Source organism: Amphiura filiformis, chromosome 14 (assembly GCF_039555335.1).
Source record: "Amphiura filiformis chromosome 14, Afil_fr2py, whole genome shotgun sequence".
NCBI lineage: Eukaryota > Metazoa > Echinodermata > Ophiuroidea > Amphilepidida > Amphiuridae > Amphiura > Amphiura filiformis.
The window spans coordinates 2,399,504-2,543,682 of NC_092641.1; the positions used below are offsets into that span (position 1 = coordinate 2,399,504).

The following is a 144,179-nucleotide window of genomic DNA, read 5'->3' on the forward strand; positions in this document are numbered from 1 at the left end:
TGCTCTTGGAAGATAAAGCAACCACTTTTTGTGGTAAAAGCAATGATAAATGATCTGTTTTGCAAAGAGAGCGTCGAAGACAGGATCAGAATTGAAGACTCCTGACAACTTAATATTTATTGCGCTAAATGTATGCATAATTTGTATTGTGTACAATATTTAATTGCTATCAACTTGGGCTGAGACAGATGTGTTTTTCTTAATATAACTATGTGTATTTATCATGCTGTACACTTTTTGTATTTGAATTGTGCTTTTATGTCACTTTTGTATAATAATTTTGTGTAATTTGTATTTTCTCTTTTTATGAACGAACCACTGGGTAGGCCACTTGTTGCAGGTTATCATATCATGATAGTGTTTGTAGAAATAAAATATTGGTGGGAAGCTCATTATTGACTAATATTTTAAAACATGATCAAATTTTGATTTTTTAAATTTGATTTTATCTCATGTTACAGAGTGTTTCAATGGACCAGATGTCATTTTTCGTCCCGTCGCCTTAACATTTGGCATTTTGGAAATTTATGTGTTCGAGAATGACTTGATATCGTGTAATGGACTGTTGATAACTTGGGAATTTTTTCCAAGCCTAGCACAGCCTTACAAACTACTAGTTTTACGACCACAGGGAGGTAGCGAGTACGAAATCATCGGTATTACCAATGTTCCTGCTGCATCTGTGATAGCTGAGGTGAAAAATGTATACGATATAATACCAACATCGTCTCGTATTGCGGTTGAAGCAGGGGATATCCTTGGTGTTATGATTTGCGATGTAGCTAATCTTATGTGTTCAAATGGAATAAGACTAACATTTGGTTCTGGCGATGGTCAGTTTTCTTTTTTTAATGTTATAAACCCAGCAGACATTACAGAAGGATATTCATTTGTTACCCACACTCATACGGCTGGTTATTTCTCCATTTCAGCTACAATAGTCCCGGGTATGTCTAACTTGAAACTTACTTTAAGACAATACTCAGATTAAAATGATGCATATTTCGAACATGATAATCTGCATATGAAGGTAATCAAAAATAAATAAAACAAGACGATGTTCATAGAACACAACCTAGCCATTGACGGCAATGACCTCTAAATGACTATTCGGAGTTTAACTTTTGTTAACCAATCCATATGTGCAAGTTTCAGCTCTTTACTACTTAACTTGTGCGATAAGTAGCATTTTGAAGGTATTTTGTAAATGACCGGAATAGCCCCGTAAATAACTGTTAGATTTGTTTGCATCAGTTAAGGTCAATGCATACCCAAATCGCAACTCTGTACTACTTAAAAAAGATAGCATGCAATTTGAGGCATTTGGTTGCAATAGGATGCAAAATTCTGAAGACATAATAATGGTCAAAATCGGCCTCAGCATGCAGGCGCAGTGGACCAGAAAGAAGAAATAAAGAAAAAAAGAACTAGACCGTGATCATTGAACACAACCTAGCCGTTGGGCGAAATTACCCCTACATGACCTATGACCCCTAATTTAATTCAGCTTGAAATGATATCCATCACGATTGGAATCATTATCATATCAACATCACATATATTGATTTTCATTAAAATTGGACAAACTTTAGAATAATTGTACCCCTTTTGACCCAAAAACAGACCCCTCAATATTTAAGCCAAGTCTGAATACAATCCTGTATGGACATACTGCTTTGCATAAAATCCTTGCACAGTTGATCAAAATGGTGCTATTTTTACCTTTCACACAATTTCTTCAGGAAAATAGGCCTGCCTCCTTATCCGCTCTGTTTCCACTAATAATGACAGATGTGTTACTTCATAAACCAGACTTCAGCAAGTCGAGAGAAGAGTATATATTCCTTTCTTGGAAGAGGTACGCATTGACCTTAGCTGGTGCACAACAGTTAAAGTCCGATTTGGGATCAAATGTCATTTAAAAGATCATTTCCGACCATTTACCAAATACTTTAAATGCAACTTTTCACATAAATGAAGTAGTACAGAGTTGGGGCTTGCACATATACAGTGACCTTAGCTGACACACATTTTTCCATCAAATTTGGGGTCAAATGTTATTTAGGGGTCATTTCCGGTCATTCACCAAATATTTTTTAAACGCTAACTCTCTCACAAATTAAGTAGTACGTTAAGGAGTTGTGACTTGCGTTTGCATTGACCTTACACAGTAAAAACTATTTTAAACAACTGTTTAAAATTTTTAAACAACACTGTTTACGCCGGTCACTCTAACAACTTCTGTTCAAAGTTTAAACAACCTTGGGTTGTTTAAACTTTAAACATCCAATTGTTTAAAATTTTAAACAATTTTTTAAACAAAATTTTTTAAACATCTGGGTTGTTTAACTTTAGTTGTTTAAATGTACACAGTTGTTTTAAGTATTTTAAACAACAAATGTTTAAAACAAACAGTTGTTTAAAGCTGTTTATGGCTGTTGTTTAAAACAATTGTTTACAACATCCATTGTTGTTTAAACTTGTTGTTTAAAAGTTTTAAATATTTTTGTTTGTTGAAATCAATTTACTTTGGAGAATGGGCAAGAAAAACTGACTGTAAAACATGTACATCATGCAGCCCCATGCATCTGTGCATGAGCAGTGTGAATGTGATACATTCAGAGGTAAGTGTTTGGTTTATTGTTTGATGTGGTTAAGCTTACAATCACACTGTACTTGTCAGGGCTGCATACTACTGCACAGCTTGCATCATTTAGCATGTACAACACATAACTGTGTGTTCATATACTCTATCACATCAGACAATATTTAAACCAAGCACTTACCTCTGAATGTATCAATTAGGTGTGGCATTTCCCACTTTTGGAGCAAGTCAATCACATAGTCATCCGCCATGATTATGAATCTGACATTGATTTCAAAGAAGGAAACCCCTCTTTTGCAAAATTCGATCTTTTTTAAACAACGTTGTTTAAAAGTTCATTTTTTGATATTATTCATGAATTAAACACACACTGTTTAAAATTCAAGGACTGTCTTTTAAACAATGTTATTCAAAGTTTGAACAACATCGTTTTAAACAGGGACATTTTAAACAGTGTTTTTGCTGTGTAGTTACTGTACAAAAGTGATGTTCCAATTTGTTTCAATGGTCATTTAGGGGTCATTACCACTTAACGGCTATGTTATATTCTACGAACACTGTCTAGTTTGTTTGATGTTATGTTTTGCAGTTTGTGAGCCAGGTAGCCAAGTGTCAGTTTCCGGATGCACGCCTTGTGATCCTGGATCGTACCAAAGCGAATCAGGAATAGATTTATCGTGTAGTGATTGTGAACCGGGATCCTACCAAGCCGATGCTGGTGCCGACTCTTGTGATAGCTGCCAACCAGGCTCTTACCAAGCCAGTTCTGGTGCGAGTGAATGTTCACCGTGTTTACCTGGAACATACGCACCTAATTCTGGTTCCGCTGTCTGCCTTCCTTGTGAACCCGGGACCTTTCAAGCAAACACAGCGTCTACCGAGTGCGAGTCATGTGATGTTGGCTACTATCAAGATTCGGAATTCAGCACTGAATGTAATCCATGTGGAGCAAGTATGACAACGCTTACAACAGGATCCAATTCTGCTGATTTGTGTCTGGGTAAGTATAAAATGCACATAGCTATTGAATATCTAATAAAGGCATGGGCAATATCAAGTAATGGACGAACCTGAAGAAGGTACAACTGTCTAAATGGGTGGAGATTGTTATTAATGAAAGCTGCATGTCTCCATTGGCATCACATTACCCTAATAATGGAACAGAATCGGTATGAGAACACGTGTCCCTACCGAATAAGGACAACCTCGTGCAAAGTAATTTTTCATATTTAAACATCATGATCATGATGATCACGTACTTTTTCATGCAAGTACCAAGAAGTGACACATCATAAGAAAGTCAAGCATGTGTATATGTAAACATAACGCGTTTGAATGGTAAATGGGTTCAAAAAGCAAAACAACTTTGGATACTTTGAATATTGTGATGTGCCCTGAGTAATTTCATTTGATTATTTATCTTTGTTTACAACATAGACTATATTTCATAAGTGATGACGATTTTGGGAAAACCCCTCTCATGCAACAAGTTGATCAAACAGTAGAATAACAAAAGAAAATTCTGCAAATGAATGAATCGTAACAAGTGAAAAAAGTGGGTAATGGTTAATCCAACAGACTTGCTCTTTTTTCTTTCTAATCAACAACTGATTTAAACTATCAACACTTGAAGACAAATGAATGTAAATAGGAAGTGTATTTCCAGTCTTGCAGCAGCCACTCTACTGCAAATATCTCAGAACACCTCGAGTGCGTTCTGAATCCGTCTTAAAAGTGTTCAGGAGAAAAACAGCTCAGTAATCATTGCAAGTTGACTTTGTCCAAGTTTTTGTGTGTTGATGATTTTGTATGTACATGTACAAGAAAATACTACAGATGTATGAATAAATGTTTCAAAAGACGATAAGATCAAAATTGCAGATAAGATGTATTGTGATCCTTTCTCATAAACCAGTAACATGACAAATTTTATATATATAACGATTCGAAAATATTAGAAAATAAGCTTAAGAATGACACCGAATTCTTGTCTTGGTACCATTATACTTAATTAAGGAATGGTACAATTTATCAAGGCTTCTTGTGATATGAGTGTCAATACAAGTCCAAGAAATGATTCAATATAATACATAATACCGAATAGGAGTTACCAAAAGTCATTGGGTAATTTGGCTTTTTAAATACCTCCTTTATTGAATTCTCGGAGGCCTTTATATATCTCTGGCACTTTGTGCCGGGTTTGAGGAACGGGTCTTACATTGTGTACAATTTAATTTTCTCCGCAGTGTATTGTCAGCCAGGGCAGAGTTCGTCAACAGGGCTTGCTCCTTGTACTCCATGTGAACCAGGATCGGCTCAATCTAATCCAGGTTCACTTAACTGTGATCCATGCCGGGCAGGTACATACCAACCGAGTGATAATCAGGCAACCTGTCTTCGGTGTGATCCAGGATCGTACCAACCAAACGTAGGAAGTACTGAGTGCATTCCCTGTCGAAAGGGTTTCTATCAAAGTGCAGGTGCTCAAGTTGGCTGTGATCGCTGTCCATCAGGGACGGCTACAGCAGCAATAGGCTCCGTTTTCTCTGATTGCACAGGTAAACACGTAGTGTGCATATTTATTAAGTATTACGTTTATACAGTTTGAATTGTGAAAAATTAATGTGTTTATGTATTAACCCTTCAGTCCTCGTTTACAGTACTGGTTATAACTGATATACCTATGACCCCCTAATTTGTACACCAACTGGAGTGATATCGTGGGCAATTAAAGTCACAATGTGTGATTTGCTCCACAGCGATGCCCTCAATTTTTTTATATGTCTACTTTTTGCATGATTGTAATGCCCAGTGGTGTACTAAAATACCACGTGAAAAACTAGGCCTGAAGTGCTTTAATTACAGTAAAAGCTAAGTTTTTATATTAAATCCGGAGATTATTCATCTTGTGCATATTGCTATTCAATTCGTCTTATGTTATGTTTGTACATAACAGCTGCATGAAACTCCGCCAATAATCATGATACTAATATGACCGGCGAGCTAATACATGCAGGCATTGTAGGCGCTGGAATGAAATGGCAATTTTCTTCAATTTACCTCATTTGTTTGGCTAGAAATTAAAAGGGGACAATGTGATCAGTGAAAACTAACATTTAAATAGGAATCTATTCTTTATGCTTTGATTTATTAGCTTATTAGATTGATTAATCTGACACAAATCAACCCCCCCCCCCATTTTAGGCAGACTGTTAATATATTAGTGTTACTTTTCTTTACAGTGTGTCAATATATTGATGACAGTAATCAATTAGACAATGACCAAGACGGCGAAGGCGATGCTTGTGATGACGACGACGATAATGATGGTAAATTATGTATGATTTATGTCTTTAGACCTACATAAACCAGGTCTAACTTTAAACCAGACTTAACTATGGAAGTTACACTTTATGGAGAGATCACTTTAATTTTGTTTTCTTACCCTTTATTATTCCTAGCATACCCATTTAATATTAAGCTGCCCTTAATCATATTAACAGGATCTACAATAATATGAAATAAGGTATTTAAGTACCAAAAGGTTGAGTCTCTGCAGGACTAATCTTAATAGTTAGTCCAGATTACTGATTCTACACCAGGTTATTGATACTCACTTCTTTAGTGGACACTCAGGTCGGTATGAACAAAACAAGTTAGACAAGGTATAACTTTACACTTGGTCTACACTCTAAATTACAAGGATTAAAAAAATCCTTAAGGTTGTAATTAGGGACCAATCAATTTTAGATTTAAAATTAATCTTACATATTTGAATTTTAAATCCCGTATGCTTTATTTTAAATCCTTGAAATTTTGAATGTAGCTATGGAGTTAAAATTGTCCTATGGAGAAGGAACTTTTTGATATATACAAACCTTATTTTATATTACTGTAGATCCTGTTGAGGGCAAATACATGTAGCTTGATATTAGATGGCTGTTGTTTAAAAGAATCATGTTTATAAGTCAGACAATTTGGTTTCTGACCAATAACAAATTTATAATAGTTCATGTTTGTGTGCAATGTAAGCTTAGTGATCTAAATCTACATATCTTTGCCTTGATTTTTGTTGTTGTTGTTCTTTAGGTATTAGTGACAAACCTGACGTGTGCCCGTTTACCCCCGATGTCAACCAAGAAGACCGTGATAGGGATGGTGTCGGTGACGCGTGCGATAATTGCCCAATTGACATAAATAGTGTCCAAGCAGACGCCGACAATGACAACGTCGGTGATGCATGTGATAATTGTGTAAATGATGAAAATCCAGATCAATCTGATTTAGATGGTGATGGATATGGGGATGCGTGTGATCGTTGTCCTGGCATACGAGGTGAGTAAAACAATTGTCAGGATTAGATGTATGATTTTGTATGTGAACACGGTACGTAAACACATGACGTCAGTTTGATATGATTCAAGAGTGCTGATTGGTTACAGCAGTCAAATTAACGTTACACGTTCACCTATTGCGTCCACGTGCAAATATAATCATGTCTACTCCTGATTCCAGAAAAATACAGCACTACTTGTTTGAAACTTATGAAAATATTATCTTGTTTTGCCAAATGAAACATGGCTAAATCCTAATCCTTCAATTTGTTCTATCTGGCAATAAAAGTCAAATTTTAATATTTTTGCAATATGAGGGGAAATGGCCAAAACATGCCATTTTTGATGTTTTCTTATTAATTTTTGCCCAGCAATTTTGCCTAACATTATAGGATCGAAAGCTCAAGCCACTAACTATCTACTGAAGAAGAAATAATGATTTTGTCTACTCTTTAACTTGAAAAACATTTATTTCATTTTGTCATGTTCTGTTTCTCAGATTATACTTTCACGAATTGCCTTTATAATATTTCATTTACATGTAAAAGGTAAAATGAACAACGTACAATGTACAACACTTATGATACAAGTTATGATATTATATGAGCTACTTTAGTTGAATTGCATGTACTTCAAATTAAAGGCTGCATTTTATAATTGACCGTTCCCTTACATTTGTTACTCCTTATGTAAAATTTCGTGTAAATCGGACGAAGTATGAAAAAACTATAGCCATAAAACATGTGTCATTATGTAATTCCGGATAACCTTAGAAACAACCCTGGATAAAAGAGTTGGAATTGAAATTAGTACGGTATTGCAAATTAGCCCCCGTTCCCCCGATCAATGTTGACTCCTGACATGACATTTTGTTCATGTGCGCTCAGTAGTACCCAACATTGATTGGTTGGGCAGGGGGAGGTATTGGGGTGAGGGTAATGTTTAGACTTGACGCTAAAGAAAGGGCATTTTTTATCACTCTAAAAATAACGAAAATATGGTCATTACAAGCTGCACTAACCAAATTTGAATTTAACTACAGGGTGTCCCAGAATGATTTATACCTGGAAAGTTGTATTATGTTATGAAGGACATTACAAGTGGTAGTATTGTTTTAAATTATGAAATGTTCATATATTTAGCTATATTGGGAATTTAAGATTTTAGAAATTGGACGTTTCTTATAGAAGTTACATGATATTGTGTAAAAGTCGTGAATTCCAAGTTTTGACGAAACTACCTATTTTGAAACGTTGCAAGGAGGCCAAAGAGACCTGGCTGAATAGTGAGTGTGCCAAAATTGAGAGTCAATTTGGAGAGAATCGGAATGTGTACCAGAGGATAAATGAGATCTCAGGCAGGAAAGCAGGCTGTTCAAGCTCTGGGTGCATCAAGGCAAAGAATGGTAATATGCTGGTAGGGAAAGATGATGTAATGAAAAGGTGGATGGAATATGTTGGGGAGTTATTTCACGATGTATGGGACGGTTTGCGAAGCTTTCCAGATTCTATTGAGGGTCCAAAGATATTGCAGTCAGAGGTTCGATCAGCTATAAAAATGATGAGCAGAAATAAGGCTGCTGGGCCAGATGGAATTGTTGTTGAAATGATTGAAGCATTAAAGGATTATGGAATTGAGAAACTGGCAGGAGTCATCAACAGAATGTATGACGATGGGATATTTCCGGAAGACCTGAGCAAATCAATCTTTATTGCTCTTCCCAAGAAACATGGCGCTGTGGATTGTGAACAACACCGTACAATTAGCCTTATGAGCCATGTTACAAAGATAATTCTAAGAATCCTGTTACTCCGTGCAAGAAGTAGAATAAAACCTGAGATTGGTAAAGAGCAGTTCGGCTTTGTAGAAGATGCTGGTACCAGGAATGCGATTTATGTCTTGAGAATGATAACAGAGAGAGCGGTAGAGATGCAGAAGGATGTTTTCATGTGTTTCATTGACTACTCAAAAGCCTTTGACAAGGTGAGACATGATCAGCTTTTTGAAGATCTTGGTAAGCTAGACCTGCATGGAAAGGATCTACGACTGTTGCAGAACCTTTATTGGAACCAAACAGCGTGCATAAGGGTGGATGGAGATCGTAGTGAATACACAAGCATTAAAAGAGGAGTCAGACAGGGATATGTGATGTTACCAGATCTCTTTAATTATTACAGTGAGCTGATCCTAAGGGAGCTAGAAAAGGAAAATGGTCACGGTATAGGTGGACATAACATCACGAACATAAGATATGCAGATGACACTGTCCTATTAGCTGAGTCTGAGGAGGATCTGCAAAGGCTTCTTGATGTGGTGGTTCAGGAAAGTGAGAGGAAAGGTTTATCGTTAAATTGCAAGAAGACAGAATGTATGGTGGTATCAAAGACTGAAAGCCCAACATGCATATTGAAGGTGAAAGATCAAAGAATTAAGCAAGTTTCCTCCTTCAACTACCTTGGCAGTCTAATCACAGAAGATGCCAGATGTATTAAGGAGGTTAAGAGAAGGATTGCACTGGCTAAGTCTGCGTTCTCAAAATTAGACAAGATCCTAAAAAACAGTGCCCTCAGTATAGAGACCAGAATTCGGGTACTCAACTGCTATGTCATCCCTGTATTAATGTATGGAAGTGAAGCATGGTCAATAACAACAGACATTAAAAGAAGATTGGAGAGCTGCGAGATGTGGTTCCTTAGAAGAATGATGAAGATCCCGTGGACTGATAAAGTGTCTAATGACGATGTCCTAAGTAGAGCAAATGTGAACAGGAAGCTGTTACGTGAAATCAGAGTTAAGCAGCTCAAATTCCTTGGTCATATCCTCAGAAAGGATGGTTTCGAGAACCTAGTATTGACAGGAAGAATAGAAGGAACAAGGAGCAGAGGCAGGAAGAGAGTGATGTGGTTATCAAATCTGAAAGACTGGCTAAAAGAAAGGGGAGCTGAACATAAAGCGACAGAGCTTCTGGAGATGGCTTATAACAGAAAATTGTGGCATGACATGATCGCCAACGTCTTAGGATATGGCACCTAGAGAGAGAGAGAGACCTATTTTGAAAACATGTAAAATTACTAACCGTTTAGCACAAAGTTATTTGGAAAATGTTATGCAGTATATTTGTTGTACCCTGTTCTTACTTCTACTAAATAGTCGATATCTATCGATTATTTATGATGTTACGAAGCAATCCTTGTATGGAATAAAGGATTTGTTACGCTTGAGTGACCTTAAACTATTCTTTTTTGGCGGCAGTTTTGAAGACAATTATTGCAGTGTGTGAGTTTCATCATTTGAAATGCCTGCATAAATGGATTTTTCATAAAAGTATAGAGAATTTTCGTCCTTAGTGTCACAGCATGTATTTATGTCCACAGTATATTAGCAAACCCACAGTTACTGCGGAGGCTCCTAGAGGAAGTTATATCCTCTGTAATAATGATATTTTTTTGGTAAAATTTGTGGTAAAAATCACATTAAAAGTACGTTTTTCAACCTAAATATCTGAAGTCATATTGACGTTTTTCACTTAATCCTATATCAAAAATTATTCAGCGTTGTAAGCTCTACATCTGTGCCAAATTTGCGGGTGTATTTCCTCTAAAAGAATGTAGGATTTCTCCAATATATTGAACAGTGCGGCTGGATGATGGTGATATAAGATCCATGTGTTATGAAGCCTTTGCGCTGTAAATTACTAGTACACACGTGAAGTTTTCGTTCATTTTCAGTAAAAGCAATGTCACGCCAAAACGAATCAAACTATTTCCATGAAAGTCACAGAATAAGTAGGAGACATACGTTTCATTGTACTGCACTTATTAAAATAAGATACACTGTTGACTATATATTTTTGATATTTTGTTCAAACACGGTATTAATCATTCTGGGACACCCTGTACATAGGCTATTTTTTGTGGATAAGCAGTTTCCAACAGCTCCTTTTAACTTGACATACTATTATATATATTTTGGCCTATACATTATAATACTTGTGTGCTATCTGTTGTGATTTTTTCATTTGCGTACCCTTTTTGTTGCTTAGAAGGTAGGTATTGTCGACGCTCGTCATGCTTGTGTGAAGTTCATGTATTTACAGTTCAAAGCTCTTACGCATGAGCATTCTTGTATTACAAATCAGGCTTCCATAAGTTCCCAAAAGGTTAGCCAGGTTAAAGCAAACAACAGCCTTGGGTGAAAAAATGATACTTGCCTTGGGTTTTTGTTTAATTTGCAACTTTAAAAAGAAAAAAATAATTAAATTGACTCATATTTTTTACTCATCTTTATTAGACGTATTAGACGATCCTGATACTGATAATGATGGTATATGGGACGGATGTGACAACTGTCCGGATAATCCTAACCCGAATCAAGAAGACACGGATGGCGATGGGCGGGGAGATCAATGTGACAATTGCCCATTAAATAAGAACCCTTCTCAGCAGAATGGCGTCGGTGATATATGTGGTAAGATGATTTACATGTACATGATAACTGTACACTCTTAAAATTATACTCCACACAAATGAATAAAATCTATTTAAATTTGACAAGTATTCCGAGGGGTACATAACAGAATCTTGTCAAAATGAAATGGGTAATCTTGGCAAATAATGAGTTTGAGATCTTGTCAATTTGAATAGTTACGTGTTAAAATTAAATAGCAACTATAAGATTGTTGGTTCAAAGTGATAATATACCTAATCAAAATGTACATCTCATCAAAACTAAAAAGTCATGGGATCAAAAATAAATTCATATTCAAAAAAAGAATTGTATGAAATTATAGTGTATTGTCCTTTACAACGATGTTTACACAACCATCCACCCCGTACCCCCACCCCCTATGCATAGATATATCCATTTAACTATCGACCTCGGGTGACCTCAGGTCAATTGACTTCACGTAAACAATTATGTTGAAATAAAAGCCGACTCAAAATGAAGTACGCTCTCGTCTGTACGAAATCTATAACATCCAAAATTTAAAAACATTATTGTTCACATAGTGCAGCGTTTGAAAAAACAACCAAAAGAATATGTCATACCTGTAGTCGAGTTGCATTCGAAAGTCGGTAAAAGGAGATCGCATATATTTTGCCAATGTTCTTTTAGATCTACATGTATTTTATACCTTCACAGACAAAACTATTAATTTAGATTCTGAACGTTGTTTGTTTTTGTGGCGCCCTCTACGGAGGCGCGCCACAATATAGGCATGACTTTGTAGAAAGCTTCTAATTTCACTCTTGCTAGATTGACTTCGCAAATGTTTTGCTAAAATTATGCCCAGCTCAGAAATAAAACCACAATTTGCTTGGATTTTATTTTATTATTGTTTTCTGATATGCACGGGATAAAATGGTGAGCGTATATTCTTTGTTTAACTCTCTTCACGCGGGTGTCAACTGCAGACGACATGTTTCAAAAAAGTTTTGGAAATTCAAAAATTTCAGAGATGTAAATTGTCATGACCACATGTGGAATCAGCATGAAAAATGCATTAAAACGAGTACAAACAAGCTTAGTATTGGTTCAGTAGTTCTTAAGATAGCTCTTGATATTTTGAGAAAATATTTTAAACTTCAACTTTTTCCGTTGAAGCGCATGGCTAGCATGCAGAGCATTAAAATACAAAATTAGGATTTATAAAAACACCAAATAAATCCTGACCTTTGTATGCGTTCAACCAGTTTACCGTGTGCCTTAGAACCCGATAGACGGTGACATTTGACCATACACTAGGATCCACAACATGCTCATCTATCATGGGAACAGTTCTTAAACCCTAATACATTTGTACATTCATCCTTTGTACACAAACTTATACTCTACAACTTGAGGTCAAATTTTGCACTATGATTATGTAATTGAGGTTATTGGACTATGCCATTGGGATGAGACTCTTGTGGTCCATAGTGATAAGATCAATTAACGAGGCCTCTTAAACTGATGGCTTTTGTTTGCTAATTACCATAGAATCTAGCTACTACCTCCATGATTGGAGTAAGTAAATAACTATATCCTGTTATCTACCCAGCGATGTTTGCTCATCTTAATAATTGTAACAAACTGTAGTGTACTAAATAGCAGAAAAGGCAAACAGACAGAAATTTAGAGTTTTAAATTAGAGAGTTGACAGGAAGTTGTAAGAGTTAAATTGTTATGGATACGATTGGTGTAAGCGCGAAAATGTTGAATGTCAGATCAAAGTCATCCGAGGTGAATTAAGTAATGTCAATCACAAATTGTTACAGGTCATTTGAGGTGGACTAAGTTTATATTTGGATTGTCAGAACACCTTCCCCAATCAAACACATTTCTCTTGCATTTGATCATCTTCTACTCTTCCCTAGAAAAATCATTATAATACCGAATCTACACACCATGGAATTCACCATTTCACGTCCAAGTTCACATTGGGCGCCACATTCCTTTTTTAAAGGAATTTTTATTAACAATGATTAGCAAATACATTTGTTCTCACTTTATTGATTCATGCAGACATTTGCCCGCCACATTTCTGTCGTAATGGTGGTGTGTGTGTCAGTGACATAGGAAGGAATACTGCAATTTGTCAGTAAGTCTATTGGATATTTTAATGTATAATTTACTCATTCCTTATGTGTCATTTTTAATTGATGGCAGCTTTTTACTCAAAATATGGGTTACTAAAGTGTAACTATTGATTGCATTTATGGCTCTCGTCAATCACATTGCGAGTGGATGGCACTGTAATTCATTACTCGCGTTCGGCGAATCGCGGAAAGCGCTTCATGGGGCAGTATTTTTGGATCACGCAAAAATCACGTCGATTTGTATCACCAAGGTTCACTGTTCTACAAAGAATATGTAACAATGTGATCTCATTATGTAAACTGTGCTTTATCATATAGGGTCCACAAGTTATAGGTTCCCCTTTATTTAATAAATCAAACAATATTTTACGAAATGTAACAGTGGGAAATTATGTAGCCTTATTTGTTTTACAAATTGTAGCGTCACATGTCATTGCGTCCAGTCACAATGGTTCATTATGTAAAAAAGAAACCGTTTTTAACGTTGTTAAAAGTGGCATCTCAGTCCTTAGGAGTCAACTCTCATATATTCAGTGGGTCAGGCCTATTCATGTATTTGTTAAGAATAAACCTGACTGCTATGGACTCAGGTGCAACTTTAAAAACGGTCTCTTTTTGCCACAAGTAACCATTATGACTGAACACAATGACATGTGACGCTATAAATTGGTCCACATGTGTAAAACAAATAATGCTACCCCTAACTTTTTACATCTTTACAAATGGTAAAACATTCTTTGATTTATGATAAAAAATTATTGGGAGGAACTTATAAATCGTGGACCCTACAGCCTGTCTCAAAAAAAATTGTGCAAGTGAAAAGCGCCCTCTGTGGCAATTAAAAAATAACTTTGTGACATAATGCTTACATTGACGTCAAGGGCATAGTCTTAGCTCTCACATGCCGCTTAGTCCGTTCAATTTGCTTGTTTTAATCTCGAGATATGCTTACTTAACAACGAAAGGGTAAAATCACAATTGTGCCACTTTTACTAGGGAAGGGGGCTGTACAAAGTCATGTAAATCAATGATAGCATCAAGTTTATCAAGAGAAATCAAAAGAATGCATCAATTGCACAACAATACAGAATTATTTTTAATGTTTTATCATGATAAAGGTATAATGATTCTCTTTTTCCTCCTACGACAAATTAAACGATAAATAAATATTTCACATTCTGCTGTAAAATTAAATACATGTGCATGTCAATGATTTTACCATGGTAAATACTGTTCTTTTTGTCATTCAAGACATGTTGAAAGACAAACAAATATTGCACACTTATGGGTTAATGAACTTTGACAAGGTCATGAAATTTGACAAATTAATGAAATTAGACAAAATAATGCACGCGCGCTGGTGTTGATGCGTCTAATGCACGAGCCCCGAAGGGGGTAGTGCATTAGACGCATCAATATCAGCTAGGGCCTATCATTGATTTACATGTACAGCCCTACTCCCTAGTAAACATGGTAAAAGTGGCACAATTGTGATATCACCCTTTCGTTCTTAACTACGCATATCTCGAGATTACAAAGAGCAAATTGAACAGACCAAACTGTATTTGAGAGCTACGACTGTGCCCTTGACGTTGCTGTAAGCATGAGGTCACAATGGTATTTTCTAATCGCCAAAGAGGGCGCTTTTTACTTGCACATTTTTTTATGAGACAGGCTGTATATTCTAATTATCGTTAAAATTTGGTGGTTTTTTTTTAGATTTTCAGTCGGTTTTGGTGGTAATACATGCACTGACATTGTCCCAGATGATGATGGCGGTGATGGTCGCGGTGGCGCCAGACAAGGTAAATAATGACGGATACATTGTGATTTATTTGTTTGATTTCTTTGTGTTTCATTGATTTTCATTGTTGTCAGTTAAAAGTAAGATGATCTGCTCAAAATCCTCATCAACAATTTTTCTTCATCAAAATGGAGATTTTCCCAGTAAACACAAAGCTATTTTAACACGTTATGAACGTGTTACAAACGTGTTTTGGTTTTGCTGAAAATGTTTTAATGACATGTTAATCATTAATGTCCGGGTATACAGATGTAATGAAGGTGTTTTAGAACATTTTTATATAACAAAAATACTGTTCATCCCAGCGAACACAAACCTTTTAAATATCGGGCTATATATAAAGGGGAAACATTCTAATATAATGTTGTATAAGTATTGACTAAATATCGTAATTATTGTATTTTTTTTATATAAAAACAAAAAGCCCATATTATTCTTATCGCAACATGCTTATTGACCATGTGGAATACTAGGTCTGAAAAGTGATATGTGTTTTGTTTAGATTTTGTGAGCCATAATATGCCGAAGCTGACCCACTTTTTCTTCATACAGTATTCAATGGATCTTTCAGATATTAAACACATTATTTGGGCTCTCGATTCAAATGGGTCAGGGTCGTTATACCAAGGCGGATCGGGTCACCCTCCTTTAATATGGCATTGGCCTATGATAAGAAACTAACTTTTACAAATTTGGTCATTTCGGATCCAGTCATTTTGATGAAGCTGATGAGCAGCAAAGTAATTAATATTTTGCTATGCCCATTTATGTCAAGAGGAATTCTTGAGAATTTGAAACAGGGTTTCGTAAGTGTGTATCCTAATACCCGGGACAGTGGCGTACTGTGGCCGCTCCTACCCGGGGGCTGCGGAAAAGGTAAATTGAGCCTTTCATCAACAGCTCGAAAAGGTTACCCAATTTTGTTAAATGCTTTTTACCGCCCTTTCTTCTTCCTCCACTCATTCTTTTTGGCCCCCCTGCTCGCGCCCCGACGTCCTCCCCCCCCAAAAAAAAACGCGCATGCCGGGAAGTCTCATTTCAACTTTTACCAAATGTGTAGCTTCCTGGACTACGTGTATACTTGCTAACTCTGCACCAATATTTTTCAGGACTCAGTGACACTTCCATTGCTGTTATCAGCATGTCGTGTGTTATAGTTGTTGTGGTCGGTCTGGCGGCCATATTGGTTTTTCTGCGCATGTTACTTACCGCATCACGTGGGATTAAAACATCCGGTATAAATGCTCCACAAACTTCACCATTCAGTAATACGCCGAGAAGCAGGGCGTATTATTATAACGGACGCGTAAACCTATCCCCAATTCTTTAGCCATTGATGCTATAAAGTAAGTATGCTAATCTTTTCCAATTAAAGAGTTTTGGGAAAAGATTTGAGGACAATGAATCTCGATCATTGTACGAAATAAGGAGTGGTACCATACAAAATTGGAAATATCAAATTACCTGGGCTATATTTTGTTATTATTATCGATTTCTTCATTACGGTTTGTTTAGACATCTAACTACCTACATTATTTCTGCACATTCTGGCACTTGCTAGTCCATTTCATTCTAAAATTGAAGCTAGTTTTGCAAAATAAGAGGTTTTTCGCCATCGGTGCTTCCGAAATTTCAGAGCGATATGCTTGTTTATTCTTCCTTTCTTTCTTTTCTTTTCTTTCTTTCTTTCTTTCTTTCTTTCTTTCTTTCTTTCTTTCTTTCTTTCTTTCTTTCTTTCTTTCTTTCTTTCTTTCTTTCTTTCTTTCTTTCTTTCTTTCTTTCTTTCTTTCTTTCTTTTTATCTTTCTTTCTTTCTGTTTTCTTTCTTTCTTTCTTTCTTTCTTTCATTCTTTCTTTTCTTTTCTTTCTTTCTTTCTTTCTTTCTTTCTTTCTTTCTTTCTTTCTTTCTTTCTTTCTTTCTTTCTTTCTTGCTTTCTTTCTTGCTTTCTTTTCTTTCTTTCTTTCTTTCTTTCTTTCTTACTTTCTTTTCTTTCTTTCTTTCTTGCCTTCTTTCTGTCTTTCTTTATTAACTTACGCCCCTCTGGAATCAAGGAATCATTGAAAACATATATTGTAACCTTAAACACAATCAGAACATTAGTCACTATAACCTCAGAACCCTCAAAGTCACTATGCTCCTTGTTATAAGGGGCTGTCATTTTCATCGGAATGGGGGTGTCATGTATATACTGCTACTGGGGCTTATAGAGGTTTTTAGACCAAAAGTAGGAGGTTATATAATTATTAAGGGCTGGCGACTCAAAATTTTCGCGCGTCATTCTTTTAACTTACGATTTGACAATGTTTGAACCAAGTATGTAACAAATTTCACTGAAACAATTTCTTGTTTATTTTTCTGTCTGTCTGCCTGTTTCTGTTTTAGGTCGCAAGATGCTGTTTTGATGAACTCTATTATTATTAAATATTAGACAATTTATTGATAGATGTTGCTTGTGATTTGCGGACACGTGTCCTAAATAATATGATATATTTTTATACAATTTTATGTATAGTTATTCGTGGTAAAATCGCTGTATAGAAAACAATTACTGTGAGGTTTATCCCTCTCAAATTAAAAAAAAAAAATACAATGTAGACCTACATACTTGTCAAACCTGTAATTAAAGACCTGAGCGCAAGAAGACCGTAAGTCCACTTGGCCCCTCAACATGTATAGGCTACACAAAACAGTGGCGTACCGTGGTCCTCCTACCCCGGGGGGCTAAGAAAATGTAAATTTTGCCGCCCCTTGCAGCAACAGCCCGAAAAGAGTTTTTCCAGCCAGGACGGCTCTCGGAAATCTAAAAAGTGTCGGGGGGGGGGGGGAGGGGGGGGGATTTTTGGGATAGGAGCAAAAACTTTTTGCACCAATTTTTTTCAAGTTACATTTTACAGGTGTTACACCCCCCTAATACCCACACAGCTTAGATCTGTCGCCCTTTTGACAGTCAAAAATGTTTACTTTTATTAATTTTGTTCCTTCATAGCTATTCTTGCCGCCCCTTAAGGCCCGCCCTTTTTTCTTTTGTTACTCTTTTTGCCGCCCCTTTCTCTTCCGTCGCCCCTTCTTTTTTGCCGCCCCTACTTTGACCCCGGGGGGCTGGCGCCCCCCCCCCAAACAATACGCGCATGCAAAAGGTGCCTATAGTTTCGTATAGTTTGGTAATGTTTTATACATGTTCAGGGGCCAAAACAAATCTTTCACAACCTTTCATGATATTTTCACACTGGAACATGTATTAAACATTATAAAACCCTAAAAAAATATACGTAACTTTAGTGTATACATGTTGAGGGGCCAAGTGGACTTACGGTCTTCTTGCGCTCAGGTCTTCAATTGTTGAACACTGATCAGTGGCTGTATCAGAAAATCGCTTCCAGGGAGAATGGTGTCAAATTGGAATTCAGAGGGACCACAAATCTGAATATTGTTCTTAAATTTTGAATTCGTTACCCGAACTAGACATTTTCATGGTTTTCATGTCTTCCTTGTTACCGCCCCTGCAACTGGTGATGAGTTACTGGTTATATATGGTGTCCAAGAAAGAACTGTATCGTCGGAAACATTAATTTGTTTGTATTTTAATGCCTGGACAAACCAAACACTTACTAGTTGACAAGGTTAAGGAATAAAATTTTAATGCCTGGACACACCAAAAACTAAATAGTTGACAAGGTTAAGGAATAAAATAGATATCACATAAGAAGAATGAGAAGTATAAGAATTTTATGAAAACACTTCATTTTCAACCGTTTCGTTCCACGAAGTTAAATACCAAAGACGATTCTGATTGGCCGGCACTCCTAATGCAGATCATTGATTGATATTTGAATCTGTGGAAAGGTTTGAAAATGAGGTGGTTTCGTAAAACTCTTATATTTCAAGAAAAGTCTGGTCAGTGGTCAAAATTCAAAGAGTACATGATAGCTGATTTATTCCGCAAGCACATCATTTATTTAGTTATGTTTGGTTTTGACATTAAAACCTAATATATTAAGTTTCCGTTATGTTAACTTTCAGGGATACCATGCATTGCTGCTCGTTATTTTGTTTATCATGATCAAATACACAATATCGTAGTGTGTGTCTAATATATTGTATAAAATTGTAATTATTCTTGTATTTAATTAAACTGTAAAGCATTCTTATATGTTATAATGAATAATGCAATATTAATGCCTTCAAATTATAAAGATGCATTTTGGTGCATAAAAATTACATTTCATTGCATTCACATAATTTTTGACCGTGTGTGTATGAGTGCCATGCACTTTAAATTATTATTATTACAACTTTTTTTCAAACGCAAATGGTAGTAAAATGGTGCAACAAACTCCATGTTAAACACGACCTGGAGTTTCATGCCTGAATTGAATGGAATAGTATGTATTATTATATGTTACACCCATGAGTGAGCTTTTTGCGAACTTAACAAGTCTTACTGACTGGCACCATTCAAGTACACTAGACTAACTACACAGTTTTACAAGCCCCCATTATTCCTAAGTACAAATAATCCGAAATATAGTAAACGAAGATGTGCTCACCTCATGTTCTGTTTTTTACGTACGATGCCATTGGCAATCTCATCAAGGGTCACAAATTACCCCCCACCCCATTTTTAGTGTCCTTAATATGAGTAAAAATCGAAAAATTGGCTTTCCCCCTCACACTAAAGTGCTGTACGCTACTGTCAAAATACAACATGGTGAAACATATTTTACATTTTGGCCCCCATTATGACCTTCTGCCCCATAGGGGGCATAGAAAAAATTGAACAAATTATAGTTTTATCATTTGAGGTGTAATGATGCCAAAAATCATTAAATCATTGGTTCCACTAATGTAGGAAGACAAAATGCTTACTCAAATATCACCCCATAGCGCCCGTACTACCTGGTATTAAAAGAAACCCACCTGGTTTCAATAGGAGTTTATGTATGCCATCACTAGTGTATTTATTTCTATTTTCGTAGATAAATACTGATTGTTATTAATTGCGAAATACTTTTTCATAGTTATAAAAGCGTATCATCATCCCTTAATGTTAATAATTATATAGAATAATTGGAATATGTTTTATATCGATATGAATAAACAAGACCATTGAACAATGCATTATTGTAAACATTGGATTAATTTGAATTGTGTTAATGATAAATCCCTTATCATGATCATTATAAACATCAGATATGTTTAATAGTCATACATTTTCCTTTTATGTCTATACCAATGAAAACAATAGAATCATTCAGTGCAGATATTTTTTATTGATTTAATATTTAATATTTCATAAATCAGAACCTTTTGGAATTGACTAACATCCGGTAGTCCGAATGTTCGCTGGTTCGAAAAGTTTGCTTGTAACATTTATGTACAAAGAGGCATAAAATATAGCATATATTTTTTAATAATTCAGTATTTTAAGCACAGACTTTGTAGAATGCACATTGTTTATGGTTTGAATTCAGTCATTCATCCACAAAATATTACAAGGCAGATGAATAGAATCTAAAAATGTATTAAAAGTTACACTAAACTTTCATTTTGTGTGTAAAAATGACACGAATCTGTTCACAAAAAGACTAACGTTTTGCTGTATATAAACCTTGGACCAGTTTTACCTTGAACCTGCCATTGGATATCACCAGTACATTATGGTTGGTTCAAATAGGTTCAAGTCTACGGTGCGACAAAACATATACATTTTCTTTAACCATGAGTGATTATTATTTCGCACAATAATAAAGTTGACAGAAACTGTAAATACATTGTATTCAGCGAGCTGTGAATGCACGAATGAAATAACCGCGTTCATATCCAAAGCATACTCATGAAGAATAAAAGAATGAAAATGGTTGTTTTATTGTTTAACTGAAGATTAACTAATAATAATATAATAATAATAATAATAATAATAATAATAATAATAATAATAATAATAATAAAATTAATAATAATAATAATAATAATAAAATTAATAATAATAATAATAATAATAATAATAAAAACAACAATAATAATAATAATAATAATAATAATAATAATAATAATAATAATAATAAAACAACAATAATAATAATAATAATAATAATAATAATAATAATAATAATAATAATAATAATAATAATAATAATAATAATAATAATAATAATAATAATAATAATAATAATAATAATAATAATAATAATAATAATAATAATAATAATAATAATAATAATAATAATAATAATAATAATAATAATAATAATAATAATAGTAGTAGTAGTAGTAGTAGTAGTAGTAGTAGTAGTAGTAGTAGTAGTAGTAGTAGTAGTAGTAGTAGTAGTAGTAGTAGTAGTAGTAGTAGTAGTAGTAGTAGTAGTAGTAGTAGTAGTAGTAGTAGTAGTAGTAGTAGTAGTAGTAGTAGTAGTAGTGATCTCCATAAACTTTATTGCTATCAAATATAATGTTATAGTTGAAAAGTACGTTTGGGTGTAACCTAAGAATTGCTTTGATTTAAAGTACATACATATTTGCACATGAGCACCTCTCACATTGTTCGGATCCAACATGTAACACCAAGTAAAAAAAAGGTACTCCATCCTATATATATATATTCTTTACTTTCGCGGTTGCCACCTTTTCACACATCATGGGCAGAGTCAATGCACGTGTGAAGTCATTTGAAACCATGAAAGTTCAAGTATTCGGACGTGCATGATGGCATTTACTAGCATATTACAGCAACAACTCGCAATAATATTATGTCATCACCATGTTTATGCGAGGTACAAAACAAGCATTACGGACACATTAGCATGCCACCCATTCCATAGGCGTAGATCCCGGGGGGTTTATCCCCCCACAGTATTTTGCCAGGGGGGATGGTCCTTACAATCACCCCCCCTTTTATTTTTCCAACTCCATCCCCCATGTCAAAAAGAAATCTACGCCACTGACCCCTTTAACCCAATCTGAAATTTAGGTTTAAAGCTGCCAGTTACCAATAATATAATATTTGCATTGCTTCTACACTATTATTATATCATTATACCTTTGTAGATGTCAATATAAACAAACTTCAAACCGTTCATTGCCCTCGCAAACTGCCAGGGTCATTGTCAACCTCTCAGTATACTTCTCAGTATAATTATACCTCTCAGTATTCCTGCGCCTCATGAGAGGGCACATCTCGGTTCTCGGACACGGATAATACACCCCCTTCCGCCCCCACTTTTCAAGACGGATAATCACGGTGCTTTATGGGGTCGGTCACCCACCTTTGCACAGTATTTTTGTAGGACCTGAGAGCACACCAGACACACCAAATTGCATACTGAATACGTGGAAGATCATTATGAAAAAGTTTAGATTTTTTTGAACTTCGCCATATAATACAAATTTTATTATAGTTTTGATATTTAACAGTCATTAAAGTAAAATATACAAATATATATAATGATATGTACTTAAAGTATATGTAGCATCATATGGAAATTTTGACCATTCATATTGAAGATATACATTTTTTCCCAAAATCACCTTAAAAAATTGGAGGTCTTTTGGGAAAAAATATAATATTCAAAATGGCCGACTTTTCCTCCCAGCTACCATGGCTACGTACGCTTTAAGTACATATCATTATATATATTTGTTGTAAATTTTACTTTGAGTACTGTTAAATATTTGAAAAAAATAAAAAATTTAATTTTTTGATAATTTGCCATAAAATTTGTATTATGTCGCGAATTTCAAATATATAAACAATGCCTGCTGTTTGTTTCGCTACATGAGGGGGGTGGTAAAAGGTGGCAAGGCGACATTTGCCTCCGCTCTTTATCAAAATAAGTCCAAGTTACAGTATAAACTTTAGAACTGGTATCTGTGGTTTTCCTATTGCAAACAAATCGATTACAATGTGTGTATTAGACAGTGAACATTGTTGTCATATGAGTTTATTCAACTTGTGTAGTGACCCCAAATAAATTTGTTTTTGACATACTACTCCCTATTCCAGAAAATTACAGCACTAATTTTTTGGGATTAAAAAAATAATATCGAATTCTGCCAATTGAAACATAGTTCAATCCTAATCATTCATTTATATAACTGGAGATAAAGTTTACTATTTTTATCAATTTCTTGAAAAAAGAGCCAAAAACATGTATTTCTAGCATGTTTTCTGACAATCGAGTCACAAATACTTGATACAAGTCTAAGCATCCAAAATCTTGAGTATAATGTGGAAATTTTGCTCAAATTTTCACTTTTTGTGTAACTTTAATTAAATGATTGGTTATTAGAATGAAACATTAAAATTTTAAACTAAATGAATAATTAGGATTAAGCTGTGTTTCATTTGTCAGAAGTTGATAATATTTTTTTAATCCCAAAAAATAGTGCTGTATTTTTCTGGAATATGGAGTAGTAACAGGTTATATGTCATGATTGTTCGGATTAGAAAGAGAGATGGCGCTATTAGCACACAAAAAACAGCAACATGGGGGGATAAGACCTCAATACAATATTTACCTTCATTTCTGAATGAAAAGACATTATCTTCGATCTTTTAAAATGAATTTGACTATATTATTTTCAAATCTGCTTTTGTGACATATTTGTAATGTCCTAACTTATATTACACCCAATTGGAATACCAAAACAATTTTCAGGTTTTGGGGGGAAAATCTATATCTTCAATATGAAAGGTCAACATTTTTAATTGATCGTCGGCTTTTCATCCCAGCTACATACACTTAAAGTGCATATCATTTATACAATTTACTTCGAGGACTGTTAAATTTCAAACATAGGGCCTGCACTTTGTCTCGACATTTGAAAGGGGCGTGCATTCATTTTTGGATACGCACCTATTATAATTAGGTAACACTCACGCACATTCCCTATATGTAAGTCCCTATATGTATATACATGTACCACATGTAGTAAATCTGTCTGCTTTATCTGTATTGTGCCGTTCTTAAGCAAATAGTTAAACACGATTTCATCAAACAATATAACAATAGCTCTTTTACAGTGTGCAATCATCCCGGGCAATAATTGGGCAATAATAGAGGATGTGCGTGAAATTATTGATTGGCTCCATACAAATGATTTGAACCGGTGTCCTTCACCGTAATCATGGCGCAATGCAGTGCATTCAATCAAACGTTGTCAACCTATTTGATCGAAAAATGCATTTGTTATGTGTGTGAGACGAGCTGTCGCGGTAGATTGCAATATAGCTTGTAATCATGGTTTTGTTGAATGAATTTGAGTACTCCGCCATATTTACGGTATGATACATCATAATCTATAGGTGATTATTTGCATTGGATGTCTTAAATACGCTGGCGAAGTTGTGTAATAATCGGATTAATGCTATAACAGTAGGTGAATACAAGTTTTGAATGTATCGCGTTGCAAAGCCCCATTCAGTGATCCCAGAAAAAAAAAAAAAAAAATCAAATTGTTACTTTTATAAATTTTTTAAATGAAAAACATTGGCAAAAAACCCAAGAAAACGGCAGTATCGACGAAGTTGAAGCCCCATTCAAATACATGTAGCTAATTTATATATACTGTCAGTATATAAATTACAGATTCACGTAAATGCATTATTTTTGTCTTAAATAGTCCTACACGGCTTTCGGCTGAACCACTAGCAGAAGACACCATGATGTTTTATGACCTTTGACATTCTTTTGTGGCGAGTGACATGGTCATTTCAATTCACGCCGAGTGTCCTTGACAGGTTTGACTCTGCTTCAGTGGTCATGAAAGAATTCAAAAGATAACCTCTGCCCCAACAATCCCAAGCAATTGTCTGAAACTGCTCATCGGATGATGTATCATAAGAACTCAGTCGTCAAATGATGATAGTCATATAATGACCAAAAGATTATTACTGACTATATCATTGAAGACTGAGTTCCGCAGCCTAGTACAAAATCTGAATTTTGATGATTTTTACGATCGTCCGGATGAAAAAAAAATCACTGAATGGGCCGTTAGTTCCCTCCTCTCCTTACCCTGGCAATATGAATCAAAGAAAAAAAAAAAAAAAAAAAAAAAAAACAAGAAAAAAAAGACGAAGAAAAAAAACAATAAAAGAAAAACAAATATGAAAAGTTCGAACAATATTTGGTTTATACAATTAATGTGACCGTGATGAGGCTCGAACTCACCACCTTCCGATTTAAAGTTCGAAGCGCTCGTGTACCAAATTCTGATGCCTTACCAAGTGAGCTATGCTCCTGAGATACGAAATAAAAATAAAATAATACAGTGTATACCTGCTTGTGTCGGTAATTGATTTGCTCAAATTCCATAATGGTACAGTGCAACAGAGCAAAAATGCCCAAAATTTAAAACCTATATAATTTATGAACAATATACACTACACATAAAAATACTAATACAAGGGAATTTCAACATAAGAATCCAAACAATTAAGTACCAGCATGCACAGCTTTGTCCTTTTATCACATTTGGGTTTTTAAACAAAATGTTATCAAACCTCTACTGTGATTGGCAGCTGCACAAGGCATCTCTTTGATAGCTGATAATGGCCATCCATTCAGCAAGTGGCTACTGACAGCCCTTGACAGGCTTGAATGGGCACTGTCATGTGCTACAAAACCATCACACTCTAGGACCTGGTCACTCCATAATGCTGCAAGGGGCACAGTACTTTGAAAATGGAGCGAAAGACACATTATTGATTAGGCGCGGATTTTAAAAGTACAGCTCTAATGCGTGTATAGCAAAAAATTGGAATAGAATGTTTGGAATCATGTAACTAAAATACTAAATGCTTTCTGCAAAATGTGCTTTGACCAATTTATAAAGCATTTCATTAGCTTTAATTTGACATATTGTTTGACATGTTTGGAATTATGGTATATCATTAAATAAAATATTTATTAATTAATCAATTATGTCAATTAATTAAAAAATTTAATGCAAATATGCATATTTTCTCTGACAGAATTGTAGGATTTGACAAGAGCCATCTTTGTTGTAAGTTTGATTCTTATAACATACCGGTATCGTATTGCGTCCCGTTATAGTTGCAGAAAAAAATACATGTGCAGGACACACATACGCACACACCCCAACACATCCAGAGGATCGTACCGTTTTACAATCGTATAACATTCATTGGCGCTAGTAGTAAATTCCAATTTTCTTTGCTTTACCTCACTTGTTCGGCTCAAAATTAAAAGGGACATATCTGACAGTAAAAGCTTACATTTTATGGAAATCATGTTTAACTACTTGCTTAAATAGCACAAAACAGATAAAGCAGACAAATTTACTATACATGTATGGCATGCCAGGGACTGTGTATGAAGGGACTGGAAACGGCTTCCACCCATTGTACCATGCAGGTTGTTGGTTTAAAAAATATGTTGAGCAAGCATGAATAATACGTTGATCGTAGTCCGAATAATCAGTCCCAGAACCAGTGGCGTAGCGGGGGTCATCTGATTGGGGGCACTGACCATGATGAGGGTGGGGGGAAGCGCACCGGGTCTGATTGGGGGCACAAGCCGTTTTTTTTGGATTTTCCTGTGGGATTTTTAAAATTTTGCAATCGATTGGGGGGCACGGGGGGAACGTGACGCTACGCCACTGCCCAGAACAAAATACAAATTTCTGACATGATCGTGCTCTGGGTCTGAACTGTTTCCGTTTGAAATCTTGATGGCAAATTGGACAAAAGAAGCACATGGTTCTACTTGACAGCTTTTTAATCCTTGTTACGTGAATCACGCTATTGTCGCTATTGTGGACCATCCTTCTGATACTTGAATGTTTGGACAATTGGAACGGTCTTTCCTCTACCTCTCTATTTGTAAATAGATGAGGAGGTCAAAATTGTCATCCTCGCCGTATAGGAAAGTCAGTGTAATAGTACTGCACTACGTTGATCGATACCCTGACGAACCCAAGCACAGTTACAACACAGCGCGTGGCTTGTCTTCCCGGGCTTGTCTTGTACATTGCGAAATGAGCTTACATGTTTGCCTATAATGCTAGATTCTAGAAATGCCAACATAAATAATCAAAGAACGTTATTTTAAGAATTATTTCAGTATCGAAATCAGTAGGAACAGAAAGCGTACGGTGTACACATTCCAGAAAAATGTAAATTTGTTATAGCATTCTTAGTAGAGGACCAGCCTGTAGACTCCGTGACTAAATCATAGAACAAAAGTTTGAGAGTCAAATTTTGGGATCTTTGATTGATTGTGAATAAATTTAGCTTGGGCTCACCTCCTGAAACTTCCGGGCATTCCGGGGAGGGGTCAATCAAGGTCACATGGGGTCAAATTTTCAGAGTGCTCCAACTATGCCAAGTAATATATCACAATACTCGTATGGTCATGAGGATTCCAAAAATGTATAGTTTGTTATGCGTCAGACCTTTCTAGAGGGCGCTTTGATGATAAATTACAAAGGTCAACGACCTTTTTGAATTCTGACCATGAGTTAACAACGTCTGATTTTGGTAATTTTGGTGTCTAATTATAGACCACTTGGCATGTGACGTCATTGCCCGGCAGTATGCGCGCGAATTATGGCAATTTCCATTGTTCTTTGCCCTGCAGTGTTCGTACGCATCGTAGTTTGCTAAGGGCACGTGCATTTTAAATCGCCCGCCACATTTCATACAGTACAAGAAAGCCATTGAACAGTGTAGCGGCTTGTTCAAGCATATCGATAGACGAATCCCTCGCCTTTGTTGATAAACAGTGATGTCAAGTGGTCTATATGTTTCTTGCATGAGAAATACAACTAAGCAAATTAAAAAAAAAACTATACAAAGAACCGATGACCCTCTTTTGCAACAGGGCTGCTAAAAACATCCATATTGTAATTATTAGGTCATCGGTTCCATGTACAGTTTTTTAAGTTGCGTAGTTGTATTTCTCATGCACGAAAACATATAATTAGATACCAAAATCACCATCGCTACACAGAAATTATGTTCTACAAAGGACAGACATTTTACACAATAGGGTGCTTGCACGGAAGATCATAAGTTCAAATCATCCTCCAGACATGCTCCAGAAGACATTATGCAAATACATGGAGTACAATACCAATCACATGTAAACTGGTATAGATCGAAGTAAATCTTTGTACTCCATGCATTAGCATATCTTATGGAGCTTGTCTGGAGGATGATTTGAACGAATGACCATTCGTGCAAGCACTCTATGAGCGTGTTTATAGTGAGCCAGATTATCCGGTATTTAGAGTATAAGTACATCTTATACGGTATTGGTCGCCACTATAAACAGACCAATAGCGCTATTTGCCGCACATATTATACGGAACTGATATCCTTCGATATCGATGGATATTGCAGTATATTCATTCCGTATACAGCCACTATAAACAGACAGGGATTAACGATACCGTTATTCAAGGAAGTGGAGCAGGGTTGTATAACTCTCCCAGCTCAAATTTATCACTGTAATAACACATCACCTACAAATATGGTACAGTACTGTAGCAATAATGTTAAAAAATAGGCCGGTATCGTTGCGACGGCAAACTATTTGAAACTGTGAACATATTTGTGCCTCCCACATTGCATTGCGGTGACCTCGAACACGCAGAGTTCAACCACCTCGGATTCAGAATAACGCTATTGGTTGCCACTATAAACAGCCGAGATAACGGATAAGTCACATTCCATCCTAATCCCGTATACGTATAAGGATACCGTATAAATACCGTACACCACTATAAACACGCTCTATGAGCCTGTTTATAGTGAACCAGATTATCCGGTATTTAGGGTATAAGTACATCTTATACGGTATTGGTCGCCACTATAAACAGACCAATAGCGCTATTTGCCGCACATATTATACGGAACTGATATCCTTCGATATCGATGGATATTGCAGTATATTCATTCCGTATACGGCCACTATAAACAGACAGGGATTAACGATACCGTTATTCAAGGAAGTGGAGCAGGGTAATATAACTCTCCGAGCTCAAATTTGTCACTGCAATAACACATCACCTAAAAATATAGTACGGTACTGTAGCAATAATGTTTTAAAAAATGGCCGGTATCGTTTCGACGGCAAACTATTTGAAACTGGCTCCATATTTGTGTCTCCCACATTGCATTGCGGTGACCTCGAACACGCTGAGTTCAATCACCTCGGATTCAGAATAGCGCTATTGATTGCCACTATAAACAGCCGAGATAACGGATAAGTCACATTCTATCCTAATCCCATATGCGTATAAGGATACCGTATAAATACCGTACACCACTATAAACAGGCTCCATGAGCGTGTTTATAGTGAGACAATATTTCCGTTATTTAGCTAAACTACCGCGTAGTCTAGATTTGCAATGGTTAGTAAAACATAAACAAATATAGACTGCGTGGCAGTCCAGCTAAATACCGCATAATCTGGCTCACTATAAACACGCTCTATTTGACATAACTTTAGAAATATTTGAATAGGGCAACATGGGTAAATAATAAGAAAACAAACATCACGCCCTCGATGCAACTCGCATGTAATCGAATGTCATAAAAGATAATCTGATAACAATAGCTTGACAATAGCGAGTCCCTTCATACACCATTGTACACAGTCCCTGGTCCAATGTATATACTGTGTGTATTGTTCCCGGGTATTGTCAATGCAGTCAAGCAAACATGTATTACATTTTGAAAAGGCTATAGTGTGTCACAGGCATGTATTGAGTGACCAATCATACAGGAATTAATCAACTTGCAGTGACTGGTTCCTTTGTTACCACATGTCAGTCATCTTATGATTATTGGACTATGTAAACCTGCAAAAAACGAGACAAAGTGCAGGCCCTATGAATATAAATTTTTAATCATTTGCCATAAAATGTGTATTATATCGCGAATTTCAAAAATTCAAAATATACGTAAAAACGTCGCTATCCGAGTCCTCAAGGGCAAGCATATCAGAGTCAACAATAGAAACATGTTAATCAGATAGCATTTAAAATACATGCCTCTAAAAGATGCACTCTGTAAAAATATGTCAATTTAAGAGGATTTTTTACGAAATAAATATTGATTGCTGTTAATCCCTATTCAGTGCTGTGTATTTTGGAAAATTAAATTATGTATATCTCATTATTGCATTATTGCAATTTGATGCCATTTCAAAACTTAAATATTTCACAAACAGTACAATTTTGTTATTTAACGTGTCACGTTTTCAGGCACTTCATGGGTCCCGGTCCAGCAAGTCCATCAAGTCTGGAGTTACAACATGCGTTACAAAAACTGTTAATGATATCGAATACGAAAGACTTGAACCGAGCGAGCCACTGACAATATTAAATTGTTTATTTGCTTATTTATTCATTTATTCATTTGTTCATTTATTTATCTATTTAGTTAAGGGCTGGGGTATGAACGTTTGGACAGTATTTATTTTGGGACATTAGAGCACATCAGACATATCGAATTGCATTCTGAATACGAAGAATGTCATTTGATATCAAATAATTTTGATTTTTGAAATTCGCAATTTAATACACATTTTATGGCAAATCATTAAAAATTGATATTTTTGATATTTAACAGTACTTGAAGTAAACTTTATAAATCTGATGATTTATACTTAAAGTGTATGTAGGTGGGATGAAAAGCCGACTATCAATTGAACATTGTGACCTTTCGTATTGAAGATATGGATTTTTTTCCCAAAACACCAAACAAAAATTAGGTCTTTTTGGGAAAAAAATCCATATCTTCAATATGAAAGGTCAAAATTTTCAATTGACCGTCGGCTTTTCCTCGAGGACTGTTATATATCAAAAATTTGAAATTTTTATAATTTGTCATAAAATTTGTATTATATTGTGATTTTCAAAAAATGAAAATTATTTGATATCAGAAAGAGATGCTTCGTATTCAGAATGCAATTCGATAGGTCTGAGGTACTCTCATGTCCCACAAAAAATACTGTCGAAACGCAATAAACGCTCATTTTAGATCCCTTAAAGGCCCATTCAGTGATTTGCTCATCCGGACGATCGTAAAAATCATCAAAATTCAGATTTTGGTACCTTTGTAATTGGCATAGATGTGCTAACATAGCCTGCTAGTGGTTCGGTCGAAAGCCGTGTATTTTAGACAAAATAAAGCATTTGCATGATTCTGGACTTTTGATACTGACAGTACAAAAAGTCCGACTCGAGATCGAAAGAAGCTCACTCTCCACGTACCAACACGCGTTGCGTATTGTTTCTACTACTTATTACATCAGTAGCTACTATTTTAAACAAAATACACAATTTTAACTGTTTTTCATATTTGAATTGACCGTTAGTTTGCCTCGGTGACCTTTAATTGCTTATTTTGTTTTCTACTACAAAAATTAAGCGTCTGTTTTAAATCAATTTAGACTCTACTTCCCCGTGTTAGAAACACTGGACTAGGAAGTTTTTCCAGTCGATTGGTGGCGCACTGTACGAAAATCTCGATTTTCTCGAGTCGATCTGAGTGAAGTAGAAAACCTTTCTAAAACTTCTGTTTTTGACTAATTTGTCGATGTATTCAGGGGAAAAGTGGTTTAATGAAATTCTGTAGACTTATTCTTTATTTCTAAGCAACTCTGACAAATTTCCATTTTTTTTAATGTTCCTGTGAAATCACTGAAAGGGCCTTTAAGTAAACAGCTAAAAGATAATTCAACATCTCGTCCTCCCACAACAGTAAAAGCACTGGCTTTTTGACGGAACGGAACGTCTTGCAGAATTGTTTAGAAATCGTGTGATTGCTTTGAATCGTCAAGTGGAATTGCACAAGTTGACATCTTCAGGCAGGACAGGCCTCTCATTAGACGTTTAAAAAGGGAGAGCTGAAATTAGAGGAATGGTGGCCATGTTGAAGACTAAGACTGTCAGAAATATAGTAAAGAAAGTGGTGAAACATTTTAATTGGCTTTGCGCATCTGTATTTTTACTCGGCTCACAAAAATAGCTACTGAGTCATTATTAATGGTCTCACGCCAGTAATTTTACAGTTGTGGGAGGACAAGATGTTGATGCAGTTATCAACTAGAGAGAGCATTTTGACCAAATAACCTCATAACTTTTAATCTAATGGCTGTTTTCTTTCTTTTGATACGCACTGTATGACTAAATCCAGAAAATAAGACATCGCAGTGGCGCATACCATATATTAAAGCTAAACATATCTTAGATCTAACATATTAACTGGGGCTTCAAAAAACTTCTGAGCCTTTTACTAATTCCAAAATAGCGTTTTTGATGCAGGGACGTAGCCAGTATCTTGCTTTCGGGGGCAAATCCAAATTTTCTTCCCCATCTGTCAATTTTTGTCCCATTTTAGTCATTTTAATGATACTTTACTCTTTGCCGTCCCCATGTTATCCATAAAAAATTCTGTGGTGGCATCCCCCACTCGACCCCCTGGAAACGCCACTACTTTGAAGGTGAAAAGTGGGAGAAGGCTGTTAATTTAGGTAACCAGGATTAAGCTAGATATCGGAAACCACTGATGTTACTGGCGATGTACTGATTTCAAAATGTTCGAAAATGCAATTCTAAGATTTGACCCCATATGACCTTTGACCTGACTCCTGCAAAATGTTCCAAAAATGTTCCCTTGGTCATCAAGTTTGTTGTCAAGCAATTCTAAGATTTGATCCCAGATGACCTTTGACCTGACCCCTGCAAGATGTTCCATAATGTTTCCCTGGTCATGAGGTTTGTTGTCACCGAGTGTGAGCCCGTACCTCTTACATATGTAAAAATAACATAATTCAAGCATTTAGCACCAGATGACCTTTGACTTGATCCCTTCAAAATGTTCCAAATTGTTCCCCTGGTCACGAGGTTTCTTGTCACCGAGTTTGAGCCTTGTACTCATTACAGATGTCCAGATAATGACATTTTAAGATTTTACCCTAAGATGACCATTGACCTGACCTCTGCAAATGTTTCAAAATTGTCCCCAGGTTATGAAGTTTGTTGTCACCAAGTTTGAGCCCCATGATAACCCTTACAGATGTCCAGGAAATGCATTCTAAAATTTGACCTCTGCATGACCTTTGACCTGACCCCTGCAAAATGTTCCCCTGGTCATGAGACTTGTTGCCACCGAGTTTGAGCCCCATACCTCTTACAGATGACCAGATAATGCAATTGTAAGATATTACCCCTTTAATGACCTTTGACCCCAATTATGTATGCAAGTTATAGGCGTGTGGTATAGCCGATGCATATGCAAATTACCTCATTGTACTATATATAATGTGGCAGAAGAAGCATTGTGAAGGTATTTGGTTATACAGGAAGTGCCCCCGTAATGACGTTTGACCCTATGGGCACTGTATATAGCCGATACATATGTGCAAGTTACGTAACTTTAGGGTGTAACATGTAGGAGAAGAAGCATTTTGAAATTTATTGCCAGAAAGAAGAAAGAAGAAGAAAGAACGGACAGAAAAACAGGACCTAGATCGGGGGGTTGTAAACCCCACAGCTAGGTAAATACGCTTGTGTGCATTCGACATACACTATCTATTTCAGATTGTTAAGTAATCGGCAATGCAGCTTGCGAAACACGCTGTTCTTCAAAATAGCTTCAGCACACCCCTTAGACTGGCCCCAGTCTCGGTTCCATCTCTGGATAATGTAACAATAAATAATTACATAATGCCCTATGAAAAAAAATGCCAAAGTCCTGTAACACCCCCCTTATTTTCTTCAATGCCAAAAACCCATTCCTCTTCATCCACAAATCGACGCCACTAATTACACCCACCACAGTCAACCATGCAGCAATATAGAAATATACTCGTATTATAAGTGATCGCGAAAGTCCAATGATCGCTGATTCCCAGTCTCGGTTCCATCTCTGGATAATGTAACAATAAATAATTACATAATGCCCTATGAAAAAAATGCCAAAGTCCTGTAACACCCCCCCTTATTTTCTTCAATGCCAAAAACCCATTCCTCTTCATCCACAAATCGACGCCACTAATTACACCCACCACAGTCAACCATGCAGCAATATAGAAATATACTCGTATTATAAGTGAACGCGAAAGTCCAATGATCGTTGATTCCGAGACTGGTCCAATCTGTTAGAGATCTCCCTTCCAAATATTCGTTCAACGAAGCACGTTGTTTCCGATGTCAATTACGAAAGCCCCGCCCCAGTTTCATTTCAAATATGGTAGCACAAAGCTATGCCGCGGGATGTGACGCAAGATCGGATGGGACACTTGTCAACAACTGAGAGGTATTGAGCTCAAGTGGCACGCGTCTGATAGACCCATGGTACGCGCAATAATAAAAGGCAACCACTCGACTCGGACTTAGGCCTATTGTCCATATTGCGTAAATTATCGCGTGCGGTTTGCAAATGTTTGCACATTATTTAGCTAGGGAAGCCTTTTCAAATATCCCCGCGCTGCCAAGCTGCGTTGATTGGTCGGATACAATATCTTTGTTTTAGTCGCTTACACAAACGTTAATGTAGTGAAAACATGGACGTGGTATATAGAAAGATTGCGTGACTCCAAATCCGTAAAAGTGAACTCCCAGCATTTTGTGGGAGCTGGAAGGCAAATTGCTTACAGACTGGGAAGGTCCATGTATTGGGTTGATTTGTAATGCTATGTAATCTACATTACCAGTCGTTCTCCATGGACCCGAGGGAGTGTCTACACACCCCTAAATTGGGTAATGTGGTTCCCTATTTCTACTAAAAATGCCTCAACTTCTTTATAGAAGCACATATCATCCAGTCTATTATAATATTGTACAATGTAAAACATTCACATTTTACAGACGATTTTGTATAATCTGTACTTGATAATTAATTCTTGTTGATAAAAGACTTAAGGGGGTATAATACCCTGACTTTCATCAGTACCCCTCTTTTTTTTGTTGCAAATTTATGAAGTACATAAATATGTTCATCACCTCATGTCCTGAACTTATAAAATATCTCTACATACAAAGTGCTTTTAAACCATTTTAGTAAATCATTTTAGCCCTATATATTTTTTTTGTTTACTGTATCCTAGTAACTCAGATGTGTGTTTCATAACAAACCATAATTTATTCTATTCAACATGTTCAAGTAGAGTACATGAATAGAATACATTAAATCCTTTGTTATACTATCTATAGAAATGTACTCAATGATGCATGCTAAATAACACTGAATAAATTAAATCAGCTCTTCCACATGTGGATGCATAGCCAATTTAATACTACAATGTATGTATCTTCTATAATGTGTTGTTAGGAAAAGAGATTTAAAAGGCTATAAGGTCATCATAGGTCAGGTTATAGGTCACTTGGTTCAGGTCAAATTTAGGCATCCATTTTGAATACATGTCTGTGATATCATAATGAGGTATCAATTTTGATATTTGTCTGTTACTGTTAACAACTTTGTATATCCACCTCACACATTTCCATTATATATCCATTTGTTTTCTCATTGCTTCACGAAATGCAAAAAAAATGCAATGGGTGTAGTACCCCCTTAAGGTAAATAATTTGACCATCTTCAATACCTTAAACATCTTTTATTATGTATTATTCATTTATATATCTAATTATGAGAAACGTATAACGTCCTATCGATTGTCTTTTTTGGCTAATACTAGACTTTAAATAATAACAATGAATGAGATTCTTTAGAAATTATCTTATGTGCTATTATCGCATAATACATCACATTTACTACCGCATTATCGCTAGCCAAGCAAATAAAAAACATTTTGTCAACACTTTTAAGTGATAACTTACTGCAACTACCCTAACATAATGTTATTTAAAAATAACATTATGTTAGGGTAGTTGCAGTAAGTTATCACAAAACGTTTTTGAATGTTATGACCACGTTTTATACCCTATATGTACACTTTATATAACCCGACATTTAAACGTTTTCTGGCAACCTTTTTTAACCTTTTGCGAATGATGTCGAAAATGTTTTGTGTTTGCAGGGAGGTCGTAGTTCAATGTTTCTTCATGTTAGTTAGGTGAAAAAGTTCAATTTGGTGACCACTCTCTGGCTAGTAAGGTTTGACGATTGATTCGACTTCTATGGACCATTTAGAAAAAAATAGCCACCATGTCCCTCGCGAAAATCCCGGCATTTTTCGCTAGAGGCCAAAATCCAAAATGGCCGCCGCCACCATTTAGAAAATTTAAGTTTTGAACCAGAGCACCTATAATCATGCACAAAGACACTTTTTCGGATATGTCGAGTACAAGGATTCCGATTCTGACATTAGTTTGACATTACGGCATCATTTTCATCCAGAAATCCAAGATGGTGGCCGGCACCATCTTGAAAAATTTAGTTTTGAACAAGAGGACCTAAAATCGTAAACAAAGACACTTTTTTGGATAAGTCGACCACAAGGATTTCAAATCTGACATTGCTTTGACATTACCAACTCATATTTACCCAGAAATCCAAGATGGTGGCCGCCGGCGCCATCTTGAAAAAAATAAGTTTTGAACCAGATTACCTAAAATCGTGTACATAGACAATTTTTCCGGTAAGTCGACCCCAAGAATCCGAATCTGACATTAATTTGACGTTATAACATACTTTTGCCCAGAAATTCAAGATGGCCCCTATTTGGTAGAGCGTAAATGTGATTTTTGAATGAGAGCAGAAGCATAAGTGTGTCATTTCCGCCTTATCTGGGGTTCATGTCCCTTATATGGGGGTTAAACTGCCTTATCTTGGGTTTACATCCCTTATCTAGGGATAAGGCACCTTACCTGTGGTTTAGACGGTCTTATCCCGGGTTATCCTTATTTGTGGCTAAGATGCCTTAACCTTAGCATATCGCAGTCTAAACCCAGATAAGGTATCTAAACCCCAGATAATGCGCCGTAACCCCAGATAAGGGACGTAGACCGCCGATAAAGCAGTCCAAACCCCGAATAAGGCGCTTTAACCCTAAATGAGGAACATAAACCTAAGACAAGGCATCTAAACCCCACATAAGGTGCCTTACCTCTAGATAAGGGTCGTTAACCCCAGAAAAGGGTCGTAAACCTCAGATAAGACATCTAAACCCAAGATAATGCGCCTTAACACCCGAAATAAGCAAGTAAGCAAGCAACCCCAGATAAGAGACGTATCTGGGGTTTAGACTGCCATATCTGAGTTAACGTCTCTTATCTGGGATAGCTCATTATTGACTTTGCGCAACTGCATTTTTACTCGTCTCACGAAAACAGCCACTGAGTCCTTATCAATGGTCACCGTCACACGCCAGTGATTTTACAATTGTGGGAGAACAAGATGTTGATTCAGCTATCAAATATACCATGTATACCATTTTGACCAAATACTTATACTTTGTAATCTAGTGACATTTTGAACATTTTGAAACTATAATAATTGGAAACCAATCAATTACGAATATTTATACACTACTCAGGTTTATTAACATGGTCTTGACCATAGCAAAATACACAATATTTAAATCATGGTGTAAGCATAAATCTGTTCAAAAACGTTAACATATTTATGTACTTTCTGGCAGATCTAAAACGTCATCTTGAAGTGGAGGTTGCTACATAAACATGTTAAAACAATTAATAAACTGCATATAATACAAAAAAGGTTACTAATACCCCTGGAATAAGATAAAAAGAAACGCATACTCGTAGACATGATAGTCAGAGGTAACAGATATGTATCAATAAAAAAAATGGTAATGTTATCATGATCATTTTATTCTATGTTAAAAGCTTTAAATACTACAATACTACATGTACAATGAAAATCTATCTAGCAACAAAATAAATAAATTAAAAGTGAATCATTGAAAATGTATTGTATGGATATACAAACTATCAAGTAAAACATGTATATAGATTATCATACCCTATAAATATGACAGTGTAACAAGGTATCCTTTTTGGTTTTAGGGAAGAAGGTGAAAGACCATAAGACCCTGCACTTTTCTTAGCTAAAATCATTTGGAAGATGCAATGATCATATACGTTTATAAAATAAGTTGTCAATTATTTGTGAAAAAAACCTCAAAGTCTTATTCTACTGTATGAAGTGTTAAAAAGTGATTCTCCTATTGTATTGAAGTGAAGTAATCTAAGAGCAGGGGTCTGGTGGTTCATCTTGATGTACTTTTTCCCCCACCAGTCCCAAGTACAGGGAATAAAACACACTGAAAAAAAAAACATTTACCAAACTAACTGGTATAGTTAATATTAAAGTTACAAGTACAAGCGTTTACAATTTAAGTTGTAATATTAAAGTTTCAAGTACAAATATATGCAATTATAAAAGAAATGAGCAGCGCTCAGGTCCACGGCGTATTGAATCAAAGGCTGACTTGACGAACATGGTCATTAAAGTAATACTGTCAAAGTCACTTGCACTCAAAAAAAAAAAAAATCTAGTGACATTTTCAAACTGTTTACTTTACTTTGATACACCCTTTATACTTTTATTTTTATTATACAATCTAGCAGTTATGAGGCCAAAACGTTTCCATAATAAATTATTCCAACCTTAAGGGGGTACTACACCCCTGGCCAATTTTATGCCTATTTTTGCATTTTTCTCAAAAATTAAAGCGCATTGGTGACAAGTAAGATATATATGTTATAGGGGCAAGGACTACAAGGATTACAGCAGTTATTGATTTATTGATCAAATATTGGTTTTCCCTCATTTTTGACTGTAACTCCACAACTGTTGTATGTGTTGAAATAAAATATCCAGTGCAGTAGTTGTAGTCCTTGCCCCTATAATATACATATCTTACCTATGATTTTTGAGAAAAATGCAAAAATAGGCACAAAATTGGGCAGGGTTGTAGTACCCCCTTAACTCACGAACCACAAGATCTATATGGAAATATAATAGGCTTATGGACCCATCATATCAAATCAATGTATTAGAATTAAAAAGTGCACTGCATTGTTTTAGTTAAATTGCTACAACAGGAGAAATGTCATCCCACTCATTTTAAGGGCTGGGGTATGAGCGACCTTGAAGTACAGGTATCTGGAGAAGGGAAGCAACGAGTTACCCCAAATCACAGCGACAGGTAGTGACTGGGCCGGCGAGTGCTAATATATATTTATTTTGGAAGGTTCGTGTTTGTTTTAAATTTTGGGGCGTTTTTCCAAAATTTCATATTTTTGGCGATATTTCAAAAAAGCGACATGCCAAAGACAAATATTTTGTTATTGCTAATACAACTCTTTTCTGCATACCTACGTTACAATTCGTTGTTGATTCAGAACCGGAAGGTGCCGGGTTCGATTCCCACCTATGTCTATTTTTTTAAAGACTTGGACAATTACTGCAGTAAGTTTATTTGGCGCGCGATCTCAGTTATTCATTTTCTGATGGCTGTGCCTCTTACAGGCACCCTCCCTCTGGAATCCAAACCACGGTTCGCTCATAACACCTCCCTTAAGTTAAGTATATTAAAAAGTTGTATACGCGCTCAATTGTCATGCATCGTCTTCCATGCGGAACAAATGATAGAACGTTAATAGGTATCCATACTGTAAACATCAATTTAATGATGCTTCTGACACTTTGAAACAAACAATATATGCTGCTAAAAGAGCACAGATCAAAAGAAGAAATCGGTATTATAATATGAGTCAAATTCTAATATATAACATGAAATTAGACCCACAATAGTGTGTGGTGGCAGCAGTAGCGAAATAAAGCAATAATGTAAGATTTCAATAAAGAATAAATTCGTATTTGTTTCCACAAAATGTTAGTTTTCACTGATCACATTATGCCCTGATTTAATTTCGAGCCAACAAATGAGGTGAAACAAAGAAAAATGCTATTTCATTCCAGCACCTATAAGTATCGTCAATGCATGTATTAGATCGGCGATCGTTATTGAGCTTCACGCAGGTTGGGACGCATGAATAAGACGTTAGACGAATGGTGACATGCACACAGTTTATACGTCACTGATTCAATGATACAGATGCACGAGACAAGTCAGCCATCACTCGATCGGTGAAGCCCGAATAAAAACTTACATTTCACTGTAATGAAAGCATTTCAGGTTTAGTCCATTAACCATTATAATCATGCAAAAAAGTTTTTAAAAAATTGAGAACAATAATGAGGTCGTCGATGTGGAGGAGGGGGGGTGCAACGGGTCAACTCGTGTGAATCTTCAAAAAGCCCGGTCAATACTGTATCTTGATTTTGTTCTATAACGGTAAACACTAAAATTCAGCTTGAATTTGGAAGTTGAGTTTCAGGTAAGCCGGGAAAATCTTTGCCCCGTGACCCTGATACGCAACTAATAGCAAGTATAAAGTATGTACAGAAAGTGCTACATCTTAACATTTGTTTATATGAAGGATTAAACAAATTATAACATTATTTTGCTGAATTTAAATTTTAAAAAATCAATCAGCCAGAACCACAAGGAAAGTAAACAGCGCCAAGCTATTAAATTTTAATGACATTCATTATCTCCAAAATGTATTTTTTGTACAATTTTTTTAATGTTTTACCTTACAAATGCTAAGTGCTGCAAATTGCCATGGTCTGATGGTTGTGCACGGCAACTTTTTAAGGAATGACGTTTGATGAATTTTGTTTTGGACAAATCCATGGCAACCTGCTTTGGTATCAGACTCCAATTATTAACATCACTTTAATGACATGCGCCAAGTTTTCATCGTAATTGATACAGAAAAGTTTCAAAATCAATTTAAATTTTAATGACATTCATTATCTCCAAAATGTATTTTTTTAAATGTTTTACCGTACCATACAGATGCTAAGTGCTGCAAATTGCCATGGTCTGATGGGTGTACACGGTAAGTTTTAAGGAATGACGTTTGATAAATTTTGTTTTGGACAAATCCATGGCAACCTGCTTTGGTATCAGACTCCAATATTAACTTCACTTTAATGACAAGCGCCAAGTTTCATCTTAATTGATACAGAACAGCTTCCAAATCAATTTGAATTTAATGGATGCAAAACCAATATTCATTCCGTGTGTTTAGATGTGTTTTCAATGATTATTAGTGACAAGACCAATTATATTGGATTGACTTGAAATGATAAAACTTGTGCCCTAAAGAATCCTTAGCATGTTGTCGTATTTCTATTCTATACCCGATATGTCGGAGTTGACTATATTGTTTAAAATGGATTGATGCGCTTGGCTGAAGTATACTGTAACCATGATAGCGGCTAGTTGCGGCGCACACCGTCGACGTCCTATACGATAAATATAAATTTAATACTCCGTTGGTGAGCGACGGGCGAGTGGTAGTGAGCGACAGGCGAGTGGTATTTCACTGAACGCAAGAAAAGGAGTTCTATCTGATTGGCTAGCAATCGATCGCTTAGGTCGCTCAGTAGTCAACTACAAACTCATGCATTCAATTCGATTGAAATCGATTATTCTATTATTGACGAAGATAAAGAGCGTGATAGTGTGTCAATAATGTACATTGTATTGCACCTGGTTTTACCAGCATTCCTTTATAAAATAATTTTCGCAAAGGGTTGAATATTATCAAAATTTTTACAGCGGATTTCAAATGTTTTACATCAAAATTGCAGTTAAACATATCCACAGCAAAATACCGGTCCTCACTAATTAGTACATTTAATTTCCAGTTAGTACATTTAAACGAAACCTGTGATTTACGTGACAACAAATATAATTTTCTTACAATAGAAATATCATATGGGATACTGATATGGTAGGCCGCAACCGCCACAACGTGGAGCTGCTACGCGTAGCTGACTTTTTGTTCCGTGGAGCCAAATTGACCAATCATGTTAGAGTTTTTCATTACTCGGAGGTAAAACTGACCAATCAAGTACGACTTACTCATTACGTGAAGCGAATTTAGTCATTAAGAATTTGCCAGACGAGCTTCACGTAGTTGCAAGATATCCTCGGTCACGATAGTTATGATTCAAAAAGTAATTTATGAAAAGTACGAACCGACTTATTATTAAAATGGACATGCACTCACAAGAAACTCATACAGTATTGTACACAACTATATAGCTAGGCAGAGTGGTGGTAAACCATGCACACAATTCTGCGATCTGCAGTGTATCGCCGGGAGCTGATGTGTACATCTTGCGCGGCGTGGCCTGCGGAATTCGACCTTCAGCAAACCAGTTCGGATTTACTTTATATACTAGTAGTAGGCCATACATACTGTAGTTACGGTACTGCCCGTTTTCCTATACACAATACTCAGTGCGCTCACCATTGACGCGTGACCTAGTGTATGTTAGAAGTATTATGCCATTGCCTATATGACGTCACTGTGTAAAAAATAACCAGTCAATATTTAAAGTATTCTCTGAAATTCTAGAAAATATAGTTTTGTAACATTTCCTAAATTTTAGCTAATTTAGGTGTTTGGAAATATTGGTACTTTTGTGTTTTAGGAAGGATATGTAAACGACAGATAACACCAAAAAATATGAACAAATTATTTCTAAACCGTGTTAAGTCTGCAAACCATTATGCTTCTCATTTTCAAGAACGCTGGTTAACAATAAGCAGACTATTGCCTCATTTCGTAAACAAAAGCCCAGACAGTATTGTTACCTTGCGTTCGCTTTATAATCATTCACCCAACTGAAACTATAATACCAGCTCATTGTTCATTGCACAGGTAAAACAGACACACGTGCAGTGTGTATTTAACCAGAGAAGATCTGATGTAACATAGTTGAGCTGTTTTCATTGAGTGTTATCTTGGTTTAATAGCTTTTAATGGGGTTTAAGTCCTTCAAAGGTCGTGGTGAATTCTACTGTAGACATGACTGCATCATGATTATTTTAAAGTCAACAACATTCAACAATATGATCAAAGTGATAGTATGACAGTATCAGTACCGTGGGTGTCAGTGATCCTGGCCTGACACAGTAGACAAACAAACAAACACGCCACACACATGGCACATGCATGCAAGGTAACATTGACTATACACTAATCAAACAATGGTATTGATCCTGTACAACTGTTTGTGGTTTATTTACATTCGATTCATTTAAAATACACATAGTAAACATTAATTTTGGCAAGAGTTTTCTCTCTCTGGAACGATGATGCATCAACTGGCTCCGCGTCATGAAAAGATCTAACATGATTGGTCAATTTAGCTCCGCGAAGCGAAAAGTAAGCTACGCGTAGCAGCTCCACGTTGTGGCGGTTACGGCCAGCCATATACTGATCATGCGAAAATCGTAAAACATAGAATAGAAACAGTGTGGCCGGCTCTCAAAATCTCAAATTGTATGCATAGCCTGAGTCGCACGGCCTATCTCGAACAAAATAGCTCAAAATCACTATGCGTAGTTGTTGAAAAACGTGAGGATTTATCGTACTACCACGGCAATTTTTAACACGAAGATATAGGGATGATGACGGTGTGCGGCGTGGGTTCGAGGCCCACCTCTGCCTTTTTTTTAAATTTTATATTAGGGAATTTGGGCTGGGCGAATTTATGTATGGCGTAGGGGGGATTGGTATTGAATCATGATAGATGTCAAAGAAATGCTAATCACTCGCAGCTGTTAGATTAGTATCATTGAAAAGAGCGGTATTGTATTCAATCCATTACTGCAGACATACACAGGTGAAAAGTTCATCCTTTACCAAACTTTACCAGCCAAGCGCACGCTGGGGAAGTTACGTAATAAATCGGATTAACTGCCATAGCAATAGGCTAATTAAATAATTAGCTAATTTTGACTGATGAAACTTAGAAAAATGAAACAGAACATCATTAAAAACATATGTGTTAATTTAAAAAAAGACCAAAAATCACTATACGCCACTATGGAATGCAGCCGAATGTTTTGCCTTGAGTGTCGGTTAGCAACCGTTCAAACAATGATCTTTCAGGACGTGTTAGTGTAGTAGTCTCCTCACTCGCAATCATCGTCATACCTGATACAGGAATTAATATATATGATACACAGATGTTTTTTAATCACTCACCTTGGTCTGGGGCGGACATTTTAAAAATGAATTTAGAAGGTTTTGTATTCATGTATTCAATTTTCTGTACTCTTGTGCCTTCTATTATAGGCATATTGATATTCTTCTCCAAGATGGTTGGTATCAACAATGGTCAGTTGCTTGACATGTCCCGGCTTTTTCGACGAATTCGACAGGTAAGTTATATTTTGCAATGCAACCCAAGACATATGGCGAGAGATGTCTTGTCAAACCAGTTGGCACATGTAAGTATTGTGAAGAGTGATGAAAACGGGCATGTTATCAAGGATAAAAGTATTACTCTGCACACCCACATTAACAAATCAACACATGGGGTATGTACACAAGGAATCTAAAGCGTAATGCAGCGCACAGATATTCCTATCAATTTTCATTTTCCACAGATTTTTCCTGTAAATGTAAATTCGCTAATTTGCGCCCGGGCGGGTTACACGATATAAAATGGTGTTTTAAAAAGAGTCAGTGGGTATAACAACATGAAAAATAAAGTCATTGGGTATAACATTTTGTAACATGGGGGTATTTTTGTATAAATATTTAGGTATAAGCTAATTTCAAAAGGAAGACCTATTAACAGGCACATGCCTGTCACCAGCATATGTAGAGTGCCCTCCCCGGAGTGTCGTCGTTCTTTGCGAATGAGAAAAAAATATGATAATGGCGCTATAACCATCCATCTAGCGCCAACTCCCCGCCGATAAACACGAAATTCGATACTACTATAGTAAATGATTTCCTCACTCGAATGTCGCGGTTTCCGACGGGGAGCTGCTGCTAAATGGATGGTTGTAGCGCCATCATCATTTTGGTTCTCATTCGTAGTTCAAATTGGCGAATTAAGATTCAGATTGAAAGGAAAAAAAGAAGAAAAAAAATCAGGCTGAGAGGCAATCTACTGATGGGTGGAACAAGGTTGAATGGATTTAGATTTTCCCATATCGGTGTGGAAACATTGAAGCACCCCCATTGAAAATCAATTCATCTGACTTGAATTTGCCAAACTACAGGGTGTCCCAAAAGTATCGATACCTTTTTAAACGTCCATAACTCTAGTATACAGCACGCGATAACAAAAGTAAAGGTGTCTTTGAAAAGAGAAAACTCGGGCAATTGTTTTGACACCAGATTTAACATGAACTCACCAAAACAATAAATAATCTACGGTGAAACAGTTGGGCAGATTACACACAAAACCATACAATAACTTTACAGCACATCTCCGGATCCCAACTATCTGCTACCTCCTTTGAACTTCCCCATTCAATTCAATTGCAAATATCAAACAGTTCTCGCATTATAAAAATAGACTTTCAAGATGATATACAACACCAGGAAATGTGTACTTATGCTCTGATTTTATTCAGAAATCAAGCCAGTAAAACCTAAAAATCATTTAAAGTTGTGTAAAATTCCATTCTTCAATTTTCAACTCTCTCACGACATGCACAAGATTCCTGCACCAGGAATGTACAGACATAACCCTAAATAATTCGCAGTGGATGATGTTTAAGTGGTGTTCTTCATATTGTAATTGCAAACCCAAGGAAACAGCCAGTTGTTTTCCATTACAATTGTTCCAAAGTCAAGGCATATTCTAAACATTAATTGTCACATTTGATCTTCAGTCGTTGCTTTATCATCAGTGTGATCAGGGCCAGGTTGAAACTTATATTTGAATTTTTAACCATTTATTGTTAGATTGGAAATTCTATGAAGAAATTATTTCAATATAATTATCATCAACCATATCATAAAAGAAGGCGAAGAACAGAAAAGAAGGCGAAGAGCGAAGTCTAAAAATCGATTTTATAATTCTCAACCTGAAACGCGTATTTTTGGTTACCAGTATTGACATGTCGCATTTGAGTTGTATTGTTTATTGGTCGTGTATGTCTTATCAACGAAGAAAAAAGTTTAATGTTTGGTATCCAAATAATTGCCAGAATTTACTCTTTCCAAATATGCATTTTGATTTCCCCTCGGTCAATCCTAGCGAAATATATGACGGTTCAAAAATGGTATCGAGACTTTTGGGACACCCTGTACCTTAGTTAGATTTTGTCAATTAGGTGTTCAAACTTTAAAAAAAAAAAAAAAAAACCAAGCGTATTAACTTGGATGTGCGGTTGGATGGGGTCATTTGAGGGGGTCGGACTTTTTTGAATTGATTAATTTTCCTATATAGCTTGGACATCATGAGGGGGCATGGAGTAGCTGGTCGGCATCATGCTCTGGTGAGAAATACCATAGTGTCAACCACCTGTCACATTGTTTTAAATGAGAAAATGTATACCACTTGTAACAGGTTGTTGACACGTTAATTCATATTTGTCATTCATTTTTCTTTCTTTCTTTCTTTCTTTTCACCTTAATCTATTATTTCTTCGAAAAGTTAAGGGGGTACTACACCCATGTGGTAAATTTGTGACAATTGTTGCATTTTTCTCAAAAAATAATAACACACTGGTAACAAAAGTTATGTATATTATTGGGGCAAGGAATCTAATTACTACACTGAAATTTCAGTGACTCACGACAAGCGGTTCAGTATATATGTTAGGAAATGAGGTACATCCTAGCGGTACCTTATTTCTTATCATAAATAACGAACCGCTTGTCTTGGGTCACTGAAATTCCAGTGTAGTAATTTGATTCCTTGCCCCTATAATATACATAACTTTTGTTACCACTGTGTTATTAGTTTTTGAGAAAAATGCAAAAATAGACAAAAAATTATGGAGGGGTGTAGTACCCTTTTAAGTTTTTCTATTCTCATAAAACCAAATCAGGCAAAGTTAAGAAATTTGACATCGATTCACCTTTTTCAGACAAAAAAAACACCCAACACAGCAAAAAACAACAAAAAACAACAAAACAAAAAACTAAACAAACAAACAAAAAACTCCATGAGTACGCTCATGAAGCGATATCGCTACTGTATTGTATATTATATCATCATTCTTCCCCTCCCCATGGAACATGGCAAGGCCTACCCATTATAGATAGTATACAAATATTGAATGTTTATGAGTTCAATGGTAAGAATATTTTCATGAGTTGAAATATGGACTGTTCCATTCAACGAGGCTTTAATGGAACCGAATGGAAATATTCTTTCCATTGAACGAATAAAAACATTCAATATTTGTTTTATATAACTCATAAATAAGTTCCCTTGCTTCCACTTAATTTTATAAATTACCAGGAAAACAAAATAAACAAGAGCTATATAGAAAGTCATGCGAGACATGACAACAAGCCGACTAAATTTGACCTTTGACCCCTATAACTTGACCCCTGGGTTACGGATGGGGTGAACTGCTCTTGCATTGTGCGTAGGGTGTCATAAGAAAGATTCCTGGTGAATTTCAGCTTAATCGGAACTTATACATGGATTTTGATTTTTTAAATTTTGATTGACCTTCTGACCCTTTAATGACCTTTGACCTCAATGAAAAAAATCCTTATGTACACCGACAAAATGCATTGTTCCAATTTTAATTAATAAATTCTATCATGTTTAGTTCTCGAGATAAAAATTCTTGAAGTTATTCAGCTAAAAACAGGAAGTGACCCCTTAATGACCTTTGACCCCCAAAATAAAAAATACCATGCATACATCAGGGAACACTGATTCATGTATGATGGTTATATTATTCTGGTCTGTTTATCTTTTGAGATAAAAATTTTTTGAACATTTTTGATAATTTTGGTTTTTGACCGGAAGTAACCCCTTAATGACCTTTGACCCCAAACTGTAGGCATCCTATAGACCCCGTCTAGTAACAATGCATGTGTGCTAATGGCGACACTCTGCTATGTAATTTGTAAGGACAGTGATTTTTTGAATATTATTTACAAGTTTTTCAGACTGTAACCGGAAATGACCCCTTAATGACCTTTGACCCCTTATCAATGAACACCCTATATACACCGACCATAGACGAGTCATGTGACCAAACCGTGTCATCATCGCATGTTGTTTGTAGGAGAAGATACATTTTGAAGAAAAATCACATTGTTGACCTCTTTATCTAGGTCAAAGGTCACACGTAGTTCAAAGTCATATGACATGTGCGGGCAATGCCAACGGTCCTTCTGACAACGTTTAGTTAAAATACGTCAAAATTATAACTGCGGCAGGTCCTGGACAGTACCTGAATCCAGTCAGAAGCTATCTCATTGGGCGATGAAAATATAATACGAAAAACATAGAAATATCCAAAACTATGGAACAATTTAGAGTCTCATTTTTGTAAGGAATTTCTATCTGAAATCCTCAGGTAATTCTTAAAATATCGAATCTATCTAAACATGTTAAACAAATCTCTTCACTCTACCGTGTACATGGTATAACAATATTGATTAATCTGGCTGAGAGAATATGTCTTATTGGCTTTTAATGTGGCGTTCTGAAAATAAGCGTGTTCGAAATCATTCCATGTAAAAACATCTAATTTTCTTTCAGACTTAAACATACTTCATATGTACCTGCACTTGGTACTTCATTTTATGATAATAATGTACTGCTCTTTGGTATATTACAATATTACTCTGCGCATAACATATTCTCAAACGAAACAACTCATATGAGCAATTAGTATACATGTCTTCCAATATCATGATTATTACCAAAATTGGAACAAGCTGGCGTTGCTACTAAACATAAAGTAGCAAGACGTGTTGCTAGCTGAATTAAGCTTATATACAAATTCACGTTTCTGGAGTTTTCATCAGTTGCGCTGCGAAGGTCTAGAATGGTTCTAAACTGACCCATGTTTAGATTTTGAACATAAATTCGATGTGTCGAATTATGTATGGTTAGCTTTACTAAAGCTCTCACGAATTACTACAGCGCCATGACAATGTCATCTTGCGCCGTGATATTGAATAATTCCAGACACTCTATAGGCTTACTACTTTACTTATTCATAGCAGTACAACCTATACTAGTAACATGCTACTTAGTTGAAGAATGTCTATAGTTGAATTATATCGTTTTTCTTATATAATATAGGCCTATATGGTATTATAACTGCGACAGGTCCTGGACAGTACCTGAATCCAGTCAGAAGCTATCTCATTTGGCGATGAAAATATAATACGAAAAACATAGAAATATCCAAAACTATGGAACAATTTAGAGTCTCATTTTTGTAAGGAATTTCTATCTGGAAATCCCTCGGGTTTCGTTTGAGAATATGTTATGCGCAGAGTAGCATAACTTAATATATTTGCAAGGCTCCAAAGAGCAGGCAAAAGAGACTTCTAGTAAAATCATCATTATCATAAAATACAGTACCAAGTGCAGGTACATATGAAGTATACTTGCTTTCAAGTCTGAAAGAAAATTATGTGAACTCCATTCATTGCAAGTCTTTGCTATGTGTTTTAAGCTGTATGGAATTAATATTTTGTTTAATTCCTAGTTAGCACGCTTACTTTTCAGAACGCCACATTAAAAGCCAATAAGACATGTAACACCGATCTCTCACAAAGTTGTTTCGATTAATCAATATTGTTATACCATGTACACGGTAGAGTGAAGAGATCAGATGGTGTTTAACATGTTTAGATGTTTACAGCATGATTCGATATTTCGGGTATTTCTAGCCAGAATTACCTGAGGGATTTCAGATAGAAATTCCTTACAAAAATGAGACTCTAAATTGTTCCATAGTTTTGGATATTTCTATGTTTTTCGTATTATATTTTCATCGCCCAATGAGATAGCTTCTGACTGGATTCAGGTACTGTCCAGGACCTGTCGCAGTTATAATACCATATAGGCCTATATTATATAAGAAAAACGATATAATTCAACTATAGACATTCTTCAACTAAGTAGCATGTTACTAGTATAGGTTGTACTGCTATGAATAAGTAAAGTAGTAAGCCTATAGAGTGTCTGGAATTATTCAATATCACGGCGCAAGATGACATTGTCATGGCGCTGTAGTAATTCGTGAGAGCTTTAGTAAAAGCTAACCGATACATAATTCGACACATCGAATTTATGTTCAAAATCTAAACATGGGTCAGTTTTAGAACCATTCTAGACCTTCGCAGCGCAACTGATGACGGAGTGTAACTCCAGAAACGTGAATTTGTATATAAGCTTGCATACAGCTTGCAAATCACGTCTTGCTAGCTGTATGTTTAGTAGCAACGGATTTAGCTTGTTCCAATTTTGGTAGATAATCATGATATTGGAACAAAGTATAGCTAATTGCCGATATGAGTGGGTTTCGTTTGAGAATATGTTATGCGCAGAGTAGCATAACTTAATACATTTGCAAGGCTCCAAAGAGCAGGCAAAAGAGACTTCTAGTAAAATCATTATTATCATAAAATATAGTACCAAGTGCAGGTACATATGAAGTATACTTGCTTTCAAGTCTGAAAGAAAATTATGTGAACTCCATTAATTGCAAGTCTTTGCTATGTGTTTTAAGCTGTATGGAATTAATATTTTGTTTAATTCCTAGTTAACACGCTTACTTTTCAGAACGCCACATTAAAAGCCAATAAGACATGTAACACTGATCTCTCACAAAGTTGTTTCGATTAATCAATATTGTTATACCATGTACACGGTAGAGTGAAGAGATCAGATGGTGTTTAACATGTTTAGATGTTTACAGCATGATTCGATATTTCGGGTATTTCTAGCCAGAATTACCCGAGGGATTTCCAGATAGAAATTCCTTACAAAAATGAGCAAAATGAACCCGTGACTGAGTTATACGTACGAATGTGGTCGACAGAAAGAAAGAAAGAACAAGAGCTATATAGAAAGTCATGCGAGACATGACACACAAGCCGACCTGTTAATGGGTCAAGTTTGAGCAATTTAGAAATTTGACCTTTGACCCCTAAACTTTGACCTTTGGGGTCATAAATATTTTTAACATGTTTAGAATGTCGTAAGAATAATTCCTGTTGAATTTGAGCTCGATTGGACCAATTTCGAAATTTGACCTTTGACCCCTATAACTTAACCCTTGGGTCACGGATGGGGTCAACTGCTCTTGCATTGTGCTTAGGATGTCATAAGAAAGATTCCTGGTGAATTTCAGCTTAATCGGAACTTATACATTTTGAAGAAAAATCACATTGTTGACCTCTTTATCTAGGTCAAAGGTCACACGTAGTTCAAAGTCATATGACATGTGCGGGCAGGAAGGAGAGGAAATAGATTATGTAACGCTTATTGTTCCTTTGTGCCAATTGGAGTTCCCGACACGGTATTCATCGAGAGGTACCTTTTGTTCGAGACAAAGGGCTTCCGCCATTAAATCGGTAACTGACCTGACCTGCGTATTAACGCTATAATAGGCAGGCTACTGTCAATAAGTGATGAAACGAAAGTCACGTAAAAGCGCCTATACGAACGAGAGGTACCTTTTGTACTAGTCCATCCCAAGGGTGTGCGTGAGTTGTCGCATGCACACAAAACAGAGGTTCACCTACAATACAAACCTATTGCAGCGCCCAAATTGGTTTGGGCGCTCATTTGATTATACTCAGTGAACACGCTTTGCTCTACCATTTCGCTACGGACAGTTCAGCAGCATAGGCAAAGTGTGCGCTCTGTGTGGCGGATATAAGAATCTACACAAGTAAGTTGTCTACATTGTTTGCCAATAGGTCTACATATAAGGATTTGAAGTAATTATGATATCATTCCTACTGTAGTATTTTTAAGGACATTAGCCGCGGTCCACATCGTGTTTTATTATGTATAGGCCTACCATAGTATTTTACATGAGCATCGCGTATATAGTAGTCTACCCTGGACCTCAAATGTGATATATTTGCTGATAACTCGAGAAGCATAGCCATACTATTTCTGAATTAATCAATAAAGCAAAGCAAATCATACTTCTAGGCCTATAATACTATATTAAATATAATTGCGGACCAACCGATACAGCTCGATACGCCCAATGTATGAATAAAAGCACCTAACAATAAAGTCACCCAATTGAACAGTTGTAGGTGTCGATCGCACGACTTCATTAATATTGATTGGCAACATTTTCCAATATGTCAGCGCTCAAATCGGACACAATAGAACAATAGACTCTTCAGTGCGTTGATGTCTTCCTATTCATGAAAACAAATATATAATCAGCTTATCGGATTAAAAGCTTAGAGGGAAGGTCTTGCTGCTCAGTGAGTGTTTGTTATTATCAGAATGTTTTCTCCAAATTCATTCTCTAATGGACAACCCTCGAAAAAAGTCCTTGGAACACTTTAAGGTTCATATGAAAAGGTTTGACTACAAAAATGATTTTCTTAAAAATGTACACAGACATTTCCAACCACAGCGAGTCTAGCCTTTGCGCAGTCTGTGTTATATTACAGGGTTGAGTACATAGCATCATAAGAGCTGTGTGAGATCTAGTGGAAAATAGGCACCGGTGATTGTTTTTTGTCCAAACCTCAAGTGTTCCCTTCAATCAATCTGATTTTTTTTATATCGAACGAAAGCTTCCCCCTAAACATACTTTTTTTCATTAAGTCAACAGATAACGCAATTCAATGTTTATTGCAAGACGAATGTGGTAAATCTGATGAAAACGACCTATAAAAGCACAATGTTTGACCAAAATGTAGGTTTTAAAAGTCAAAACCTTATATTGTCCATTATACTAGTTTCATTTCAATGAGCAATGGCCAATTCTCTTTAAAAATGCAAATCTTGTGCAAAAAGTTTATTATTTTCGCCTGTTTTGTTATACGGAGCTCTTACAAATTGATATGCTGGTTCTGTAATAGTGGATGAGCCCAGGTGTCTTGGAGGTACAATGGGGGGGGGGCGGCTAAAGCTGCGCTTTTACCACAGGTAGTTGACATCAACATTTGACATAACTCCCAAACTATCTTTGCACGGCTGTTTCACTCGAAGGCTTAGGGCAGTGTACAACATCCACTGGAAGCAGCACATTAATCAACAAAGAGCTGTATGGAAACCTTCCACGACTCTAAGCGAAGATCAGAGAAAGGCGAACACGCTTTGCTGGACACTTCTTCAGGAGTAAGTGCAAACCTGTCGCCATTCTGATAATGTGGACACCCAAACATGGAACAAGAAGCCCTGGTAGCTCCTGGTAGACCACCCTTTACATATGTAGATGTATTCAAGCAGGACACTGAACTGGAAGCATCTGACGTACCTGGGAATGGCGATGCAGGACAGGAGGATATTATGTAAAGCTGACGTGGTTCAGGAAAACCACTCGATATAAACAAAAAGTTGACATCATGGGCTACACAAAAATGCCCAATAGCAATTGAACCGGAGTAGTTTTTTGCGGGAAAAGGTCATCGAACTTTACAAAGCGGGGTCAAAATTCAAACTTGCTTAAATCGTGTTAAAACCATTCCAATATATTTATCTAGTCATAAGGATTCAGAAAATGTATTGTTTAACCTATCTGGAGGGGGGAGGGTCATGAATATGTCGGTGACCGGAGTCAAATTTTTATGACCCCTATCGCGGCTCAATTTTATGCCCCCCCCTCTTCCGCCTACACAGAATCGAGAGAAAATAGCTATTGTCGAAACTAGGGCCCGGAGCGCGTGCGCGTCAAAACTTTAGAGTGAAGAAAGTGTGCGTTAAAATGTTGATAGTAGGTGTAAAGAAGGCGCGCGGAGCGAGCAAAGTTTGCATTTTAACTAAACAGTGTGCGCACATTTTGATTAGTAATTTAAAGAATGCACGTGCAGCGCGCGGAAGTTTTGAGTCACCAGCCCTTATTAATTTTATTACCCCCTATTTTGGGTGTTAAAAAATTATAACCCCCTAATTTTAGTCTAAAAATTCTATGGCCCCCAGTAAATTCATGACCCCCTTTCCGAAGAAAATAACAGCCACCTAATTGAGGAAAAGGTCAAAGGTCACTTTTTGGCTCTATGAGGGGGGGTCAAAAATATCAAAGAGCTCCGATTTTGAGAAAAGCAGTGTTTAAATGTTCGTTTTGACACAACAATTCAAATAAAATATTATTGCATAATCTAGGATGTTTCTTTGCCTAGGTAATGAAGCAAAAATAGGTCAAGTACCATGAGGACTAAATTTGATCTTGACCTCTTTTCAGGCATTACGTAACAAAGCATCCTACAGGGTGCAATCTTTATTTAAATTGTGGTATCAAAACAAAACTTTTGACACATTTTTTTCATAATCGGACAAGGACATTATACGCGATAGAGACAAAAAGTGACCTTTTATTTTTTTACGTAATAACTCAAAAACGTAAACGATACGTCCGGCGCCTAGCTATGTCAAACTATACATGTTCTGATTCTTTGTGACTAGAGGAATACATTGGTATGGATTTTAACACAAGTTGAAGAAGTTTGAAATTAGGCCCTGTGTAAAGTTCGATGACCTTTTTCAATTGCTATCTTGCATTTTTATGTACCCCGTGATGTCAGCTATCTCTGGAATTCATTAGCAAATTATTCCATTCGCAACATAGCACAGTTCATTAAGCAATTATATTATATGACCTTAATCCAGAGGATAAGGTACAAAATATAGGTATAAAGTCTCCGGATAGTTATGTGACCATGTAGCTGCACATAGAACATCGACTACGAACGGACCCGGCCTCAGCAACAATATACACACATTTGTTACGCCTGAGGCTTTGTCGTTGAAAGATATTTCTTGTTTAAGGGGGTAAACAGGGGTAAAAATGTCATCTTTCTCCGATCTTGCATAGGCCTACTTCATGCGTAAACACTTTTTTTACGAAGTTTCCGATTATGCGTTAAAAATGCCGCAGCGTGGCTAAACATCGGATCGAAAACATGTAGCTGGAAATAGCACAATATAAGTTTCAGAATCCCTTCCATCAGCCCTCGTGCTCTTGTTGCTGGCGACATCAGTAACCTGTATATACATAGTGTAAAGTAAAAAATGACGACATGGTAAATTTGATAAGTCAGATGATATGATCAGTGGCGACGAAAGCATTAAGTGGTCGGGGACGAACATTTTTGCTCCGGTTTTATTGAGGTCTTTTTTGCACGAAGCGCGCGCAAAAAATCAATTTCAGACTATTTTAGCTACACATCAAGGTGGGTTCTTGCTAGTTGATGGGGCAGTGCGCGCGAAGTGTGCACAATTGTGCAATTTTACCATATTTGTTGGGTTTTTTTCGTGCAAAAAAGTGCAAACAAATTAGGGCTTAATTTTTTCTCGTATTTTTTTAGACCGAAAGTATAGGGTGTCGTGTCCCCCGTCCTCCCCCACTTCCGCCGGCAATGATGCACGGTTGTTTATTCAGCGTGTAAAACTACCAGTATGGAGGCCGCTGAGCTAAAAGTGCTCTATTTAACGATTTCGTAGGACAGATGTTTCAAAATGGACAAATTATATATCAAAATGTTCAGAAGAGTCTAGAGACTCTTTTCTGCCTTGTTGCCAAATCTGTAACCCGCGCGTCATGTCATTTTTTTTTAAATTCCCATGTAAACATTACATTTTTGGTCGAAACTAAACAATAATCACCAAAAAGTGGCATTTTTACCCATAAATTAAATGTATTGAAATAAGCGATGATTTTGCTCACATATTCTAAATACCCTTGTGACATGTGTTCTGCACACCAAATATGAAGTTTCTACTCCATTTGGTTTTTAAAAAAAAGAGATAGTTAAAATACGCCATTTTTAGGTAAAAACTCTCCGGATGAAAAGTGTAAAAGATAAAGCAAATTATTATGACTTATATAACATGCCAGGTCCAACTGACTCAACCATACTACAGACTTTATGTAATACTCAATCCAGTGATCATGAACCAGGAATACTCAGAGAGGAAGCGGAATTAGCCTTGAAACATCTTAAGGAAGGGAAAGCAGCTGGACATGATGGTATCACGGCAGAGGAATTAAAAGCTGCTGGTGATACAGGGATAGACATGATACATAAATTATGCCGAAGGATCTGGGAATCCGAATGCGTACCAGAGGACTGGGGCAAAGCAATCATTGTCCCCATTTTCAAAAAGGACACATTAGACTGTGCCAATTATAGAGGCATACGCCTACTAAGTCTCGCAGGGAAAGTCTTCTGCAACATACTTCACAGCCGGATGTAAAAGCAAACTGAGGAGAATCACAAGCAGGGTTTTGACCAGGCCGTAGCACTGTTGACCAGATTTTTTACACCAAGACAAATAACAGAAAAATACACTGAAATAGACAAGGCACTGTATCTTTGCTACATAGATTACCAGAAGGCCTTTGACACCGTGTGGCAAGACGGACTATGGGTAGCGACGAAGCACCTAGGTTACCCGGACAAGATAGTTTGACCCTTACAGGCTTTGTATGGCACATCGAAAAGTGCAGTGAGGGTGGACAAAGATATCACAGAGTGGTTCAGGACTGCCATAGGAGTAAGGCAAGGTTGCATCCTATCGCCACAGTTATTTAACATACTACTGGAATTAGTCATCAGTTTAGCAATCCAGGCCCTGGACACTGGCATCAACATCCAAGGGAAATCCCTCAACAACCTACTGTTTGTCGATGACATTGGCAGATTCAGAGGAAGATCTTCAATCACTTGTAACTCTAGTCCACACTCAAAGCAAGACATTTGGCCTCACTATAAACAAGGGGAAAACTGAAGTACAGATCATCAACAAAGTCAGCCACCCAATAACCATCTTCATAGAAAGTGACCAACTGAAGCAAGTCCAAACCTTCACCTACCTGGGAGGAGTTATCACAGAGAATTCAACCAGTACGGAAGACATCAAACGGAGGTTTGGACTGGCAATGGGAAGCATGCGGAAGTTAACCACAAAATGGAAGTCAAAAGAAATTAGTATTGACACAAAAATGGAACTCTACCAGGTGCTAATCTTGTCAATAGCAACATATGTGGCAGAAGCTTGGACGCTCAAGAAAAGAGACGAGAAGAGATAGTTGGTGTTCGAGATGTCTTGTTTAAGATGGATAATGGGAATCTCCAGAAGAGATAGGCTACGGAACACATCAATAATAGAGGCAACAAGCAGCCAGGACACAATACTAGACAAAATCAAAGCCAAACAACTGTTCTACTTTGGACACATCGTATATGCCAAAGGACAGATACCCTAAACATGCCCTTGAAGGTAGAATACCTGGACACAGGCGTAGAGGTAGACCCCCAAAGCGCTCGCTTGGCAACATAAAAAGCAGCTGCCAAGAACTTGGGATTACATCAATCTACAATGCGATGAGTATGGTCACAAACAGAGGCATACGGTACTTCCATGGTGAAACGGTTGCTGGCTCCAAGGTTCCTAGGATCCGAGGGAGGAAAGCAATAAGTCCAAAAGTAAGTCCAAATATAATGTTTTGTTAGAAAATCTAATAAATGATCACATTAAACAACCGTGGATGATGATGATGAATAATTTAGATAATAATGATGGTGATGATGATGAACTACAATCTTGCAAAGTTTAGATATATGCGCTTACCATCAGGTTCTACTATAATCCATAAATCGGCAGTAGCAACGGGAAAAGAGAAAACAGAACATTAACAAAAATGCCTTTAAACGGAATAGGGGGAGCAAATGAAAAATTGTGGCAAAAACAATTTTCCTCCTTGTATTTATAACTTCTTGAAGGAAAATCGGTCTAATTTTACCACACCATTTAATCATGATACCATGGCATTGAACCTTTTAAGATTCTACTTATATGTGTACTAAATGAAAGTGTACTGATACTTTTTTTGCACCATTAATTACTTACTAATTTAATACATTTATGACAAATCTTCATCAGTTGAGGAGAGGGCCACAAGTGCGTCTTTTTGTGGACGCAAATATAAAGTAAAGTTGGTCACTCCTGTTGGAATTACAGGCCAGACGTATTCGTGAAAATATTTCGACAGGATCATTGGTGGCCCCTTGGTCAAATGCTGAGGCCATAATACCGTCACTAAATCATTTGTATGTTGATATAGTGTGTTTTAATGGAAAATTCCTATTTGGCGGCCATTTTGGACGCCATATTTAATCATACTTTATCTGAATTTCCTTCCCAAACTTTTTCTGACTGTCTTGGTATAATTATATAACATGAAAATATATAGTAAATTTCTAAAAGAATCATGTACACGAACCCCCCCTAGAGCCTAGAGTACTACTATCATGGCAATTTCTGACAAGAAGATATAGGGATGATGACGATGTGCCTGATTCTATAGAATTACGATCCAGGTCTTTATCCCTGTTCTTTAACATCTGTGGTTCAATGCATATGTACCGCGTGAACGTTGTAGTGCAGGGCGATATATTCATACTTGTATTCATCTATTGCTATGGCAGTTAATCCGATTATTACATCACTTTGCTACGGCGAATAGCCCAATGTAGCTATGAACATTACTGAGAGGATAGTTCATCCTTCAAAAATTGATAACAACCCCTGTTACTGTACAAAGCACATGTTACTGTTTACCACTTTTGTTTCAGACAGGGGAATATTTGAAAAGCCCATATACATACAATACATAAATATATAGCACCTTCAAGAAGGGAAAGGGCATCCCAAATGTCTGAAGTAACATACATTTTCATTTTTTGGTCTCGATTTTTCCGAGGGGGCAACCTCCTCACCCCCTACTGTTTGCGCAGAGAATGATAATGATCGTCGGTTAAGAATTGCACTCTTCAAAGGTCACGCCTGCTAAACGTTCAGCATTACCACGATTACAGTAAAGAAGAAATCTTGGATACTACACTAAAACTGAAAATCGTATATAAATCATATAAATCACCATGCTTACCATTCGTATTTTGGCATCCCATTCTTCTTTCCAAACTGTTCAAACTGTTCAAATCATTTTCGTCGATCAAAGTTTGTAGGTTATCAATAAAGAAAACATCTTGGTTCGCCGCAATGCATTTCCATTTCCATTGGTGGTCTTGGTAGAGGAATCGAATACATTTACAAGGTGCTTCGGGATCAGGTTGGGGTACAAGAATGCATAATTTACCACTGCAATGGTGCTGGTGAAGAATGCAGCTTAACCATGCTAAGAAACAAAATTACTACTTAAAATCATTAATATTATAAATATAATTTAAATATAATATAATATTTAAGAAATAAAGGGTAATGCTTTATCCTTTACACCCAAATAATGTGTCCGAGGCAGTAAAAATGTAAATAATGGGTGAGGCGCAGCCGAACCCATTATTTAAACGTTTTTACTGCCGAGGACACATTATTTGCGTGTAAAGGATAATGCTGCACCCTTTATTTCTATTCTATTACCATAAAATAGTGCGATTTAAAGAGAAAAATATCATTTTTGGCACAAATATTTTAAGTTGTTTATTTAAGGTGGAGCGCGTACGCGTAAGTGACAACGCGTATCGCGGAAATATTGCACGCGTAACCAAGCGTGATGCTGTGCGTAGAATGTGTTACGGCGCTCGACCCATTATTGCAGAATAATGGGCTCTCACGTGACGCGTTTCAACAAATCACAGTGCGCGATTTTGAATAATGGGTCGTGGAGGTAATAGAAAATATAATATAATATAATATAATATAATATAATATAATATAATATAATATAATATAATATAATATAATATAATATAATATAATATGATATGATATGATATAATATAATATAATATAATATAATATAATATAATATAATATAATCTTAATACTTATCACAGAGTGTCCGTCCGCCCGTCCGTCCGCGCGCTATCGCGTTCGCGCATTGCTTTCGCGCTGTGCGATATCGCATATGCGCGGTGCGATATCGCCTGCTCGCGGTATGCTATCGCGGAGTATCAACTGGGTGTGCGCAGAGTACCGCATCGCGCATCGGAAAGCATTACAGTGTGACTAACAGGTGCATCTCATCGGACCAATAGGCCTATTTTCAAGCCCAAGACATGATTAACATAAAAACCATCAGTTATGGTAAGGCCTATATAACCCGTTTGCGTTCACATTTCTCCCGATTGAATAAACGGTCTACATCCAGACACTACTAGAATTTCGGGGTATTTGTGGGTCCTCCAATGTGGTAGCAGGACAGGGCTTGGAATAGGCGAACGATGGGTTTTCAGATTATGGGTACCGAGGTAAACGTCACAGCTACAAAACAGAGTTGATTAAGTTTTGTCTTAATCATTGAGAGACGTATACCGTTGTAGATTGGAAGGTCAGGACAATTATTATGGGTAACGGGTGTTGGGTAATTACAGATAGGCCTATCACGAGAACCGCCCAACCCGAGAACCGCGAAATCTAGTATAATATCGTCGGGTGCATCACATACTGGTCTATCTTGAATTTTTGACTTTTCTGAGAAAATTGGTATATAAACTCCTCAAAAAAAGTTTGGAAACTTTCAAAAACGGTTGTATATCAGAAAATTTTCATTTGTCCCGGAGGTAATCCTGTCGCACCTATACATAGTCCTTTATTCTCAAGTAGTTACACATCTACTTGAAAGTAGCCTTTGATGTGATGTGTGTTGCCGACTACGGTTGATTAATTTTTCACTACAGAATTGAAACCATATCCAATGTTTCTATAGAGAATCCCTTGAAAGTATAACACGTGTTTGTTAAGTACCTGATGTTGCTCTGAAGGGATGCCACACGTGCATACTATAAGAAAGAAGTGTAGTTTTGTAAAGATTCCAAAAAAATCCGCCCATTTTGGAACATATATTAATTATTTAGGAGAGTGTTTTAGGATTTTGTTAGAAAAGGGATGATTTTTGATCATTTATATTTTATTGTTTTATGTATTTTCCTGCAAACCTAATAAAGATATTTTGATAATTGAAAATAGGCTGTATCATAAATCGTAGAGGTTGAAAGCGTAACCAAGCGTGCAAAATTATTATTTGCCATGGAACTTCGGTCATATTTTATTTGAAATAAACTGGATGTTAGGATCTGCATGCATGGTATGCATGGTATTGATGGTATACAGACACTGACCTTTCCCTAAAACTAGTAAGCAGCAACTTGTGTATCACACCCGTCATTGGTTCGAACCCTTTTGTTGTATTTTATTGTTAAACCTAAATAGCGTGATTGCTTTTGAATGAGCGGCAACACACATATTTTGTTTGAGGATGGCTGGATCTAACTCCTTTCTTTACATCTTCTCTGGTCCGAGCAATCCCTCATTTCAAATATATAGTTTTGGTTTCTCTTTTGTTCCGAAACCAAAAATCAAGGGATTAAAAAGTAGAGCTGATCTGATCTGCAATCATAACACTATTATGCTGGGAGGACACAGTATAGGGTATATAACCAGAAGTATACAATAGCCTATTGTGCTAACATAATTATTATGATGATTATCGGAAATCTATCCCGCGGACGACAGTTGATGCTCTCTGTCGAAGGTAGGTGGCATATTACACTCACGAGTTCTAGGCCTAGAAATCATATACATGCGCGTATACTGAAGGATGGGGTGGGGGGGGGAATTTGTTTGTTTGTATGAAACATAAACGATGCATGGAGATGATTTGATTATGAATTAGTTTATTATCCCCGGGAAGCACAACCCATACCTCTTTAAGAGGGGGCTCCCCTCCCTATATAACCACCTCTTTCCTAAATTACCACTTTCCCCCTCCTCCTCCCCTACATTCGATATCTTCATCTCGAGCTCTCCTCCCCTTCTCTTTCACTTCCAATGCTCTCTCATATGTTTCTCTCTCTCCCGGCCCATATCCCCCTTTGGCCTTCCATCCCCCCCCCCCCCCCACACACACACACCCCCAATCTTCTCCCCTCTATCTTCTACTTTTTGCAGTAAAAATTGCTTCAGCAAAAGTCATTAGGTTATTAGAGGTCATATAATGGCCTTCCATCGATTCTGGTACATGGGATTAAGGACATGAATCGATTTTGTTTATAGCACCTATACAATTACAGTAGTGGCCCCTTTTGTAATGTCGAATGCAAATATTTCGATGGTCTATATATTTTCACAGTGAAATCAGCTTAGGCTATTTCGTAGTCTCAAGCCAATGCTTTCAAACTAAATCAATGCTTTCAAATGTAGACTGTTTTGTTTGACTTCTCTGCTCGTGAATATTGCACTGCGAAATTTAAACATTTCTTTTGTATACTTAGATCAGGTAACTCGTCACACCACTTATAAGAAACTGAAACCAAAACCGAAACTACCTGTCACAAATGTTTAGTTTTAAACAAAAGGTAGAAACAAAGAGTTCGATATCTTGTGATTCAAGTGGTTAGGCAGGACAATAGGAAACCACGTGACCAAAACCAAAACCAAATCTAAAACTATATATTTGAAATGAGGCAGTGTATAGGGAGCTTGCCATCATTGTAGGCCTAATAGTCCCCGGCACACCGACATCGCCTGGCTAATAATTATTTGGTGCAGCAGAGACATTAAAACGAATACACGGGATCGATACACGTGAATTGCTATGCACGATTTTGATATCAGACGAAAATCTTCGGATACTGGGTTCGAAAATGATGAATATCTCCCGTAAATGAATTTTTCTCAAGAAACCAGATGTGGTCTCATACACTTGAAAATACGTGTTGAACAGATATTATAGTCGTTAGCGTGCGCTTTGAAAATTGGCCGTGCGCTTTGAACTCAAAATTTCACCAAAACTATCAATTTTATATTGCGTTGGTCCTGTATATGGACTACAGCGCGCAGTAGGCTATAGCGGCACTCACGATCACTCAAGTGGAGAGAGTATAACCATTGACCGCAATGTCGTATACAAGCTTGCTCACAGATCGAAAAATCAATTACCCTGTCTTTTGTCAGTAGCCTTAGTCAGGTCACTTCGCTAATAATATGCATCTCATAAGGTCCGAATAAAATGACCTTTCGTGGCTGTGGATTCAACCTACCATGGCGATTTCTACTATGAAGATATCGGGGCGATGTCACTGTGCCCGGGGTATAGAAGTTGAATTTCCCCCTTTTATTCAAGATTCAAGATTTTCGCACAGAACACCAAGATAATTTAAGAAAATGGAAGATTAGATTACCATAAAAAAAACAGTACCGTAATCTTAATCGGGGTTCTTTTTAAAATAGTGTCGGCACCAGGATTTTTTCCGGGAGTATGGGGGGAGTGAATTGTAATTTTGGTTGGGGGGGGGGAAGGGGGAAAGAAAAATATTTAGAGGGGCTCTGCCAAATAATATTTGCCCTCCCCCCTTTTTTGACATGCCAACAAATAATCTGTTCCCCCTATAATAATTCACCACCCCGAGGATACACATAATTATTGCCCCACCCCTGACCTGTACAAAAAACGCATGATATTTTGATTATAACATTCGTAGGGAAACACTCACACACATTTCAATGGACAATCTCTGCGTATGGATACCACGTTTAAATGTAGTCAACTTTTAACACATCGCTGTAGCTTTATTATAATGATTTGTTACAAACAAAAGGGATCATAATAATAATTAGACTTTCCTTCGTATGTTCATTATTCTTGACTGTCTTTAACATAATGTAAAATGGACAAATTTTGTGCATTTTCAACATACTGCAGTTACTGTCCGTTTTCCTATACACAATACACAGTGCTCTTACCATTGACGCGTGACCTCTACAAATAGCGTATGTTAGAAGTATGGGGATTTGCCTAGTTAACGTCGCTGTGTGAAAAATAACCGGCCAATATTAAAGTACTCTTCTAAAATTCTAGAAAATATAGTTTTGTAACATGTCCTAAATGTTTAACTAATTTAGATGTTTGGAAATATTCGTACTTTGTTGTTTTAGTGTATGTTATAGGTAATAGTACATTGACTAGTTAACGTCGCTGTGTGAAAAATAACCGGCCAATATTAAAAGTACTCTTCTAAAATTCTAGAAAATATAGTTTTGTAACATGTCCTAAATTTTTAGCTTATTTAGATGTTTGGAAATATTCGTACTTTGGTGTTTTAGGTGTTATATGTAAACGACAGATAACACCAAAAAATATGAAGAAATTATTTCCAAACCGTGTTAAATCTGCAAACCACCATGCTTCTCATTTTCAAGAACGCTGGTTAACAATAAGCAGAGTTTTGTCTCATTTCGTAAACAAAAGCCCACACAGAAGTGTTCTCTAGCGTTCTCTTTATAATCGTTCACCCAACTGAAACTATAATACCAGCTCATTGCTCCATTATACATGTAAAGCAGAAACATATGTTGTGTGTATTTAACCAGAGAAGATATGATTTAATCAGTTGAGCTGTTTTCAATGAGTGTTATCTTGGTTTAATAGCTTTTAATGGGGTTTAAGTCCTGCAAAGGTCGTGGTGAATTCTACTGTAGACATGACTGCATCCAGTACGACAGCAACTTAGCTCACTTCCGGTATTTTTTACCGGCGTGACCTCTGCTGTTACGTAACGCAATGTTGAAAATCAGGTGGCAAATACGGTTTTTTAGAAAACATCAAAAAAATGGAATACACGAGTCGTTTCTCCCTTCATTTCCATATTGAGCCCATAGATAAGATATGAAACATGAGTATTTGAGGCAAAGAATAACGTGTAAAAGTTGAATTATTGTGGAAAAAATGAATGCTTTTGGTGCGCGAAGTAGCCTAAAAAATGAGAGAAAATGCATGTCACGATCACTAAAATGGTTAAATCTGCAGCTTTGAGGAAACGCCGGTCTAATGCTTTTCTGTTGTGATAAACATTAATTAACCACAGCTTGTATTAAAATTTCAGCGAAAATGAGCGGTGGAACAACCTAGTCGTAGGTTGAAAAGTTGCGTTCTTTGAGTCCTCGTGCCGGAAGCGCACGTTGCAAGTGTCACGATGCTTCACGAAATGAATCACAGCCGGCGCTGTCTATTATACATGTTATATTGACTAATATAGCAATTAAAAACGTCTATTGTTATATATTTTATAATACTCTATTGTGTAACAAAATATTGTAGTCGTCAAAGAAGGTAGTATCATCTCATTTAACTGAAGTACAAGCAGTTTTGAAAAGATTGTTGTTGAGTGAGATCCTTTAACACGTTGAACGAGAAATAAGATAGCAAAAGAATACCCTTTGCCCGAACAAGTTGCGATGGCTTAGTGGACAGAGCGAAGGTGTGTAGTGCCGAAGGTTGAGAGTTCGATTCCCATGTTATCTTATCGATGATGTGGAATTTTTCAGTTCGTTTTTCGTTTCTTTTTTCCTCTCCCTTTTGTCTTTAATATTATAGGCCTAATGAATGTCGGCTTGAAGGCCCACTTTTTTCATGATTTATTTCTTGTTCATGTTTAAGCCTAATCCTACATTCGAGTTCATATCTTTTAAAAAAAAATGCATTTAAGTTCAGTAGCTTTCAATATGATATAATCAAATAAAGCATGTCAAACTTAAGTAATTTTTAAAAGTTCAAGAATATAATAGGCCTATCAAATAAAGGAATTAAACGTCAACACAGATTTTCACGATTTTTTTAATTGGACTGGACCCCTCCCATATCGGCAACATATTTTATGAGCTTTTATGCATAGGCCTACATATCAAATCATGAGATGCACGAATTTCAAACCTAATATTTTGGCATATTTGTAATTTTTACACAATGTTCAACTAACACCTCGGATTACACCTAATATAATTGGAATCAGCCAAGTTCGTTGTCTAGACCAATCCCCCATAGAACACCACAGTTAAGCGGTCAAGATATTAATTGTCCATGCCAGAGAGATGCAGGCAATATGACAAAATCTGGGAACATGAAGGTTGGCCAAATCGGTTCATACTTTGTAAGATTGATGTACTGGATGACATATTTTCACATGCCATACTAGACCCACCTGACTCCCCTGGGTAGGGAGATATGGGTAACCCCTAATTTGGGGCTTTTGACACAGGAAAATTGCTGTGAAAACAGTTGAAAACTGGCAAAGTTTATGAAGTTATTTTTCTATCAGCAACTTCTCGATTGGATTTTATTTTGAAATATTTGTCAAGACCATAGTTTATTTGTAATATAGAACTTAAAATTGCAATGATTGGGGTCTTGGGTTTTCAGGAGGGGTCATCAATTTTACCCCCCTCTTTAGCATTTTTAAAAAATGTAAAAAAAGGGTAATTTTTAAAGCCCTTTATGAAAATATACATCTTAAATATTGATTTTTTTTAATGTCAACATTTTGAGGCTATATTGGTCTACTCCAAACAATAAATGGTAGATTCGGGCGGTGTAACGAATTTGCATAAAATTGGTGTTTCTAGACAGTATTTTCGCCTAATAAATTTCTTTAAAATGATATTGTAAGTTTAAAAATTGGAGGAAACTGAATGTGACAATTCTATTTTTAGTCTTAAAATGCCTAAAATGTTTTCATATGGTGACATTGTTTTAGATTTTTCTAAACAGAATCATGTCAAGTCTGCAGAAGTGTTTCTAAATACAAAACAATTCATATTTAGCTATCTGAGTAAAATACAAAACAGAAATACTGAATACAAGACTACCTTGTGATAAACCATGATGAACAAAATTGCAATATAATTGTAGGTCCATTAAATATAATGTAGGCCTATAGTGTATGCATTTTTTATTTATATCATTATATTGTTTTTATATATTAATAAAAAAAAGTATGCCTAAAAGCCCTCAATGTTGTGAGTAAGAAACTAGGATATTAGTTGGCTACTGTGATAGTAGCTGATAACTAACATAGATCACAAGAGTTTATAAAGGAGTAAGTTAATCATTTCAAATAAATTGGATCACAATTTACATTCACAAATAATTATTCTAGAAACACTATACTGCAAACGCCCACGAATCTTAGCCATGGGATGTAGTTCTAGTAGGCCTAGCTAGTAGCTGGGGCAGATATGGTCTTTATGATCTTCAATTTCATGCTATACTGCTTAAACTGCAACTGCCTTATAAATACTGAAATATTCACTAAATCAAACCAGGATTTTGTTCAATTACAATCGCAAATTTCCAAGGTTTTGGACAGTTCTTCTTTCTTTCTTCTGTCAAACTTGTAATGAGCCATCGTAGCCATAGGGCCTATGCTTTAGGCCAATGTAACCATATTTGGTCACAAGGACCAATGGGTGGGGGGAGCACAAATGTTACATGACCAACTCGGGGTCAAAGGTCATCCAAAGGTCATTATGGCCAAAATGTGATTTTCACTAAAAATGCTTCTTCTTCCACAAATTTCATAACACAATGACGTCACATGCATACCTGCATCAGCTTTAGCTAATGTCTAAAAGTTGAACAAAGAATTGAGGTCAAAGGTCATTAAGGGGGTAAAATCTTACAATTGCATTATCTCGACATCCGTAAGGGGTATGGGGCTCAAACTCGGTGACAACAAATCTCATGACCAGGGGAATATTTTACAGGGGTCAGGTCAAAGGTCATGCAGAGGTCAAATTTTAGAAATCCATTTCTGTACATCTGTAAGGGGTACGGGACTCAAACTTCAGGTCAAAGGTTATCTGGGGTCAAATCTTATCATTTCTTTTTCTGGACATCTGTAAGGGGTATGGGGCTCAAACTCAGTGACAACAAATCTCATGACTAGTGGAACATTTTGCACGGGTCAGGTCAAAGGTCATGCAGAGGTCAAATTTTAGAAATGTATTTTTTGGACATCTGTCTGGAATGTAATTCATAGGCCTACATTTACATGCGAGATATACAGGTTGTATTAAAACGATTGGTACCAATCCATATTTTGTTTATTAAAAAGCAAACTTCATGGAACATCATGATATCAGACAGAATAAAATAACCTAGATAACTTGCACAGTCATAAAGTGACCTTTGAATGCTTTTGCATGTATCTTTGAACTTGAAATAATATTACAGCAAGACATCATAAATACTTCAGAAGTAAAACATGTTTGATGTATATGATTTAATCAAAGTATCTATTCTGGCTGGAATACTTAGATTGTGCTTGAAATATTTGAGGTATAAAATTGTATACTTTTCAATAAAATATTGGGTAAGTTGGGATGAGTTGTTCTATATTATCATGATTATCAGGATCAGAAATATCAATGGACGATTGAGAGTAAAATCCAAGAATCTTGTCTTTTTTGCAATGTCCAACAAAAAGTAACAGCTTTCCATTTGAGATACCCAAAATTAATATTGCGAGTATCATGCTTTGTGTTTTTTTCTTTAGTGGTTACTTTAATAATAATAATAATAATGCATTTATAATGCGCCATCTATCTAGACAACCTATTCCGAGGCGCAAACATTGAACAATTAAAAATTAACACACAATTATAAAAACAGTCACATATAGAAGTCAATTGTCATAAGCAATCTTAAACAGATGAGTTTTTAAAGTATTTTTGAAAATATCAAGTGAATCACAAATACGCAGATTTAAAGGAAGCAAGTTCCAAAGTGCAGGTGCACAAGCATAGAAGGCCCGGTCGCCAAATGATGAAGAAGTCCGTGGAACTGAAAGAAGATGCTTATCCGATGATCTAAGGTTACGTGATGGAATATATAAATTGATAAGTTCACTGATATAAGAAGGTGCCATGTCATGGAGCGCTTTCCAGGTGAGAAGAAGGAGTTTGAAATGAACGCGATACCGAATTGGTAACCAATGCAGACGTTGTAAGACGGGTGAAATATGGTCAAATTTCCTAGTCCTTGCGAGCATGCGTGCAGCAGCATTTTGAGCCTGTTGAAGTTGATTGAGTTGTCGTTCAGTGATTCCATATAATAAAGCATTTCCATTGTCAAGACGTGATGTGACTAAAGCGTGGACAAGTGTTGCAGCAGTATCATAATCGAGCACTTTGCGAATTTCATTAATGTTTCTAATCTGAAAATAAGTTGATTTGCACACATTTTTGATGTGGTCGTCCATTGAGAGAATGTTGTCAAATATAATTCCTAGATTGCGAGTATTAGTAGAAGCTTGAATGTTGGCAGAATTAATTTGAAGAGAGTTGGAGCGAAGTTTTGATTGATTATATTTGGAGGTGATAATAAGAAGTTCAGTTTTGTCATCATTTAATTTCAATTTATTTACAGTCATCCATGATTTAATGTCCTTGATACATAATTCAATTTGCGAACGTGAAGAAAATTCATCTGATGCACTATCTAAATCAAAAGATAAATAAAGCTGTGTGTCGTCGGCGTACATGTGAACTTGTAATCCATGCTTGCGGGCGATGTTAGCTATTGGAGACGAGTAAATGGTGAAGAATTGAGGTCCTAATACAGATCCTTGGGGGACACCGAAAAGGAGTGGAATGAATGATGACAAACAACCATTGATGTTGACAGCCTGCAATCTGTCGGTCAAATAAGAACGGGTCCATTCAAGTGCACTACCTCTAATACCAAAAGAGGAGAGACGCGACAGAAGGACACCATGGTCTATGGTGTCGAAGGCAGCAGATAGATCAAGTAATACCAAAAATACACCACGTTTTTTATCCAAATTACACAGTACGTCATTTTGAACACGAAGTAATGCTGTTTCAGTTCCATGATGTTTTCTATACGCTGATTGGAAGCGCTCATATAGGTTGTTGGCAGTAAGATGATTAGCTATACGAGATGAAACAACCTTTTCAATTATTTTTGAGATGAAAGCCAAGTTTGAGACCGGTCGGTAATTTTTCAAGATTTCAGAGTCAAGCGATGGCTTTTTAAGAAGAGGTGTGACGAGGGCAGTTTTGAAACAAGATGGAAAACTGCCGATTTCAATGACAGATTAACAATGCGTGTAATAAGCGGAGCAAGCAGCTGAAGATGATTCTTTAAAAGCCAAGTAGGAATAGGGTCAGAGTCACATGATTTTGGTGGTGAAGCACTGATGATTTTGCAAATTTCCTCTTCCGACGCAGGCGAGAAAGCATCTAAATAAGATTTCAAATCATGTTCAATGTTGTAACTTGTTAATAGACATTTTCAACAATGCCACGATAATTGTATTTCAAACACCAGTATGAGGTAACATTTTGTTTTCTTACATTATATTATTTATAGGCTGATTGTGATATTTTGAAACAAAGCAAATAAGAACACAGCCAATCTACGTTGGGACAATTTGTAGATGGCTTAGAGAAATGTAAATTTGCACTTTCAGCTCCAAACAAGATCTTTAGATGTCAAGTCAACTCGAAAATAATGTTGACACTTGTTGCTGAAACAAATGAACCTCAAGATTCTGGCATAGGCCTACATCATGTTCATTCGATTTTAGTATACGTGCAACATGGCATAATGCATGAAAGACATACGATATCTTTCAGCTTTATGATTGTTTAATCAAATGAGATATAGAAACATCTATATTTTAAAGGTGTAGTAATGTTTATTTTTCCATTTATTATCAGCTTGGTAACTTTAGTCAACTTTATAATGAAGAAATACCTTAAAAGACATGTGCTTCCGTAAGGGAGAAGTTTTGTGATCTTGATAAAATACCATATAGAAAAACTGAATTTTCTATTAAACCAAGCAACACCATCCAAAGATAATCTGATTTGTTTCCCACAGTCTAGGCCTACAGCCTAAGGTTGGTTCAATTGGTGGAAGATGAAAACAAAACAAAATTTGGATGTATATTCTATATATAGAATGTGAATTCATTTAATAAAAATGAACATTTTAAAGAAGTTCTGAGGGAGGCCAAATAATAGGGGTTGCTTGAATTATTATTTGTTAACCATGTTAACTATAATGTTCACTAGAATGAATGAGGTATAATGAGGTAATAATTTTTATATTACAATTATATTGTATATTACCAATCGTTAAAAACAAAGCAAATAAGGGCATGGTCTACGTTTTGACAATTTGAGAAGGATCCGATCGTTATCAATATTTCCAAAAGCAGCGTGAAAAAAACCAATACATGGATCTTAATGTAGTGATTCCTCAAAGCAATGTAAACAGTGCACTTTCAGTTCCAAACAAGTTCTTATGTGTAAGCTAGAATATCATTTTGACACTTGCCTGTCCTCAGCTACAATATGTAGTACAATTAGGCGTCGAAAAGAACAGTAACATCCAAAGTGTCATCATGATTATGCACTAATGAAAAACTGAATTGCTAGGTCTATATAAATAACTCATATTTATATGTTGATGCTATAAGTAATGTTGTATGATCATGATTTAAATCCTAAGGGAGTGCTGCTTACCAAATAATTGTTTATTTCTTACTTTTGTTTGAGTGTTTATCCAAGTATTTTAGGTTTTTCTCATTTTAGATCGAATAAAATCTAGAAACACTTAACTTTTAGTAACATTTTGCTTTTGTTATCCATGATATTAAAGTTTAAAACCTTACTCAACTTAATAACCAGCTCTAAATAAAGTATGTAGTTGAAATAATCACATATTTCATAAACATTACAATATTTTCAGTTTGTAATATTGCTAAAAATACCATATAGAAACACTGTATTTTCTAAAAAAAGCAACACCGCCCCAAGATATTCTAATTTGTTTCCCACAGCCACATGTTGGGTCACTCTAATGACACCAACAAATATTCAAAATTTGGATGTATATTTTTTATATTTGCATTTGAATTCTTCAACTAAAAATTCAATTTTTAAGACATTTTGAGGGGGTATGTTCAGACACCCCTAGAGCCAAATGATAGGGGTTGGTTAAAGGTCAATTGTTCCCTGTAATGCCCGGGGTAGATGTTTCCTACAAATACTTAATTTACTTAAATAACTTCAACCACTTGTGAAAAAATGAGAATACAAAATTGGCTTAAATTCAGGAAAAATTAATCTATTTTTAAGGGGGTAGATTGTACCAAAACAAATAAGGGCTATAAACCCTTAACAAGGGGGGTCAGAATCCTGGAAAAGTTTCAGTGAGAATGTTTCATCAAACACCCCTACTACACCAAATATGGGCAAATTCGGACAACCTTGATGTTCCTGCCACTGCCTGGTTTTCTCCGGCATGATCAATTAAGTGTTTTCTTTCTTTTTTATCTCGCTACTTCTGCTTCAAATGTAACGTGAAAACCTTCCTGACAGTTATTTACTAATATTATAAATATTGTTATAATTTTTGAAATGACAAAACTTCAAATTTGCCCGAAATCGTATATTATGGCTTTAATAAAAATATGAAAACCAGGATTTAAAAATATGAGTTAAAATCAAATCAAAAATCAAAGAGAGGTGCTTGCGGGGTTCGAGCCAAGATCGAACTTCCAAATACATGTATTTACCACTAAGCCATACCATACTCAGTGCCTCACTCGTGTATTCTATTTCTGGAATGAATTAACACCGTCCAAATAATGTAACACAAACCTTTATGTTGACTTTTAAAATTGTTTGAACGTTGGGAGTATTATTTTCAAGTTAAATAACCAACAATGGACAATTGACAATGAAAGTTTCTTTGCAGGAAAAACATCGGCCGTACAATATATGGCGTGACAGTAGTCACGCACAAAGATAAACATTTCAACATGTTCAATATACGACTACGAATATACCCCAACCAAAATTCACGATTTTTGATTCCGGCGTTTTTCTTGCTTGATGATATGAACATTTTTGTGTTCGTGACATGCAATTTTTCTCATTTTCCAAGCTACTTTGGACATGTTCAAGCTTCTTTTTTCCGTTTAATTCAACTTTTACACGTTATTTGTTGCTTTACACAAATGTTTGATGTCTTATCTGTGGTTAGGGTACATGAATGATGCAATATACGACCCGTGTCTTCCATTTCTGGAGCTATTTTGATAAAAATCGTTTGCCGGCTAAAATTTCAACATTGTGTCACGTAACCCGTGTTCACCAACCCGTATAAATTTTCTGTCGAACAAAAGAGGTCACGAAGTTGCTGTCGTACTGCATCATGACCATGTATCTACGTTCATTTCAAACGTAGAAAATCTTCAAAACTGGCTAAATACGTGACCTCGCTTCGATACAGGAGACTGGTTTTGAATAGATGTCTACGTTTGGAAATGTCTCTAATAAGTAAACAAAACTGTAAAACAAAACACAGACTGATTTTTAAATAGCATCGCGGTTTTTCCGTATCTGTTGTGTTTTGTAGTATCAAGACAAGCTGAAACAAAGCTAGTATCAAAACAAGCTGAAACAAAGTTAAAGGTAAATAGTTGCAGTTGTTAAAGTTAAATATTCATATGAAGAGTCTGTGAAGCCGTGGTAAACGATCTTATGTTAAAAACTGAACTACCCAGCAAACACAAAAACGTTTTAAATAAGTTATAGTTTGGCTTTTGGTTTAGGTAAAAACGTTTTAATAACATTAAAATGTCGGGTTATTTAAAGGTCATGATAACGTTTTAAAATGTTTTGTATGAAAACACACTACAACAATATTTTTAAGTGTTTTCAAAAAATGTTATTGTAAACTATTTTATCAAACATTTTTGCCAAATATTGTGTCAATACTTAAATAACATTATGTTAAAATATTTGAACCCAGCAAACACAGAAATGTTCTTAAAATTTTTCAAAACCTTTTAATAACATTTAAATGTCGGGTTATATAAAGGTCATGAAAACGTTTTTAAAACGTTATTGAAAATATTTTGGGGAAACATTTTTCGCAAAATATTTTTTCAACCCCAAAATAACATTCTGTTTAGAATGTTTGTATCAAGTTTTCAAGAATGTTTTTGGAATGTTATTAAAACGTTTTTATACCCTTTATAAAACATTTTTGTTTGCTGAGCAGTAGATTATCAAAAAATGTTTTTTAAGGTTATGAAAACGTTTTATTCTATTAATATACCCTTTATATAACCCGACATTTAAACGTTTTCTGACAACCTTTTATAACCTTTTGCGACTGATGTCGAAAACGTTTTGTGTTTGCTGGGTAGCACAATTTGGCACTCAAATCGCAGTGTTGGCAACATTGTACTCTATTGTAAATGATTTCTATATTCCTTTTGTTCTGGATCGATGAAGATACAAGTTGTAAATATAACTGACACTCTATGATCTTGTAAGCCTATACATTAATACGTAAATTGTATTTTTATAGGCCTATGAAAAAAAAGCAGAGATAGAAAACGACCGAACCTGGGTTTTTTAGATGAAATGATAGACTAAATAATAACCCATAACCACCTCTGCATTAAAGTTAAAACTGCAGGACAGGCTAAAATATGCACTTCAAGCCCCATTGGGTAAAAAAAGCAACATTTTTGGGGGATATATTCTGTCTCAAAACTATCGCCACGATCAACGGTTCCAACAAGACTTCTAGACAAGACAAGTACCTCTAAAATCATTTGGCATGTTTTAGCATCTCAGGAATGTTATTTTGAGTAAAAAACGTACCTATTATGTAAAGTATATCTTCTTATTGCCCATTAATCCAACACATTGTATTATCATTACGTCGATTTTTAAATCCATGTTCGGGACTTGTGGTTGCTTTAGCTAAATTCAACTTGTGCTAAGCTCGATTTTATATGAATAGACCTAGTGTCTTCAAACAGACGTGGATATCCATGGAGGTATATAAATAAATGGAGAATGATCGCCAGAATTCTAATCTCTTAAGTGGAGATTATCCCGTTACCTCTATTCAATGAGTCACCAAACTTGAATTGACCAGCCACTTCAGCCAAGCTATTGATCTCCACGATGGTTATGAGCCTCTACCATGGTTCATTGATTGTCACTCCCAAAATTTCCTCATAGGAATTGACCCTACATTGACCCGTACCGGAAGCCTTGTAAAAGAGACTGTATAATGACGTCAGCTAGTCAATCTGATGTTCAAAGTCACCAGTTTTGATAGCTTATAGTTTCAATGTATGATCGTGCGAAAACCCGAAGAAATTCGGATGTTCTGTTCTCAAGTTATGAAACTGTTTTCTACACTAGTTGTGCCGTAACTTGACAAATATACTTAGTTTTCATGTTCATATATTAAGCTTTTAAGGGGGGTCTGAGGGAGTTCAAATATAGTGCAAATGAATGCAAAACGTTTTTACCTTCAGATTGTGAAAAAATTATGTTGGGCCAATTTGGGCCATTTGAGTTACGAGCGAGCAAAATTTACCGGAAGTACTTCGGAATTCAAGCAAAAGTGATGATCAGACAATCTTTTCTAGAGAGAAATTGATATACAGAATGTAGGGGCCTATAGGCCCTACATACTTTGTTTAAACAGTTTCTCATAGTTTAGTGTATGATAACCGTGATTTTGGTTGAAGCTTCCGGTCAAATTAATTGAGTGCCATGATGGATATGTCATGTTATTGTTTTTTTTTTTTTTAATTCTGTATTGTCATGAAATCGTATAGGCCGCCTAAATCATCATCATTAAACTTCTCATTTTATAATAAATAATTATCAGTATTTAGGCCTAAATGATTATATTAATATTAGGCCAAATAAAATTAAAAAACATGTTTCACGTCCGGGTTTTTGAAAAAAAGGAGGAAGAGGGGGCTTTTTATTTTTATTTTTTATCGCAAAATCGGTGTAAATACCCATAATTAGAGCTATTTTAGCGTATGCAATAATGCCTGGAAAGAGGAGGAGGCCTCTTTTTATTTATTGTTCTGAGAGATAGGCCCCCTCTAACTATCACAAAACCTTATAAAAGTGTTTCTTGTATATTAGCAAGGCTATAGAAAGCACCTCTACTTCCTAGACATATTTTTTGAAAAGTTTTAACTGAATTTCAAAAAATAAAAATAAAATTGAAGAAACCTCAAAAAAAGGAAGCGGGAGGGACGTGAAACATGTTTTATTTTTTATTTGGCCTTATTAGGGGCTATCATTTTTCTTTGGAGGAGGGGTTCCAAATATACGGGGGGGGTCATAACTTTGTGGGAAAAAAAAGTCATAATTAAATTTTTCATGACCAAAATGTAGGAGTCACAAGATGACAACAGATAAGGTGTTTCTTTTTTCAAAAGACTGATTTCTTGATGCAATTTAACTGAGACTAGTATACCTAAACCTAGGTATACTAGTCTCAGAATTTAACACCAATTTTTGGCGAAAATGAGATTTTGATATCAAAATTTTATGAAACATGAGCACCTTCCAATAAGTATAAACTTCATTTTACCCCATTGAAATCAATGGCCAGTGAAACAGACTTCACAATGTAATCAGCTTAGCATAATCAATATAAACCTGCAATTGCCTATTCAACAATAATTGGTCATAACCAACGTAGTACAAAGGAGGCTTGGCTGGATCATTCTCCATTTATTTATATACCTCCATGGGATATCAACTAACAACCAAGGTTAACATGCTGCTTAAAATTAATTAAGTGTCGGGGTGTCAAGGATTTTAGGCGCTAGCGCCCTAAAAAAGCAACCTTTTTTCAACATTTGTTATGCTTTTTCAATTTTTTTCGCCCTTTTTTATTTGCTAATTCGTTTTGCCGCCCCCTTCGTTTTTGCCGCCCCTGTTTTTACCGCCCCTTCTTCTTCCGCCGCCCCTTCGTTTTTGCCGCCCCCTACTTTAGAAAAATACGCGCATGGGTGTAGGCCTACTCACAGCTCCCGCACAAATACTGTGCAAACGCGTTAAACGTTAATATCCGATCCCTTAACTTATTGATCAAATTACCTTAAAAAGATAATTGTTTGTCATTTTGATTTTGAATCATTGGTTCTCAAGTGCCACGATAAGGGTTTTGGGAGGGTCAAAGGGTGTCATGGTTGGTCAAGGGTGCCATGATGGGGGCAAGGGGAAGACGGATTGGTCAAGGGTGTCATGGGATGTCAGGATGGGCCAATGGGTATCATGATAGGTGAATGGGTGTCATGGTGGGATATGGGGCGTCGGGGGTAGGTCAAAGGGTGTCATGGTGGGTCATAGGTTGTCATGGTGAGTCAAGGGATATCATCCCAGCAAACACAAAACGTTTACAAAACGTTTTTGTTAGGTTCTGGTTAGGTCTTTTACGTCTTCGTCTTCCAAAACGTGTTTAAAACGTGTTTAAAACGTCGTGATTTGGTTATAATGTTGAAGCTTTAATTTCGTTTTATTAGGAAGTTCACATGACGTTTTGTGAGCGTTATAAAATGAACGTTATTTCGCGACGTGTATAAAACATTCGCCTGCAACTTTATCAACACATTTTGTGCTGACGTCTGTTAAACGTTTCTTTATCAATAAAATATTGGAAATGTACAATAGAATATAGGCCTAAAAGAAGAATTTTTAAAAATCTGTTTTTAATTTATTCATAAACGTGTACATGAAGATGCCGCGTTTATTTGCATTTTGCATAGGCCTATGGAGTCAATTGCGATTTTGTATACTCATACATAAATAGTTCATAGGCCCATACACGTAGAACGCAAACATTTCAAAAAGTGAAAGGGAAGCCTCGATCAAAGATTTAAAATTTTCCCCTGAAAACGGTTTATGTCCCTATACACATACACTTTGTGTCTTGACCTCAACTCAAGACTATAATAGCACCCACGCAGAATATGGAAAGAATGTCACAGGTTGAACTTGACCTTAACGGTCACTCACCAAAGCAAGTACAGTACTATGTACAACGTGTATGTATTAACTGTATTATTATGTAGGCCTATGCCTGAATCTCACGTTGACACATGGCTCCGGGAATAATTCCTATAGGGGGGCCTATATATTATCAAAGCATCAACGTTTTCCCAGAAGTGACATTTTCAGGTAGGCCTATATCTATAGTGATGTTTTTTTCCTTCATCATTTTTTGTGTTACCGACTAACCACTTCCCAGTGAAAACGGAAAGTGTGTTGTAGTCTAGTCTTTGTAATGCGAGTGTCTTGTTGGTACATGTATTGGCGGAAAAAGGTGCAAACATAATAATTATCCCAAACAGGTATTGGCATACAATGGTGTGTTTTGCTGCTTATCGTGTATATTTTCCCGGGATCATGCAGATATTCCTGCCTGTAAAATAAAGAACCTGCTGCTGCTGTCGAACACGTAACTGTTGAGGTCATACGTATTACCTTTGGTGTGAATACTATCATCATCACGGTAGACGTATCACTACAAACGGTTCTCGTGTTTATACTACCGTTTTCGTCCGGAGTTTTCGTCACTTGGTCACAGTAAAACTGCCATGGACCGCGTTTTTTTCTTCTGGAAGCCGGACTTATAGTTTTGTATATTATTATGTATGATATTTTTGATACTTTTGTAAAGTGTACTAGTAAAAGTTTACAATACGTCATTATAACGTTCTAAATACGTAGTAGAAACGTAACATAAGTGCGTCCTGCAATAAAAAAAAAACCAAAATATACAATACGTTTTTTACGTTCCTATAACGTTTTCAGGACGTTTTGGACGTTTCTACAACGTTCGTAGTACGTTCGTTGCGTACTCCAACGTCCGATTCGTTTTCTGTAGGTCCTGGATACGTCCTGGGTGACAGAAAGAAAGATTTTTAAAACGTTGTTTACGTTGTAAAAACGTTTTTAGAACGTCTCTTAATAACGTTTTTAGAACGTAAAAAACCTTTGTTTAAAACGTTTTATCGAAACGTATAGAAAACGTCAACGGTACGTTCTCAGAACGTTCAGAGAACGTTATTTGGTTAGCTGGGATTGCGGGTCAAGGGGAATCATGGATCATCAAGGAGTGTCATGGTGGGTCATGAGGTGTCATTGTGAGTCAAAGGTTAATATGGTTGGTCAAGGTGTGTCATGGTGGGTCAAATTGTTTTATGGTGTGTCAATGGTGTCTAGTGTTACCCCCAGGGTGGTGTCAAAAGAATGAGAGAAAAAAATACAATAAAACAAACCTGGAGTTGTATACCTAATAGTTTCATACAAGGTGTCCCTATTTTTGAAACATTAATCAAATATATTTTGGTATATAAAGAAACCTTTATTCGTTACCTTTAATAATCCGAAAGAAATATTTCAATCGGCTCACAAAATTTGAAGATATGCTCTTTTAAAGAAATGTACCCGTTTTTCACTCTGAGGAGGTTTCGCTACTTCACAGATTGAAAAGGAGTACACGTACCATACATGAATATCAAACATTCCTCAATGAATGGGCTTTACCGGTTGGCCTGTGGGCTATGGATTGGTGTCATTATCCTGTCGTCAAAATGGATGTGGGATGGGACTTCTCTTGCTATACTTTCTTACTTTCTTACTTTGTTGTTTCTTGCTTTCTTTTTATTTACAACATGTCATTTTCTCTTTTTGGGATAACAGGTAGCTTGAAAAGGGCTGTTTGGTATGTCCTTGGCTCTTAAGTGAGCTTGCTATGTTGCTTTGCCCTCTACCTGGTTGCCTCCTTGACGAATACAGGTTTCAGCCCTGGTCCTCATTGCATAAATTTCATTACGTACCCTCCTTGTGCGCCGTATACTTGCGAATGCAGCAGTAAACCGGTTGAGAAGATGCTGGAGGCTAGCTGGTGATACTCGCTCAGAGTGAATGCGTTCCAAAGCCTAATGCTATTATATATCATTAACGGTGTGTTTCGTTGTGATGTAGCCGAACCTCATCCGCGGACAGAGTGAAAAACGGGTACATTTCTTAAAGAGGTCATATCTTAAAATTTGTGAGCCGATTGAAATAATTGTTTTGGTTTATTAAAGCTATTAAACGAGTTAGGGCTTCTTTACATACCAAACTACATTTGATCAACTTTCAGAAATAGGGAGAAAAAGAGGGCGCAATGGGGGTTCTGTTTTTATTGGGACACCCTGTAGTTGTAAGAAAAATCTGAAAATTTGAGTCCCTATTTTGAGAGTTACCTATTTCCCCAATCATTACGCAATAAAATATACGTCACTTATACGTGGAACATGGATAGATTAACGCGAGGCTCGTATTGGTGCGTATGCCCGTGACCAAATATGTATCTTGTAAACATTACATTGGTACAAAAACACGGAAAGTAAATAGGAGTAAATACAAGAAGAAACGTTACGGTAATGGCCGAATCTGAAAAAATTAGGTTCCAACTGCTTGACGATGTCGGGTTGCATGATGGCGCGGGCAGCAAAAATACCAAATATCAGATCAAATACGCTCTTAAAATCTTTGATGATAACTTGAAAGTGATCGACATGGATTTGACCGGCGCTACAAACCAGCCGAATTCGGAACTTTATACATTGCTGCAGAAGTTTGTATTGTGACTGGAATCTAAATTATATATGAGGTATATAAAACAAATATTGACTGTAGTATAAGAAAGCTTCAACCTACGTCTCACGACTAGCCTATATTATTCAGAGCAGTGGTAGCCAGCAGCTTGCATGCACAAGCCTTCGGAGCCACTGGTTTATTCTGTTCCGTGGTCGTCATTGACTGCTTTATAGGCCCGCGGAGATCACCTTGGGCCTATATTTTCATCCATGCTCCTCATAGCAGTCAATATTAATATAATATAATATAATATAATATAATATAATATAATATAATATAATATAATATAATATAATATAACATAATATAATATAAAAAAATATAAAGTCATGGACGAAAGTTTGGCATATTTTTATTCTTTGCAAAACCCTGTTTTTAAGTGCAGTTTTCTTACCATCAATTAGCCGTCAGCCATGCAAAATGGATCACGGGTGTCTGGCAAGCTCTTAGGTACCATCCCATATCACACAATACGTAATGTAGGACAATGGCTTCTCATGCTTGACCAACGAACCACTGGGCATCCTTTTTGCAGTTATTTGAGCGATATATTTCATAAGGTTACATTGGCTTTTGCATTACCGTGTGAAGAAACCAGTTTTACTTTGTTACATCTGTCTGTTGTATACGATATTTCTGATCATTGGGTGAGAGTTGAACGCAGATTTGTACGCCAGCGTTATTGACTTACGTAATCGCGGCTACAAACGGAAGGATATTGGTGCCGCTTTAGAAATTCCATAAGGTGCTGTTCCTAAAATTTGAAGAGATGTCGAGAGACCGGAACTACTACACCTAGACCAAGGTCAGGTTGGCCCCGAAAGACAACCGCCAGGGAAGACCAATCTCTTCTGTGGCTTTGCCGCAATGGTCGCTTGAAGCCTGAATCTCGGCTACGAATAGAATGGCTGAGATCCATAAACGCGGCAGTTACGGGAAACTTGTGAACACTATACTGGTTAGTGCAGGTTTTCCCGCAAGATGACCGATAAGAAAGCCGATACTTCTGCCAAGACAACGGCATGCGCGCTTGACCCAGAGACATAGTAACTTGACAGTAGGCCACCGGCGTAATGTGATCTTCAGTGATGGGGCCTGATTCCGCCTCTACAGACAAGATGGCCGATTCAGGGTCCGAAGACAGGTTGGTCAAGCCCTGCTTGGGGATTGTATCCTGCCTAGAGTCCAGGGAGATGGTGGTGGGATCACAGTATGGGAAGCATTTCACAGTAGGTCGAAATTGCATCTCTACCTGCTAGAAGGGCACATGAACCAGGACCATTACCTGCATGTTCTTGATACGATTATGCTTCCGTTTGAAAGAAGAGACTTCGGGAACTATTTCGTGATCCAAAATGACAACACCACGGCGCACAGAGTCTTACGCGTACGCGCGAGAGAATTCCTTTGAATGTAGATAACCCGAACTGGTCGGCTTTGAGCCCGGATATGAATCCTTATAGGCAGATATATCCCGCAGGTTAGGTAACATGGCCAACCAAACAATCACCCTTCAGGAACTTAAACACGCCCTCATTGCTTGCTCACGAGATGTTCCACAAGGAACCTTGGAAAACCTGGTCGATGGAATGTCACGTCGCGTACATGACCTTGAGCTGGCAAGTGGTGGACACACCAAATATTGAGTTGTGTTTTCTCAAGCAAGATACTTATCGGAACATGTCACAGTGAGTGTTTAACTTTTGTTTAAACAATAAAGTTTACTAGTGTCTTTAATCTCATTTTGTGATATAAAGAGACCGCCAAAAAGTGTTGCAATTATGTGATCCTTCCATTGTAATGCGCTTCTTCAGGTAATTTTTGTTTATTGTGTGATGTAAACATCAAAGGACATTTGCATCTTTCAATAAAATTCAACTGAACACTACTCCAGAACAATAAACCTGTTCCTAACATGGTTGAAAACTGCATTTGATACAAAAATAAAAATATTCCAAACTTTTGTCCATGACTGTAATACAATATAATATAATATAATATAATATAATATAATATAATATAATATAATATAATATAATATAATATAATAAAATAAAGAAACACACAATTACTACATAATTCCATTAGTATAATATCAAATAAAATTTATCTAGCTATCAACAATTTAAGTTGTAAATGACCAGCCATACTGATATTACACAAAATAATTTATACATACCATAGATAAAAAATATTACGATACTGTCAGGAGACATTTTGATGGTATACTGAACGGGTCTTACCGTCTTTATGCTGCGCGATCACATTATCAATTTCAGAGTTTGTGTACAGATTATTAATTTTACTTCAGATCTCAATTTAGCATATTTTAATTTGGTAATTACTCATGGTGTAGTGCTTATAAGTCATTATTTATATCATGCGACACCGTCACGGATATAACTTTTTCATTAAGGTGGCACGCAGGATCACTCAAAGTGGGAAATTTCAGACATTATCTTGTATTGTATCTTTAAAGGTAATGATGATAAGTACATAAAAGTACACATTTTCAAAAATGAAATGATGCAAGGAATCCAACGAGCACGGCAGATTTCTGCAAAAATGAGCACGTTTTGAGAAAAACGCCAAAATTGATCTTCCATGCCAGTTTTGAAAATATACCTTAAAATATCCACAATTTTGGTCAAAATAAAAAAAAAAAGGTCAAATTCTAATCCGTTTTGACCCATATTTTTAAAAACGAAGGAAACATTCAACGTTTGGGTTTAATCAATGCACCCAGACGCTTGTTACCTTCTGAATCGTCGTTGATAATTTTGAACAGGTATTGGTCTCGCTATGAGTTTTGAAATATGTGCCCGTACACTGATTTGATAGCGTTTAAACCAATCAATAATCCTATTCCTATTTCTATAGATTCTTTAAGTAGCCCTAGTCTTTGTTTGCTTTGGCTAAATCCTGTTCAAGTGGTGGGTTACAACGCATTGTATTTTGATAGCGTTTAAACCAATCAATAATCCTATTCCTGAAGAGGATAATAATCTTCTACCTATTTCTATAGATTCTTTAAGTAGCCCTAGTCTTTGTTTGCTTTGGCTAAATCCTGTTCAAGTGGTGGGTTTCAACGCATTGCATTTTGTCTAGGTATGTATAACCAACAATTAACAATGAGAGAACATTCCTGAACCTTGTTGACTTGGAGATGATTTGAAATGACCACCAATTATGACTATTACTAAGCAATGTGGAAAAAGAGACACATGTAGAACCGAAAAAGGTACCCTTTTGTTGAAGGAACAGAGTTCAACAAGCCATAACCCCGCTTCTGGATATCGTTTGAAGTCAAATAATGTACTATTTTAAAGCTTGTGATATATATTTTCTAAACACGAAATAAAACAAAATTGACCAGGGGCCGACTTTACGGCTGATTCGTAGTGACCAGTCACATATTGGACTCGACTTCATCTCGCCAATATTTTAAAACTCATAGCTCGACCAATAATCGATTCAATTTTATTACAAGACTTGGTCACAAGAAGCACGGATCCAAGCTTAATATAAGTTACACACAGATAAGGGCCAAGTGTTATATAGGGGTTTATTAGAGATGATTTTGTGAAAATCTTTCACAATGCTACTCCTCCTTTAAATTGCATGCTATGACCACCAAACCACCAAACTTGACCACCAAAATCGATACCCATTAAAGCTTAAAACTTACTCTTACTGCACCATCCTTTACATAATGGGGAATAGAAGCCTAATGCACATTTCCAAGCTTTTCCATAATGCATTTGGAAAATTAAGGAATTGATTTTTGGGTCGTTTTGAGAATCCGTGGCCATTTTGACCTTCAAATCCAAGATGGCCGATGGTCGCGATCTTTAAAATAGCGTTTTTTTACAACTTGTGAACCATTTGAGCTACAAACTTGTGTGAAATATCATTTTGTACTAATTTGGGTCTAGGAAATGCACTTCTGGCACTGCTTATATGATAGGAGGTAATTGGAAAAGAGTAAAGGGTTTTAAAATGCGAACTCCAAGGTACCTGTCATTGGCTACATTGTAGAAGGTTGAACGTCAAACTTATGTTTTAATATCTATGTGTTAATTGTTAGCACAATTGAGGACAGGCTATACAATGCATGGTTTTTGATTATAATTTTCAGGTCACTATACTGATAGCAACTAGCATTATTTGAATTAAAATGACAAGTATGGATATACGTGACTGGAATTTGTGTTTTATTTGTCAGTCGGTCAGAGAGTAACTAATTACGGATCCCGCATTATCTGTAAAATTATGTGGCCAAGTTTAAACAAAAACAAAAGCTTGTTGAACTGAACTGCTGAAAAATATCTCTGATCTCAGTGAGTATGACGATTTGCCCAAATTTGTAGTAGTACTAGTAGATGATATCTCTGGTTGTGGTGGTGGTGCGAGCGGTGCAGTAGTAGAGCTAATGAAACCTTAAGCATTCCATATATCATACAAATGGCAGAAGCGCTGTCAACCAACAAAAGGTGGATCTGGCAAGGCCAAAGGCCGAAAGGAGTACACACTCACTCTCACTCACACTCGGTCGACTTCTGTCGGACACCTACGATGGCTCTCCAGATGTGTCTGCCCTGCATGCAGCTCCGGATTTCGTTTGGTTCCTGTCCAGTGTCCTCACACAGAAGATCTACATAGGTCCTGCTCGGCCGCCCCACATTTCTTTTGCCGTGACTGGGTCTCCACAACACTAGGTCTGACACCACCTGCCCTGTACTTCTTAAACAGTGACCAGCAAATTGCAGTCTCCTTTTCCTGATTTTATCACTTACCTTTGGAAGTTCTCCATACAGTTCTTTATTTGTGGTATGTGTCTTCCAGCTTATATCAAGAGCTGATCTAAGTAGCCTGGTGTAACAGCCATCCAACAACTTGCGGATCTGTGTTGTCACTGTCCATGTTTCTGAACCATAGAGCAGGATGCTTTCTACTGTTGCTTGGAATAGCTTGACTTTAATCTGCCTTGGAAGATGGGATTTCCAGATTTTAGTGAGCTTATTACATGCCCTCCATGCCAGTGCTTTCCTTGTTTTGATGTCCTGCTCGCTGCTTTTGATCCAAGCTCCAAGATATTTGAAGTCTTTTACAACTTCCAAACTGGTTCCATCTGCAGTTCTTACATCCACTTCAGTCTGTTGATTGAATACCATGCATTTAGTCTTTTTGGTATTCATGTGCAGACCTACTCGTAAAGCAGCTTTCTCTATCATTTCCAGTAGCTCCTGAGCTTGACTGGCAGTATCAGATATTAATGCTATATCGTCAGCAAAGTCCAAGTCAGTAACACATAGTGGTCCAACCCTTCTACTGCGTCTGGGATTTACTGTAAAGCCTAGATTCTCTTCTCTACCATCTATAGCAGATCTCATGCAATAGTCTAACACAGTTATAAAAAGATAAGGAGCAAGAGTGTCCCCTTAAAGAACTCCTGCAAGGATGTTGAATACCCCTGTTTCTCCATCAGGAGTCACAACTTCTGCCCTTGTGTTCTGGTAGGTGTCTTCTATGGCTTTCACAATTATGATGGGTAGTCCATATGCCTTGAGTATTTTGACCATTTGATCACGCTATTCCCCCATTTCTTCCTGACTAGTACATAAGTCAATCTGTGCTCTATACCCACTTGGCAGCTCACATGTCCATAATTTTGTTGCCCTCTTCTTAAATGTGGTATTGGTAACAACAATGTTGTTTTCTATACTAGCATGAAAGTTCATCTGTGTTGGTAGACATCATAATTTATGATTTTAAACTTTTGATCTCAACACAAGATTAGACATACCTCAAATTTTCGGTCGTAACTTCGACCTTCATCGTGATTTAAACAGCGAAAAACATCGTATTGAAAATGATATAAATACCGCGAATGTGTTGCCTAGTAATATCATAGCGGAAGTGACGTCGAGGTGCGAGCGGTCGCAATTGAAGGAACACGAGCTGTCAAAACAACGACAGAAAGCTACATTCGGAAACCTCGCGGAACGGAATAGGAAGGAAAATACGCCAAAAGGAGAGAATAACATCGCTTCGGAATGTATAATAGGGTGGGCCAAAAAACACCTTTTTTCTCGGATCGACTTGGAACTCTCGGAGAATTTTACTAGGGTACATATTACTATTGTGCTAAAATATCAGTAAGATCGGAGCATGTTTCGCCCAGGCAGTAGATTTTCACAAAATCCCTACTTATTCACCATTTCTTACTGTATAACTCTATATAGAGAAATCAGTAGAAACATCCTGGGAAAAGTAGGCATTGAGATGACATCATAGCCAATATTAAACAATTTTGGTAGTTTGTTTAGACCCTCCAGAACATCACCAAATAGCAAGCAGTCTCCAATTGGTTACCATTATTTTTGCTAGAGACCTGTATTTAGTTAAATATTGATGATATTTGAGTTGCTAAATTAAGGGGTAGGGGTAGCATTATGGAGCATTTCCCCAGTTCTACTGAGTCAAATTTCACAATCTTGGTCTTGTTGGGTAGATATGAACTGCAAAAGTACAAACAATACATGAGATATGAATTTAGAGCAGCTCTGACATGACCAGGGGTTAAAGGGTCATGTGACGCCTGATTTGTAGTCATTTTCAAGGCTGTGTGACCTTTTGACCTCTGGTCAAAACATGGATAACCGAAAATCATATAGCATTTGTTTTTGGCAATACTGCAGCTCATATATGTGCAACAATACCGCATTTGGGAAATTTGACTGAGTAGAACTGGGGAAATTCTCCATAATGCTACCCCTACCCCTTAATATAGCAACTCAAATATCATTAATATTTGACTTACATGCGTGTCTTTAGCAAAAATAATGGTAACCAATTGGAGACGGCTTACTATTTGGTGATGTTCTAGAGGGTCCAAACAAACTACCCAAAGTGTTTAATATTGGTTAGGATGGCATCTGAATGCCTACTTTTCCAAGATTGTTTCTACTGATTTCTCTATATAGAGTTATACAGTAAGAAATAGCAAAAAAGTAGGGATTTTGTGAAAATCTACTGCCTGGGCGAAACATGCTCCGATATTACTGATATTTCAGCACAATACTAGTATGTACCCCAGTAAAATTCTCCGAGAGTTCCAAGTCGATCCGAGAAAAAAAGTGTTTTTTGGCCCACCCTAATGTATAAGCAAGTGGGTTAAAAACTACTCTGATCGACTGCTCAACGACTCGGAACTGTCAGTCCTGGTGAAAGGACTTAATTTTGCTGTTACACCCGCAAAATTACCGGTTGTTGACATTATCACATCGACTGAATCAGCTTGCCGTAAGCTACCGGCAGGTGAGGCTAGCGAACTCAGAGCCAAAGTTGTCAATCTGATTAGTCGCCCGAATTGCAATATAGTCGATTCTAATCTGTCTAAAGAGGAACGTGAAGCTTTACAACAACTTCAAAAGGATACCACGATCCAAATACTACCAGCGGATAAAGGTAGACTTGTTGTTATTCTGAACTCAGAGGATTACCATCGTAAGTGTGAACAACTTCTTTCCGACACCAACACTTATAAGAACTTTTGAGAAAGAAGGTGGTTTTAATCGTGTTGAATACAGGCAGTTGTATCCCACCACTGAAACTTCGCCAAAATTCTACGATTTACCTAAAATCCACACGAAGGACATTCCTCTGAAACCCATTGTCAGTAGCATCGGGTCGATCACTTACAACTGTGCAAAATTATTTGCTGACATTTTGTCACCTTTAGTTGGCAAATCAATCCATCACGTTGCCAATTCGCAGGTTTTTGCTGATCTGATCAAGAACGAGAGAGTTGAAGAGGATGAGGAATTAAGATCATACGTCGTCACAGCTAATTTTACATCAGTGCCAGTTGACAAAGCGCTAAAGATTATCTTAGCTCGATTGGAACTTGACGACACACTTAGCGAGAGAACCCGCTTGTCTGCGATTCAAATTTCCAACCTTCTTGAAGTGTGTATTAAGTGTACTTATTTCGTTTACAATGGAACTTTCTACCAGCAAATCCATGGAGCCGCAATGGGTTCACCCGTCTCTCCGAGTGTTTGCAATCTGTACATGGAACATTTAGAGCAGGAGGCCATAAAATCAGCGCCCACCCCCGTTGTGGTGGTATCGTTACGTGGATGACACGAACATGAAGCTTAAGGAACAGTACTCGGAGGAGTTCACTAATCATCCACTAATTCCATTGACCCGGACATAAAGTTCACCACAGAAGGAGAAGAGGATAGAGCGCTCGCGTTCCTGGATACACACACGGTTATCCAAGCGGGTGGTAGCCTGAGGATCAAGATCTATCGCAAACCAACGCACACAGATCAATATCTCAATTTTGAATCAAATCATCCAGTTCAACATAAATTAGGCGTCATCCAGACCCTACATCACAGGGCAGACAGCATCATCACTGACCACGAGGATAAGGAAGAGGAGAAATTACACATAAATAAAGCATTGGAGAAGTGTAACTATCCCAAATGGGCTTTTGATCGTGCAAACAATCCTAAGAAAGCGAGATCTGACAATAACAAGGACAGTACAAATGTATATAAAGGGCAAATAGTGCTACCTTATCTGAGGCCCTCAGAAGAACTTTCAGTAATTACGGTGTCAGGGTGTGCTTCAAACCAACTCAAACCCTTAGACAGTTACGTGTCACCAAAAGACAAGACTGAAAAAGAGGACATAGCGGGACCAGTGTATTTTATCCCTTGTCAGGGACAACACTTAAAGGCCAGTGCTCGGAATCATATATTGGCGAAATAGAACGATCCTTGAAAGCCAGATTCCTGGAGCACCGTCGTCCAAGTTCCAGCTTGTCAGAAGTCTCCAAACCCATCCACATCGAATCCCCGGGGCACCAAGTCGACTTGGAGCAAGTTAAGATCCTCGACCGAGAACCTAAGTATTTCGAAAGGGGTGTCAAGGAGGCCATCTACATTAGAGTCAACCAACCTTCACTTAACCGTAACGGGGGCCGATACCAGCTACCAAGAGTCTACGACCAAGTGTTGGAGTCAAGTGTCCGAAAGGTCATTGATCCCAAACTTGAGTTGCCAGTCTCCCGATGAAGGTCGAAGTTACGACCGAACATTTGAGGTATGTCTAATCTTGTGTTGAGATCAAAAGTTTAAAATCATAAATTATGTTGTTTTCTAGAGTATAATCTAGCATAAGTTCACCATTTATGTTTGTATTTTCGTGATAAGAAAACTTTGCTATGTCCTGTCCAACTCTTGCATTGAAATCTCCAATTACTACAAGAAAGTTGTGTTCAGGTACTTCACTGGTTGCTTTAGTCAGCTGATTGTAAAAGTCTGTAACATCATCTTCATCAGCGACATTTGTTGGAGAGTATGTCACTATGATTGTAGTCTGTGGGTTGCCATTAAGTGTGACTTTAAGTATTCTTGGTGATATGTAGCATACAGATACTAAAACCTTTTTGGCAAAGTTACTCAGTAGAACTCCAACTCCACCGACCGTTGCACCCATGCTGTTTCTCCAAGCAGAGCTAGTTATAAGATGGTATCCTTCAATGAGATTTTCGTATTGAAGTTGGTTATCATGGACTGTTCTGTGCTCTTGGATGCCAATAACATCTATTTTGTAGGTCCTGGGCCAGTGCACATAATTCGATTTGTGTATGTGGGCTTCGTAGTGTCCTGGTATTCATAGTAGCAATGTTCACAGCTCTCTTGCATTTCAGAAAGCTTGATAAGCTTGTTTTCCCTCCACTTCCACCACCATCAATTGGTACCCTTCCGTACGGCTTTGAGGTAGCAACGTCATCTGTTTCTTCAGGCTTCTTCTTCAGGACAATTAGCAGGGACTTCAACCCTGGTGTTAATAGTTTTTGCCATCATATTTGTCTTTCAATTGCTAGATATTGATGGTGGTCGCAACTCCTACCATCAGTTGTCTATTGGCCGTTGGGGGATGTAGTCCTCCTCTTCCGTCCTTTTGCCGTTGAAGGATCATTCTTTCATCCGCCATGGGTAATGGACTACTCATTAGATAGCGATATTTTATGACCTTTCAAGACCGCTCCAACAGCCTTTTAGGTCACAAACTATTGCCCCCATTGCCCCGTCTGTTAGCAATGCCGCAAGGCATAGCCGTAACAGGTGGAACGCGATTGACTTGACGTTCGAGAACGTGGGGTTGGGTAACTACAGAGTGGCGATTAGGAACAGGAGGGCTGATGGAATGCCTCCTGCGCCTACAACCTATTATAGTAAGTATAGCAAAGTAAAGCAAAGGGGTAGGAAGCATGCAGGAGAAAGGCAAGGGTATGCAGTGAAGAAAGGGTAAGGTAGGAGAGCAAAGCAGGTTGGAGTTGCGCATCATGCAGCCAATTTACCACCCAACACACCAAAATATTCCAATTAAAACAAGGCAAATGAGCTCTGGCATGGCTTGTGAATCCCAAGGCACATCAGCTGAAAGTAAGGACTCTTCGAAACAAAGTGCTTCTTTTGCGGGGAAACTGGAGACAAGAAAAGCTTCTACCTGTCTACTCTACGCCTCAATCAGAGATTGAATGAGGCCGCAAGGAATGTACAACTTCAAGGTATACTGTCAAAATTGGACCTGACTGCAATGGATGTTGTTCACTGCCTTGCATGCGTTAATCGCCATAGAAAGACACATGGCTGATCATAGTGAACATAGCCACACTGTCAAAATAATAAAATCCCAAGCTTTCGAGGAACTTCTTGATTACATTGAAGACCATAAAGCATCTGGCACTGCTTTGACCATGGCTAAATTGACAATACTCAATTATATATAAGCGTCTTGTATCTCTTGGTTATCCTATTCAAAAGGATATAGTCAATTTGACCCCTGACATACACAGGTCATCTGGTTGCTGGGATCTGGTGTTTAATGAGGATCTTAGTCAAGCAGTGCAGGAATGAAAGACATCATCTCTCAGGGCAATCCATGCTTCCAATCTGTAGTGCGTCTTGTAGGACTGGTGTGTCTAGTATCTCTTATGTACTCAGCGTATTCAACCACAGTTTTGTATTCCTGGTACTGATATGGAACTGGTTGGTTAATTCTTGTGTTGCAAACACAGCCCCGCATCCACTATCTATGGAATCACAGTCATCTTTGGGCCAGTTTTCCTTCCTACACAACCCGTAGTTTACTTTGGAGTAACATTGTCCCTTTGAGCTGCATTGTCTGGTTTCTTGCTATCTGATTTAACTGTTTTTAGCCCATTGGGATCATGTAGTGTCATAGGGTGCTTTCCTTTGCATGTGGTACACAGTTCCCGGTTATGACATGGTTTTTTTTTGGTTCTGGACTAAGACAACCAAACCACACGCATTTACTGCGGCATACTTCAGTTTAGTGGGCTCGACAAGAACAGACAATACCTAAATATACACTAAAAGAAGGGAAAACTTGTTTGTATTGTGGTCCAGAGTAGTAGAAAAAGGGGTACTCTGGCTCATTTCTGTCATTTTCCGTGTAAATCGCCCCCAACCATCAAATACACAGTAAAATCACAGAAACCTGTGTAACTGCCGTGTAAATCGACTCAACCACCAAATACACAGTAAAATCACAGAAACCTGTGTAACTGCCGTGTAAATCAACTCAACCACCAAATACACAGTAAAATCACAGAAACCTGTCTATTTCTGTGTAAATTGACTCAACCACCAAATACACAGTAAAATCACAGAAACCTGTGTAACTGCCGTGTAAACCCCTACTCTTCAAATACACAGTAAAATCACAGAAACCTGTGTAACTACCGTGTAAACCTTTACTCTTCAAATACACAGTAAAATCACAGAAACCTGTGTAACTGCCGTGTAAACCTTTACTCTTCAAATACACAGTAAAATCACAGAAACCTGTGTAACTGCCGTGTAAACCTTTACTCTTCAAATACACAGTAAAATCACAGAAACCTGTGTAACTTCTGTCATTTTCCCCTCCACCAATTTACACGGAAAATACACCAGACTCTTAAACCTCCCCTCATTTTCCGTGTAAATCGCCCCCAACCATCAAATACACATAAAATCACAGAAATGCTGTGTAACTGCTGTGTAAACCTCCACTCTTCAAATCACAGTAAAATCACAGAACTCCCCTAACCTTAGTGTCATTTTTTCAGGGCAAAATCCAGGGGAAAATTACACAGGATTACACAGAACAAACAAACAACACAGGATTACACAGTAAAAACTCTTTGCATTTTTAATTCACCCCAATCCAAATTACACGGAAAAAAAATTCCAGGGGAAAAAAATTACCCTGCATTTTTTTTTAACCTCTTCATCAAAATCAAAAATTTTTTGATTTAAAAAAAAAATATTTTAAAAAAAATCTTATAATAAAAAAATGGAATCGTTTAAAAATTATCGCAACATCGAAAAAGAAATTACGCTTGAGTCAAAAGTTGAAAACAAGCATTTGTTTGTATTTTACAAGGATCAGTGGATTCAGCTTAGTCATAAAAAAAATCCAGACAAATTTTTTGGTTATTCTACGATGATTAATCGATATGATGGAATTTTGTGTACTGAACTTGGACTGTGTAATCCGGTTAAATATTCAAAAGAGCTATATTTGAGACACAAAGAATCATATAAAAAGGCTTCTAAAAAATATTATGCTAAAAAGAAAGCGGAAAAAATCAATTTAGAAAAATAAATATTTTGGTTTAAAAAGAATATAATAAAGAATAAAGCTAGAATAAATATTTTGGTTTAAAAAAAAATATAATAAAGAATAAAGCTAGAATGATTATTCGTAAAATTTCAACTGCGAAAGAATTTCGCGAATACGCTAGAAAAAACGGATATCGAGGATACTCTAAACTAAAAAAGGAAGAGTTGAGAAAATTAATCAGCAAGCCTCCCCCGGATTACAAGGCGATCGAGGAAGCAAAAAATGAAGAAAGACGACAAAGAGGAGAGTACACTAGAAAGGAATTAAACACGCTTGCAAAAAATGCAGGCCTTCGAGGATACTCAAAACTGAACAAAGATGCACTCAATGAAAAACTCAAGGAAAATTACATCCTTTCTTCGAACATTTTTGACATTCAGGAACCTTCCAAAGAACCTCGTCATTCATTCAAGACTAAAAAGACCAATTCGGCTCTTAACAACTTTGTCGAACAGTACACGATTGGTGGACGTGATGGTTATGACCCCAGCATCTTCTTTGTAACTGTCAAACAAAGCATTATTAGCCTTTTTTCAAACAACAGACAGAAAAAAGTTCATTTGGTTTTTAAGTGCCTGTTTGAAAAACAAATTTACAAACTGGTGAAACTGATGTTATAGAAAGCACATTTCGTTCTACCACGAAGGAAATTCTAGCGGGTACGGATCTTGATGATTTTTATGAAACTACGACGAGTCAAATTCTAGAAAATATCGCTACATTCCAAAACAGTGGGAGTGGTTGGATATTCAAGGAGATCGTATCTCTAGAGATTCACACGGCTAAGTACCAACCGATGCAAGGAGGTTCATACATTCCACTTTCAGAATACTTAAAAAAAAAAAAGCGCTAGTCAATCTTAAGAATGATGACCAACAGTGTTCCAAGTGGGCTGTTGTCAGAGCTATACAGCCAGTTGACAAAAATGCGGAGCAAAAAAACAAAAAGCTAAAAGCAAAAGCCGAAGAGTTCAACTGGGAAGGTATAACCTTTCCAACCCCTCTTAGTGACTGGAACAAATTTGAAAAAAACAATCCATCGATTTCCGTCAATGTCTCAGGATACACCGAAAAAAATTCATCCGAGAGGTTGTACAAAAATGAAGTCTACCCGCTTAGAACAAGTCCTTACTCTAATAGTCGAGAGCACGAAGTTGACCTTCTTTTATTTTCAGGCAAAAATAAGGATGGCTATGACACCCAGCACTATTGTGTGATTAAGAGCATGAGCAGATTACAATATGGACAAAAGTATAAAAAGAAAGGAAAGCGTTACTATTGTCGAAATTGTTACTCTTCCTTTACTTCCCAAGAGCGTCTTGGCGTTCATAAAGATCTATGCAATCTGCATGAAACCGTGAACATTGAAATGCCGGATCCAGAGAAGGATTCATTTCAGTATTTTAAACATCATTTTAAGTCTCAGAACATTCCCTTTGTCGTGTACGCCGATTTTGAATCTTTTACAAAACCGATTCACACATGTCAACCAAGCCCCAAAGACTCCTACACTAATAAGTATCAGAAGCATGAACCATCAGGCTTTTGTTATTAGCTGGTACCCCAGGGATGACAATCAAATGCGTCAGCAACGCAATGGTCTGGGTTTAAACGAATTTTTCGTACAGTGGTGAACAGAACTTTGCAAAAGCCGTTCGACAAAGAACATATTGACTATGGACAAATCCAGATTTTAATGCCATTAATTATATCGCAATAATTTGATTAAAGACTACGTGTGAATGATGGAGGATGAATTATAAGCCTGTTGGATATTGGCAAATCTAAATGTAGCTGCGAAATAGACGTCATAATTTTAATAAAATGTTAATAATGTTATTTTACTAGTGTGTACTATGTAGTATTATTATAGTTACGATATTTTTGTTCCGTTATCTCTAGTGAAAATATATTTGTTGAAGAGAAAAGAAAAAAAGAAAAAGCTCTCTTGATCCCGACGTGATTCGAACACGTAACCTTCTGATCTGGAGTCAGACGCGCTACCATTGCGCCACGGGGTCAGCTTGTAAATTGAGTGGAAAAGTAAAATATATATCATTGTAATTTTGGTTTTCACATTGACTTGTCGCAAAATAAATTTAACGAGGCATACTAGCACAACTATTTACGTGAGGCTTTATTATTCAAAATATGATCGAGTGAATTTTCAAATACATTTGCATCACGATGAGCGGCGTTGTCGTCCGAGCGATAGACAGGTCGTGGGATTTTTCACCGTTTGAACTCGTCAGATACTTTTCATATTTCACCGCGTTCGTCGACGATCTCGAAGAAGATCAAAATGAAATCGATCTACCTCATCAAGTTCACCCGGAAATATTCGACATTTTACAAACGTGCATCGTAACGAAATCTACGGAGCGAATCACCAAGTCGAATTTTCCGGCTGTGCTCGAAGCGATACCGGTTCTGATGGCGTGCGAAGGATTAGATGAAATTTTGCGGATGCGGTCGATCGTGGAACGATCTTCTTCTCTCGTCCAGACGGGAAATCAAAATTAGCAAGAAAGAGGGGGAATTATTCGCCGAAAGCGCTAACATCTTGTGGAAATACAATAGTTACTTTTCCAGTTTGAGATGCGCCTTTAAAAACTTATTGATATGGATATCTTCCCGTGCTGTACACACTAGATGGTTTGCTAAATTACCCTACAAGATGATCGTTGATCTATCTTCGTTCTCTCAAAGATCCGTGGGATTGGAAGGCGATCTTAGTCTCATCGTATTGCACAGGTTGGTGTCGATGCTCGACGCCGATAACGATATGGATCGAGAGAGTGATTTCACCACTTTCACCATGAGATCTTTAATGGGTATAGTTTCCTCTCTTCGAAGCGAAAGGCGCGAATTTCCTTCCGATACGTTTCGATGTTATCAAAATATCGCAACGCGATGGTCCAGTCGTTGCGGCGTCGATGGACTGGAGGTCGTCAACGTTCTGAAGAGAGCCGCAGCTGCTGTTTTTGGCGATGAAGCGGATGACGAAGAACTGCTTTTCACGGAGACGTCCATGGATTGCGGTAGAAACTTTTTGGAAGAAATGAAAAAAGCATCTTCGATTTACCTGTGCAAGGAGTTTGTGCACCAAACACCTACGATGTCAAGGTACCCCAAGTCTAATTTGATATGTCACGACGACGTCCTTTGGGAATATAATTCCTACGCGAGATCGTATCGACTGCTATGCTTGCCACCTACGGACGTAATTTGCGACGGCGCGAAACAGAAGATCGCGATGGTGAAACCCAACGAACCGTTAGCTCTGACTTTTTCTCAGAACCCTTCTGAAAGGGAACTATATTGCATGAACGTTTGGTGGTTAGATTTTACCGTTTTCCATACCGGATCTACGAATTACAAGTGGAGAAAAGTTGACACCGTTGAAAATACCACCGACGAAGTTGTATTTCCAAGAACCGCGCACGAGAAGTTGTCTTCGTCGACGATCTTCTTCTACAAACGAACTTGTGTAGGCAGTTCTCATTGGTGGCTTCACGCAGTAGAAACATCCAAGTCGGTCAAGTTTGACACGAATGACACGACGTGTCAAATGTGTGAAACGTTCTCCGCTGCATTGCATCCGATCACGTCGTCGGAGCTTTACGAACCAGACACCACCGAAGACACTTCTATCGCGATGTATTTCGTCGGGCGCGCATATGGTGAACCGATCGTACGCGATTACGTGGTGCATTTCGACAACATCTTAACGGGCAAGGATATCGAAGTTGCATTTTTCGACTATCCGCCTTGCCCCAAAGAGTTTGTTGACGCGAGCGGCGATCAAGATGAGCATAATATTTCCGTGTTTTACGACGTACTTAATCGAGCACCGCTCCTCGTTTCGAGTACGGCGGTTCGCAAAGACGGAGTATTTGACTTACTGATACTGAGACGTCGCCGTAGCCCTGATCAGTATTGGGAAACGATCATGGTTCCGGTTACCGTAAGTAGCGACGTTTCTAGCTCGATGACGGGTGGTCGATTCGGTGGTGAATATCAGGAAGAGTAAGTAACAACGAACTCATTCTTTGGGATGCTTCTGTCGTACCAAAGTTCGATATTTTTCAAGGTCGTATATTGCGCGTGAATCTTTCAACCAAATCGAGCTATTGGAAGACGTGGGTGTGAACAGACTTTCCAAGCAAAGACTGAATTTGGAGGAGATGCAGCAGTTACTGACGAGTACGGTTCCCGTTCTTGTCGATACGTTACCCGCACCTCAGAATAGAAAACGACGAACGCGTTTGATTTACGACCAAGCATTTATTCCTAGCACTCGCGAAAGGTTTTGGGTGCCAAACGCTACGCGTGACGAAGGCGATACAAAATGCGAAATCGATAGGCTGGAAAATGTCAGGTGGGACACGGATTATCAGATTTCAGTTAACGAGAAGATGTAAATTGTCATTTAAAATCTTTATTAGCTTTGAGCATGCCGATCAAATACGGTACTAGAGCCTTTCTCGCTGTTTTTGCATCGCCGCATCTTCGACGACGGCAAATGCATCCAAGACTGCGAATTTTATTCTTGATGCGAGCAGTTACGGTGCACTTGTACAGATATTTTATCGTACCTTTTTCGTACAGACAGAAAACTGGAATTTTATTGACGACAACGCCTAAAACTTTAAAATTTAGATTGTCACGCTCGTGCGACATGTCTGCAGTCGAATTACTCATAACGAATTATTATTATCATATATATATTTCTGTATCGTTATTATACCGAGGTTTCCACCGCTACCCGAAAAAAACTTAACCTATTTAGATTTTTAAATTTTATATCGCTCTTTGGGAAATAAAATGTCTCTTCCGTAATCTGCTGCAGTATTTTCTGCTTTCTTCGACGAAGTTTGTCCTCGTAATAAAATAGAAAATGAAGGTAGTTTGCTCCTAGATAAACGCAACGTCCTTCGCTGGTTGCAAACAGAGCTTCTTCCACGTTCACGGCGTGCGACTCCATGATATATGCGGTAATTACGACATCTGCTAAACGCTCGTTCCGATCCACCAGAACAAGGAGTCGTTCACCCCGATTCAAACAATCTCCGATAAAGGATACGCATATTTCTATCAACGATTCCAAATCGAAGGAAACGTTCTGGTATGGCCCGACCCTCGTTACTTTAATTCCTTCTTGGCTATATCTAACATCGTCGTCGTTGTCGTCTCTTCCACTCAAATCCAAGATATGCGAGATGTGATTTTTGGCAATTTGCACCACGTCGGATGCTACGTCGTACGATCCAACGAATAAGTTGAATATGATCATGCGAGCATCGTTCACGTAACGAACGGGTCGGCGTGGACCGTTGACAAAATTCAAAACTTTCATCAATCTTTTGCTCTCGTCGATAAAAACGTAATCGTTCTTGTCTCGTCTTCTCAGAGTTTCGTCGCTCAGACGTATCAGCTGTTGCAAAAAGAAATCGTTCGGTTTAACGAGACGTTTCATAGCGACGACGAGCGACGCCCGTTCCACCGATAAACGATATGTTTCGACAAAATACGCTATCAGCGCTGCCGGTGCTTGATTTACGCCCAGCAAGGAGTATATCAAAAGTTTTCCACCGCTCGATAAAGCTGTTCTGACGAACCCTGACGTTAGACGAAACAGAGATAGACAATCGCTCTTTCGGTGTTTAACATCTTTGAATGAAACGTGGGCGAGAATAATGCCAGACGAGTTAAACTTTTCACGATTGGTATGCTTCAGATCATTGCATAGGTTCAGTGCATGGGTAACTCCCAGTTGCTTTAGTTTCCAGATATCGTTTGCAAAATCTCTCGTACCGACGAGTAGATAACGTTTGGACATATAGGTTCGAAACTTGACCCCACGGTATGAGCATTCGAAGGAGTAAGAAAAGAATCGAACACTTCGTTTAATTGTAACACGCGTTTATCTAGAGCAGGCATTATTGACTCGAATGTGTGTGACAAAATCACAATATGGACTCGTTCATTTCTTTTTTTCTTTTTTATTAGATCACTCGAATGTTTAATTACTGCTAATAATATCTTCTCTACGTTTAAAAGGTCACGTCGGCTGTAGGAGGAACTTGGCTCGTCTGATATTGGTTACTGTGTAGTAAGTCTCCTTTGATTCCCTTCACGTTGAGTTTTTTCACGCCCACGAAACTCTTCGGACTCTGCAATGTCCCAACAAGTCGGACGGCGAGGCAAGCTGTGTCCCTCTGATGGTTGACAGCGGAAGTCTGGAACATCTCCGTAGTCCATTTTCTAGTGTTTTCATTACCAAAACGAAGCGTGCCACCCTCGATGGTCAGTCCTGATTTCCTGGCTCCGCAATCTACTTCGTCGCATCCGCACATTCTCTCTTTTAGATTCAAGTTTTGCAGTAACGGTTCCACGTCACGACTCGAAATCTTGCACTGATCTGGTACGCGGTAATTTTGAACGAAATAAGCGGTTACGTTGTTCTCTACGAACGAGTCTTCACACACGCCAAAGATCACTTTTATCAATCCCATGTTTTCAGTCGAGACTTGTTTGAAAGCCGGGATATTGGGAATCCAAGATCGTTGTTGAAACGGTCGTTGCCGTTGTCCGGTAGACGCATCTTCTGTACTGCACGTAACGAAACAGATGACATCTCCGTTGTTCGGAAATCGGTCTATCTGCAGCACTTGATCCATCATGATGAATAGACCCAGATCATGTCCGTCGATCGATACTTTTGCGCAAGGAAGCAATCCCGCCGAGTTGTTTTGGATGCGTTTGAAAACAGACAGATCGAATAACATTCGACATCGTTCATGATTGTCAACTTTTTGTTCTCGATATTTTTGAGTTTGCCATCTTCTCCAACGATCCGCAGACCGAATTCAAAATGTCCGTCGCTACATAACAGCTCGGTAACGTCGCAAGAAGAGGCCATTTCGTTCACGTTTTCTCAACAGAGCTATTCGATTAAATAAATGATGTCCATACATCGCAGGCTATATAAATACTCAGGAAATGACGACGCACTCGACGAACCGAAGTTCGACACTTTCGCGAGGTTGTAAACGCGTGCGCAGGTAACATCGAAGCAGAGTTAGGGATTCTAGATGGTTTAGTTTCTTCATAATACTACAGCCGTCGCGATGACTCACAAATGCATTTTCAAAAATTAAACGACGAACGTCTTGTAGATATTCCACGTTGATCGGAGCCCAACGTCGTTGCAGCTCGTCCGACCTCGTCTCGACTCTGACTGTCAGATCGAGAAGGCCCTTTGGAACGTTGCAACAATCAACCTCCGTTTCGAAGGTTTGCCACGCGATGTCAAGTTTGATCAGGTTAACGTAACGATTATGCATCAACCAACCGATCGCAGCGACGTCGATGCATTTGGGTAGACGTAAGATTCGGGCAGCTTCTCCACCGAATTGAAAAGTTTCATCTGACGACGCCACGAACAGAAGCATGTTTCATTATCGTATCGTTCGCACTTGAATCGTGACGACGTTTCCTAACGCCGCGTAAAAAGTTAGTCGAAGTAGTAAAGTCGAGATTGCGGCGCAAAACGTTGAGTTGAAGTAGTCGTGTCCATCGCCTGCAAACACTACGTGCGGTAATTCTATCTGTAATAGGCAAGTGCTGGAAGATAGATAAGAGAGCGACGTCCGAAATACTTTGCATCGTCTCGGATACAAACACGCTGTTGAAGAATCGACCGCTCGCTTCGACTGCCAGAGAAGGAATGACGACGCACGTTCCGAGTTTAGCTATCGCCGAACTAACTAGTTCGTCGTCGAACGTCTGTCATTGGTTGTGATACACGCGCGATCATCAGTAACTCGTGATTGCGCCCTCAGGCCGCCTTTTGAGATCACGAGTGAAGACGAAGACAATTGAACCATAAACGATCGTCAAAGTAGCGTTAAACTGTCATCAACCAGTGAATATTAATTTACGTTTTCAAAAAAGCACACCCCACACACACACACACACTCGTCAATGAGAACATTTAACTCCATCACTCTTTGATTAACTTTCCGTTTCTTTATTGTGTTGCATAAAATCGTAAGACCGCCAAACTACCAAGAAGTGCTCCAGTGACGAGTAACGAGTTGAAGGCTACTTTTTCCTTCCAGTCTCTGGCTTTGTAGTTCTCGTTAAAATCCTCCTGTTATACAATAAAAAAAAAACTTTTTCCGTCTGTTAAGATAATCACGACGCAATAATGTTATCATCGACATGGTCATAGTTATTCTTAGTCAAATGTTAAACTTTCTTTTTTACTTACCCAACCTCCCTGCTTTTGAATCCAATTTGTTAACCGCTCAGCTACATATTTTCCAGATATCGAAACAATGTTATCAACATACTCAGATTTGTGATGATCTTCGCAATATTTTGCCAAACGTGCTGCAAACACGTACACCATAACTATCCTTCCCCAGTTACACGGTCCTTTCTCAAATAAGCTGTTTAAGGTTTCAACGAAAGCTTCCTCGCCTCCATTTTCCGGATCAAATTTGAGACTCGTTATCAATCCGTTCAGACTGATTTCGTATCTTTTGTCGACTTCTTTTCCAACCCTTCGAGTGTCTCGGCTTCTCTGCTTGGTGGTGGTGCAGAACATTTTCCCAAATTGTAGCGAATGAAATCATCGCCGAGTACACGGGCAACATTTCCAATTTCTGTAATTGTTGTTGCATTGGTTAAGTCCACATTACCCTCGATATCGGTGTTCGTAGGACTTGGTATAGGATTGGATGACTTTTGTTGTTCCATATCGGCGGTGCAGTGATACTTCCTCTTTCCGTGGGGATTTTGGGACTTTGTTAGCTATACTGCGTGACGCTGATGTTTTTTATTACATAATATTTATACTGACACACGAATAAACAATATATTGATTCCAGACGTCGCGATCGATATATAAATACTCGAGTACTTGATCGCATGTCCAGTTATCGTCGGACCCTAAAAATGACGTGTGGTGAAACGACGACGGATTATTTACGGGCACTTAACGAACTTCGAAAAGATGGTAGACTGCATGATGTAACGATACACGTCGACGGAAAAGTTTTCCCGGCCAACAAGATCGTCCTAGCGTCTCGCAGTTCCTTTTTCAGAAACATTTTCACGACCGGGAATTGCTGCAGCCACGTTGTGTCGCTGTTCGACTTAAATTCGAACATTTTCGAACTTTTTCTGGAGTACGCTTACGCTCAAGACGTCAAGATTACTACGACGAGAGACGCCACAGATCTACTGATTCTTGCTGACGCTCTCGGCGTACCCCATTTGATGGACGTGTGTCGTCAACACATCATCGACAACCTCTCCTATACCGATGCTATCGAGATATGGCGTTTTGGCAAAAATACGTCCATCGTCGAACTAGAGAAACGTGGGTTTGATTTGATACTGGGATATTTCCAGGATATAGTTGGCAACGCTTCGACCGAAACTCCACACTGTTTCCTAAATTTAACCATCGACGAGTTGATTAAAATTATCGAAAAGAGGACCCTGCACGTCGATAAAGAAGAAAAAAGTTTTCGAAGCGGCGTGCAAATGGATAAGTCACGACGAGGAAAATAGAAACGAGTTCATGTTTCGAATTCTTTCCAACATTTACGTCAGAGCGATAGATCCGAATTACTTCGCGAGGAACGTCGAATGCAACAAGTACGTTCAAGGTGACGATGAATGCAAATCGATAATTAATCAAACTATCCTCTTCTACAGAGAAGTTTTCTTCTTGGACTGGCCGCCAATTGCAACATGAACTATGCTATATAGATGAATAGTTTTGAATAATTTTATGTTATCGCCGATATCTCACTTAGTAAAATAAAATGAGAGAAAAAAATGTGTTTTAAAAGGGATTGCGTGTTTATTTCTTAAACTGCAGTTGTATATAAAAGACCAAGTGTCACCGAGTCCACAGTAAATACCAAAATGGCTGAACTTTGCGATTTCTTCCGTTACGACGACAGTGAGGAGTCGAAAGATAGGTATCTCGATTACCTAACATTCAGCGACTTACCCAAAGATCGTCTCGTAAAGATCCTGAATTCAGAATGTCTACGGGGGGATATCGAAACTCTGTTTTTGAGTGACCAGAAACTCGAAAACCTGCCGATTGAAGGGACACCGGAAGACTTTTTAAATTTTTTCGTGTCGACCGACCTGTTTGCCAACACCGTACGACCTCTTCTTGCGCCGATATTTCGATCGGACGCGCCAACACCGGAGGCGTACCCGTTGGAGAAAAATGTCGCCAAAATCTTCGAGAACATGGAAGCCAAAACTAAATTCGACAAATACAACGTCCTGAGAGTCCAGCGAATAATTCTCAAGAAGCGACAAGACGAGCAACGACCGGATCACTTCAAGTCAGATCAGACAGCGCGTTACCGCGGCACCTACGAATTTCGTCAGGAGGACGGTGAACGGGGAAAGACCGTAAAGGAATTTTTCCGCACCGGTTGGGTTTTTGTGAAATTTGCCAGCTTGAGCGAATTGGGCACGTTTGAAGAAGGTCATAACTCCAAATCACGGCATCCCGTCGCATTGAACACGGCTGGATACGTGATAGCCGTGACAGACCAGGCGCCTACATGGGGTGCCAAGTTGCGCTCCGTCAAGATGTTTTAATCAAGATCCTTTTCGACATCACCTACATGTGGTATACTTGCGTACGTGAAAAAGATCACATTTTGTTCGAACAATGTCGATCGAGCGACGGCGGATTGGATCGTCAAAAGTTCGTCAGCGTTTTTGGGTCCTACTTTGCAGACCGTTATCACTACGACGCCGAGGGTCCGGTGCAACCAAAGATACGACGATCAGAGGCTTCCGACTCCTACTGGACCAAGTATTCATCGCCCCTAACGATCGCTCAAGACAGTGAAATAGAGGACGACCAAACACTTAATGGATCACTGACGTCACCGACCACGAGAAGAAACATGAAAAAACACCGTAGCGAGTTGAAACATCGTTTGTACCGCGCTCTGCCCGTTATACTAGACAAATATGCATCGGACATACCCATCCCCGAAACAAGTCGACGAACCATTGGCTGGGGAGATTACGTCTACTTCAAAGTTACGAGCGACTGCTATAGCGACAACGTGAAGAAGCCTTTTTCGGTGTTTCACTCGATCGACATTAACTACGGTGTGCAGGTGTACAGAAGAAGCATGTTTGAAGATCTCGACTTTAATGACACGCCAGTCACCCAGGACGACAGTTTGAAGGATTTACTGGCATCAAATTTGGTGAAATATTATAAAATTGAAGGAAGCGACGGTGACTTTGAAAGCACCCTTCTGAAGACGTACAAAGAGCGGCTATCGAATCATCGCCGACAGATTCTAGTCCCCCAAGAAAGGTGTCGTGGGTTTGGGAAAACGCTAAATAGCGTCGTGTAGTATTAAAGTGTTTGATCTTTCACTTAGGAAAGGAAAATAAAATGAGAGAGAAGAATTGTAATTTAAAAGAGGTTTAATTTAAACTGTAGTTATACAACTCAACAGCATAGCGTGCGATATATTTACAACATACGACACGTTAAGATATACGTTTTCATTTCCTTCGTTTTATTGTCACTGGCAATGGCGGAAAATAAATTATTCATTTCAGGCCATACAAGTATTGATTGGTGAACATCAAACGATATCAAACATCGTAATCGTCGCATTGTGTCTCATTCGGGTCTCCGTCGATTTCAACATCACTGGGCAATTCGGTCAAATCATCGCCATAATAGTAAGGTTGTCGTCTTTGTCTTACCTTTAACAGGAAAAACAAGAAAAGCGAATATTAGATCATTTAAAATGCCGAATAAAACAATTTTATATTTAATTTCCCGATGTAATGTCGTTACGTAATATTAACGTTTTGATAATTTAATTCTATGTACAACTTTACCTGTTCCTCGTGAGCTCTTAAATCGTTCTCTACCTGCGCCAGACGGTCTTTTAATCGTATATTTTCATCGTGGCATCTTTCTCTGTCCTTTCTCTCCTGTTTAAAATCTTCCACGCAGACATCAATCTGCTCTCCCAACAACAAAACCTTTTCCTCTTCTTTCTCTCGTCGGGTGTCTCTACCATTCTCCAGTTCGGCAATCCTGTCTTTCAACTGAGCAACATGATCCGTAAGGGCGGCTATCTCGTCTTCTTTTCTCAGCAACAATGAGCAAGATGATCCCAGTCTATTCTTCTTCTTTTCTCAGCAACAATGATTCAAGATGCCCAGTCTTTCTTTGACGATTTTGGATTCTTCATCCTCAACTTGAAGACTCTCAAGTCCCAATTCTGATAAGTTGGGACGTTCCCTTTTCGCTTCAAGATCTTTGTCGAACTTTGAGATTTGGCCCTGAAGATCGGCTACTTTATCCCGCAGCTCTCGGTTGGTTTTCGTGAGCTTCAAAACGTATTCCTCTCTCTGTGCGTCGTACCGTTGCCAATGTGTGTTCATTCTAATAACTTTTTTCAGTTGATCCACCAATCTCTTGTTTTCTCTTTCAAGTTGATCTAACTGTGAGTTCGTAATTCGAAGTTGTTCCACTTGATCGATGCCACTTTCATGATTAGATTTGGACATTGTCCGAGTAACACGACCAAAGTCCACTTGTATCACTTTTGTTTTCCTGCCGGCTCTGTGTCTTTTATATACGTCGACACCCAAGTTATCCCTACGAGCAATATATCCTCGTGCGTTCCTCGCTGACGGTGTCTTTATAGCAACACTACTTGCGTTTTTACCAACTAGCAATCGCATTGAGAAGAAATTAAAACGTAAAAAAAAAAGATATACATTGATTCGATCAATTCTTTAATAGCTCATTAGATAATATAACTAATAGATACAAATTCTTGGAATAGCCTATAATTGCGACAAGAGGTATTCTAACTAAATGTTATATTTGATTTTGATAGTGTTTTACCTAATTAAACTTGCGGACCACCAAACGTCTGTCATCGAATATAACGTTCAGAGTTAAACACTAAACACTCTCCGAACATGTTCAAAGTTTTGAGCGTAAAATGAGAGCCAAGCAAGCTTCGTTGTTTGAAACCAGCGTCTTCCAAAATTCGTCCGTCTTGTTTAGATATATTTCAAGTCGATCGCATCTGTTTCTGACGTCGCAAAGTTGTTTTTGCATAAGCGCGTAGCCGGACAAGCATGTCGATGTAGACGGTTTGCATTCTCGTTGTTCAGGCTGACGTTCGCGAATCGACATGTTCGAAGTATTCATCGTGTTGTTATCCGCGTCGTTCGTCGATTCTTGTTGAAAACTCGCTTCACCTAGAGTCGTAAGGTTACATTCGTCTTGATTCATCGGGTGTGTTTGCGAAATTATACTTGGTTTTCTGAGTTTATATAGAGTTATAGAACGCATGTTTTACTCTTCTTGCCTCTTCTTTGCATTCTCGTTGTTCAGGCTGACGTTCGCCAATCGACATGTTCGAGGTATTCATCACGCTGTCATCTGCGTCGTTTGTCGATTCTTGTTGAAAACTCGCTTCACCTATGGCCGTAACGTTGCATTCTTCTCGATTCATCGGACGTTTTTGCGAACTTACACTTGGTTTTTCTAGTTTATCCTCCAGCCTTTTGGCACGACGCCTGTTTCTTGATTTTTCGTTGATCGTCTGTCTTTGTTCATCCGTCATTTGTTTTCTCTTCTCTCGCTTTCGGAATGCGTCTTGTACTTTTCTCGCCTTTTTGCGTTGCTCGTCCGTTTCGTAAATGGTACGAGGTCTTGGCATGTATCCTCTAGCTTGGTATTTTAGTTGAAGTTGCTTTTTCTTTCTCAATTTGACCTGTTCTTTTTCAATTCGTTTTTGCTCTTGCGTCATTGTTTCACGCCGCCAATCTCTGCACCGTTGCGCATTCTTGTCCCTTAGTTCTTCGAACTTCTCAGGGTCCGTTTCTTTAGTTTTTTGCCAAAAACTCTCTTTCTTCTTCTGTTTTCTAGTGACATCACTTCGACTGCCGTTCTTACGAGCAGGACTACCAATTCCTTGTTCTTTCGACTCGGACGGCTGAATTGTGTTTCTATTTGTAAGATACATGTCTTTGTTTTTTCTTATAAAGGAATAATTTAAACAGTAAAACCGTTTTATATATATATTTATAAACAGCAGAATGTCTATCTTCGACGTCAAACCTTGGAAATATATAACGTGAATGAATGTAACATATTATTTTGGTATTTTATTTTATGTCTTATCCTGGATGTGCATTCTCTGATAATCTGGTCACTTCGTGATGCGTGACGTTATATTATTTTTTTCTATTCTTTACTGTGTCGTTTTGAATGGACACCTCGTCGTCAATTTGCTCTATAGAGTTATTGCAAATGAGGTGTCCATTTCTTTACTGTGTATGTTATTTTTCCTGTCGTTTTGAATGGACACCTCGTTTTCCTATTCTTTACAATGGACACTTCGTAACCAATTGCTTTATACAATGTTTCGAAATTAATCCCTTTTAACAAATAATAAAGCAAAAAACCACAACGTATATTTTCACGTGTTATATGTTTATTAAAAAATAATTTACATTTACAATTTAAGATAAAAATTTAAATCCCTTGCTTGGTCGTCAGATCATTCGCGATTTCATCTTAGGGATTTTTTTGTGAAGATACCCACAGATAATCAATTTGATCATTGAAAGTCAGTTAATCGCCGTCGCTTTCCTTCAGCCACTCGTGTCGTAAGATTTCTTCCAGCCGGGGCCTCTTTTCGGGGTCGACGGACAGCATGGATCCAACGAGATCTCGAAACGAAGTAGAAAGACCATCCGGAAAACGTAGTTCACCGCTACAGATTTCTTCTTTATTTTGGAACGGAATGTCTTCGGAAGCAATTGAGAACAGAGTGATGCCGAGCGTCCACACGGTTGCAGGTACAGCGTGATAATTGCCGTATTTGTGCCATTCTGGAGGAGCGTACACAGGAGTACCGAGGAACTCCGTGTATTCCCCGTCTCGTAACAGCGCTCCTCCGCCGAAATCTATAAGCTTGATTGTATTGTCTTTCAAGTCTACCAACATGTTTTCTTCTTTTAAGTCTCCGTGTAGAACTTTGGCTTTGTGGCACGCCATCGTCGCTACCACCATCTGACGAAAATACACGCGACTTTCGTCTTCGCTCAGTGTGCCTTTGGCTTGTACTAGATTGAACAGGTCGATATATTTTTCCGGACGTTCCATGATGTAATAGCATGTGTGAGTGTCCTCCAGAAAATCCAACAGCTGAATGCACCCAGGGATGCCAACTACCTGACGCAGCAAGACCAACTCCATTATCCTCGCAATACTTTTTGAACCACCTTGATCACGACCTGCGTATGGAGAGAGAGAAAAGACGGAGAAAGATATTAGAACGACTTCGTGTTGAATCAACACTCTTTGTATGTTTTTGACCGTGTGCCTTTTCTCTTCTGTATGCCCCTTGTACACTCACCGGTAATCCGTCACACCGACGCTTTCCTTCCCAAACTACACCACATCCTCCGTTACATATGTGCTTACCAAACTTGTATTTCAATATAATCCCGTGCGACATTTTCGTCAAAATGTTGCGAGTGGAACGTATCGCGGTGCTTAAATAGGAAGCTCTTAGTTATTTCGTGACGTAACGTATATTTAACGTGACGTCACGCATACTATTACAAACCCAATCAATGTGACGTAAAGCTTTGTTTTTCTTTCGCTCAAATTAACGGTGACGTCACGATTTGATATTGAGGCATCGTTGATGCGTGACGTCACAGTTCTCGTATTATTCTGTAATAAATAGAGCGTGTTTGCCCTCCGATCATTCATTCGCCGTTTTAGCTACAGAATACATCGAAATACATCAGACATGGAGTGCATAGACGTAGATGCCCCTCCGGTTAAGAAGAGAAGAGTAGAAGTAGGCACCAAAAGAGAAAAAGAGACAGTTATTAGAAGATTATCATTCCACGGTTGACTTGGATCCACTGACAGACCTGATGAGAAGCAAACCAAACTCAACGTACAAGTATATCAGGGATTTTCCGAATCACACCAGACGATCCAAAGACCGTCCAGTCGTCGGTTTGGCAACGGATACGATAACAAATGAAAAGGTGAATATTACGAAGCTCGTCGTTACACATTGAAAGACGCGAAGACTTTTTGACAAATTCAAGTAATGACGTTGGAAAATTTATTTTAACACTTTCTCTTTTTCTCGTCTCTCTTTTTTTTTCATCCTTACAGGTGATTCTGAAGCGACATTCCCTCGTTTGGGCTCCGATGGCGTCACCGAGCATCGAGGTCGATTGCCTGAAGCGGTTGAGGGGCATGGGATGCGTTATCGAGCTGCTGGATTACTACAAAGAGAACGACGAACTCGTGATTGTGTTGGAATACCCTTCCCGGTGCTGTACTCTTTACGAATGCCTGAAGAATCATCGTCATCTTCCGGCGGAGATGACGTGGCAATCAATCATCGCTATGATAGCGAACGCTCTGCTAGTCTGTCAAGATAAATACATAGTGTATCGCGGATTGGAACCAAAGAACGTGCTGCTCTGCGCCAACGGCGGTGAATTTTCCGTCAAACTGTTGGACTTTGAAGATTGTATCGACATTCAATCGACATTCTTCGACGTTCAGAACGGTGGACCCTGCGAGAGAAGATTCGTCTATCCCGAGGATTACCGTTCGCCGGAACAGGACATCGATGAAGGGGACTACGACCAGGAGGCCGCGCAAGTGTACGCTCTAGGTCGCATATTGCACGACATGGTAACGAATGGACTCGTTAGAGACTGCTCCGCAGCCAGGATAATGTCGGCCCACATGACAGCAACGAATCCGGAACGCAGACCGACGTTGGAAAGTGTAGTAGCCAACAAATGGTTGAACGGGGAATTCTAAAGGGTTCAATTATTTTGATCGTAATGTGAACTTTGTACATTTTTTATGTTGAAAGTCAAATAAATATATATAATACTTTGACAGCAAACTAGATTGCGCCTTTATTCTTATGACTGGTACAAATGTTTTAAAAAAGCGACGTGTTTGTAGTAAGATACCAAGGAATCGTACAACAGAATGATGACCACCGACTTTGAAGAAGCAGCCTCCTTCGTATTGACTTGCTCGATATGTTTCGAGTATTACTCCGATCAGAACCTGCCAAAACAACTGTTCTGTCAGCACGTTTGCTGCGAAACTTGTCTCGGTAAACTGCAAACGCTGGGACCTCCAAATGCACCGATCGCTTGCCCCATGCGATGCGCAGAAAATACGGTCGTTCCGCCGGGTGGTGTAGCGGATTTGAAGACCAACATTTACTTGTTAACGCTTGCCGAACAGCTTCCGAATAAGGTAGGAGGATCACCGTCGAAGGAGCCTCTCGATGAAGGCGTTCATTGTCTGCGAGGTGCGTTGAATCGATATGAATCGTCCAAGGCTGAACTCGAAGCTGAGATTGGAGAACTGGAAAATGCTGAAAGTGTTATTCGAGAAAGCACGAGCACCTCGCAGGAACGCGTACGTCGTAGCGTGCAACTTTACGTAGACGTTGTGAGAAGAGAAGAAGCAGGGTTACTCGATTTCGTCTCGTTAGAAGGCGCCAAAAAATTGCAAAAGGTTCGCGAGAAACTTGCAGAGGCCGAGAAACGTCTCGCAAAGTTCATCGATATCGAAAACGTTTCCTCGACGGTCGATAACGTCGATTCTGCCAATTATCTGGCCAGCAACACAACGGTTATACCGCTGCTACAAAAACTTAATCGAGCCACTCAAGAGCTGATAGAGGAACCGTGCCGATTTTCGACAATCGTATTCGACCCTCGCCGAATCGACAAACCTCCAAACCTTGGACGATTTGTGTCCTCCGTGCAACTGGAGCCATGCGAGGAAAAGACTTTAACGGACTTCGTATCGGCCAAACACATCCACTTGGCTCGCAAGTGCAAAGGGTTACCAGGAAGCGACGGTGCGAACGATGCGTTGTGCGTGTGCGATCATTTTCGGGGAACACTGACCGTCTTTCAGAAAATAAATGGCAATTACGAAGAAGTTAAACGTCTCGCAAACGTGTCCCACCTTCAGGATGCCATCATCAACGACGATGCGTCACTCTGGGTAGCTAAATGGTCGTCCATCGTTCGTTACGAATCATTGGCGGTGGATCGGTTTGATGTGATTCAGTCTAACGATAAGCGATTGACGGGTTACAATTGTCTGTCACGAGGCGAACACGGTGACGTGTTTGCGGGAGATTACATAGAATGCAGCGTAGGAAGATACGACAGAAGAGGTGTTCTTACAAAAGTGTACCAAACTGCCGTTAAACCTAACTTCGTTCACGTCGTCAGAAATTCCCATTTAGTATTAAGCGACTGGAAAGCGTGTAAGGTTAGCGTGATGGATCTGTCGAACGGTAAAGAAATGTTGGCGATCGACGTGACGTCGAGGGTACAAGGAATGTGTTACCATGAGAAATCCGACTGTTTGCTCGTCGCGAGCTCAGATTCAGGAAACGGCGTGATAGAACAGTATTGTTTTCAAAGTGGTACGTTCGTAGCCCGTATCGCGCAAAGACTGTTACGTCCCATGAGCATCACGATGGATTCAGACGACACGTTGATCATTGCCAATGGCAAAAATGTACAATTCATGAAAGTATTGTGATATACTCTAAATATAATTTATAATTATACATCGTGTTTACGTTGTACACATATAAATGTTACTTCGTTGACAATTTGGCAGACAGCTGTGTTGGTCAAAATGGTGCTCGTTAGATGCGAAGAAATCGTTGTCAATGATAATCAGACTTTGAAGCAATGGTTAATCGGGACCAGAGAGGTATCGATCGATAAGGTTCCTTTCGTGGATCTGGAAAGAAAGGCAATGTTGAAAATTAAAGACGAAAGTGGAAAGGAAATCTCGTTCGGGCCTTCGTCTTTATCCGCTACGACGCTGAGAAGACTTGGATGCAAAACAGTGGAAGATGCCGTCGACGTCTTCGACCTCTGTCGCGTTACTATTTCGTCCGATAAACTTGAATTGGCGTTCGATTTTGTTAATAGAAAAGATTTAGAAATCGAATTGAAGATCGACCACTTCCCGAAGAACGTCAGTGCCTCATCGGAAGCTATTTTTGGCTCGGCAAACGAGGCGCTTGATGACGTGGACGAAACGGATGCAATGGATTCCGTCTACTCTTACATACCCATCAAAATAGGCAATTGCACGAAATACGTAGATTTAAGAGAAGTCGGTCGTGAATTTTGTAATGATATCGACGTACTTTGCCAACTTGATTTGGAGACGTACTATCGAAGTCTAACATTTTGGTTCGAAGGAGTTTTGCCATTTCGACGTGAAAACGACACCACCTTGTTGTTACCCGTTCCACCCACGACGAAAGTTTCGTTCAAGGAATTTCGTTTTACAGACCAAGATCTTCACGGGGGTGATGCCATCCGACCCAGCACACAGTACGGCGATTGGAAACAGGACGTCGACAATGGTTTTAATTATTGTATGGCTCACAAAGGACAACCGTTCGTTTACGATAGTTTGCAGAGGAGAATCAGACGTTTAGTTTTGTGGCAAGATCTGAAAAAAGAAGCTTTCGACAGACTTGTGCAAGAATGCGGTTGGCCCGTGCACAAAACGACGTCGTTTACGAAATCATTCGAAGCTAAATTTCGTAACACGAGATGTATGTTTTCTTACAATAAAGACAAAGGGGTTTGGACGGCGACCGTTCCTGAAGTAATGGGTGGAACGATCGATCATTAAACACGGACAGATATGTACGCGCCAATAGTTTAATAATAGAAAATTGGACGAATATGTTTTTGAAGAGAGTCAACAAATGAGTCAGTAAACAAACCAATTGTGTATTTTGTGTTTCTTTTTTATTATTATTATTGCGGATGGCATTCGTGCCACCGTAAAACGGCGTTATGTTGTTTGACGCATCATTTAAACCCTGCAAGGTAAAACATTTTCGGTTGACGAATGAAGCGAAGAATCTCATTTTGTTTTTAGTCGTGCTGAATACCACTGCAGATGTTTAGTTTGTGGTCTTGACATCGCTTTTGACAGTTGGTTCCAACGAAGCGTGAATGGCACCGGCAAGTGTAAAATCCGTTTCCATGACTAGTACATGTCCCACCATTTTGACACGGGCTGGGAGAGCACGGGTTAGAACGTTGCATGGTTGAGGTTTTCAAAATAGAACGAGCGTGTGTCAGCGTTGACAAAGACAATGCTGCGAGACAGAAAGTAATAAGATAATATGAGATGCAGGAGAACTTCATAATTGATCTTTTATCGAACAGATTTGGAGAAAATGATGAATATGTAGGCCTACTTATGTGTTTCAAACAACGCTTGCGTTATCGGCATTACGACGCTATATATATAAATTATACATTTAAACTACCGACAGACTTCATTGTCTGACGATGGCGACCGTCGATGACTCCACCACGTTCGACAAGAGATTGGAGTTGATTTCTCGAGGTCAAACCGATATTCTGGGTGGCAACGATAAACTCGTACAACTTTTGAACAGCGGAAAGGAGATTTCCGTGTTGTGGGGAACGGCTACCACAGGGAAGCCTCACGTGGCCTACTTCGTGCTTGCCACTAAGATCGCCGATCTCCTTCGTGCAGGATGTAGAGTTGTCGTGCTGTTTGCCGATCTTCACGCTTTTCTGGACGAGGCCGAATTAGAATGGGAAGGACGTCTTACGTATCGACTAGAGTATTACGAAAACGTCATCAAAACTCTCCTACAACAATTTGACGCGCCGCAACAAAAACTGGAGTTCGTTCACGGAAGGGACTATCAGTTGACCGACTCCTACACAACCGACTTGTACGTACTTTCCAAATCCGTAACGCAACGTAACGCTAAAAAAGCCGGGTCCGAAGTAGTAAAGAAAATACCAGTCCGACGTTAGCCGGACTTCTTTACCGTGTCTTCAAGCCCTCGACGAAAAACATCTCGGCGTCGATTGCCACTTGGGAGGCGTAGATCAGACAAAAGCGTTCACGTTTGCAAAAAAATATCTTCCCAAGATAGGATGCCCAAAGAAAATCCATCTGATGACTCCGATGGTGCAGGGACTGACGGGGAAGAAGATGAGTTCTTCCGCGGAAGCGACAAAGATAAACTTGCTCGATGATCGAGCCACGGTGTTCAAAAAGATCAACGATGCCTTTTGCCACCCCGGCAACGTAGATCTAAACGGGGTGCTAGGGATAGCCGAACACATCATCTTTCCGAACCTTCAGGATGGGCGTTTCGTCGTTGAGAAATCTGGCGGAGATTGCGTCACGTTCGTCGATTTTCGATCTCTAGAATCTGCGTTCAAGAATCTAGACTTGCATCCACAAGATTTGAAAACGGCAGTTTCCGTCGAACTCGATCGTCTCTTAGATCCGATCAGGAAGCGATTGGATACGCCAAAAATGCGAATCCTCGCACAATGTGCATATTCTACGGTTGTCTGAATTTCAATAAATGTATAAAAAAAAACACGTTTTGACTACGGTTTGCTTCGTCCAATATCATCGCTCGTTGAGCACAAATATGCTATAAAAGATGGCTTATTAACCCGAACAACGTACATTCTTCCTCCTCAGTCACCATGAGCGTCATTACAGCTAGCTCGTGCGACCTTGGCTCTTTAGGGACATTAGTTCGAATGCAAACTCCGAAAGAGTCATTAACCAAGGAATGGCCTCTTCCTATCTTTATCGTGGACAAGAGCGGTAGTATGGGGCACTGGGTCAGACGACTGGTCCAGCAGATTATTCCAAATGCCCTGGAGAGAGTGGGATACCCAAAAGACGGACGAGTTCGCCTCCTCGCATTCGACGAAAGCGTTATATCTCGGACAACTACAATTAATGATCTGCGATCGACCACCGACATCAAAGCCGGCGGGAAGACGAAAATAACTGACGCTATCAGATTACTGAATACATCTTGTTTCACCGATGGACTTCACTCGTCCTTCGTCGTATACGCCATCAGCGATGGAAAAATTGACGACAAGGAAAAATTGAAAGCGTTGAGTGCGATAGATCAAGAACGTCAACGTCAACGTGACAACAGAATCCGTACCGGTTACTGCAGGTTAAAAACATCCGAATTCGACAATCCAGACACGAAAGTTTTGGCCAGTTTATCAGCGTTCAATACTTTCGGCAGTCCCGTCGGGACGACCATCGAGGTTAAGGATAGTGGTACTGAAAATACAACGATTGTAGAGAATACGATATTCGACGCACTTTCGCAGATTCTAGTTCCCACCGGAATCGTTCTGGAAAGTGAAAACGAAGTCCTGAGGCATATGCCCCACGGCAAACCTAAGTCCAAGCTATCTCTTCCGATCGACAGGGAAGTCAATTTTTTCCTGTCCAATTCCAGCGAGATCGTCAAATGCGAAACGAAGGTAGTGCGTTTGACGAACGAAGATATCTTGTCGGATTCGACCGGAGTAGAACTTCTACTACGAGACATCGATACGAGGATTAGACATCTGCGAGTCGGTGGTTCCACAAACATGCACGAAGAAGCGGATCAACTTCTTAAGTGCGTCGACGTCATCGATTCGCTATTGATGTTTAAACTTGGTCCATTTGTAAGGATGAAAGTTTTAGAACGTTTGAAATTGATGAAGCATTCCCTCTTTCGTCAATACAAGGATTCTATCCGTTGCATCAGAGAATTGGGTAACGATCGAAAAGTGAGTGATCTGAACGATAAGCAACAAGCCGCATATCTGACGGCAAAACCGATCTCCAAAAGTTTAGCCAAACGTGCCAATAAGATAGATCCTACTTTGGACTACGACGGACTTTGTCAAAAGGCCCTTCGGCGCTTGAAAATGACCGAAGAAAACATCCAAGATCTACGCTCTCCAGGGACAGCTGTCAGATCTGTTTACAATTTCGATACCTTCCAGGAGATAATCGAAGCGGCGTACAAATTGGCTCGTGATACAACCAATTATTCTGTGTACCAACTTATGCCCGTAGTAGGCGGCTTGGGTGTAGCATTTCGATCGAACCATAAAGATCCGGATCTTACCGATCCATGGCAACTTAAAGTGACGCAAGTGTACTGCGGCACTAGTTACGTTTCCGAATGCGATCTTCAATCGGCCAGAGCTATCAAGAAAAATATCGTTTATCCCGGTTTCGGATCGGAAGCTATTATGACGGGCGTCGTGCCTCTTATCACGTTGGACGAAACCTCTTACAAGATCTACATGAACGAACTCAAAGAGATATCCGAGTTTCACGCCAGTCTGTCTCTTCGTGGAATATTCGCGCGAATTCCTGGCGATGTAGCGGCACGGATCGCCGGGGTCTTGGTCGCTCTCTGCAGACAAATCGGTCCCGACGGCAAAACGACGGAGCCCCAGAGAGATATTTTACGGGGATTACGCGAAACGGCGCAAGCATGGTGCGAAGATAACCCGACAAAGTATTCCTTGGTCATCGAAGCGTTGCTCAAGATTCATCCGGAAAACTGGTTATCTGGAGACGACGGTTACAACGTCACTTCCAGTCTGAAACCCTTATTTCTGTTTCTCGCGTCACCGCTGTGTGAGAAAGTACGCAACGACGTTCAGAGACGCCAGGGGATATGAGAGCCCTTTACACGCTTCACATCTACTGCGAATGCAAGCGACGTTACCGCAGCGATGTGAAAGGCAGATGGAGAGACATACGTAAACTTTTGGGAATCGATCTGAGGAATAACGGAGTGCCAGTCGGTGAATATTTCGACAAAGATGCCGAGTACGAATTGACATCCACCCTGGATTGCTCCGAAGCTTTCGAAATATTAAACGCTCAATTCTCGTGGTGCCAGGACCCTCTGGAGTTCGCTTCCATTCTTCGATGTTTGAACGTCGACGAAACCGTCGACGTACCCGGTGCTTACGGAATCGACGATGGAAACTTGTTGAGATTGATGGCCGCGATCGACGCCCTGCGCTGCTCGACGGAAAGCATGCGCGTCGACAAGAATGACCATTCCTTTAACGGACCCGATTACGAAAATCTTTCTCAATGTCGTAAACATCTGGAAGGCATTTACGAGTTGCAGTTCAGAGAAGATTACGACAAAAGACTGGAGAAAAGAAGCTACACGAACGAGAGTGCGAGGACCAAAAGGACATCAAGAACGATGTAGACTGCACGAGTCTAGTGGAATTCGTAGACCGTCTCATTAACAGAACCGTTACCGTCGCCAAATCGAAGTATAACGATACCGCGAAATTCATCTTGCCTTTCTACAACGATCGCAGCTCTCCAAATTACCGCGAGCTGCTAAGACGCGTGCTCGAAAACAAAGATGTTCCGTTTCAGACGCGAGAAGCTTTGGGTGATGATCACGGGATTTTATCCGTATCTCCCAGCTTCTCAGGTCAGGGTGTTGGCCTGGGCAAAGGGTAATTCGTCGCGGCAGGATCTGAGCAAATTGGAACGACGAAATAGGGAGTCCAGAGGTGAAACATTGGACGATAAATCCTGGCGGTCGATTCGCAGCTTTGTCGACGACAATACGCACTCTTACAGAAAGGACCTTCCAAACCGTCACGGGCACAGCGACAGCAAGCCGTCATTCTGGTCATTGGGCTACTCGAGTGTATCGGACATGGAATGCAAGATCGGTGTCGAAGATTTCGAAAGGTACAGGAAAGAGCACAAGGCATGCTGCGGTTTCTAATTGACGAAGGTATCGACATTCATCGAAACGCGAATTTTAACTACGTGTTTGAAATCAAAATAATCTTATAATAATTTGATACGATTAATTTGTATTTATGAATATTATCAATACTGATACGATTAACATATTAAAGTTGAAATATACGCAAGTTTATTAAAATGAGTCCTGAAAGTAACAAGTTGACGTATCGTGTGATTTGTTCGAACGACGGACGTACCTTTACCTACACGGAGGAAGAATGGTCAAAGTTATGTAAAAGAATATATTACTTTGGTGCATTTCAAGAGTTTGTAACGGATGGAGGTGGATCGTCTTTCATCGACGATTCGAAAAGAAGGACGGTTCGGTTAGCCGACGTCGACTCCAACGTTTACGAACGCATCGATACCTATGGCAGGAATGGCACTTTTGCCGACACCGTTACGGCCGACATTTTTCTCCGACTACTGGAAGCAATCGATTACTTTCAGATCGACGACACGGACGAGGACCTGGCACGTGCCATCGACGAAAGGTGTGTATTTTACTCTGAGGCGAATCAAACATTCCCAAATTCGTCGTCGATTGACGATCTTTACGTACAATGTACCGAAGTACTCTTTGAATCGGACCGGTTTCTGTCGTCGCAATTTACCCAAATCAAACGCTCGTTGGCCGATCTGTGTTTGTTCATCGACGGACGTCCCGATCTGTACAGACGTGTTCCAAAAGAGCTCGTCGATCACATTCTGCAATGCGACCGAAGGAAATTTGGACTCGAAAGAGACGTGTTTGCCGTAGCTTTGATTCGTTGCGAAAGTCGAGGCAGTCTCGGCGATCTGCTACGTTTGATACGAAACTTTCGAATCGACTGGCCTTCCGACGTTTCGCCTTGGATATTCGGTGATTCCACCAGAGCAAAAATATCGCGAGTGTATCGTCGATTGGTTGACGTTTGGCTTACCGATACGACAAACAGTCATTCCTTCATCCAGATGGAGAACGCTATTATGCTTCGAAACATGATGATGGGAGTGGACAACGTCGACGTCGAAGAACCGGATTTGACCGAGAATTTCAAATCCGTGTACGATTCGCTTTCGACTTTAGTTTATCGGGGCTTCATGAACGAAGATGCCCTGAAGCGTAAATTGTACGAGGACGAAACGAGAGTTTTACAACTTCCAAGATACGAGCGTTCGACGCTGTTGGTAGACGACGAATTCAGGTTGTACGAGTATCATCCGTACGTGCGACGATTCCGTCTCGTAGCCCTGCCCCCGACTCGATTCGAAACGGAGCTAGATAAGTTTCCGGACTCGTTTACCGTGGTGCCGCACAGGTCGTCGGGCGTTTGGATGATCGCTGACAGTCCGACAGCATTCACTCTCGCCGACAAAAGAAACTTGTTAAGAACGTGGCATCAGTGGCGTTTAAGAAACGATCCCTTTTTGCTGGTCTGGTTCATCGACTTCAACCGAGACTTCGAACGATGGCACGATCGCAGCAACGGTGGTACTTTCGAAGAGAGAAGCGACACTTTCGAACATTACGAATGGAGACCCATCCCGCATTGCACCTTACCCGTTGATAAAACCAACGCCAACAGACGTTGGGACGATATGAAGATGGTCGTATCGAGCGGGCACGTCGACGACGTGCCGTTGGTGTTCGTCGGATATTTTCCGGAGAATTCCAGGGAATGGAAATGGACCGGCTATTTTCTTGAACGCGGTCATATGGGAGGGTACGTCGATCTACCTAACGATCGTATCATCGACATTCGAGCCAGCCATCACAGTCCGAACGAACAATACACCCACCTGTACGTCATGCGACAAAAAAGCTTTGTGAGGGGACTGGATATAGCCATTTACCTTATTGACAAAAGCGAATGGGCCGAAAGGAGAAGATATCAGTTCGTTACGCTCAACGTACTCCAACATGAGATGACGTTGAGGAAAGTCGTCGATCATTCTGCGGTGCCTGTAGATATGTTCCATCATCAAGGTCGCATAGCGTGCATGCCTTCCGGTCGGCCTTTTTTCATCACGCACGCACCTTCTTGGGCGTACGATCCGATCTCGGAGACCAACGTCATTTCTTTGAATTGCGCGACCTTAACGGAAGAGTATGTCTGGGATAGCTTTTCGTTACGGATTCCAGATCCCAATTCGACGATTCCCCCGTACGCCTTCGGCAGTACGCTTTACTTGTACGGCGTAACGACGACCGACGAGAACGTGATCATCAGCGATGGAATGAAAAGTTTGACGTTATTAAAGGGACGTCATATTATCGTCGACGTCGAAAATCGTAAAGCGTGGTTGCAAGATTTTGTAGCGACCGATGATGGGAAGTCGTCGTCGTTCCAGAAGAAATCGGACGATGAGATAAGAAGCGCTTGGAGAAAACACAGCCCGTTCGTAACGTCCCAGCTTCCCCCCAACGCTCAATACGTAACTCATCGCTCGTTCGTGCCGAGCAGCCGAAGTGGGTTTTGGTCCGATCTCGAAGGAGATCGCAGAGATAACAGCGATCCTTACGACGTGGTTAATTGGGAAACCGTCAATCGCAGGGGTATTTTAGGTCGCGTTAAAAGAAACTGATGAAACGACACACGTAAGGTTTCAAGTACGAACTTACATGTACATGAATTATAGCAATAGATTCAAAATAAAATGACAAATAAGACAAATATCACAGTATTTAGTTCAGTCTATATTTTAATTGAATGCTCTCTTTTTTGTTTGAAGTAGCTAACTGTAAACACTTTGATGTCCAGGGTCGAAGATCAACGCTGACGACCTCTTCTAACGACTAACTCGATCGCTCGCTGTCTTGTCTTCTGTCAAGTCAATTACAGTTGGTTCCATTTCATTACAATTTATATATTTCAAGACAACAAATGCGACCTTCGTTTTCCATCCACATATTCAGATCTAAATCCAAGTCTGAAATTTTTAATAAGTCTTCAGTTGCCGGTGATCGTTGTGTTGCTGGTATGTTCAGAGTATAATGGTGTGGTAAAGTGTACATAATAATTGGTGCCTCGGCAAGACACCTTCCGTCCGAGACCAATTGTTGCATTCCCATGTACATTAAGGTTATTTTAATAGTTTCAGTCAGAGCTCCCGGTGGTATAGTTAATGATATATCATGGTCCCGGAGAAATAATGATCCACCAGTGGGTCCAATATTTGCTGAAATCGTAGGACAATTATCTCTCCGACAAGGAACCAAATGCGTTTGAAAATCATCTATGCTTGACAATGGCCATGTAACTTGACATTTTTCACACGTAGTGAATGCCTCGATGTTTTGCGGTCCATCGCCAGTGCTGTCCATTGGGGTTTGACTCGGTGAAGCGGTTTAAAATATAGAATTGCTCTACTATAATAAAGTATGAGAAACAGAAAGATGAATGGCGAGTACCCTACTGGAAACGGGGACATTTATACACAATAAATTAGGTCGCATTAAAAGAAATTGATGAAACGACACACGTAAATCACTTTTGTTTTCCTGCCGGCTCTGTGTCTTTGATATACGTCGACACCCAAGCTATCCCTACGAGCAATATATCCTCGTGTCTTTATAGCAACACTACTTGCGTTTTTACCAACTAGCAATCGCATTGAGAAGAAATTAAAACGAAAACAAAAAGATATACATTGATTCGATCAATTCTTTAATAGCTCATTAGATAATATAACTAATAGATACACATTTTTGGAATAGCCTATAATTGCGACAAGAGGTATTTTAACTAAATGTTATATTTGATTTTGATAGTGTTTTACCTAATTAAACTTGCGGACCACCAAACGTCTGTCATCGAATATAACGTTCAGAGTTAAGCACTAAACACTATCCGAACATGTTCAAAGTTTTAGCGTAAAATGATAGCCAAGCAAGCTTCGTTGTTTGAAACCAGCGTCTTTAATAATTTGTCCGTCTTGTTTAGATATATTTCAAGGCGGTCGCATTTGTTTCTGACGTCGCAAAGTTGTTTTGAGAGAGACCTTTCCCCGATATCTATTGGCGAATGTTGTTGCAAATTCGCGTCATCGATATCAAATCTTTGTACCATTTCTTCATTATTACCTTTCATCTCCGATTTTGGTTTACTTGACTGCTGCTCTTTGTCTGTCTCTTTGGTTAAAGTTTTTGCTTGTAGTTCATTATTTGGTATGTTCTTTGCCTGCCTCTTGTCTCTTCGACGCCCGTCCCTGATTTTGGACTGTTCTTTATATCGTTGCTTCTTCTCTCCTGTCAAGGATTCACGGTAAGTTTTGCTTCGTTGTGCTGATCGCTTTGCTATTTCTTTGAACTTCACCGGCTCCGTTTCTTTGATATTCAAATCCTGTTGTATGTTGGTTTGATTCTTGTCAAATAAGTTGTCTTCTATCACTTTTTTTGTCGAACTTTCTGGCGACAGATTTTCACTGTAAAGTATGCTGTTAAACGACGACGAGACCATTTGAACCTCCGATATTGCATCGCCTGCAGAGTCTGTTGGCATATTAGATGAATCTCTCTCCGCTGATTTGCTTTCGTAGATGTTGAGAGCCGTTGACTCCTGTTGCAAGTTATTTTCTTCCACGAAAGACGAATGGGCATCCTGTTTCTTCAATTCTTCTTGCGAACTTTCGTTTCGTCTTCCAATATCCAACTCCTTTTTGGCTCGTTGCTTATCAGCAGCCATTCGTGCCCTCCACTTTCGCTTTCGAAGCGCGTCTTTTCTCTTCTCCCTCTATGCGTTTCTCCTCCGATTCGTAATAGGTGCGTTTTGAATGTATCCTGTCGCTTCGCGTTCCTTTTTCTTTCTCAACTTAACTTGCTCTATTTCAAATTGTTTCTGTTCTTCCGTCATATTGGCACGCCTTTCTCTGCATCGTTGTGTATTCTTGTCACTGATCTCCTTGAACTTCACAGGGTTCGTTTCTTTCATTCGTAGCCAGAAGCTCTCTCTCTTCTTTTTCTTCTTCTGTTTTTGAGCGACATCACTGAGACCCCTGTTATTGATTATGTTTTCCTTCGATTCGGATGATTGATCCTGCATAATGTTTATCTGTAAAATATAAAATTAGAGAAATTGGTTTAAGTATACTTAATAAAAAGCTTTTTGTGACTTTGTATTGACGACTACGACGTAACGTGTGATTTAGTGTATACAAAGTACGCACACATTGGCACGCACAATGTAAAATTGTATCGTTTCCTATACTTACTACGTAGGAAAATAAATATTTTGTTTTCTATCCGCTTCAACTACTACTGGTGCAAATAGAGGAATACGTGTAGTTGAAGAGCTTCTTTTGTCAAGCGTCCAAATTGCTCGACGACCTAACATCAAATGCAACTCTTGAACTGAACGTGTTTCTATTTCGTGACGTAACCTAAATTTAACGTGACGTGACGTCAAGTCGTGTATTATTCAGAACCCAATTGGTGAGGCGTAACGCTTTGGTTTTTCGCTTAAATGAACGGCGATGTGCTTCACATTGACATCTTTGTACACACAATTTCATTGCTTACCGTGGCACGTAGTGGGACTGGTTTTTCTCCGGAAACTTCTCCGTAGCATTCAATCCACAAAGCAGGTCTTGTCGTAGTTAAAACTCCTATTCAGATGTGTGAAGTAGACGAGAGATACCTTTCAGCTATCTGACCTCCACGACGTCCAACAGAGAACTGAACACAAATCTCGCTCGTGCTTGCGTTTTATATATACTTATGGACGCCGTGACTGAAATGATTTCATTGGCTGATAAAAGTCACGCCATTCATTACGTCATCACATTTCCAGCGTTTACATGACGCTGCTATTTCTCGCTCCACCAGCAGTGATTTGATTGATCCAATAAAATCATGCCACTTTTGGACGCCGTGACTGGAATGATTTCATTGGCTGATAAAAAAAAAAAACGCCATTCGTTACGTCATCACATTTCCAGCGTTTTGATTGGTGAAGTACGAACCGTTCATACATTAATGCGTGCGCTAATGGTGGCATTTCACGTATAAATCCAGATCAACCTACTTGTACATGAATTATAGCAATAGATTCAAAATAAAGTGACAAATAGGACAAATTACAGTATTTAGTTCCGCCTATATCCATTTAATGATCACTCTCTTTTGTTTGAAATCGCAAACTGTAAACATTTTGATGTCCAGGGTCGAAGATCAACGCTGACGACCTCTTCTAACGATTAACTCGATCGCTCGCTGTCTTGTCTTCTGTCAAGTCAATTACAGTTGGTTCCATTTCATTACAGTTTATATATTTCAAGACAACAAATGCGACCTTCGTTTTCCATCCACATATTCAGATCTAAATCCAAGTCTGAAATTTTTAATAAGTCTTCAGTTGCCGGTGATCGTTGTGTTGCTGGTATGTTCAGAGTATAATGGTGTGGTAAAGTGTAAATAATAATTGGTACCTCGACAAGACACCTTCCGTCCGAGACAAATTGTTGCATTCCCATGTACATTAAGGTTATTTTAATAGTTTCAGTCAGAGCTCCCGGTGGTATAGTTAATGATATATCATGGTCCTGAGAAGTAATGATCCACCAGTGGGTCCAATATTTGCTGAAATCGTAGGACAATTATCTCTCCGACAAGGAACCAAATGCCTTTGAAAATCATCTATGCTTGACAATGGCCATGTAACTTGACATTTTTCACACGTAGTGAATGCCTCGATGTTTTGCGGTCCATCGTCAGTGCTGTCCATTTTCAGTATAATTGGGGTTTGACTCGGTGAAGCGGTTTAAAATATAGAATTGCTCGACTATAATAAAGTATGAGAAACAGAAAGATGAATGGCGAGTACCCTACTGGAAACGGGAACATTTATACACAATAAATTAGGTCGCATTAAAAGAAACTGATGAAACGACACATGAGTCCAAACGTTTATTTTTTAGTTATCTCCATTAGATGCAATTAACGTCACCCGTTTAAATGAGTTGCCCAACATGTTAATGTATTCATGCAGATTTACTTACTTGTACATGAATAATTACAACAGATTCAAAATAAAATGACATTTAACACAAATTACAGTATTTGGTTCAGTCAATATCAATTTAATACTCTCTTTTGTTTCAATTCCATCTCATCAAGAAAGAAAAAGGGATTATGACATTAAAGTTAAGTTTAAGATCTCAATAGTGTTCTATTTTTGTGCCTTTTCCTTCTTCATTTCAACGCAAAACGAGTCGTCTTCAAGCTTTTCTTCCTTAATGGAAATAGTTTGTTTAATTGCTCGTATGCCGTCTCAAATTCTCTGAATTTGTCATTCATGACTCTGAAGTTCTTCTCAAGTTGGTCACATTTCTCAGTGACTGTACGCAGTTGATTTCTCAAACTGGCATTCTCTGTAGCCAAGTCTTCCTTTTCTGCTTCCGATGTTTGAACAACTTGCATTGGTACTGAAACCTCCTCTTTGAGGTCAAGATCCTTTTCAGTTCGTCGTTTTCCGATTTTACTTCTGAACATATTTGGGCAATCTCCACTAACACAGATGTACTTTCCCCGACAGCTTTTTCCGGTGTAATGGCCAGGGGGTTGTCTCCAAACATATCTGGAAACATCGAGTCGATGAATCTAGACAAGCCTCCTGCCAAACTTGCATCGCATAGTATACTATGTTCCCGTTCTACCTTTATGATGTTGGTCACTTCGTTCACCGGATGAAGTGTTGCAAGGCAAACTGCGAATGGACTGAAGATTTCAGTCTTTGCCCACGCGTTTAGAAGGAAAGTGGTGCTACGGAGGCTTTCACCTGGAAAAGCAATGGTGCAATTTTGCATCATCCACGTGAAACGGCAGCTGACATTTTTGAAGCGCCTTTGTTAGTTCCAGTCTTGGTTTCCCAATTGTTATTGGTTCATGGCTAAATTTAATTCTCATCAGATAAGGGAATAGCTTCACGTTAACCGATTCACCCGTTTCTTGGCTAATTAAGTTAATGGATTTGTGATTATTTGCTTCATCGGGATAAGCAACCGGTATTGCCATCTGGACTTCGTACGTGAAAAATTTCAAAGGAACAGAACTTTTTTTCCTGGATTTGTCGCATTCCTTTACATATACATCAATGTATGGTTCTGGAAGCTCGCCCAGTGCTTTCAAGTTGCACACAACCGAGGTGTACCTGTTGTTATGCTGAACTGGTGTGGCATATCTCGTCTTACGTCCGGTAGCGTCCAATCTCCGTTGTGCTTCTTCATCTGTGAGATGTCTCATTACACTGTAAAGGATAAAGAAATGTTTTATCAAACCGACTGATCTTTTTTTAAAGTTACATAGACATGATCTTCACACCTCATAAACTATTACACTCTTACCGGTCAATGGTTTAGAATTACAAGACATCATACATGTACATAATTATTTTTATGAAGTTCAACATTACCTGTTTTCTAGAGAAAGCTGAAGCAGTTCTCGGGCTTCTTTCTGGTTACATGACACTGCAGAAAGTGATCCATCTGTACTTTTGACAAACATCAGATGAGGTATACTATTGAAACTGCGTGGTGAATTGCTTTTCAACATATTAATCATGGACTGCACATGCATGGCTCGATAGCTTTGTACTGGTAAGTTAGGAGGCAAAAGAAGAGTGTTCACCAGATCATCTATTAAATGAGGCAAAGTAGGTTCACCCGTGCTAGTTTCCTCCCAAAACACTTCTGGAGTCGAATCGACATTGTTGTTATTTAAATTGTCAAAGTTGATGGTCCACAATTCTTCTGTTGGGTTAACCCAGGTTTTGTTGGTTTGCTCGTCCATATCGAACAACCTGATATTTTTATGACACGTTAGATTCAGAGTCTTCTTTTAAATGTCTCTGGCAATCGAGTGGCGATGAGTTCTGGAATCATCATCTTTTATACCCCCATTGACTCCGCCCCTTCAACATAATGCTTGCATTTGATTGGTTATGCTCGTGTGGAACGTATGACAGGGCCTCTGATTGGCCGAATGATTAACGCGTCGCGCAGATCATTCGATCGGGTGACGTTGATTACATCAGGAAACGCGTGCGCTAATGGAGGTAACTCGCGTATAAATCCAGATCAACTTGTACATGAATTATAAGCAATAGATTCAAAATAAAGTGACAAATAAGACAAATTACAGTATTTAGTTCAGTCTATATCAATTTAATGCTCTCTCTTTTGTTTGGGCATCCTGTTTCTTATGTCATGATTATTTAGAACTACATTTAATGATCACTCTCTTTTGTTTGAAATCGCAAACTGTAAGCATTTTGATGTCCAGGGTCTAAGATTACGACCTCTTCTAACGATTAACTCGATCGCTCGCTGTCTTCTGCCAAGTCAATTACAACTGGTTCTAATTCTTCTGTCAAATCGATAAGAAATACTGTGTCTCGGTGCCTTTCTCTGGTATGATCGATTACGATTGGTTCCATCTGTATCTCATCAGTCAGATCAATTCCACTATGTTGCGATTCGTTTTCTTCTGTCAGGTCGATCAGAGCTGGTTCCGTTTCGTCCGTCAAATCGATAACAAGTACTGGTACTCTTCCCGCCTTTTTGCGTCGCTCGTCCGTTACGTAGAAGGTGACACCACGTGCATCACGGGCAAGATTACCAATTCCTTGTTCATTTGACTCGGAAGGCTGCATCATGTTGCTATTTGTAAGAGAATTAATTTATAAAGAAATACTTTTTACAGTAATATCACGATACATTTTTTATGGAAATTGGCCTACCTTTTTTGTACAGTCACCTCGATCACTTACCGTGCACTCGTTTGATAATCGTCCCCACTCAACATCGGATCATACACGCTGACGGCCTCTTTGAACAATAAAAAGAAAAATTAAACAGTAAAATCACGATACAACGCTATGAAAATGTGTCAATCGTAAAACAAGATCGCCGAATGTGTATCATCTATGCTGTTATTTCCGAGCGAGCAGGATCGTCGCAAATTCACCTTGTTTGTTCGTAGAAGTTTTGTATTGTTGTCGTAGTTTTCAAGAATCAGAATGTGAACAACTACACATTATTGACAACTCTCTCTCTCTTGACGCTCTCACGGGTGCCCTTAAACGGCTGGGGACGGCAGTTCTACCTTACAAATGTATTAAGAGACTACCTTGCGGACCGAAGGTGTTTCAGCTGCAGGAGCTGATTACCAGGAGGTCCTCGGAAAGTCTCAAGGCGGGGCCACTCCCGTTTAAGTTACGTCACGAATTTCGAGTTGTCAATAATTTGCAGTTGTTCACACTATGGTTCTTGAAAATAAACGACAAAAATAAACTTTTACGGCAAACAAGGGGAATTTGCGACGATCGTGCTCGCTCAAAGATAACGGGACTTTTGATACCCGGCGTTGACGATACACACTGACGACTTCTTTCAATGATTTACTCGATCGCTGATCGTGAACACCTCGATGTCCAGTATCAATCAGACACACGCAAATTTACCATGTTTATCGTAGAAGTTTTGTGTTGTTGTCGTAACGTGGTTTTCAAGCATCAGAGTGTGAACAGCTACAAATTACTAACAACTCTCTTTGGACGCTCTTTGTATCACGGGTGCCCTTTAACGGCTGGGGACGGCAGTTCTACCTTACAAATGTATTAAGAGACTACCTTGCGGACCGAAGGTGTTTCAGCTGCAGGAGCTGATTACCAGGAGGTCCTCGGAAAGTCTCAAGGCGGGGCCACTCCCGTGATATTGTGCGATATGCACATATAGAACGTCGAAACAGAGTTGTCAGGAATTTGCAGTTGTTCGCACAATGATTCTTGAAAAAACGACAAAAAAAATAAACTTCTACTTCTTATAACAAAGAGATAGTCAATGTGTCTGGTTGACCAGCGATCGAATTAATCGTTGAAATAAGTCGTCAGTATGTACGACGAACATTATATGCGTCATTCTGTCGAAACACCTGCTTGTCTTTCCTTTCAAAGAATTTACACTTTATAACCTTCAACCGTTACTTCTGGCTGCGGTCCGATGACTCCTTTGACCATTTCCTCCAAATCATCAACTGTCGGCAAATCTATTCCTTCATCGTGCCGTTTCTCATTGCTGAAAAATTCATCCAAGAAGTCATAGACAGTCGGGTCATGTATGTCGTCATGTATCATCCGGGCCATTTCCGCAATGTTATACTGGTCCTGTTCCGGTAGATTATTCTCGCCTTTCGTTGCTATTAGCCATCTTCGACGACAGATGCCAAATGAAATGACAAACACAGATGTGTCGTATTTATACTATTTGTGGATGTTTGTCTGAACGTGACGTCATGAAAAACCAAAAAACAAAACAAGTTATCGTAACGTAACGTCACGTAATGGCAAATTACTCGAATTTTTGACTCGAATCAAAAGACAAATGTGTACTGTAAAATTATATTTTTGCATTTCATTCTCTTGTCTACGCGCAATCAAGTTACAGTAAAACTATATCGTACAATGCTTGCCGTTAAAATATTCTTGTCGTAACGACATCTCTTATCTCACGGCGATCGTAGAATGAAAAGACAAATGTGTATTGTAAAATTATATTTTTGTATTTCATTCTCTTGTCTACGCGCAATCAAGTTACAGTAAAACTATATCGTACAATGCTTGCCGTTAAAATATTCTTGTCGTAACGACATCTCTTATCTCTCGGCGATCGTAGAATGAAAAGACAAATGTGTATTGTAAAATAATATGTTTGTAATTCATTCTCTTGACGTAGAGCAATCGAGTTACCGTAAAAACTATATCGTACAATGCTTGCCGTTAAAATATTCTTGTCGTAACGACATCTCTTATCTCTCGGCGATCGTAGAATGAAAAGACAAACGTGTATTGTAAAATAGTATGTTTGTAATTCATTCTCTTGACGTAGAGCAATCGAGTTACCGTAAAAACTATATCGTACAATGCTTGCCGTGGAATATTCTTGTCGTAACGACATCTCTTATCTCTCGGCGATCGTAGAATGAAAAGACAAACGTGTATTGTAAAATTATATTTTTGTATTTCATTCTCTTGTCTACGCGCAATCAAGTTGTAGTAAAACTATATCGTACAATGCTTGCCGTTAAAATATTCTTGTCGTAACGACATCTCTTATCTCTCGGCGATCGTAGAATGAAAAGACAAACGTGTATTGTAAAATTATATTTTTGTATTTCAGTCTCTTGTCTACGCGCAATCAAGTTGTAGTAAAACTATATCGTACAATGCTTGCCGTGGAATATTCTTGTCGTAACGACATCTCTTATCTCTCGGCGATCGTAGAATGAAAAGACAAACGTGTATTGTAAAATTATATTTTTGTAATTCAGTCTCTTGATTTAGAGCAATCGAGTTACCGTAAAACTATATCGTACAATGCTTGTCGTGGAATATTCTTGTCGTAACGACATCTCTTATCTCTCGGCGATCGTAGAATGAAAAGACAAATGTGTATTGTAAAATAATATGTTTGTAATTCTCTTGACGTAGAGCAATCGAGTTACCGTAAAACTATATCGTACAATGCTTGTCGTGGAATATTCTTGTCGTAACGACATCTCTTATCTCTCGGCGATCGTAGAATGAAAAGACAAATGTGTATTGTAAAATTATATTTTTGTAATTCAGTCTCTTGACTTAGAGCAATCGAGTTACCGTAAAACTATATCGTACAATGCTTGTCGTGGAATATTCTTGTCGTAACGACATCTCTTATCTCTCGGCGATCGTAGAATGAAAAGACAAATGTGTATTGTAAAATAATATGTTTGTAATTCAGTCTCTTGACTTAGAGCAATCGAGTTACCGTAAAAACTATATCGTACAATGCTTGTCGTGGAATATTCTTATCGTAACGACATCTCTTATCTCTCGGCGATCGTAGAATGAAAAGACAAATGTGTATTGTAAAATTATATTTTTGTAATTCATTCTCTTGACGTAGAGCAATCGAGTTACCGTAAAAACTATATCGTACAATGCTTGCCGTTAAAATATTCTTGTCGTAACGACATCTCTTATCTCTCGGCGATCGTAGAATGAAAAGACAAATGTGTATTGTAAAATTATATGTTTGTAATTCATTCTCTTGACTTAGAGCAATCGAGTTACCGTAAAAACTATATCGTACAATGCTTGTCGTGGAATATTCTTATCGTAACGACATCTCTTATCTCTCGGCGATCGTAGAATGAAAAGACAAACGTGTATTGTAAAATTATATTTTTGTAATTCAGTCTCTTGACTTAGAGCAATCGAGTTACCGTAAAATTATATCGTACAATGCTTGTCGTGGAATATTCTTGTCGTAACGACATCTTTTATCTCTCGGCGATCGTAGAATGAAAAGACAAATGTGTATTGTAAAATTATATTTTTGTAATTCATTCTCTTGACGTAGAGCAATCGAGTTACCGTAAAAACTATATCGTACAATGCTTGCCGTTAAAATATTCTGGTCGTAACGACATCTCTTATCTCTCGGCGATCGTAGAATGAAAAGACAAATGTGTATTGTAAAATTATATTTTTGTAATTCAGTCTCTTGACTTAGAGCAATCGAGTTACCGTAAAACTATATCGTACAATGCTTGTCGTGGAATATTCTTGTCGTAACGACATCTCTTATCTCACGACGATCGTAGAATCAAAAGACAAATGTGTATTGTAAAATTATATTTTTGTAATTCATTCTCTTGACGTAGAGCAATCAAGTTGTAGTAAAACTATATCGTACAATGCTTGCCGTTAAAATATTCTTGTCGTAACGACATCTCTTATCTCTCGGCGATCGTAGAATGAAAAGACAAATGCGTATTGTAAAATAATATTTTTGTAATTCATTCTCTTGACGTAGAGCAATCGAGTTGCCGTAAAAACTATATCGTACAATGCTTGCCGTTAAAATATTCTTGTCGTAACGACATCTCTTATCTCTCGGCGATCGTAGAATGAAAAGACAAATGTGTATTGTAAAATAATATTTTTGTAATTCATTCTCTTGACGTAGAGCAATCGAGTTACCGTAAAAACTATATCGTACAATGCTTGTCGTGGAATATTCTTGTCGTAACGACATCTCTTATCTCTCGGCGATCGTAGAATGAAAAGACAAATGTGTATTGTAAAATTATATTTTTGTAATTCATTCTCTTGACGTAGAGCAATCGAGTTACCGTAAAAACTATATCGTACAATGCTTGTCGTGGAATATTCTTGTCGTAACGACATCTCTTATCTCTCGGCGATCGTAGAATGAAAAGACAAATGTGTATTGTAAAATAATATGTTTGTAATTCATTCTCTTGACGTAGAGCAATCGAGTTGCCGTAAAAACTATATCGTACAATGCTTGCCGTTAAAATATTCTTGTCGTAACGACATCTCTTATCTCTCGGCGATCGTAGAATGAAAAGACAAATGTGTATTGTAAAATTATATTTTTGTATTTCAGTCTCTTGTCTACGCGCAATCAAGTTGTAGTAAAACTATATCGTACAATGCTTGCCGTTAAAATATTCTTGTCGTAACGACATCTCTTATCTCTCGGCGATCGTAGAATGAAAAGACAAATGTGTATTGTAAAATAATATGTTTGTAATTCATTCTCTTGACGTAGAAACAATCGAGTTGCCGTAAAAACTATATCGTACAATGCTTGCCGTTAAAATATTCTTGTCGTAACGACATCTCTTATCTCTCGGCGATCGTAGAATGAAAAGACAAATGTGTATTGTAAAATTATATTTTTGTATTTCATTCTCTTGTCTACGCGTAATCAAGTTACCGTAAAAACTATATCGTACAATGCTTGCCGTTAAAATATTCTTGTCGTAACGACATCTCTTATCTCTCGGCGATCGTAGAATGAAAAGACAAATGTGTATTGTAAAATTATATTTTTGTATTTCATTCTCTTGTCGTAGAGCAATCGAGTTGCCGTAAAAACTATATCGTACAATGCTTGCCGTTAAAATATTCTTGTCGTAACGACATCTCTTATCTCTCGGCGATCGTAGAATGAAAAGACAAATGTGTATTGTAAAATTATATTTTTGTATTTCATTCTCTTGACGTAGAGCAATCGAGTTGCCGTAAAAACTATATCGTACAATGCTTGCCGTTAAAATATTATTGTCGTAACGACATCTCTTATCTCTCGGCGATCGTAGAATGAAAAGACAAATGTGTATTGTAAAATTATATTTTTGTATTTCATTCTCTTGACGTAGAGCAATCGAGTTGCCGTAAAAACTATATCGTACAATGCTTGCCGTTAAAATATTCTTGTCGTAACGACATCTCTTATCTCTCGGCGATCGTAGAATGAAAAGACAAATGTGTATTGTAAAATTATATTTTGTATTTCATTCTCTTGACGTAAACAATCGAGTTGCCGTAAAAACTATATCGTACAATGCTTGCCGTTAAAATATTCTTGTCGTAACGACATCTCTTATCTCTCGGCGATCGTAGAATGAAAAGACAAATGTGTATTGTAAAATTATATTTTTGTATTTCATTCTCTTGACGTAGAGCAATCGAGTTGCCGTAAAAACTATATCGTACAATGCTTGTCGTGGAATATTCTTGTCGTAACGACATCTCTTATCTCTCGGCGATCGTAGAATGAAAAGACAAATGTGTATTGTAAAATAATATGTTTGTAATTCATTCTCTTGACGTAGAGCAATCGAGTTACCGTAAAAACTATATCGTACAATGCTTGCCGTGGAATATTCTTGTCGTAACGACATCTCTTATCTCTCGGCGATCGTAGAATGAAAAGACAAATGTGTATTGTAAAATTATATTTTTGTAATTCAGTCTCTTGACTTAGAGCAATCGAGTTACCGTAAAACTATATCGTACAATGCTTGTCGTGGAATATTCTTGTCGTAACGACATCTCTTTTCTCTCGGCGATCGTAGAATGAAAAGACAAATGTGTATTGTAAAATTATATTTTTGTAATTCATTCTCTTGACGTAGAGCAATCGAGTTACCGTAAAAACTATATCGTACAATGCTTGCCGTTAAAATATTCTTGTCGTAACGACATCTCTTATCTCTCGGCGATCGTAGAATGAAAAGACAAATGTGTATTGTAAAATTATATTTTTGTAATTCAGTCTCTTGACTTAGAGCAATCGAGTTACCGTAAAACTATATCGTACAATGCTTGTCGTGGAATATTCTTGTCGTAACGACATCTCTTATCTCTCGGCGATCGTAGAATGAAAAGACAAATGTGTATTGTAAAATAATATGTTTGTAATTCATTCTCTTGACGTAGAGCAATCGAGTTGCCGTAAAAACTATATCGTACAATGCTTGCCGTTAAGATATTCTTGTCGTAACGACATCTCTTATCTCTCGGCGATCGTAGAATGAAGAGACAAATGTGTATTGTAAAATTATATTTTTGTATTTCATTCTCTTGTCTACGCGCAATCAAGTTGTAGTAAAACTATATCGTACAATGCTTGCCGTTAAAATATTCTTGTCGTAACGACATCTCTTATCTCTCGGCGATCGTAGAATGAAAAGACAAATGTGTATTGTAAAATTATATTTTTGTATTTCAGTCTCTTGTCTACGCGTAATCAAGTTACCGTAAAAACTATATCGTACAATGCTTGCCGTTAAAATATTCTTGTCGTAACGACATCTCTTATCTCTCGGCGATCGTAGAATGAAAAGACAAATGTGTATTGTAAAATTATATTTTTGTAATTCAGTCTCTTGACTTAGAGCAATCGAGTTACCGTAAAACTATATCGTACAATGCTTGTCGTGGAATATTCTTGTCGTAACGACATCTCTTATCTCTCGGCGATCGTAGAATGAAAAGACAAATGTGTATTGTAAAATAATATGTTTGTAATTCAGTCTCTTGACTTAGAGCAATCAAGTTGTAGTAAAACTATATCGTACAATGCTTGCCGTTAAAATATTCTTGTCGTAACGACATCTCTTATCTCTCGGCGATCGTAGAATGAAAAGACAAATGTGTATTGTAAAATTATATTTTTGTATTTCATTCTCTTGACTTAGAGCAATCGAGTTACCGTAAAACTATATCGTACAATGCTTGCCGTTAAAATATTCTTGTCGTAACGACATCTCTTATCTCTCGGCGATCGTAGAATGAAAAGACAAATGTGTATTGTAAAATAATATTTTTGTAATTCATTCTCTTGACGTAGAGCAATCGAGTTACCGTAAAAACTATATCGTACAATGCTTGTCGTGGAATATTCTTGTCGTAACGACATCTCTTATCTCTCGGCGATCGTAGAATGAAAAGACAAATGTGTATTGTAAAATTATATTTTGTAATTCATTCTCTTGACGTAGAGCAATCGAGTTACCGTAAAAACTATATCGTACAATGCTTGTCGTGGAATATTCTTGTCGTAACGACATCTCTTATCTCTCGGCGATCGTAGAATGAAAAGACAAATGTGTATTGTAAAATAATATGTTTGTAATTCATTCTCTTGACGTAGAGCAATCGAGTTGCCGTAAAACTATATCGTACAATGCTTGCCGTTAAAATATTCTTGTCGTAACGACATCTCTTATCTCTCGGCGATCGTAGAATGAAAAGACAAATGTGTATTGTAAAATTATATTTTGTATTTCAGTCTCTTGTCTACGCGCAATCAAGTTGTAGTAAAACTATATCGTACAATGCTTGCCGTTAAAATATTCTTGTCGTAACGACATCTCTTATCTCTCGGCGATCGTAGAATGAAAAGACAAATGTGTATTGTAAAATAATATGTTTGTAATTCATTCTCTTGACGTAGAGCAATCGAGTTGCCGTAAAAACTATATCGTACAATGCTTGCCGTTAAAATATTCTTGTCGTAACGACATCTCTTATCTCTCGGCGATCGTAGAATGAAAAGACAAATGTGTATTGTAAAATTATATTTTTGTATTTCATTCTCTTGACGTAGAGCAATCGAGTTACCGTAAAAACTATATCGTACAATGCTTGCCGTTAAAATATTCTTGTCGTAACGACATCTTTTATCTCTCGGCGATCGTAGAATGAAAAGACAAATGTGTATTGTAAAATTATATTTTTGTAATTCAGTCTCTTGACTTAGAGCAATCGAGTTACCGTAAAACTATATCGTACAATGCTTGTCGTGGAATATTCTTGTCGTAACGACATCTCTTATCTCTCGGCGATCGTAGAATGAAAAGACAAATGTGTATTGTAAATTTATATTTTTGTAATTCAGTCTCTAGAGCAATCGAGTTACCGTAAAACTATATCGTACAATGCTTGCCGTTAAAATATTCTTGTCGTAACGACATCTCTTATCTCTCGGCGATCGTAGAATGAAAAGACAAATGTGTATTGTAAAATAATATGTTTGTAATTCATTCTCTTGACGTAGAACAATCGAGTTGCCGTAAAAACTATATCGTACAATGCTTGCCGTTAAAATATTCTTGTCGTAACGACATCTCTTATCTCTCGGCGATCGTAGAATGAAAAGACAAATGTGTATTGTAAAATAATATTTTGTAATTCATTCTCTTGACGTAGAACAATCGAGTTACCGTAAAAACTATATCGTACAATGCTTGTCGTGGAATATTCTTGTCGTAACGACATCTCTTATCTCTCGGCGATCGTAGAATGAAAAGACAAATGTGTATTGTAAAATTATATTTTTGTAATTCATTCTCTTGACGTAGAGCAATCGAGTTACCGTAAAAACTATATCGTACAATGCTTGCCGTTAAAATATTCTTGTCGTAACGACATCTCTTATCTCACGGCGATCGTAGAATCAAAAGACAAATGTGTATAATACTATTTTTGTATTTCATTCTCTTGTCGTCGCGCAATCAAGTTACTGTAAAACAAGTTACCGTAAAACTATATCGTACAATGCTTCCCGTGAAATATTCTTGTCGTAACGACATCTATTATCGAGAAGCAATCACGGCGATCGTAGAATCAAAAGACAAATGTGTATTGTGAAATAATATTTTTATAATTCAATCTCTCGTCGTAATCCAATCGAGTTACCATAAAACTATATCAATTAACGTAAAACTATATCGTACAATACTTACCGTGAAATTTTCATGTCGTAACGACATGTCTTATCGTGAAGCAATCACGGTGATCTTAGAACCATTAGACAAATGTGTATGGAGCGTTTAAATTGATTGTGTAGAGTGCAATAATATTATTTTTGTATTTCATTTTCTTGTCGTCGCGCAATCAAGTTACAGTAAAACTATATCGTACAATGCTTGCAGGTGAAATATTCTTGTCGTAACGACATCTCTTATCTCACGGCGATCGTAGAATCAAAAGACAAATGTGTATTGTAAAATTATATTTTTGCATTTCAGTCTCTTGTCGTAAAGCAATCAAGTTACTTTCAAACTATTTCGTACAATGCTTGCCGTGAAATATTCTTATCGTAACGACATCTCTGATCGTGAAGCAACCACGATGATCGTAGAATCAAAAGACAAATGTGCATTGTAAAATAATATTTTTTAATTCAGTCTCTTGTTCTCAAGTTACCATTGAACTATATCGTACAATACTTGCAATGAAATATTCTTGTCGTAACGACATCTCTGATCGTGAAGCAATATGATCGTAGAATCAAAAGACAAATGTGTATTGTAAAATAATATTTTTAATTCAGTCTCTTGTCGTAGCGTAATCAAGTTACCGTAAAAGTATATCGTACAATGCTTGCCGTGAAATATTCTTGTCGTAACGACATCTCTTATCGTGAAGCAACCACGGTGATCGTAGAATCAAAGGACAAATGTGCATTGTAAAATAATATTTTTGTATTTGATTCTCTTGTCGTCGCGCAATCAAGTTACTGTAAACTATATCGTACAATACTTGCAATGAAATATTCTTGTCGTAACGACATCTCTGATCGTGAAGCAATATGATCGTAGAATCAAAAGACAAATGTGTATTGTAAAATAATATTTTTGTATTTGATTCTCTTGTCGTCGCGCAATCAAGTTACCGTAAAAGTATATCGTAAAATGCTTGCCGTGAAATATTCTTGTCGTAACGACATCTCTGATCGTGAAGCAACCACGGTGATCGTAGAATCAAAAGACAAATGTGTATTGTAAAATAACATAATTCAGTCTCTCGACGTAGAGCAATCGAGTTACCGTAAACTATATCGTACAATGCTGCCCGTGAAATATTCTTGTCGTAACGACATCTCTTATCGTGAAACAATCACGGTGATCGGAGAGAGAATCAAAAGACAAATGTGTATTGTAAAATAAAATTTTGTAATTCAGTCTCTTGACGTAGAGCAATCGAGTTAGCGTAAAACTGTATCGTACAATTACATGCCGTGAAATATTCTTGTCGTAACGACATCTCTTATCGACAAAACTATATCGTACAATACTTGCCGTGAAATTTTCTTGTCGTAACGACATCTCTTTACCGTAAAATATTTGACGCTAATGACACAATGACAAATTCATCGTGTATTTCAATATTTTATTATATAATTGGAATTGCATAGACAATAGTAAAATTCTAAATATTGTTCACACTATATTAAACACGTCATATATATGATCGGGTTTCATCTTCATCGCCCTTCCTCTTGCCGGCCTCTTAAAGTTCTCAAATGCTTGTTAATCTCGAGTTCTTCCTCAACCGTACGTTTTAGGGTTTCTATTGTTTCATTTTGAATGCAGATTATGCTTTTCAAGATTTTGCCTTCGTTTTCGAGGTTGGCTTTGGTTTCGACGGTATTTTTTATGACTATGTCTTTCTGTTCGACGATGGCTTTGCATTCGTCGTTGATGTTTTCGTAGACGCGCATATTCCTTTCCAATACTGCGACGTAAACCTCCACGGTATTGAGCGTGCCTTTGATTACCTTTCCAGATTCAATGCTCGCGCTTTCTTCAACCTCCGTTGGAAATGTCTTCCTTATATTTTCTTCTCTAGCACTTGATTCACACTCCTGCTTCTTTTGTTTTCGACGGGCGTCTCTTGCTCTTCTTTTCACTCTCTCTAGTTCCCGTTCCTCGGACGTCCTTGCCGCTCGATGGACTCTCATTTTTAGCGCATATACTTCTTTAAGTTGCTTGTGTTTTTCAGGATCACTCTCCTTAACACGTTGCCAATAACCCCGTTTCTTCGTTTTAGTGGGTTTGGTTTTAGCGGTTTTCTCATTTTGTCTCACCTCCATTGTGCTGTTTATTGTGCAATATAAAAAACCAGAAGAAGGAATCGATTGTTATAACGCAGACCAATATTGTGCAAGATTACAGCTTTATTCAATCCACAAAGCAGGGTCTTGACGAAGTTAAAACCCCTATTCAGATGTGTGAAGTAGACGAGAGATTCCTTTCAGCTATCTGACCTCCACGACGTCCAACAGAGAACTGAAAACAAATCTCGCTCGTGCTTGCCTTTTATATTTATGGACGCCGTGACTAAAACGCCATTCGTTACGTCATCACATTTCCAGCGTTTACGTGACGCAGCTATTTCTCGATCCACCAGCAGCGATTTGATTGGACCATTTAAATCATGCCATTCGCCACGTCGAACTTTCTGCTTGTCGAAGCGTTCAAGTTGGTCGCAAAACAAAATCAACGAATATGTAAATCTTGACGTGACGTAATGTCGTGTCGTAGGGTTGATAATAGTAACACGATAAACATTTGTAATTAGATTTGGGTCAACTTGTAATGTGTGAAAAAACCCAATTACCTCTAGTCTTAGTACAATCTACTCGATTGCTCACCGTGCACTCGTATTCATTATCGACTGTACACACTGACGAAGATACGTGATGAATTATACCAGAATCCCCATATGGTAAATTACTAGAAAAGTACTGGTATCTATTTTCATACCGGTGAATTACGGACGGGGATGAATTATACCAGAATCCCCATATGGTAAATTACTAGAAAAGTACTGATATCTATTTTCATACCAGCGAATTACGGACGGGGATGAATTATACCAGAATCCCCATATGGTAAATTACTAGAAAAGTAGGCCTACTGGTATCTATTTTCATACCAGCGAATTACGGACGGGGATGAATTATACCAGAATCCACATATGGTAAATTACTAGAAAAGTACTGATATCTATTTTCATACCAGTGAATTACGGACGGGGATGAATTATACCAGAATCCCCATATGGTAAATTACTAGAAAAGTAGGCCTACTGGTATCTATTTTCATACCAGTGAATTACGGACGGGGATGAATTATACCAGAATCCCCATATGGTAAATTACTAGAAAAGTAGGCCTACTGGTATCTATTTTCATACCAGCGAATTACGGACGGGGATGAATTTACCAGAATCCCCATGGTAAATTACTAGAAAAGTACTGCGTACTTGTCATGTAAATCCCCATGTATTACACAGGGACAGGTGGTGTATGACGTGCAGTCCCTAAATTCAGTAAATTTTCATCGTCAACCGTGTAATTGAATGGGATTATTTTGAAATTTTAAAACGCTTGAAATATCACAAACAAATAGGCCTATGTTGATAAATAATATAAATACAAGCTAAAACCGTTGGGGTTCGATAATGAACCCCACAAAACCAACCGAGTATATTGAAAATGCCATACGGCCGGGCGGTTTCACGGGTTACCGGCTCGATCATGTCATCCGCCGCCTGCACAGGGATTTACATAGACAAGTACGTCTATGTAAGATTCGCATCAGTCAGGCGAACTTCACGGCGCGGCGCCCAGCGCCGAAATGGTAGCGAAATTTGGTTGCGCTTGCCTTTTTTACAACTTGAAGTCGTGACGTAACGAATTCACGCACGGCTATTGGTTAAGATTCATGCCATTTCGTTACGTCACGATTCGCACAATGAATTCACGCACGGCTATTGGTTGAAAAGAATGATGCCATTTCGTTACGTCACGATTCGCACGTTCGCACTACGCGCATCGTCATTTTGTTCATGCCATTTCTTTTACGTCACGATAATCGAAATTTGTAGACCTGGAAATTCGCAGATTGTGAAACACTTTGTGTCTCTTGCGTCACATTTCTTTGTTCAAATGCCATTTCGTTACGTCACGATAATCGAAATTTCTAGACCTGGAAATTAGATTGTGAAACTTTGTACAAATCTTCATGTCATTTCGCTACGTCAGGATATATCATCATTGCTGCGACTGCATTGCAGTAATTTAAAAAAAACCAAGGTAAGCTTTCAGAATTTAGGAAGGACTTGCAATGCATGCATGCAACCATGTTTGTAATTGTAACTAAACCTTTAAAAGAAATAAATAAAAAATGTTTCCTCAAAGCAAAAATAACTTTTCAAGCCATGATTTTGTTACGTCACGGTTCTCAAAATTAAAAAAAAACAACTTCCATGTCTTCAAGCCATTTTCGTTACGTCACGGTAATCGAAATTTCTAGAACCGGAAATTTGCAGATTGTGAAACATTTTGTGCGTCTTGTCGTCACGTTTCTTTCTTCAAATCTTGTTCAAAATCTTTATGCCATTTCGTTACGTCACGATAATCGAAATTTCTGAAACATTTTGTGAAGGAAAATAATCATCATTGTTCATGTGTTGCGTCTCATGATTTTGTTACGTCACGATTCTCAAAAAAAAAACCCTTCCATTTCTTCAAGCCATTTTCGTTACGTCACGATAATCGAAATTTCTAGAACCGGAAATTTGCAGATTGTGAAACATTTTGTGCGTCTTGTCGTCACGTTTCTTTGTTCAAATATTGTTCAAATCTTTATGCCATTTCGTTACGTCACGATAATCGAAATTTCTGAAACATTTTGTCATCATTGTTCATGTGTTGCGTCTGTTATTTTTTAACAAGGTAAGCTTTCAAAATAATTTTACTGGGAATTTCAATACCTGTATTGAATGAAGCTTTAATACGGTATATGCATTGCATGATTGCAATTTTGCATGGCTGTGTTGCAATCTTCAAACCATTTTAATGATTTTGTTACATGTCACGATAATCATAACAATCGAAATTTCTATTTCCGGATAGATTGTGAAGCATTGTGTGTACCTTGCATCACGACAAGTTTCGTTTATTCGCAAGGAAATCAAGGTAAGATTTTGAAGGAAACATGTTTCTTTGGTAAGTAAAAAACATCGCATGATCATAGGCCTAGCCTAGGCAGTCATGCATGCATGCCAGTACCGTAACAATCTTTCTCACATGCATGCATATGACTAGCCATCCCCGATTCACGTACAACCATGGGCATGCATGCAACGTCGAGACAAGGCCCAGAGTTTACATGTCACGATGTACATGTCATGCATGTACATGATGTAGATCCATTTATTTAGTGATTTATTTCTGACACTCCTAAATCGGTGCTAGATGCACATGATGCATGCTGTGTGTAATGCAATACACGATTAGGCAATTGATGGCTTAAGTTGAGCCAAGCTAAAAAGTAGGCCTACAGCCTACATGTATTTTAAAGCCAAGGGCAAGGCCACGGTCAAGGTGGAACTCTAAAAAAAACTCCATGTTATTCAGATAAACACATGTCATGGCGACGTAGATATAATTTTACGCCTTGCAGTTGCACTGCATACCCTACTTGCTTTTAGGTACAGTGAGTATGCGCTACATGCACGTTACAGGCATTCCACCATGCCTGGCCAATAGTTAAAATACTCGAGGCATCCAGAATCTGACGTACGCATTGCCGTACACTCGTATTAGGCTCGTTACAGTGCAGAGAGTGTCATTTGCCTATGCTCGTTGGATGCACGGTTCATGAGTCAATTTCATTTAGATCTGGAAGGCTATGTGGAATGTTTGCGGGAATGGTGTCGCATATTGCAAATTATGCGGCACACCATGACATTGCAAAATTAATCCACAAATCCTATGGATATCATCGTATTGCAAAATTTTTTGCACAACGCATGAAATTTTAAGACCAACGCGCCGCGTGAAGTTAAATTTGCGTATTTCTTTTGTGCGATGCATTGTAGGCCTACTGGGCTGTGTATAGGGTATTTTTTACATGTTGCGTGTGTATGTATTATGCAATGCAAGTTGCAACAATGTCTACCTGTACAGGTCCATTGCAGATATGGACAATACGTGGGCATGTGCTACGAAGTAGGGTACCGGTAAGTTTCTTTGCATTAATTTCTTCCCTAAACATAGCAAAAGTATACATTTTCTGAAAGGAAAAAGTCCAGTTTTTCTAACAATAGTATCTAAATGTCACGATACAACTTTTTCCTTTCAGAAAATGTTTAGCTTTCGCGGACGGTTACTGTAAGACGTGTGGAAAATCTTGGTGAACTGTACGGTCCTGTTTCCCATAGATTTTACATGTGCGCCGGCTCCCAATCGCACCACCCTGCGCCTTCGTTGACTTTTAATTTTAATTAAATCCAAAAACTGCTCCCATGCAATGTTGAGAATTCAAACATTGTACGTCGAAGAGAAAAGGTTCAAATACTGCAGCAGTTTTCCAAAGTGTCCCAACATTGATGGGAGAAGATGAGTCAAGCGTAAAGCATGTACAGTACATGTCCTGTTTATTCCAAAACACAATATATTTCAACAATCATGAAAAACTTGCACATTCATGTCACAACAAATGGCCCTATCCTAATTACACACCCACAGCCCCACACATAATTTTGTGAAAAAGTAATCAATGTAGGCCATTAAATGTAATCATTTAGTGTTGTGCACCCCTAAGTGTTTGGTGACAGGCTGTGCATTAAAACACGTACGTGCATGGTCAAATTCAAATTTTGTCTTTGAAGTGACAGTGTTTCCTCCTTGTTTTATCAAGAAAGTTAAAAAACAGGTAAGTGGCAACTAAAGTTGTAGGTGTCAACGCACAGTTTTTGCTTTGAATTCAGTATAGTGTATCATGTCTGTGGAAATGGTTTGTAATGTTCGGACATAGGTAAGCTTAAAATAAAATGTCACTCAATGTTTACATTTCTTGATTCGCCTTACAAATTTCAGCGCATTGTCTTTAACTACTTTCAACATGTAAGGTTGATATATTCATCACCCCTAACATTTTTAATGAATAATAATTACAAGGGAAAATTATATTTTGTATCG

General features: G+C 38.1%; 4 protein-coding genes, 1 long non-coding RNA gene, 1 other non-coding gene and 2 pseudogenes across 6 annotated transcripts in view; 3 read left to right on the forward strand and 5 right to left on the reverse strand.

The window, feature by feature from the left end:
- LOC140169611 (uncharacterized) overlaps positions 1 to 18,432 on the forward strand; it is a 19,292-nt gene extending 860 nt beyond the window's left edge. The window contains exons 2-11 of the mRNA XM_072192876.1: positions 462 to 947; positions 3,195 to 3,605; positions 4,852 to 5,163; positions 5,848 to 5,934; positions 6,695 to 6,940; positions 11,230 to 11,406; positions 13,444 to 13,519; positions 15,237 to 15,322; positions 16,431 to 16,667; positions 17,704 to 18,432. Of these exons, the coding sequence (XP_072048977.1) occupies positions 462 to 947; positions 3,195 to 3,605; positions 4,852 to 5,163; positions 5,848 to 5,934; positions 6,695 to 6,940; positions 11,230 to 11,406; positions 13,444 to 13,519; positions 15,237 to 15,322; positions 16,431 to 16,651 (2,102 nt within the window). The 3' untranslated portion in view covers positions 16,652 to 16,667; positions 17,704 to 18,432. The remainder of the gene's footprint in view (positions 1 to 461; positions 948 to 3,194; positions 3,606 to 4,851; positions 5,164 to 5,847; positions 5,935 to 6,694; positions 6,941 to 11,229; positions 11,407 to 13,443; positions 13,520 to 15,236; positions 15,323 to 16,430; positions 16,668 to 17,703) is intronic.
- Positions 18,433 to 54,600: 36,168 nt separating this feature from the next.
- On the reverse strand, positions 54,601 to 82,833 carry LOC140168888 (uncharacterized). Its single transcript, XR_011861268.1, has 3 exons — positions 82,747 to 82,833; positions 59,197 to 59,445; positions 54,601 to 55,289 (listed from the first exon to the last, which is right to left on the reverse strand). It is a non-coding gene; the product is annotated as an uncharacterized lncRNA (long non-coding RNA).
- A 1,978-nt stretch (positions 82,834 to 84,811) lies between these two features.
- Positions 84,812 to 90,083, reverse strand: LOC140170530 (craniofacial development protein 2-like). The gene is made up of 4 exons (XM_072193882.1): positions 89,823 to 90,083; positions 86,215 to 86,308; positions 85,712 to 85,968; positions 84,812 to 84,829 (listed from the first exon to the last, which is right to left on the reverse strand). Exons 1-4 carry the CDS (start codon positions 90,081 to 90,083, stop codon positions 84,812 to 84,814), a joined length of 630 nt encoding a protein of 209 aa, XP_072049983.1.
- Positions 90,084 to 95,232: 5,149 nt separating this feature from the next.
- Trnaw-cca (transfer RNA tryptophan (anticodon CCA)) lies at positions 95,233 to 95,304 on the reverse strand. Its single transcript has one exon. It is a non-coding gene; the product is annotated as a tRNA-Trp (tRNA).
- Positions 95,305 to 101,318: 6,014 nt separating this feature from the next.
- Positions 101,319 to 102,114, reverse strand: LOC140170531 (bcl-2-like protein 2). The gene is given in 3 exon segments (XM_072193883.1): positions 101,319 to 101,441; positions 101,562 to 101,863; positions 101,866 to 102,114. Coding segments are annotated over 3 exon segments (612 nt in total). The 5' UTR covers positions 102,053 to 102,114.
- Positions 102,115 to 107,972: 5,858 nt separating this feature from the next.
- LOC140170532 (serine/threonine-protein kinase pim-3-like) lies at positions 107,973 to 108,506 on the reverse strand. Its single transcript, XM_072193884.1, has one exon. The coding sequence runs from the start codon at positions 108,504 to 108,506 to the stop codon at positions 107,973 to 107,975; it is 534 nt and encodes a 177-aa protein (XP_072049985.1).
- A 5,252-nt stretch (positions 108,507 to 113,758) lies between these two features.
- Positions 113,759 to 114,259, forward strand: LOC140170533 (tyrosine--tRNA ligase, cytoplasmic pseudogene; annotated as a pseudogene).
- A 154-nt stretch (positions 114,260 to 114,413) lies between these two features.
- On the forward strand, positions 114,414 to 114,812 carry LOC140170534 (tyrosine--tRNA ligase, cytoplasmic pseudogene; annotated as a pseudogene).
- The last annotated feature ends 29,367 nt before the right edge of the window (positions 114,813 to 144,179 follow it).

Coding starts and splice junctions, on each gene's coding strand:
- LOC140170530 (XM_072193882.1), bottom strand. CDS start 90,083: ATGGGTGCAACGGTCGGTGGAGTTGGAGTTCTACTGAGTAACTTTGCC. Junction 86,309..89,822: donor TTGGAGATTTCAATGCAAGA/GTTGGACAGGAC, acceptor CTACCAACACAG/ATGAACTTTCATGCTAGTAT. Junction 85,969..86,214: donor ATGGACATGTGAGCTGCCAA/GTGGGTATAGAG, acceptor TAACTGTGTTAG/ACTATTGCATGAGATCTGCT.
- LOC140170532 (XM_072193884.1), bottom strand. CDS start 108,506: ATGGAACGTCCGGAAAAATATATCGACCTGTTCAATCTAGTACAAGCC.